Source organism: Psammomys obesus, unplaced genomic scaffold, assembly GCF_907164565.1.
Source record: "Psammomys obesus unplaced genomic scaffold, mPsaObe1.curated_primary_1811, whole genome shotgun sequence".
Lineage (NCBI taxonomy): Eukaryota > Metazoa > Chordata > Mammalia > Rodentia > Muridae > Psammomys > Psammomys obesus.
The window spans coordinates 1,980,633-2,115,756 of record NW_026592710.1 but is presented as its reverse complement, the minus strand read 5'-3'; the positions used below and the strand labels follow the sequence as shown (position 1 = coordinate 2,115,756).

At 51.9% G+C, this 135,124-nt stretch overlaps 7 protein-coding genes across 12 annotated transcripts in view; 3 read left to right on the top strand and 4 right to left on the bottom strand.

The window, feature by feature from the left end:
- Positions 1-21,043: 21,043 nt before the first annotated feature.
- CUNH1orf174 (chromosome unknown C1orf174 homolog) lies at positions 21,044-25,912 on the top strand. Of its 2 annotated transcripts, none has more exons than XM_055615314.1 (4): positions 21,044-21,130; positions 23,412-23,525; positions 24,478-24,933; positions 25,413-25,912. In XM_055615314.1, exons 1-4 carry the CDS (start codon positions 21,116-21,118, stop codon positions 25,512-25,514), a joined length of 687 nt encoding a protein of 228 aa, XP_055471289.1. In that variant the 5' UTR covers positions 21,044-21,115; the 3' UTR covers positions 25,515-25,912. The 2 variants fall into 2 exon arrangements, with proteins under 2 accessions (XP_055471289.1, XP_055471288.1); XM_055615313.1 differs by lacking the exon at positions 21,044-21,130 and adding an exon at positions 22,259-23,327 and having other exon boundaries at positions 23,419-23,525.
- A 2,480-nt stretch (positions 25,913-28,392) lies between these two features.
- Dffb (DNA fragmentation factor subunit beta) lies at positions 28,393-41,152 on the bottom strand. Its single transcript, XM_055615298.1, has 7 exons — positions 40,876-41,152; positions 40,571-40,697; positions 38,975-39,163; positions 37,103-37,182; positions 34,610-34,780; positions 33,528-33,628; positions 28,393-29,633 (listed from the first exon to the last, which is right to left on the bottom strand). The coding sequence occupies exons 1-7, from the start codon at positions 40,996-40,998 to the stop codon at positions 29,390-29,392; spliced, it is 1,035 nt and encodes a 344-aa protein (XP_055471273.1). The 5' UTR covers positions 40,999-41,152; the 3' UTR covers positions 28,393-29,389.
- A 64-nt stretch (positions 41,153-41,216) lies between these two features.
- On the top strand, positions 41,217-76,391 carry Cep104 (centrosomal protein 104). Of its 2 annotated transcripts, none has more exons than XM_055615190.1 (22): positions 41,217-41,632; positions 45,176-45,301; positions 47,189-47,362; positions 47,658-47,796; positions 48,963-49,025; positions 49,306-49,391; positions 50,746-50,914; positions 51,221-51,379; positions 52,221-52,454; positions 54,081-54,278; positions 54,876-55,043; positions 55,566-55,739; positions 58,382-58,558; positions 59,894-60,100; positions 60,882-60,989; positions 62,774-62,810; positions 63,670-63,736; positions 64,710-64,818; positions 68,764-68,902; positions 69,035-69,102; positions 72,150-72,240; positions 72,593-76,391. In XM_055615190.1, the coding sequence occupies exons 2-22, from the start codon at positions 45,189-45,191 to the stop codon at positions 72,706-72,708; spliced, it is 2,796 nt and encodes a 931-aa protein (XP_055471165.1). In that variant the 5' UTR covers positions 41,217-41,632; positions 45,176-45,188; the 3' UTR covers positions 72,709-76,391. The 2 variants fall into 2 exon arrangements, with proteins under 2 accessions (XP_055471165.1, XP_055471163.1); XM_055615188.1 differs by having other exon boundaries at positions 45,151-45,301.
- A 3,658-nt stretch (positions 76,392-80,049) lies between these two features.
- On the top strand, positions 80,050-88,969 carry Lrrc47 (leucine rich repeat containing 47). Of its 2 annotated transcripts, none has more exons than XM_055615201.1 (7): positions 80,050-80,693; positions 84,133-84,252; positions 85,563-85,679; positions 86,518-86,633; positions 87,032-87,134; positions 87,531-87,620; positions 87,760-88,969. In XM_055615201.1, exons 1-7 carry the CDS (start codon positions 80,067-80,069, stop codon positions 88,003-88,005), a joined length of 1,419 nt encoding a protein of 472 aa, XP_055471176.1. In that variant the 5' UTR covers positions 80,050-80,066; the 3' UTR covers positions 88,006-88,969. The 2 variants fall into 2 exon arrangements, with proteins under 2 accessions (XP_055471176.1, XP_055471175.1); XM_055615200.1 differs by having other exon boundaries at positions 84,133-84,585.
- A 1,192-nt stretch (positions 88,970-90,161) lies between these two features.
- Smim1 (small integral membrane protein 1 (Vel blood group)) lies at positions 90,162-93,303 on the bottom strand. 2 transcript variants are annotated; one of them, XM_055615204.1, is made up of 4 exons: positions 93,228-93,303; positions 92,826-92,949; positions 91,076-91,194; positions 90,162-90,831 (listed from the first exon to the last, which is right to left on the bottom strand). In XM_055615204.1, exons 3-4 carry the CDS (start codon positions 91,183-91,185, stop codon positions 90,705-90,707), a joined length of 237 nt encoding a protein of 78 aa, XP_055471179.1. In that variant the 5' UTR covers positions 91,186-91,194; positions 92,826-92,949; positions 93,228-93,303; the 3' UTR covers positions 90,162-90,704. The 2 variants fall into 2 exon arrangements, with proteins under 2 accessions (XP_055471179.1, XP_055471178.1); XM_055615203.1 differs by having other exon boundaries at positions 93,089-93,293.
- Positions 93,304-94,080: 777 nt separating this feature from the next.
- Positions 94,081-111,342, bottom strand: Ccdc27 (coiled-coil domain containing 27). Its single transcript, XM_055615067.1, has 12 exons — positions 111,148-111,342; positions 110,366-110,492; positions 109,435-109,545; positions 108,526-108,680; positions 104,700-104,879; positions 104,020-104,112; positions 103,305-103,755; positions 102,974-103,104; positions 100,154-100,231; positions 99,780-99,992; positions 95,398-95,502; positions 94,081-94,197 (listed from the first exon to the last, which is right to left on the bottom strand). The coding sequence occupies exons 1-12, from the start codon at positions 111,340-111,342 to the stop codon at positions 94,081-94,083; spliced, it is 1,956 nt and encodes a 651-aa protein (XP_055471042.1).
- Positions 111,343-123,123: 11,781 nt separating this feature from the next.
- The window catches only part of Tp73 (tumor protein p73), a 20,388-nt gene continuing 8,387 nt past the window's right edge, over positions 123,124-135,124 (bottom strand). The window contains exons 2-11 of one of the 2 annotated variants that reach the window (XM_055615179.1): positions 131,325-131,511; positions 130,734-130,849; positions 128,834-128,943; positions 128,492-128,634; positions 128,067-128,155; positions 127,301-127,425; positions 126,756-126,904; positions 125,892-126,030; positions 125,394-125,487; positions 123,124-124,286 (exon numbers count right to left, since the gene is read on the bottom strand). In XM_055615179.1, the coding sequence (XP_055471154.1) occupies positions 123,951-124,286; positions 125,394-125,487; positions 125,892-126,030; positions 126,756-126,904; positions 127,301-127,425; positions 128,067-128,155; positions 128,492-128,634; positions 128,834-128,943; positions 130,734-130,849; positions 131,325-131,511 (1,488 nt within the window). In that variant the 3' untranslated portion in view covers positions 123,124-123,950. The remainder of the gene's footprint in view (positions 124,287-125,393; positions 125,488-125,891; positions 126,031-126,755; positions 126,905-127,300; positions 127,426-128,066; positions 128,156-128,491; positions 128,635-128,833; positions 128,944-130,733; positions 130,850-131,324; positions 131,512-135,124) is intronic. The other variant, XM_055615180.1, reaches the window with a different exon arrangement.

The window sequence follows — 135,124 nt, the reverse complement described above, 5'->3', positions numbered from 1 at the left end:
AAAGAAAGAAAGAAAGAAAGAAAGAAAGAAAGAAAGAAAGAAAGAAAGAAAGAAAGAAAATACTCATAGGCTAATATGATGGGAGCATTTTCTCAACTGAGGTTTTTTCTTCCCAAATGACTCCAGTTTATATCAATCTGACAAAAAAGAAAGAAAGAAACTAACCAGGACAAAGGTTAGATCTGGGCCACCATATTGTTTTCTGTCTCAGAAACAACAGAAAATTAAGACATCAGAAATTGATTCCCTCAGAGTCTCTGAGACCAGAAATACAAATCCAAGAGTCTAAAGGGTTAAGGTCTTAGAGGGTGTCTTAGTGTCTTTTCTATTGCCTTGGCAAAACACTGTGGCCAAGGCAAAACACCATCACCAAAGCAACTTATAAAAGAAAACATTTATTTGGGCTCACAGTTCCAGAGTGTAGGGTCCATGACCATCATGGCAGGAACATGGCAGCAGGCAGGCATGATGCTGGAGGAGTAGCTGAGAGCTCACACCGGATCTACAAGCACAAGACAGACACATCCCCACACTGGGGATGGTGTGGGCTTTTGAAACCTCAAAGTCTGCCCCCAGTGACACAGCTCCTCCAACAAGGCCATAGCTCCTAACCCTTCCCAAACAGTTCCACCAGCTGGAGACCAAGTGTTCAAACACAGGAGCCTTTGGTGGCCATTCTGATTCAAGCCATACAGAGGTGTATGTACCCCAGGCCTCTCTCCTTTTTCCTTGTGGCTGCAGCCACGGTTAGTTCTCTTTGATTTACATTTGCATCACACTAACTTGGCCTCATCCTCACACAGTGCTCCTCTTGAATGTGTGAGTCTCCACCTTCACAAGGGGCTGCCCTTTCTCCAGGGCTGTGGCCAGCTTTTTTATAATAACACACGTCATTGGATTGAGATCCACCATAATCAGTTCTACTGTCTCTGTTTCCAAATGAGACCACGGACACAGGTACCAGGGGCCCCTATTTGAATATGCCTTTATAGGGAAAACAATCCTACCCACTACAGCTGCTAACATCTGCCCCCCCCCAAAAAAAATGGCATTCTCTCCTGATGCAAGAGTCCAGTATCACCTTCCAGATTCTCAAAAGAACAGCCGGGAATCTGTGGAGCCTCTATTTCTGCTACCCCTTGCCATGAATCCTGAGGACAGAGGAACACCATTCTGTGGCTGTGATGAAATGCCTGACAAGAGGCCAATCAATGGAGAAAGAGTAGAGGAAAGGAGATGAGATGACACAGTCCCCCAGCTATGAGGTGCCCTCCTTCACCATGCTGAGATGCAGCAGGAAGCCTCCACCAGAGCTATCCATCTTAGCTTCCTATTACTGTGATGAATACTGTGACCAAAGCAACTGTGGAGGAAACCTTTAGCTTTTATTTCCAAGCCACAGTGTATCACTGAAGGAAGTTAAGACAGGAACTCAAACAGGGAGCTGGAGGCAAGAACCAAAGTAGAGGCCATGGAGGAAGCCTCTTATCAGCCTGCTCAGGCCTGAGCAGGACCCCAGGACCACCTGCCCAGGGTGGCACCACCTGTACTGAGCTGGTCTTCCCCTGTCAATCACTAATCAAGAAAATGCCCTACACACTTGTCCCTAGGCCAATCCAACGGAGGCATTTGCTCAACTGACGTTCTCTCTTCCCAGGCGATTCTGGCTCGTGTCAAGCTGACAGAAACTACACTGAACTAAGCTGGCCAGCACATGCTACAGACGAAACAGGACTTATTGCCCATCAGATCTTGCAGAGCTCCACTCTAGCCCCGCCCTCTCACCCAGAGGCCATGGCTATCATTAATGCACTCAATCAATGCGAGTTTTTAGTGATTTTGCTTTAGTATTTGTGTGTGTGTGTGTGTGTGTGTGTGTGTGCATATACAGTCTCTCTCTTCTCTCTCTCTCTCTCTCTCTCTTTCTGTGTGTGTGTGTTATCCACATGTTTTCTAAGACAGGTTTCACACTGACCTGTCACTTGCCAAGTACACTAGACTGGCTTACCAGTGAGTCCCTGGGATCCTTCTGTCTCCACCCCATCCCCAGTTGTAGGGTTAAAGATGAACATCCTGGCTGTTTTTTCCATGGGTCCTGGGGTTCAAATCCAGGTCCCTGAATTTTCAAAACAAGCACTTCCTGGTTGTGCTCTCTCCCAGACACTCAAGATAGTTTTAAGTAAACCTTCCTGCCATGATCTGGGCTGCAGTTTTTCCAAAGAAGAGGCAGGGCTAACTGCCCTCTCCAAGCCCGTTGGAACATTATGGCAGTGTGACCTGCAACCTCCCACTGCTAGGACAGTCTGTGCCAACCAGTGAGCACCCAGCAGGTAGGGCACAGGGGGTCTCACTCTCTCAGACATGGAGAGTTCACTCAGCCAAGTGGTGTGCAGGGGTGAGGGCCCAGAGAGTAAGATCAGGACTCCTCCTTCTCTTTCTCCCGTGCATCCTATCTGCAATGCGTGGATGGTGGTGGGCCAAAATGAGTTTACAACGTTAGTAGCACCAAGCCTACCCCAGCGTTCCTCCTGGGCATGCCAGGGTCCTGTGGGACCAGCCACTGCACCAACCTGCGTCTGTCACCAGATAAAGGGACTAAGAAAAAGTGAGTATCCCCAGGTAAACCCAACCCCTACTTCCCATGCTGCCTGCTCCCAGAGAACGGCCCTGCAGCAGGGAAGAGCATCATCAGCTGCCCTGCACCACAGCTCCTGAGGAATCCTAGCAGCTAGAGACACAGGCGACTCCTCGTCCCTATTTGGAAAGAAAAAAAAAATGTCCCGGCAAAGGCAGCTGATGCCGTGGGCTGGGATTAAATGGCAGGAGGGGCCAGCCTCCTCTGCTGGCCTTCCTGCTACACAAAGGCTTCCTCTGTACAAGTAGGACCCACGTGAGCCATGAAAGCCACAAATAGCACTGTAGAGATTGAGCCCTTTGTAGCTGGTGAATGTCTGGATAGGGGTCCAGAGGCAGGAGGGAAATGGTGGGGGACCTTGCTGGGAGGATAAGGCGTGCTCTGCCCCTAGTCCTCCAGACACACTCAGAAAGGCCCTCTGCCCCCTCATCCCACCAGCAGCCCCCGACTCTAGGCTGCTCCTCTTGGCTGTGCGGCCACCACCAGCCGTCCCTCCACATGCTTAGCTGTTCGAAGCACGTGTTTTAGGAGAGAATTCCACCTGCAAGCAGCTCAGGCGGTTCTTAGGAAATGTGCCCACATGGGTCTCAGCAAGCACCTCCAAGTGTTGACTTCCATGTTGCTTATCTCCAAAAAAAGGAGGCTGGGTGTCAGCTTCCCACCCACAAAGTCTGCAGTGACACCATGCACACGTTCCCTCTACGCCCTCCCCATGACAGATGTGCACGGTCTGCCAAGGAAGAGAACCATCTGAACCCCTTTCTGAGAACAATGGGCTCTGGCACTTGTAGAAGCCCCTTCGAATGTTGCCACTCCTCCTCACATCCACACCTCCGCAGCCTGTATGACCTGCCCTGTTTAGTCCCAAAGAGCAGCTAGTCCTCAATGTGAGGAAAGGAAGACCCAGCCTATGGAGCCTCACTCTATGACAACCCCTGTTACGTACCCACTCATGCATGTATCTATGTGGGAGCACGTGTCTGTGAAACTGGTCATTGGCACCCCAAGAAGCACCCACCTCCTGTTAGCAGTGGAGATTTCATCAGGATGGAACTGTCTGCCCTCAGCTCCCCAGCAGATCTCACCAATCAGGTTCCAGCCATTTCCTGGCAACGAGGATTGGCTAATGGCAGGGCCTGGTCCCAAGAGTGCAAGAATGGCAGACCAGCTCAGAGTGGCTGGAGTCTCAGATGCAACTCTGGATTCTGAACCGTCGCTGAAGCCAGAAGAGATGGAGGCTGGGCCCTGTGGTTGCAGGAGATGATTCACTTTGATCGTTTCTCTAGCTTGAGCCAATTTGAGTTATTTCACATTTTCACCTAGAATTCAGAGCCCTCGCTCATGTCAGCCCCACAGTCAACAAGGAAACTGACGCTCAAAGGGATTCAGGAATGCAGTTGAGGCCACACTGCTGTTGAGTTGCAGAGCTGAACTTAATTTTTAAGTCAGATCTGGGTCTAGAGCAAGTACCACATTCTATCCAATCTCTGCAGCTGGCTATCATGTGATGGGCCCCCAAGAAAGAACAAAAACAGAGAATATTAAACCCTCACATGCTGCTTTTAGAATCCTTGTTGAGAGCAAGTACTGAAATTTACTGGGAATTTTTTCATATATCTTCTTTGTACGTAGACAGAAAGGGAAGATTATGAAAATGATTGATTTGTTGTCTCTAAACATCCTCACCGCCAGAGCCAAGCTCTCCTGAGCCATCCTCTGACAGGCATGGATGCCTGTGCTTTCCCGCACAGCACGGTCCCTGGGGTGTCGCCAGGAGCAGCAGGGTGGGCGTTCGGCCTGCTGCTGCACCTGACCTCCTCCAAGCTGCTGCCCCTTTGAGCGTCGGTGTCCGTCCCTCCGTAGAAGCCACAGGAGGATTGGAGCCCCTGGGGGACCACAGTTCTTTCCTGGGCTGGGCCTTGGTTGCTGTGTGGCCGGGGGTTTCAACACTGAGGTCGAGCATACGGCACCTGCTGCCCGGGCACAGGCAACACAAAGATACTGGGACAGGAAAGGGGGTCCTTCGGTTGGATGCTGCAGACCAGTGGGTGGCATGCCCATGTTGACAGAGCACCTGCATAACCAGTGAGCACCCATCTGACCCTTAAACCAGTAACAGGCAGCACGATTCACTGTTTCACGGGAGGGATGCCGGGCGGGGGACGCACCGGTGCCCAGGCCATAGAGCAGCACCCAGATCCAAATTCAGGACTGCTGCTGCCAGAGCCAGTGCTTCATTTACAGCTACAGAGACACCAAGGCAGGGGGGTAACAACGATCTTTTAAACTGACTTCTGTCGAGACCTTTGCTGAAATCCAAATAACAACCTTTCTTCCAACCCAAGCTATGGACTAGGTAAGGAATAAGACACGTGGGTCAATGGGCTATTGCAATGAGGGAGGTGAGGTCTGGTTGCACAGGTCTGGGAGAGATCCAAATGGGGTTTCAGGCCCAGAGCAGATCCAATGAAGCCCTCCCAGGTAGAGACTCCATTGCTGAGGAAACCGATGGCTCACTGCTTATCCAGGTCTGGTTCAGAGGGAGCAGGGAAAGAGCTCCAATCCTCTCACTTCTTGTGTTCTTAGATTCTGTCTACATCTGGAGAAAAAAGTACATCATGGCACAGTCCACAAGGAGACCACTTCTACCTGGAAAGAAACATCAGGAGTGGCCATACGACCCAGCCAGGACCCCCTTCCTGTCGGGAAGAGTTACCTCAGGGCTGCACAGAGCACGTGCTGCAGCGGGAGCAAGAGACCCAGGCTATGGGGAGGGACAAGCTTTTCTGCAGCTGGCACGTCCACCCTTTACGAGCAGCAGCAGCCCTGCACAGAGCTCTGTCCCTGCGCCAGTGGGTAGCAGAGGTCAGAGGAGCACAGTCCCTGCATGGGTTCAAGGGAAGGGGGTTCCATCTGGGGGCTGGAAGGTTTAGAAGACAGGGTAGGAGGGAAAGGCCAGTAGCCTGAGGGCCTGGAGCAGGTAGAGACTCGGAGCTATTCCGGTGTCCTGGGAGCTGAAAATGGGGGTCTAGTCCCAACGCAGTCCCCGTGGTGTGGACACAAAGGAGGGTTCAATGAAGCCATTGAGTCCAATGCTATCACAGCTGGACTATTGACCCCCTGGGAATCACTTCCACACTGAAGCCCCCACATCTGTGTCACTAGAAGCCCCAGACACGCAGGAGACAGGTTCTGGGATGTGCAGCTCCCAGCCTGACTGCAACGGTGTTGGCAAGCGAGGAGTGTAGCAGGAGCCATCTGTAGTGCTCTTTCTCTTAATTCTACTTTACGCGGGGTTTGGCCCTCGACCTCCCGTCCACCAACCCCCAACCTTAAGTAGAAGAGAGAAAGGTTTGTGGGGAGAGGGGCCCAGACCCCTTTACTTCTTCCTGCTATTTAGGATCACAGGGTTCTTTTAGGGCTCTGTACCAATCTCCATCAACCACACTCCTCCGGGCTGCTGCACCCCAAAGTGTTTCTCTCCGTCTGTCTGCTCCAAACCACCACACAGTCTCTGGTCTCTCCATACTGCTACACACCACACGCCAACACTGAACACCATTCAGAATGGTACCAAATGCCACTCCAGAACACCACTATATGGTCTCTTCCCTGGCCTCATATTTACACTCTTCGAGTCCTAGACCACACCCCTCTCCGTGGAAGGCAATTACCAGCTGGCAAAGATCACGCCTCGCACGTGACAGTTAACAGGTGGGAACAAAGGATAGCCCAACTGAAATCCAACACTTGAGATTAAAACAAATGCATATTTTCAAAACGTACAAGGAAACTGAAACTTCTATTACAGAGGAGTGACACCCCAGCCCCCTGGCTGTGTGGGATGTTTGACCCAGCACAGTAGAGAGGCAGGTTTTCAACCACAGTCTGAGCCCACCCCAGGCAGGTTGGACAGGGGATGGGAGGACAGGACTTACAGAACATGGTGGGCAAGATCCCGATCTACATACTACTTCCCTTCTTGGAGGCATTAATGACCCAAGGGAGACCTGCTTCCACGCAGAGCAAAGTAGGGCCTTGGGGAAGCCATGGGGAACAAGCTGGCATGCAGTGTTCAGGTGTCCTGCAGAGGGGCTGAGGGTCACAGCCAGGGTCAAAGTGTGCTGGGGAACCTGTAACCTTGGATCTTCTGATTCTGGGGGTGGGGTGGATCTTGAGGGAGCCACACATCTCTCGAGGGGAATCAAGCACAGCCCTGAAGTCCCTGAGGTAACTCGGGGGCAGCTGACCACAGTTGACCCTACCCAGGACCCTAAGGATCGGATAGCAGCAGCCAGCCTCCAAAGAGTAACTAGGAGCCAGACAGAAGAAACTACCAAATTTCAGACACAAGGGTGGCCCCTCATGGTCACCCGGACGTCCCCACCACAGGCGCAAGCCCCTGATGCCTTCCTCAGAGTACAGCCCACTTGTGTCACTAACAGAGTCAGGCGGAGGAGATAGGAACAACAGCTTTAGGACACTAGAGACAGAGCCCTGTGAGGTTCCAGAGAGGTGTAGGGATGATCTGAGGCCAGCAGAGGAGCTCAGCCTCCAGCTGCTCACAGCCAACCAGGAAGAACCAGGAAGGCCAACATGGAAACCCCACATCAACAAGGAAACCCACACTCACAAGAAGATCCCTCATGTGCACAGAAAGCAGACAACCTTCCCACCTGAGGCCCACAAGAGCTCTGAGGACTGCAGGTGACACCTGAAAGCAGACATCCTGGTGACAAGCACATCTTCAGCCCTCCATGGGTGGCAGTATTCACACAGGTCACCTGAAATCCGCAGAGAATATGGCAGTCAGGCTAACAAAACATCCTCCTGGGGCCATTCAGGGCCCACGCTGATGTATGAACCAGAGCTCTGGACAGGGCGAGGAGCTGAGGCTGCAGACGTGTGCCCTGTCTGAAGTGACTTCACAGCCAGTCACCATTATGGCGTAGGTGTGTCTCACAGCTGCACCTCCATTCATATGGGTCGGGCTCTCCCAGAAGCCTCCGGCAGCGTATGATCATTTGGCATGGGACAGGCACGCCACATCTGTGTTGATGTTGCCAGTTGGGCCCAGCAGGCTGCTCTGACCATAGGCAGCCACCGGCCTGAGCAAGGCTGGGATCAGAGACAACCTTCCATTCTTCTCTCCACTTGGTTCTGTGCACAGGGGTCATGGCTGACTCTTCTGCAACACTCAGGGGCAATGCCTCCCCTCCTCGGTCCCCACAACATGAGCGGCAGTTCAGAATTACAGGCAGCCCCTTCCCTGCCCAACGCAGACTTCAGTCTTAGGAGAAGCAGCCTGTGCCAACTTACCCTTGTCCTGTAGACTGGTGCCCACTGTGCCCACACTGCTGGCTGTAACCCAGTCAACCCACGTGTTTAATTACATGTGTGTCTGTGCCTGGTTAAGTGAAGTCCTGGTGTAAAGGAACTTAGGTGTACTCCAAAGCGTGGCTGAATGCACTACACCAGAGCTTGTGTGGTAACAACCCACACTGTAGAAGAGTGGGTCTCTGGGGACAGCTCTCCAGAGGCTCTGCAAACCCAGAAAGCTCATTCCAGGCTCCCCAAACAATCCAGGCCAAGAAGAGAGTGGAAGAGAGTCCTCCAGCAGGTTTGGGGAATGTGGATGGCTGTTCTGCCAGGAGTCATGGCCAAGAGGCTGAGGGGAAGGAAGAAGGCAGGAGACAGGAAAGAAAGAACAAATTAGGGAAGGACAGTTTATAGGAAGATAGGGAGGACTATCCCGGAAGAGTCCACATGCAGACGTGCTCCACAAGTCACTGGCCCAAGGCTCAGCCGGGGCTTGTGTAACTCTAAGCCTCAGTTTCCCTTATCTAAACCAGCACACCCTTGAGCACCTCCCCATGGTTTCATGGCGCTCAAGAAAGTGCCATGGGAGTGAGGCTCAGGAGAAGGGGATGCCAGGGTGCCTGGCTGGGGTCCTGAGTCTTTGCGGTCTCCTGGGGACTGGAGCACAGTGTGTTATAGAGGGATGGGTTGCCTAGAGAGCTCATGGAAAGGGTTGGGCTCCTTCCATGCGTAGGACAGTGCCCTGCTGCCGGTGAACAGGAAGGCTGAGAGTTAAGAGACCTGAGACTATTCCCCCCAGAAATGAAATGAACAAGAACCCCAGCAAAAGCATGGCACTAGGGCATCCAGGAGCCCACATCACAGCAACTGACATGTGCCCTGAGAACACAAATGAAGATGGATTCTGCACCAGATAGCATCAGACAAGCTCTGGGTTGGTGGGTGGGGTGACCATCCTGTGGATGGCTAGACTGGTGGAGGAGTACCTATCCTGCAGGTGGCTGCACTGACTCTTCTTTCTGTGCATGTTTGATTCTCTCTCTCTCTCTCTCTCTCTCTCTCTCTCTTCCTCCCTCCCTCTCTCTAACTCTCACCTTTTCAGGAACCCCAAAGCTCAAGACTCACATTTTTTTTTTTACAGGTGTCTCTTCTACCCCTTCTCTACCCTTCACAGAAGGGTCTGGAAGCCACTGGGAAAGGAACTGCTTCCTCTATGCTTCACCAAGTGTCCCATCCTCGAGGGCCTCCTGAGAGGCTGGATCTCAGAGGCTAAGCTCCTGCCCAAGTGGACAGGAGGTGCACAGATCTGCAGCAGCCTGCCTCTTCTCCTGTCTCATCCTGCCCCCTGGTGTCAGGGACCAGAGGCACACAAGCTCCAGTGGGTCCACAGCCACTTTGTGGCCTTTAGCACCTGTTTGTACGTGATCTTGGGTGAGGTATACCCCTTCCACGTGCCTTGTGGTGTCTGACAATGACATGATGATACACAGAAGCTTTGAACTATGCTGTACACAATCTAGGTGCTCTCCACACATATAGACATGGTTACCCCTGTCCTTGTCAAGATGGAGCCAAGCCACAGGAAGCCCACAACAGTTGCTGCTGTCCGAGACTCCCCAAGCCCTGTGCCCCAAAGTAGATGGCTGAGCCAGCAAGGTTGAGGCATCATGCAGCTTCTGAGGAAGGCTGCCTGCTTCCCTCTCTCAGGAGACCCTGGGATCCGCAAGTGTACCTGCTACTCTGCCTGTGTCTCCAGCCCCAGCCTGCATATGTCATATCATGCACACACACACAACATCCTAAGAATAAAGACCAGATGGAACAGCTGGGAATTCTGGGCCTGGACCAGGGGAGCTCCGAACAGACCCTGCAGTCTGTGTCAGGTGTCTCTCCTGCTTAGACACTTTGTACTTTGGTGCAAAGTCTAAAGCAACATTGCTAGAACATTCTTCCCATCAACCCCCAGATTCTCAAGCAGAAAACATCTTCCACTGTGGCACCCACTGTGTGGGTGCCCACAGAAACCATGGGCTGCTGGGTACAGAGCAACAATACTCTGCCCCTGGACAGAACTCTCCTGACATGCCTCAGGGAGGGGGACGTTGGCTTTCCATCTTCTGAAGGAGGGTGGAATACATTAGGAAGCGTGGTACCCCCTGGCCTGACTTAGGCTCTGTGCCACCATTAAAAGGACATTATCTGTGTGTCTCTCCATTGGAAGGTTGTTTCCCTTTAGCAAAAGAGTCACAGATTTTTAGTAAATTGAAAAAGTATCTGGAAGAACATTTCTCCCTCACTGAGAGAAAGGCAGGGTTCCTGTTTCCCTCAGACGAAAATGTTCTACAAAACCTGTCTTTGTCATAAGGAGCATGCAAGAGGCACTAGTTCCGGGAAATTTCAACAGAAATCGCAAAGAAAGAGACAGAGATGGAGGGAGACAGAGACAGAGGAAGACAGAGAAAGAGAGACAGGCAGAAACAGAGACAGAGAGAGAGAGAGAGAGAGGCACCGCAGCCTCTGAGAAGGGTATTGGAAAGCAGAGCCGTGTTCTTCCATCTCCTCTCTCACCATTTGTGTATGCCGTGCTCCAGAGGACTGTGTAGGGTGAAGAGCTCCATCGTTAATCCCAAGTGGTACCTAGGTTTGTCCTTGGCTTCCGCGGAGCCTAACCTCTAAGTTGCCCTAATCGCATCCACACTCTTTATCTGGGATGTTGAGTCACCGTGGATATGCTAATGGTATTATTTATGGTGGTAAGAGCCACGCTGAACGCAGGGCTGGCCAACCCAGAAGGGCACTTTGGGCCATGAATACCAGTCCAAATGGGAAGCTGTGACAGCCGCTTTTGACCACCAATCAGGTCTCCTCCTGCATCTGAGCCTTAGTAGGACTCCAGTCGTGAGTTTCAGTCTCATGCCCAGCTCTCTTGTCACACCTGTCCAGAAGAGTGACCCCTGGGGAATAGCACAGAGCGTCTACTCTGGGGTTCTTCCTGAAGCCCACCCTCACCCCACTCCAGCCCAATGTCTCTTCATTGGATGGTCTTACCTGTGTCCTTTCCTCGTGAGAAACCATCTCTGAGACAGTAACAGCAATCAGGTTTCTACAAGCCCCTCTGCGGACGTGGAACCCAGAGCTGAACCTTGGGGACTGAGCACTTTGACTGTTTTCAGAAGTCACCTGTACGGTAACGACTGTGTCTTTACTTATCTTTGCGGCAAACCTGGACATTTGCTCTGTGTGAATCAGAGAGAGAATCCGTTTCACCAACATCTGGGTCTGGCCCCTTCCCATCCTACCTTCTGGGATACTTAACAGTATAATCCCCAAAATGACAAATCAATGGATGGAGTATCCCTGCCCCCCCCACTTTTTTTGAGTCTAAATATAGGCCAACTGAGTTAGTCTGAGAATGTCCAAGAATTCCAGATGGTTGCCATAAAATCCCAGACAAGACACAAACCTTGTTAGCTGCAACCCACACACAGGAGCCGACACTCTGAGCCAAGGGATGCTGTGGAGACCAGATAAGGAGGTGGACCTTGCCTCCCACTTCATGCCCAGACTCTGCAATGAAGGAGCCTATGAGGCAGGAGAAGAGCTTACACTCTGACAGATAAGGGGGAATTGTTCCACGAGACAGCTGGGAGATAGCCAGAGACCCAGCAACCTCAGGCAGGCCAGACCTTGGTACAGTTGTGAGAGGCAAGGTTACATCTGCAACACTAGTTCACACCAGTTTGCCACGCGAATCAGCAGCAGGCAGCCCTGGCACTGCCGCCCATGTGAACACACAGTGTCATTATCCAGCATTTAGCTGCCCAAGACATGCTGACCTCGGTGTGCTCTGGCTTTTGGGAAGCAGCATGCTGGGTTGCTGCCATGGGGACCTCAGCAACCCTTCAAGGAATCAGTATCTGCTCTGTGCAGAGGAGCCACAATGAATAGAGGCACCACCCGCATCAACAAGGACCCTGGATTTGTTGGCGGCCCCTCCTGCTGACCTTTGGGCTCCATGGCTGGGCTTTTTCAGGGAGCCTCTGGACACCTTCATGGAGGGCAGACTCACAGAATGGAAATGGACAGATTCCTCCCTGAGCCTTCTTGTTTCTGTAAACAACAGTGCTGTCTGAAATCCATCCAGTCCCCAAGAGCAAAATGATTTGAGTGAGAAGATGGTCTCCTAGTGCTACCCACTCTCTGGGGGTGGCACTCGGCCCTTCTGAGCCCATCCTTCGTTACACCTCCTGATTCCTGATTCCCTGCCACCTGAGAAGCCACCATTCCTCTGTGGACAGATGGGATTGGGTGCCAGCCCTTAGGTCTCTGTGGTCCAGGAGAAACCATGAAGTCAGTTTGCTCAAAAGAACAAACAGGGCCCCACTGTGAGCCTCCCCGGGTGCCTTTCCTTGTGGCAAAGGCGCTGAAGATGAATGGATGCTTGAGGTTCTGTTGCTATTATGTTTGTTTTGAGATAGGATCTCACTCTTTCTTTTAAGGATTTGTGTTGGGGGTGCCATATGTGTGGGTGCCCAAGGCCAGAAGAGATCTAGAACTGGCAATAAAGCTGGTATTAGACCAAGCGATGTGGGTGCTAAGAACTGATGGCCTATTTTTTGCAAGAGCAGCAAGCTGGCTTAACTGTGACTCACCTCTAGGCTCTTCCTCTATAGCCTTGGCTGGCTGGCTGGCTGGCTGGCCAGGAGCTCCTTGTGTAGCCCAGGTTGGCTTCAAAATGGTGGCAATCCTCCTACCTCAGTGTTACTGGGGTTACTGTGGAGAGCCACCACGCAGCTCAGGCCCCGAGGTTGATAAAGGCGATGTGTCTGGCACTGACTGACCCCCCAGGAACTTGAGTCTCCTCTGTACAGCAATGTCATCACAGCCACTGAGGAAAAGAAAACATCCAGTTAATGATCATCATCTATGGGCAAGATCCTCTTCTCCAGCAGCTGTCCCTACTGTGTCACTGATGTTCAGCCAAATGATCCAAAAGGGCAAGAAGAGGCAGAAACATCTGAGTGGGAGGCAGCAGTGACTGCTCAAGGCTAATTCACCCACTCCACTTTGCAGGCTGAGCCCCGGGTTCCACTTAATGAGATCACAGGAGTTCTCCATCACTGCCTGTGCCCCCCGAAAGGCAAGGGACCCTCAGAACAGGGCTGTGCATCTGTGTTTCTTCCTGTATTTTCAAAGTTTCTCAAAAAAGTGGTATTTGTTTTTATTGAGCTGGAAATGGCCATTTCAGAGTTCTGCAAAGCCAAGACTTTTATTTAAAGGACACAGTGGCTGTGCTATGGCTGCAGAGATGACAGAGAGCCATGAGAGGCTCAGCGTTTGTGTCCAGAATCATGTAGAAGCTCATGATGTGAACATTCTCTGGGGTTTGCAGTTTCACTAACACTTGAATGAAGGATGCCCTTGGCCTGGCTGGGGCTCCCGAAGCCACAGCCCCTTGGCATCTCTCCACTGCCCAGATGTGAATATTTGGACTCTCCAAATACACAGCAGTTCCAAGCCAGACGCTCTGTTCTATGCTGTCTATGACATTCCTTATCATGCTGAAGCCCACTCCAGGGCTACCTGTCAGGTGAACCTATCAAATGCCAACAGCAGTTTGGGAGTTTGGGGGTTTGGGGAGCCCCTGGGGAGCATTCCTGGACAACTTGACCAGTTTCATGAAGAGGTTTTGGTCTCCCTTTTATATCTGATGAGTGACCAAGATGACCTAGAGCTTCCATCACCTATGGAAACACAACGAGACTTTTCAAACACACACAACTAACTGAAAGAGATAGAATCCCTGAGAAGGAGGAGGCAGGAGACTGAGGATGAGTGGAATCACTGGTGTAAGAGATGTGAACATGGAACCTCTGGTTCCCTGCAAGCAGAAGGGAGATGGGAAGATCGGCTGGGGCTGTGGGCTTTGAGAGAGGTCAGCAGGCAGACTGAGCGGCCATCAACCAAGGCAGCTGATGCCAACCCACCCTCGCCATGGATCGTGGGGATCCATGCTGCAAGAGCCAATGTGAAGGACCCACCGTTGGATCCTGATCCCAGCAGGTTGTAGACTAGCTGAAGCATAAAATGGCTTATTGTACTCAAACATTTTAATGTCACAGGCTATTGATTAGTCTATAAAATGAAGCTGCCTAAATGCCAAAATCGCTTACCACCAGTGAGCCTGGCAAGGAGCAGATGCAGGGCTTCCACCCATCAAACTCAGCCCTCATCCCTGCTGCCTCCCACAACTCCTATGACATGTCCTGCAGCCCAAAGCTCAAGGCAGTATGACCTCCCATGGAAGTTTGTCCTGGCTCCATAGCTGGGCCCAATCTTTGCCAAGGAGGTCCTTGATCTTGCACACCCTCCTTCCACCTCCTTGGCCCTCTAGAACCTCAGCAAATGTGTGGGATCAGTGCATGCTGGATCCAGTGACGGCAAGCCTGCTGTTTCTGCAAAGCCAGGCAGAAAGCGGCCTACCAGAAAGTCATTTCTCAGAAAAGTAAGAGAATGTTTTTTAAATGGACTGTAAGCTCTTAGGGGGTGTTTTCTCTCTGGGACTTTCTGTCTATAGTATGTCTTTTTCCAAAGGTTTGCACTTATTCAGTGTACATCTATGCATGTATGTGTGTGTGTGAATACATACATATCTATACATATCTAGACACGAAGAGGCCACAGGACAACTTGCAAGAGTTGGTTCTCTCCTTCCATCATGTTGGTTCTGGGACTGAACTCAAGTCATCAGGCTCAGCAGCAACTGCCTTTACCCCGGGCCATCTCAGCAGCCACTACAGCGTTCTTCTAAACCCAGAGGTAGAGGGTAGGAGGCCATCCTTAATCACAGGGGACTCCATTTTTTCAGCATAAATGACATGTACTCTGGCCTAGGTGCCCCGGTGAATGAGGCTACTGATCAATTACTAATCTGTTCAAAATTCTCCTCAGGCCTACAGTATTTGTCAAAGGCAAATACTGAGCAGTGGACATATGCTGTTTAATCAGCATATGTGTGTCATGTACAAGCATGCAAAGTTTCCTCAGAAACTGTCATCTTCCATCATTTTCTAGGCCACCGCCATCTACCCCACAGATATTATCCTGCCAGCACTTAGGAGGCTGCTGCACAGGGACAGCAGCACGACACTAGACTCCACGGAGTCTGGTGGAGGAGGCCAGGAAAGGGACTGGGAGTGTGGCTTCACGGCAGAGTTCTTGCCTGGACGAGCTGTCAGCCAGCATGCCCCAGCCGCTGTGTGGGACCCTCGACCTCAGCAGACTCCCAGTCTGTGGGAGATAAACCACGTGCAAACGCTCTACAAACACCAAAACTTGCCACTCGATGGCACCACCCCCCAACTACTCCCTCACCTTGGCAGGTCAGGGGGTATGGCTGATCAAGTAACACAATGAAGGGGACAAGAGGATCCCAGGGATTTGGCAGATGGCTGGCTCTAGTTCTATATGGACTTGCATCTCGGGATTCTCTGCATCCCAACACACCAACATAGGAACTGTATGTTGGGGGGGGTGCTCCAGAACAGCTTTTCCACCCGTTTAAGCACCTGTCAGCTCAGGAAGAGTCAACTGAGCTGTCTGTAGTACTGCCTAACCTCAGCTGTTTCTGAAGAGTCCTTCCTGCTCTCTCCTGGCAGGCCAGAAAGAGGGGCCCAAGGGTCGCCAAGGAGCTTCGTCTGACCTCATCATCCACCGTGTCATGTAGCATCTCCCTGCTGTGGTTCTCATTACCTTGGAAACTTTCAGAGTAAAAAGGCGTGAGAGATGACTCACTTGGCACCACCATAACGTGTTCCCTGTCCCAGAGCGGTAGGGAGAACTTAGTAATGTAGGGAAATGAGTGAAAGAGCTGCACTTTAGAACAGAAAGCAGAGAGAAAATTTACCCCATCACCACATCCTGTGGATGGGCACACAGCTCCAGGCTGTGGCCCACAGCACCCTCAGGACCTCCCTCCATCTTTCAGGGACACCTGTTACCAGGGGTCACTGTCTGGACCAGGTGTCAACAGGTTCTAGCTTCACAATCAAAGACTTGCAGAAGAGAATACAGAATGCAAAGTTGCAAGAGACCTTATTCACTTTGCTGGCAGCTTGGAAAAGCCTAGGAGGGTCCTAGACACCACTCACTGCTCACCAGCGGAGCTACCAACCTGATGGGCCGAGTGCGACGGAGCTGAGAGCTCGTGGACACTGGGTGGCCCACTCTGGTCAAGAGAAGCCGAGTGCAGATCTCTCCTTCCTGACACACCACCATAGCTAAGTCAGATGTGCAGCAGCACGTCACGGCAGGACAAGCACTGAGAAAGCATCTTCCACAGTTTGACAGCACTGGTTAAAAGGGCTGTGGCTGAAACTAACCCCCCATGCTTCCAGAGTTTTTTCCAAAAAAAAAGTGTTCCCAGCAACAGAAGTAGCTGTGGGTGAGCAGCTAAAGAAAGGGAAGAGACATTCAGGCAAGCAGTAGGAAGGCAGAGAGAGTTCTTCCTGGAACATGGAGGCACCAGTGTGCTTCCAGTGGCAAGAGCTGTTTCTCATTTAGAGCTGTGATATTCTTGGACACGACGGTGCCCTTTTCACAAGTTCTGACATATTTCATCATATAAATCATCTTCATGTCTCCCTTTCATAATAAATTGATGATATGCAAACTAATAAAGAAAAAAAGCAGCAGTGTAGGTCAGATACATTACAAAGAGAGCTGCAAGCTCCTCAGGTTGAGCTATTTGAGGGACCCAGGTGATTGTCCCAGGCCTTCCTTTATGAGGTCTGAAAGGAGTTTTGTTGCTAAGGGGTGCACTAAGTATAGTTCTGTTTTGATTGACAGGGTTGGATTATGTCACCCTGGGTGTATTACAAATGCCCCTTCCCATGATGCACCTGGGATATTTTTTCCTTTTCTTTATTATTCTCTCATACAATAGGTCCTGACCATACCCTTCCTTCCCTCCACTTTTCCCAGTCTCCCCCACCCTCACCTCCTCTCTCCCAGATCCTTCTTTCCCTTAAGAAAAGAGCAGGCCTCCCACTGATATCAACCGAACAGGGCATAACAAGAGAAGTATCTGGTTTTAATCATATGCAGACCCACTTACAGATTGGCATATGTTGTAAATAGTTCTTCCCTAAAAAATCACTCAGGGGACACAGTTTCCTTATTTGCCCAAGCACTCAAAGCAGTCTTGACTCCCTCACCCTGTACCCAATTATTCTAGATTATTTTGAGTGGAAACTGACAACACAAGGAGAATTACGGATGGCATTTGGACAGTCTTTTTGGTGGTGGTGTTTTGAGACATGGTCTCATTACGTAGTTCAGGCTGGCCTGGAACTCACCATATAGACCAGGCTGATTCATATTCCCAGAGACGCACTTGCTAGAATCAAAGGTGTGTGCCACCACATCCAGCCCAGAAGGAACGTGTTATTCCTTTGCTCAGAGTACGGTGTGCAGGGAGTAAATGCCATGAGAGAGTCTGTACTATTGATGGGCACAGCCATGCCAAGGACCCCAACCCCTCAGACCCACTGGAATGTCAAAGCTTTCCTCTGGTCTAAGTTCAAATGTTACCAACAATTGACCTTTTGCTAGAACCTGTATGTGCAGAAAATATCAACCGCAGTTTCCTCCTTCCAGCTCACTACAACCTGAAACTATCCCTCTTCAGAGACCTCCTACCAAGATTATCCAACCCACCTCCTGGATTCACACCTATAAATGTTCTGAGTGTCCAGAGGCTGCTGATTTGTCTCCATAACAACGCACTACCCACCCAATCCCAGCTTTTCTGAGCATACCTGCCCTTTCTTCGCTCTCTCATCACCCTACTCACGACAATTCCAAAACCATGCAGGTCATGGCAGGCCCGTATAGCAGCTTGGTGCAGGTGGAGGCTCTTAAGTGGCTAGGTGCCTTGTTAGGAGAGGGGTGTACAAGCATAGGATAACCAGGTAAGGGATCCTAGCTTGCCAGGGTGTGTGTATAGCCCAAGCCAGATGGAGTACCCAGCTGCTAAGCCATTCCCTATGCTTGTCTGCCTCCACTTGACTGAAACAAAACTGTGGAGAGTTGCTTGTTTGTCAAGATGCTTTGTTATTCATTAAAAAAAAAAAATGTGTTTTCACCCAGGCCTTCACCTTGAGACAGAGAAAAGAGGAAGTTTCGCCAAGTTCTTTAAAACTTGTTTGTGTGACCTTGGACCATATCTGCTACAGGGAAGTAGTTTTATAAAATGTTTGGCAGTTCCACAAACTTCTTGTATTGATGTGACTTGTTTTTGTTTTGATTATAAAAAGGAATTGTGGGATAAACTCATACTGCAGTCTTACTGACAGCCCTCTCGAGCTGATTTTGTGTGTAGTGTAACTTACTTTAATTATTTCAATTCTCACTCACCACTCAGGAAACTGTTTAACTCTGCCAGCGGGCTCCGGCACAATACTAAATCTTTGACTTTAGCAGAAAAATATTTCACAGCAAGCCAGTATAAAACAGTATGGTGTTTATTAAAAAGACATTTTAAATATAGATTTTTAAGGTCAAAGATTAAGAGAATGAACAAGGATCTAGAGACAGTGTCAGGGTGAGCTTCTCTGAGAGTCTTATCTCATTATCTTTTAACAGTTAGATGCAGGCCTGGCATGGTAGACTTTGAAGTTGTTGTCTTCAAGGAGTTCCTAAGGAACCTAAGTAAGATTACAGGTGGTCCCTGAGGGGCCCTGATGAGACTGTGATTGATAGGGTTAAACTCTCAGTCAAGGATATGCAGGAAGGTGGTATGTCTTTACTATAAACAAATTGAATTGACTTCATAGACTCTGTGGGGGAAATAAGAACACACACACACACACATACACACACACAGTAAAACAAGTGAAAATGAGAAAAGGATTGAAACTCTTCCTAAGGTCATGTAAATTCAGGCCTTCAGCCTGACCTATTACTATTTTAACACAAAATATCAAAAATGAAAGGAATGTTAAACCTATGTTACCAGCAATCATAAGAAATGTCTATAGTGAGAAGGGGTTCTCCCTTCTCATCTGTCAAGAGGCTTCAGCCAGGTGAGGGGTGAGGGGATCCTCCCCTTCTAGTACCCCATACTCTCCACTACCTTTATGTCTGTCTTAGAAAGACATGGCAGCCAGCAAGGGGAGAGGCCCATCCAGGGCCTACTGTGGGTGCCTGGCAGGACCTCACAGGCCCTGTCCTTAATGTTAGCAGCAGTAAGGCCATCAGAAGAGCTCCTGCCATAGATCTATCCTGACACATCTGCAATGACAGGGCCAGGGAAAGGGTAGAGGGTAGCCCAGCTGACATGCCAGTCCAGACTTACCGAACTGCTGTGTGGATGCGCTGGGGAAGAGTACAACACAGGGATCACCCCGGGAAGCAACTGAGGGAACACCATTCCCACCCTAGCTGGGAATGAGGGCACAAGACACCTATGCTCAGGATGAGCACTTTTTCTACCGAAGAGAACCTAGGTTGAGTTCCCAGCACCCAAGAGGGGCTAACACCGACCCATAACTCCAGGAGACCCAGAGCCATCTTCTGACCTCCAAGAGCTTCAGACACTCGCATGGTACAGACAAATATGCAGGCAAAACACTCTTACAATAGTGTAAATCACTACAAAATTGAAACAAACAGAGACCATGAGGCTTTTGGTGTGTTAACCTTGGAACAGCACATTTTTAGATTGACTGACACCAACCTCAAAACCCAGGAGAACGGGGAACTGGCTTCTGCCCCTGATCACGCTGAAGGGCAGAGAGAAATCACTGAGCCAAGCTTACACTTAACCACGGTGACGACCAGGCTGACTCCTTGTGTCACAGCACATGCTGGTTTTTAATGGCTGGCTGTGATTATATTAATTCCTTTTCCAATGGATTTCCTGCCAGTCATACATCTGTCAGTCCCCTTCCAAGCATCATGGAAAATAATGGTGAGGAGGCATGAGGCTGAGGTGGAGGGAACGCCAGCCAGGAAGGTGAACGGAGGGCACCAGCATGCCGAGGCTGCAGGGTACTTGGCTCCATGCCCACAGCCTAATCCTACTAATTTCAGGGCCTCCATCCGTCTCTAATACGTAGTGGGACCTTCTGTGCGGCTCTGCAGCGCACACAGGCTCTTTTCATTCTTGTCTCCTTTAGTGCACTAGAGAGAGGTGCGGCCTGGTCTAGGCTTGGAGAGAGTTGTGGGCAGCAAGGAACAAGAACGACTTCCAGAAGCCAAGGGGAACCAGGGAGCTTTTTACTCTCAGGCCTCCAGAGTCTCACCCTTACAACGATGCCAAAACAAAGATGTCAGTCTCTCACTTTGTAAGTAACGAGACCGGAGTCTCCCTGCAGCTGCCCAGCGGGACCAGAGCCTGAGGCCAAAGATTTCATTTGTATATTTGAAGCTCTTTTTTTATTATTATTAAATTTATTATTATTATTATTACACTTATTTATTTTGAGAGTGAATAAGTGAGTCAATCTCAAGAGAGAGCGTCAGTCTTGTCAGAGGATACTTTGTAAGATTCGGTTCTCTCTTTCCACCATGTGGGTCTTGGGGGGTCAAAACTCAGATTGTCATGTTTGAGTGCAAATGGCTCTAGTCGCTGAGCTTCTGCGACTGCACACTCTGAGCTTCACAGAGCGCAGAGCTGGGCCCTCGTCGCCCGGCTGAAGTCCCGCGGCGCGCTCGGGATGATTGGGAACCCGAACTGACTGTGGGCCCCTCTCAAACATGGCGGCGACGGAGGCATCGAGGGATTTGCCTTTTTCAAACATGGCGACCTCACGCATCAAAGGTAGCGCCCTCTTCAAACATGGCGGCCACGGAGGCCTCAGAGGACGTGCCTTTTTCAAAATGGCGGCCAGGCACGGCGCGCATACTCTGGAAAGCGCCCCTCCCTGCTCGGCAGGCACGTCGCCCGGCTTCCGGCGCTCGGGCCTGGGCTCGCGTTCCGGAGGGCGCCTTCGGCCTGCTTTCGGTAAGATCCAACCTCGTTAGGGGCACGTGGCCCGGGGACGCCGGCCCGTGATTGGCCGCACGGTGGTGACGTCGGACGCAGCGGCGCCCCGCGCGCGCGCGCTCGGAGCCGCGCGGTGGAGACTCGCCGAGAAGCGTTAGGCCGGGCGCACACTCATGAGGAGGAGGAAGGTGAGGGGCCCGGCAGGCAGCATGCGCGCCGCCGGCCGTGCGCTCCCTGGGGGGCCGCCGAGGGGCGGGCGCCTCTCTGGGTTCCCCAGGCCCCGCCCCTGGGGCGGAAGCCCTCACTGCCCCTGCACCCCTTTCCTCCCCACCTCTGCCTGAGCCCAGGACGGGGCCTGCAGACACAGCCTTCCCTGGGCTGAGGGCTGCAAGCGTGCCACTGGACTGGATGGGGCCCTCCGAGACCCGTGCTTTGCCCCAGGCAGTGCGGGCTGCCGCCCTGGCTTCCTGCCCCTCCACTGCCCACAAATGAGCATGGTGCAGCTGCTCAGCCAAGACCCTGTATCGTATCTGACGCGGCTGAGGACGCGGGGGTGACAGTAGGGAAGGTGACAGGGACCTACTGCAAAGGGACTCTGGCCTGGCATGGCAGCCACAGTGAACCCCAACTCCCGTTATCACGTCCTTGAGCCTGAAGTGTGTCTGCAAGTGTGTACAGCTGGCCGAAATCCAGGCCCTTTACCTGTAGCGTGGTTGATAGAAAATGTCTCCCGTGTCGGTATTGTCTTCACTGCTGTCCCTCATTTGCATCAGAAGACTTCAATAATTGTTCAGTATGTTTTGTACTTCTTTGTGTGGCTGTTTTCAGAATACCTCAACTTCAGGGAGACACAGAAGGGTCTAACTCTCATGAAGTTCTCTCCCCACTTTAGGGGTATTTTGTTAGAAATCTGTTAATAGCCCAGTCTGGCAGTCGTTACCATCTGCAGCTACTCCAGCAAGGCTTCCTCGTACTCCTCCTCTGTTATTTCTTGTGTTATTAACATGTCGCCCCTTTTGCCTTTTGAAAGAAGCGTGTTTAAAATATTTTGTATAAGGGCATGCCTGAGGGGGGGGGGGGGGCATCTGAGTGTACTTGGTCACCAGCAGTTCTAAAGCAACAGTCCTCCATTTCCAGCTGGAAATTTCTTTATTCTTACGTTCATTTCCCAGGACAGGTTTCTGGCTGTGGATTTTCTGCGCTGGCGTTTTGTTAAGTGCCTGAGCATTCTGGCCGCGGCTTCCACTGTTTGTGCGGAGCAGGGGATTTCTTACCAGTTCCTCCAGGATTAGAACTGTCACAGGAATTTGTATGTTTATCCTCTCCCTGTTATGTCACAGATGGTCTGTCAACTTGGAGTTGGGTCTGAGCTTTCTAGATGTATAGATTGTTTTCAGTAAACAGGAAGTTTTCAGCCATTCTTTCTTCAAATACCTTTTCTACTTTCTTCTTTCCTTTCTCTTGCTCGCTCACTCTCTTTCCTTCTGTCTTCCTCCCTTGCTTCCTTCTTTTCTTTCTTTCCAATGCATCTGGCATTCAAGACCTGTCAGAGTAATTTAATGAAACTATCTCAAAAAAGCTGGGAATGTGGCGCAGCTGGTAGGATGCTTGCCTGGTGTGCATGTGCTCTTGCGTTCACTTCCCTGCCCCACAAAAGCCAGATACGGCAGCGCACATCTGTAATCCTACCACTTGCGGTGTACAGGCCAGCTCAGCAGTGCAAGGTCATCATTAGCTTTGTGGGAAGTTTGAGGCCAGCCTGGGACACATCTGACCCTGTACTAAAATTTAAAAAAAAAAAAAAAAAAAAAAAGGTAAGCTGGGCCATAGCAGAGACGCTGGTGGAGACTCTGCACAGCACAGGGCAGGCCCTGGAGGCACCCCGAACAAACATACTCCATATAAGCCATGTGCTCTGGTGATTGGCACTGGCGAGGAGGAGAGGTGTGAGTGCAGGGGCTGGTGACGGTGCTCCATGCTGCGTGGTCAGGGGCTTTGACACCATATAAACACGTGAAAGCCTTCTAAGAAAGGGTATGCACACGTATGGCACATGGGTTGCTTCATATCTACTCCCTGGTTTTTAGACACATACAAGACGAGGACTGATGGTCCTGAGCCTCCATAGTGGACAGCCAACCTTGCATCCAGTTTTTTCTTTAAAGTGTGTGTGTGTGCACAGGTGCCACAGTGTGCGTGCAGGCCAGAGGACAATTCATAGAAGTTATTTTCTTCCACTATTTGGGTCCTAGAAATTGAACACAGGTCCTTAGTCCTTGCGGCAAGCCCCCTTTCCCGTTGAGCCATCTCACTGACCCTTGACCCTGTGTCTAAACCTAGACATGTGGGTTGAACCAGCTTGGGCACAGCCATCTTTGCCTACAGGTGAGGGGATGGGGGTAGGCCTGGGGCACTGACCGCTGCTGTGGCCTGCCATGAACATGCTCTCTGAGCTTCACTCTTGTCTAGCTCACAGGTGGAGTGCGATCCTCACCTCGCCTTCGGGCCCAGAGTTACACCTCAGCCAACCTGCCTTCTGCCGAGGACATCACCACATCCACGTCTGCCAAGACAGCATGTCTGGTAAGCCTCAAGATCAAGAACACCAAGGCCTGGGCTCTGTCTGTTTCTACAGTTGTCACTGCAAGATGGTTGTGTAAAATACATGCTGCTGCTGCTGTGCACAGCCTGGGAGACATTACAGAGGGCGTGGCAGGGCCTGCGCTGCCGTCAGAGAGGGTGTGCTTTGCCATACAGCTGCCTTTCTGGCCTTGGTGCACCACGCATGTGTCTCTGCATGGTGCCCCTCTGACATTGTACCATGTGCAGTGTGTGAGTCTGTTCCCCTCTTCACCCCTGGAGCGGAAAGAACTGTCAGGGAGCAAGGAAAGGACTCACACATTCTGCTGTGCATCACAGCAAGGACTCTTATCCTTTAAACCAGGGCAGCTGCGGCTTGAGGCACGCCTGGCTTTGCACAGCACTTTCCTCAGAACACAGCACGCTAGCATTGCTGAAGCCAGCCTGAGTATCTGCTGACTTCCTACAGTGTTCAGGCACTGTCAATGGATAAAAGACTCCTGGGCATTTGGTGCTTGCTGTTCGAGGGGAGACGGAAACTGGGTGTGATTTGTTTAAAGTAACACTGTTGTTTATTTTGAGAAGAGGCACACATGCCATGGTGCATAGGTAGAGGTCGGAGGGCAACTTACAGCAGGGAGGGTTCTCTCCTTCCATCGTGTGGGTTCTGAGATGCAGTTTTGGCACCTTTATGCTCTAAGCCATCTTGTTTGTCCCTACGATGGCTTTAAAGTAAGCAAACATGCACTCAGGAAAGAGAGCCCCGGGAAAGCAGTTTGCTGGACTGGTGCTGTGGAGTCCTCCTTGGCCTCCAATCTGCTTTGCTCCTTAGCAGCAGAACAGACAGTGACTTCAGCATTGACGTGTCTCAGGCAGAGGAACGGGAGCTTCTGGGGCTGAGGCTTGTGCCTCTGCTCCATGGGTCTGGTTTCCTTACATTTTTCTTTCCTGGCAGGCTTCCTCATCACACAAGGCTACAGACAAGCGCACTTCCAAAAAGTTCAAGTATGACAAAGGTCACCTTGTGAAGGCAGAATCACCAAAAGTTGACTCTAAAAGTGACATTTCTTCTTTGCCAAAAGTGGCCCCTTGTGAAAATAAGTTGGCAGAGGATGGTGCTAAGGCTGCTGTCCCTGCACCAGAGGTCGACACACCACCCCAGGGCTGCTCCGAGCCTGTGAGTGAGGAACCCTCGGCGAAGGCTGAAGATGGCCTGCCCACAGCAGAACCCAGCAATGCTGCTGCAGCCCAGGAGCCCCCTGACGGCTCTGCCAGACAGGCCGAGCCCGTGCCCAGGACAGAGGAGGGGCAGGCACCTGTGCTTCAGATGGACAGCAGCATCTTTCTAGACGATGACAGCAACCAGCCCATGCCTGTGAGCCGCTTCTTCGGGAACGTCGAGCTCATGCAGGTGAGAGTTAACCTCGTCTCTGCTGCAGTTCCTCCACGTGCTCCCAGTTTACAGTGTGCCCACACTGCCACAACACAAGGGTGAGCACAACTGACCCTGGTAATGCAGGGAGAGGGAGAAAGTGAGGTGTGTGCTCACTGGATCGGCTCCCCGTCACCCCAGCCCCACTCTCAGACTCACAAGCTGGGAGGCAGCTCCAGTCTAAAAGAATGGGAAGAAGGGTCCCTGGCCTCAGGCCCCTGGGTGTGTCTTGGACCTCACACAGCAAGGTCAACAATTCAGATGTGTGATTCTGTGAACATGCTGCCATGTCTCTGTTGCTGTCTCTTTTGGAGTATGGTATCTTTCTTACCAAGGGACCAGTGTCTAAACAGATTTCCCATATCTGTAACAGGCTTGCTCTGCAAGGCCCCAAGCAGACTATGGTCAGGCCCTAGCAATGTCACTCAAGACTGAAGTGGTATTTTCTTCCCTCTAAGGATCTGCCACCAGCCTCTTCATCCTGTCCTTCCATGAGCAGACGAGAATTCAGAAAAATGCATTTCAGAGCCAAAGACGATGAGGATGACGCAGAGCCTTAGCGCGGTCTTTGCCTGCTGAGCGGTTAACCATCGGACGATGCAGCAGATTTCTATGCCACCTTCAAGAGAACACATTCTTCGCTGAACACAAAACTGACATGAATGTCACCAGCACAAGCAGCTGGCTATGACCGCAGGCCTGTGTGCTGATGCCTTTTCCTGCTTTCATAGACATACCATGCTGGCACAGGTCAGCAGGGGGCTGGGCAGCGGGAAACAGGGAAAATTCCTGAGAGCTTTGGTTTTGGTAACAGAAGCTTACTTTCCATGCCAAACTCATCACTGGAGATGAATTCCAATTCTTCTGGAAGGACTCCTGTTTGAGTGAAGCTAGTCATTTATCTTGTAGTTTTTTGCAAAGTACATATGAGAAGGAAATAAAATATATTTTGAAAGTACTTTTAAGGACATATTGTATCCCCAAAACTATCATCTCTCATTTGAGAACCAAGGGAGGAAATGAATTTCGTCCTAGGCTCAGACCACTCTGCAGGCCCATTAGCAAGGAGGAAAGGCAAGGTCACTGATACAAGCCTTGACCAAGAGGTATCATGACGGTCCTTCCCTGCTCTGCTGGGAGGCTAGCCATGTGGGGACTGGGAACTGAACTTGGGTCCTATGCAAAAGCAAAGTGTTCAGGCCTGTAAGGAGTTTTCAGTTCTCCTGTTAAGACAGACCTGCCCACCCCACCCCACCCAGATAATTTCACGCCCCATCATTCTCACCTTCCACTGAGATGCTTTCTCATTAGCTGTGACCTTCACCTCCTTATTGATGAGCTACAGTTTAAAGCTGTTCCCTGTCCTCTTCCAGTAGCCAGCCTCTGGAAAAGACAGCTGGGTGGTGTCTGCAAGCAGACATCAGGGAGCAGCACACACTTAGTCCAGACATGCCGTGACCATCTCGTTTCCCTCCCTGGGCACACACTTCCTTTACTCACTCTTTGCCTGCTGATGGACCGGCTGGGAAGCACCAGGCCTCAGCAGGGGACAACTGTCCCATCCTAACTGGCCCCATGGCTGCTGTGGCGTCCTTCCTGGGAAGCTATCAGAACCCTTCCTTATGGGAATTGGAAGGGTATTTTTTGAGGGAGGCAGTCACAGACCTGAGTCCCCAGGCCTATCAGAAGAGGGAAGAGTTGCCAGAACACAGGCAGACAGGATGGTGGGTGGCTACGGGACAGAAGGACACAAGGAGAGGGTCCACTGCAGCAACAGCAAACAAAACCTAAGTAGGGCCTCCACGCCAGCTCAGCATGTAAGGGTGCTTGCTGCCGAGCCTGTGAGTTCAATCCCCAGACCCCACGGTGGAAAGAACTGACCTTCACAAACATGCTGTGTGCATGAGCGAGAACACACACACTGCTTTAAATATCAGAATTTAAACACATTAATGCAAGTTATTAGAATCAGTGGTGGTTAGCACTTGGGATTATGCTGGGTTAAGAGCCTGAGCCAGCTCAGCACTACATGGGCCCTGTGGAGGGCCCAGTCAGGGCAACTTGAAGCAGGCACATCCTGGTTTCCCACTGTGGCACCCTGTTGGGAACCAGTGACCCAGGATTCCGCAGCCAGTGAATGCAGCAAGAGGGCACCGACTGAAGCAGCTGCGTGGGGAGCTCAGTGCAGGGTCCCGGGAGGCGTCCGTGTGGAGTCCTGTCACTCCAAGACAATGGGAGTCAGCCGGTCAGGCCCTGGATAGTTTGGAGGCCAGCCGCCTGGCTCCTTGCAGAAGACCTGTTGTTTCCACTCCAGCCTCCCCACAGGTCAAATGGGCCAAGGGCCTGGAGCATACAGAATGCACCTCGCAGGCACCGGGCGCGGGCTCCTGCAGGAGTGTCTTGAGGACAGGCCCTTCCCTGAACTCACAGGTTTAAGGAGAAGTGTTCCTAGCCGCCTCCAGTGGCTCTGCCTTGCTTAGGAATGCCCAGCTGTCACACTAGTTGGCAGCAGCTCAGAGCAGTCTGGCATCTAAACCCTTTGCTCACTCCCCTCTGGCTTGTGCAGCTCACTCCCTACACTTGCCTGGGTCCCAGGCCTCTGCTGTCTCTCACTGACTGTCGACAGCACAATGAATCCGGGTCATTTCATATTTTTTAGTTTACTTTTTTTTTTCCTGAGGTTCACCCCTACATTATCTTGGAGTCTGGGGGTTTGGGTGACAATTCCTATCCATGATACTTCTCATCTGCACCCACTACGCCATCGCTCTAAGCAGCTGAGGGCCCAGAAGCAGGCAAAGCATGCCCTCCTAGGCCAGCCTTCTGGCTTCCCCTCAGAGCTGCAGTGCTCTGCATCCCGCCTAGCCACTAGGCATGATAGCCGGGATGTGGGTGACAGAAGGCCACACATGTCGCACTTGGGGCTGGAAGGAGGCCTCGGCTTCTAAGGCACTTGCCCCTCTTGCAGAGGACCCAGACTGGGGTCCAGCACCCACACAACGGCTTACAACCCCTGTGATGCCAGTTCCAGGGGATCTGACCCGACCGACCGCTGGCACCAGCATACACATGGTACACTAACACAGACTCAGACATACACATAACAAAAGTCAAAGTTCAGAGAGCCCAGTCGTGGCAACAGCCCTGGTAGGAAAGTGACTCTGCATGTCCCAGGCTGTTTGGGAAGGGCAGAGAAACAGAAGGCGGCACACTGTGACTGTGTGGCCCATGACTGAAAAAAAGCTGCCAGGTCCTCCACAAGCTCCACCTGGCTGGCCTGAGGCACGTCTGGCTGTTTCTGTGAAGATGGACTCACCCAGGACAACTGTTCAACTTCTGGCTGCTTGTATCTCTTCGCCCCATCTTCCTCAGTACATTCCAACTTTCTTGACATGTCTATTTCTTAAACACTTTATTGTTTTTCTGATTACATGGCACATGTATAAATCCAAACATTAAAGAACCTGTAAAATGCTAATTTCCAAAATAAGCTCAGGCTGGGTGTGGTAGCACACACCTTTAATCCCAGCACTCAGGAGTCGGAGGCAGAACTCTTGAGTTCCAGGCCAGCCTGATCTATACAGTGAGCCCCAGACCAGCCAGAGCCACACAGTGAGACCGGGCCTCAGGAAAGGAACTCAAGTACTATAAAACAGGTGCTGTAGGAGATTGGTACCTGGTAACCAATCCCATCCCTGCAGAACCCCCCAGGACTGCTGCTTTCACACTACAGCAGCTCCTCAGACTGTCTCTGGGCACAAGACGACAACTTTACAAAAGCAAACACCAGCTGTGGTGGTACACACCTGTAATCCCAGCTCTAGGGATGAGGCAGGAGGATCACAAATTCAAGGTCATTCTCCTCATAGGTAAGCCATCTGTGCATTTCACAGCTTCCCATTTCTACACATAAAAGCTTAAACCTGCTCCAATTGTGCATACATATATTTATTAGGGTTGAGTTATGAAATTCATGACGGCCATTATTTAATGCATTAAACACAGCAGTTTCACATGGCCACAGTCAGCTGTTCCCACCAGGAGACATCTGGAAGGCTTCCCACCTTCTGCCATTTTAAATAGCTCAGCAGAGAGCGTCCTGCACGTTCATTATAAAATGCAAACATTTACCCCAGAAGCACCATTTCTTTCAGAGGAATGTAGTCAGAGCTGCCATTTGCAGTGGAAATGGAGGCCATAAAAGCTGAGCACAAACCAGCACCCTCCCCCATACCACAGTGGGCACATTCAGCCCTGGGTCATGAGTGTGAAGACCCTGCTTCAGAACCCAGTGAGCACCCAGCACTGCCAGAGGCTGGGGAAGCACTGGGAAGATCTGTTGGAAAGACTGCTAAGGACCTTTCTAGAACCTTCTAGAGTGACAAAACAAAGCCCCCTCACCACTGCTGTCACTGCGAAGACAGCATAGCACAAGTCACTGGCGCTTCCGAGCAGGCCGATTCCGAGCAGGCCACTTCCTCTTGGGTCCAGTCTGGGGCCGGTAGATCCTACTGTGGTCACACTGCAGCTTGTGTGTGGTCTTCTTGTGGCAGGCAATGTGCACCAGCTTCAGGTTCTCAGCAGTGAAGAGCAGGCTGTAGAAGTACTCCCAGTTCACCTCCCTCCCGTCCTGGACCGCTCCGGCCAGCGTGGGCACCACGGTACGCTTCTTCTCGATTCTGCCAAGGCAGGGGGAGACAACCCATCTGCTCTCAGGGCCACACGCCACAGAGTGCTGTGCATCTCCCATCAGCCTCGGCTGCTCACAGCACAGTGTCAACCACAGCAGACACCCTGCTGTCCTGACTGGGTTCTTCTCAACTTGACACAAGCTGGGGTCATGGAGGAAGAGGGAGCCTCAGTTGAAAAACAAAACAAAACAAAACAAAACAAACAACAACAAAAAAAAAAACCTGCCTTTATCAGATTGGTGTGTGTGCAAGTCTGTGAAGCATTTTCTTGATTAATGACTGAGGTGGGAGGGCCCAGCCCACTGTGGGCAGTGCACCCCTGGGCTGCTGGTCCTGGGCTGTGTAAAACGCAGACTGAGCAAACCAGCAAACGGTGCTCCTCTGTGGTCTCCACATCAGTCCCTGCCTTGAGTTACTGTCCTGACCCTTTCATGATGGACTAAGCTTAAACCCTTTCCTCCCCAACTTGCTTTTGGTCAGTGATTTATCACAAGAGAAACCCTAAGAGCAGGTGTGAGGACCTTGAGCATTCCTGAGGAGCCTAAGCTTCGAACAGCCCAGCAGCAGTAAAATGGACAGGACTCAAAGATGAGTCAGCAGAGGATCCCAACACCACTTGGCAGATGGTGACACTGCCATCCCTGACGGGCTGTGGGCACAATCAGTGTGGCAGGGCCCTTTGCAAGCAGTGCTGCTTGTCTTACTTTGCAAACTCCAATAGTGGGCACTGCTTAACACACTGAAAAGAATGCAAGAAGGCCAGGCCACGGCCCCTCAAATGCCACTCAGCGGAGCCCAGCACTCACCATGTGCAACTACCTCTCAGCCCCTGGTGACTCCTGTCTGTATCCATTTTACACAGGTGCCCAAGGACCCCTAAGCCTGTATCTCCCACAGGCATGTGACCCACATATGTATGACCAGCATGGCACAGAAATGGCAAGCAAAAACAGAGTCATGTTACTTCAGAGCCACAGAGATCGGGACATCTACAGGGAGCAAATGCAAGTCTGCTCTGCAGAGACACTTTGTCATCAACAGAAGAGTGACCACCAAGAGAGACTCAGGCCCAAAACAGTGGCAAAAGCAGCAGAGTGGGAGCAACTACCACCTCATGTTTATCTGATCAAGCCCTGAAGCCTGGAGGCCCAAGCCCTTGCACAGTGGCCTGCTCTGGTCAGGGTCCACTTCCTGGCTTGTCCTTATATAGCACTGAGAACACGCTCTCCCGCTCACAGGAACATCTGTGCTCAGTGGGCTAGTCTGCTCCTATGACGTCATTTTACCTTAGCTGTCTCTCCCAGAGGAGCTATCTCCAGACACGATCTCACTGGGTGACAGTTTCATTGTGTGTCTGCGGTGGGAGGAGCCACAATTGAGTGGCTCCTTCCACAGAAGGAAGTTACCCCAGAACAGCAACACTGATCCAGAATATGCAAGCAGAGCCAGTGTAAATAAAGAGGGTGGATGGCAAGGAGGTCCCAGCAGGCCCACGGGAATCCAGGAGACTGCAGAAGAGAATCAGAACTCTCCAGGACGAAAGACGAGCCCCAGCAGAACCAAAAACAGAGGTTTGCCCTGGGTGTACATCACTTTCAGTTAAGGGAACCAAACCAGTCTCCACTGGAAAGGCGGAATACTGACTGACAGCAGCTCCCATGGGACGCAGGAAACAGTGTCCTCAGCCTCCCTCACGGGAAGTGCAAAGGGACCTAGACACCTGTCATGGCAGACTGAGTGTGAGACAGCCACTCTGCACTCCCCCTGTTGTAGAAGAGAGGGAGTTGACCTGCAGAGTCTCCTTACAGAGCACTAGGCCCACTCATTAGCCCAGCCACAGCAGGACCAGGGAGACACAGGAGGCAGTGAGGAGAAGCAGGTGGCACAAGTAGGTGCTGACCATGAAAAAAAAAAAACCAGCCTTAGAAGAGGGTGCGTCCAGAATGCACAGTGAGACCAGGCAAACAGGTACTACCGCAAACAGCAACTGAGGTTAATTCAAACCCACTTATTCATGCTACAATATATGGAATAGATACTGAATGTCCAGACACTGGGACAACGGACCAGGGCAGGACAGTCTCGGCTAGACAAGACAAAAGGCAACCAGCATGCCAACAAGAGACATTGCCTGACGGCAACGGAAACCCAGCCGAGGGAAAGGTGAGGCCACAAACAGTGAGCATGGAGAGGCTCAGCCTCTCACAGGTGCCAGAGCACAAAAAGGATGAGCAGAATGACATGAAGGGACAGAACAGCCCTGGGAACCGCAGGAGCTGCCAAAGACTAACACATCAGAATACTCAGTTCACACTGACCTCAAAACACTAAAGTCAGGGGCAGCTGGACACGTGTAGCCTTGAGGGTATGTTAAAGCACAGAGGAGACAAACTAGAGAACAGGAGAAACTACAAAAGGAGCAGAAAGTAGAAAGAAAAACAAAAGCAAAAATCGCCGCGGTTAAGCAGTTAAGCACCTGCAGAGGAATGGCAGAGTCTCAGAGTCTTGCACACTTGGGCCTGCAGCTAGTGGGCTGAACACAGCAGGTCAGACCCTGAAGAGAGGGCCTAGTCTTCTAGGGCTTACCACAGCCGCCCTGTCTCTTCATGATAAAAGATATCAGAAGTGTGCCAAAAACACAGCAACATGTTAGTGCCCAAGACAAGAGGACAATGAGCAAGCGAAGCAGCATGAAAACCAGGAATGGCAGAGAGCCACAAAGAGGCCACAGCCTTCCCAGAAAACAGGAAGCAAACAAGAGCAGCAAAATGGGCGCTCGCCTCAGACAGGAAGATGCAGAGGCACAGTTACACCGAGTGGTGGCGAGGGCACGAAGCAGCTAACATATGTGTAGAAGGCTGCAAATTCTCCAAAGGGGCCCATAGCTCTCATCTCCCCAGAGAGACTGGAGAACCATGGCAGTCTTTCTCACGTGTACCAGACCCCCTCGTGATGCTGGGCGGGGTCTATGTGTGCATTCCTCATGAGCTGTGGGTACACCCAGCCCACAGATCAGACAGTCTGCAGGGAACTGGGGACTGGTGTTTCCTCTCAGAGAGCACCCAAGTGTCACCGGCATGGAATAATAGTGAGTACTGAGAACGGCCTAAGCGCCCAGCAGGCAGACAGACGTGAAGCTAGAGTCTGCACACAGGCGAAGTCTGTGCTGTTCACCCAGGCTGTGTAGATGGACAGAGTGCTGCAGAACCAGAGAGGAGCAGGCAGCACTCATGTATCCTGGGAAAGGTATACAAGAGGCAGAGTTCAGGACAGTGGTTTCCCTGGCAACAGGGAGGGGGCACTGAGTATAGAGGGATAAGGGGTCCCCCAACTATAACTCACTTTTTATATACTTTTAATAATTTTGATTCCAAGAGTCGGGTAGCCACTTGGAGGTACTTAGGCACTCTGCCTTCATAAAACAAGGTCAAGGGAAGTTACAGTCAGGAGAGTACTGCAGCCACAGAAACACGTCACTGCCCTGCCCTGGTTCATCAGAAGAGGCTGCAGCTTGCCCAGCTGTGAAACCATCCTGCTGGCCCTGACCTCCCACACCATGGCCCTAGAGCCATCATCTCTGAGCTAAACACACAGTGTGCAGCCTCTTGGGGCCCGACACTGGGCCATGAAGACCAGGCCACCAGAACAACCCACACACAGATGGGGGCCGAAGGGCAGAGGGACAGCTCCACATCAGGCACAGCTGGTAGGACAGCAGCGTCTGTCCAGAAGCCCCTCCATGAAGCATGTGGGGGTCTGTCCCTGGGCCTGAACCACACAGCTGTGATGTCCAGACCTGAGATGTCTGAGCAGGGACAGCACCCCAACCAGACGTGGGTCAGTTCTAATTAGTGAACTTGAATCTGGGTGACAGACACTCACATATGATCCAGGTTCCAGGTGCTGAAGACAATCCGGCTCTCCCTGTTGCCATAGGGGTTGATGGAGTGCTTGGAAAGACAGCTCTCCAGGTCAAAGGGGCCCTGAGGTGACCAAGGGCAGGGTTAGAAAGGCAGGAGTGAGGAACCGTATCACTGTCCTCCCAGCCAGCAAGCTTGCTAAGGAGCAGACCCCGAGAGTTCAGCTCATGAACAGACACTGGACCCAGGCACGGTGGCAACACCGGTACCCCCAGCACTAAGAGGCAAAGGCAGGAGGGTCTGGAGTTTCAGGCTAGGGAGGTGGCTTAGTAGGAAGAAGCACTTTCCACACAAGCCTGAGAACCAAGTTTGATCCCTGGGGCCTGTGGAGAAGCCAGGCATGTTTGTCCTCTGCCCAGCCCCATGCTGTGGCAAGTGCACACTCTCACACAGAAACATCACACATCCACAAAATCAACTACTAAATCAGCCTAGTCTAGGCTCAACCACAGGATGAGGAAGACCTCATCTTCAAAAAACAAAACTGTCTGCTGCTCAGCTGAGATTGGAAATTCTCTCTTTGAGGGCTTAAGAACACTGACTATTCTAGAGGACCTGGGTTTGACTCCCGGAACCACATGTGGCTCACAACCATCTGTGCCTTCAGTTCCAGGGGACCTGACGCCCTCTTCCAGCCTCCACAGGCACACATGCACACAGACATACACACAAGCAAAACATCCATATGCATAAAATAAAAATGTTTTTAATAGTCTGTCTTTGGGATCCTACCCCTGACATTCTATTACCCCTGATCTTATACTCTGAGTTTCCAAACGCTGAAGGCATTTCTGTCCATTACTAGAGATATCACCCTTTCCTAGGTACCTCTTCAGGTCCACGTAAGAGCAGCCCTGTGGTTCCCAGCATGTTCCTGTGCTCCTATGGACCACATCCTAACACCCCAGCGGCTGCACACCCCCACCCCAACTTCCTTCTGCACTTTGGCCGTGAGCAACACCAGCATCTCCTCTTAGGCCAGCGGCTGAATGTCCCCCCTGCCTCTCACTCTTAGCAGCCCAGTACAGAGGGCACAAAGCTTACCTGGCAGGAAAACCAGCCTTCTGGAGTACAGAGGCGGCTGCTGGCCTCAGCACCTCTGTCGAAATAGCTGCCATTGTACTGCATGGACTTGAGTTTCTGGCTCATGGAACTAAGGACCCGCACGTATTCTTCTCGAGCTTCGGCATCCACCACAGAGGTGTAAGCACTCACCTGCAAGAGTGAGCCAGGGGCATCACTGAGCCTGAGCCCAGGCCCTGCCCGGGCCCGAATGCCTGCATTCCGTTACAACCTATGCCATGCAGTGCTCGTCAGGAACCTGCCCCAGCCCTGTCCTAGTCAGAGGGTCTGACCACTGCTCAACTGTCACAGCCGAGGAATCCACTCTGGGCCCATGAAACGGACTCGACCATACTACCCATCAGCTGGGAAAATGAAACAAAATCAGGCCAGGGGGAGTGGTCCACACCTGTAATCCCTGCTCTTGGGAGGCTGAAGTAGGAGAGTCAAAAAGGCTAGCTTGGTCTACATAGCAAGATCCAGTCTGAGAAAAAAGTCAAGATCACGTAAGTCAGCAAGAGCAGTGTCCCCTCCGCTGGGTGAGCAGCAGTGACCAAAGGGGCTCCAGTGCCTGCACCTGAGGGCGTATCAGGACCAGTCAAAGCATCGTGCGGGGCAGTCAGCCAGGCTGCCTCAAGTCCACAACACGAGCCACCAGATCCCGGCAGCCACGTCCCCTGAGTGGCTGAGGCTGGGTACAGAGGCACAGAGGTAGCACACAGCCTCTTCAGTGCCCTGCAGCACATTCTACGTGCCAATCGATGAGGAGCCTCACATGAAAATGAGCAGACAATGAAAACCAAGCTGACTCTACTTTGGGAGAGAGGAAGGTGAAAGGTTTAAAAACAAACAGAGCCCGGGGTGGGAGGAACCCACACCTGCTGTCCCAGCTGCCTGGCCACCCGGGCTTTGCTGGCACCTGCCGAGCTTTGGTCATAGTCCAACAAACTCAAGCCCTATGAAGCTCTAGGCCCTCCTGTCTACCCAGGGCTGGTTACTGCCACCTGGGAGAAACCTGGACAGAGCAGTTAGGCGTGACACACCACTGTTTCCACTGTCTGCCACAGTGATCCTGCAGACCTCACTCCAGCAGGGAGGAGGGCAAAAAGGGCCGGGTCACAGCAGCTTAAGAAGGAAGTTCTAGGGCACGCCCAGTAGAGACACAGCCTGAGAGCCCAGAAGGCCCAAAGCAGGCAGTCAGTGTCCACAGTGACAAGAGCACAGCCAAGGTGGTCAGGACTTCAACCCAGCTGGTCAGGCAGGTCCTCCATAACCATGGGAAATGGAGGGGTGGGGGGGATTCAACACAGCGGGGGGCTCTATGAACACACATGTATATTAGGTTTTCCCCACAGATGCTAACACTTAGCTCAAGCTAAACTACAAACAGCACCGGAAGACGCAGGTGGAGGGAGCGAATGAGTAGGAAAGCAGCCAAGACACTCAAGGTGACACACTGTAATAGACAGGCAGATAGAAGAGCCCAGGCCTAGGCCACTGTCCAACTACGATGCAGTTACCCGAGCTTCTGCTAACAAATATGCCTAAGAGGAGAGCAGGGAGAAAAGGGTCCCCAAGCACCAAGCTGCTGTCCCGAAGCCACGCATCCGGTGCTCATCTGTCCAGATGAAGGAAGATGTGGAGCCCAGTGCAGAAAGGCACAAGGGCTCACCTGGAGAACCGCTCCTCCGTGATGGGCGCCTCGTAGCCTCAGTCTGGGCAGGTCCCACTGACCACAGAGGGTTCCCTTCCACTGTGCACCTCACTGACATCATGTCTTCACTGAGAGGAAGCCAGGAAGAGGGGGCGCATCAGGGCATCAAGGACAGCCTCCTTCTGGAGTTCAGGCCAGGAGTAGCTGCACTAGAGCCACTGGCCACTCTTCCCAACGAAGGCCTTGGTCTACTCAAGAGCCAGAGCTGAGACCCAGCAGTCACTCAGGGTGTATCTACAAATCTCCCAAAGCAGAAGGTGTCTTCAGTCCTGTGCTCCGCTGTTCCAAGGTCAAAGGACTGCGCCGTGCCCAGAGGGGGAAAAACAAAGCGTTGGAAAAATACTACCACCAAATTACGAAGATGTCATCAGGACTATGGAGGAGACACAGGACACTTATGCATAATGGAGTTAAATTCGCATCAGAACAGACCAGCTGCACAAGTCTCCAGCTAGTGTTGCTCGGAAACAACAGGATCCCTGCCAAACAGAAGGGGGCAAGAGCAAAAGCTGAGGCTGCTGCCTCCGACCCTAATAAAGGACACAGCTCACACAGGTCCTAACGCCTGCTGGACAATGGGAGCAGAGGCTAAAGTGCAGAAGAGAACAGATGCATGAGACAGGAAGGTCTACTCTGGGGTGCACATGCCTTCTGCCGACTTAGTCACAGCCTTACAGATACGCAGCAGGAGAGGGCTGGCAAGCCCACCAACTGGTCAATCCTGTGCTGAACACTCACAGCATGACCTAACATGGCCTTACCTCTCTCAGGTAACCCCGGATTCGGCTCTCACAGCTATATCTTAGGTAGCCAGACTTATTCCTGAATCGAGACTCCAAACCTGCAAGAAAAATGACTCCCTGGAACCCACAGGCAGACTGTGACCGCCTGGTTTGTATCCCACACAGCTCAGGAGCCAAGAAGACCAGAGAGGGCCCAGGAGGGTCCCAGAGCCCGCATCCCTGCAGAGATACCCCACAGCGGTGAGCATGCTCTCCATCTGGGAGAGCTGTTTTGAGGCATCTCAAACACGGCAAAGACATTTCTGCTTGGCTGGCCCGCAAACCCTCAGATCTTAATTACTCAGGTTAACTCCATCAGGTGACCAAGCCAAGTGCTCACCGGCAGATAAATGGACAAAGTGTGTTCCATCTGTACAATGGGATGATACTATTAAAAGGCAGGGCGTTCTAACACTGGCCGCCCCCAGATGGCATGAAGGACAGCATGCTGCGTGAGATAAGCAGTGGGACAAGCACTGTGTGAGCCCACTCTCACGAGGTGCCTCATGGAGCATGGCAGGTGAAGGTGTCCAGTTTATTCAGCTGGAAACTGGAGAGAAGGAGGGGGTTGGGCTGCAGGGCCACAGAGCATGCGTGTGCAAGATGAAACGGGCTCCAAGAGCAACGCCAGGGATGACAACAGGGCAAGGTAAAGGTGCTTGAACATGCTGAGTGCCGCTGATTTCACACCATCAGAGTGCTATACAACAAATTCACCCAGCCACAGTCCTTAACCATTTAGAAAGCTTACATCTAGCCAGGCATGGTGGCACACACGTTTAATTCAAGCACTCGGGAGGGAGAGGCAGGTGGATCTCTGAGACTGAGACCAGCCTGGTCTACAAAGCAAGTTCCAGAAATGCTAGGGCAACACACAGAAACTCTTGTCTCAAAAATAACAAAACAAAAACCCTTAGATCTGAATTAAGTATGTAGTTTGTTCTCTGTTTTAAATGATTTAAATTTGTGCGTGTCTGCATGTGGCATAAGGAATGTGCAACAAGTGTGTGCGTGTCGTGCAGGTGCCCTCGCCCATGCGTGCAAAGGGCAGAGGTCACCACTGGTCACCTCCCACCATCACTCTCCATCCTTATTTCTTGAGACAGGCTCTCTCACTAAGCCTGGAGCTTACCGTTTGGGCTACACTGGCTGACCAGTGAACCCCAAGGGTCTGCCTGACTCTGTCCCCCAACACTGAGGTTAGACATGTGGTACCACACCTGGATTGGACATGGGTGCTTGGGATGTAGACTCAGGTCCTTTCTCATGCTTAGGCCTTCCTCATGCTCACTGCCCACTGAGCCATCAGTCCCTTATAGACTGTTTTCTCTTGTACTCCTTAGTGATCAACCAAGTACTACTTTCCCGGGATTACATTGCATCAGGTACCTTAACTGGCCTGGGGATGACAAGTCTATGGGAGAGACCCCCAAAGTTTTCTGGCCAGTTTGTCTAGCCTAACTGTCAGGCTCCAGCCAACGTGACCCTGGATCTAGGGAGGTGAATGGTATTCCTAAGTTTGATAGCCAGGGTTATCCTCCTCCTCTCCCTCAAATGGTGAGGTGGTAAATTACATGTTCTGTGAATTTTGTCATGATTTTTGGAAGAATGTTTTAAAAAATTAATTTTTAAAGGCTATTTCCAGGCTTCCAGGACACTGCTTGTACCATGATCCTGGACGGATGCCTTCCCACAGACACATTTGTTATCACTCACTCTAGAGGCCTATCCAGCCATGACTGAGAAGCACTAGGATCTGAAATAGACAGATATCCTCCTAAGTCTCTGCTCCAAAGAGGCCTTTCTCTGCCTTCTCCAGACACCCTGGCCACCATGGCTACCCGGACTTACCTTCAAACCAGGATGGGTCCTGCTCCCGGGTCTCAGCAGTGATGTTCTGACTCACATGATGCAGAAGGTCAGCCAGCAGCTTCTGCCTCAGCGGGGCCTGCTCGTCTGACAACAGCTGCTGTGCAGCCTGGATGACCCCAGCATGTGGCTCATTAAACACGCTGAGGAAGCGTGTGATGTCGCTCACATCTGCCACCAGCGGGAGGCAAACAGAAAAGCATTGGTGCTGTTCTGGCTCTACCCAACCCAGAGCCTGCCCTGGGCTGACACCTCCACTGGGCTGACATTACCAATTCCATGCTTCTGGGCACCTCCAGTCTAGAAAAGCACTACCCTGGCACACTTGCTCTTCTTCTGGCCTTCTCTCCTCCAAACCAACTCACCTCCTTTCGCCATTTCCTTTGGCCATTTTAGGTTTTCTAGCCCCTTTCCCAACTTTCCATGGGAGCCTTCCCACAAGTGCCTACAGTGACCTTTCTCCAACAGCTAAACACCAAGTGTATTCTACTAAGGAACTTAACCTAACAGAAACAAACAGAATTCAGTAAGACTTAAAGAGCACAGACCACAGCCAAGTGAGGCTGCAAGTCTGTTTTATAATCAAAACTCCACTGTGAGATCCACTGTGTTAGCAGGCTGAAGAAGTAAGTCTCTGTGATTATAGCAAGAGATGCAGAAGATGCAGGAGAAAACCTCGGGAAGGAGGACTTGCCAAGAGGTTCCTGGATAGTGTAAATGCACAGTGAAGAAAATGACAATCTGGATGCCATCAAAGTCAGAACCTGTGAAGCTGGGGGCCACATGCCTGGAATGCCAGCAGTAGGAAAAAGAATCAGTAGGCAGGAGAATCAGAAGTTTTAGTCCAGCCTTAGGACAGAATGAATTTAAGACCAGTCTCAGCTACATGTAACCTTGTCCTCCCCTTGGCCCCCAAAATCTGAACCTTCTGCTCTACTAAAAAGCATTAAAAGAGCAAGGCCAGTTAGCTCAGCTGGTTGGAGCTCAATTCCAATAAAAAGAATGAAAAGCCACACAACAGGAAATATTTGAAAACCATATTATCTGACATCGAACTCATAACCAGGATATTCTGTGGGGTGGAGTAAATACTTAAACAGCTTTAAAAATCCGATTAAGAAACACGAAAGACATGACGAATAACTTCACCAAAGAGCGTCTGCAGGTGGCAAATAAAAACATAGGAAGATGATATCCAATCCCATTAGCCACCGGGGAAATTCAGATTAAGGCCGCAAAGAGCTGTCATCATTTACTACCTAGAATAGCTTGAATAAAAACCATGATCCCTAACAGTGTTTCAATACTCATCTGTCAGAGAACAGCCCTGAGAAAGGGTTAGCCCTCCCCTCCCCTCCCCTGCCCTGCCCTGCCCAGCCCAGCCCAGCAGCACCTTCCCTCAATTCTTTCCCCTAGCTCTTGGCAGTTGCAAAATGAAAACCCACTGAAAATAGAGTCCTTCAGAAAAGCTTTTGACATTCGGCGTCCCTGACCTGATCTACTAGGCTCCTGCCTGGGCCCCTGGACCCGGCCTTAAACCGTGTAGGTCCCTCCCATCTCCAAAGTGTTCCTACTCACAGCCTTGCCAGGTCTGGCCAGCGGTGAGCAGCAGGAGCTCGGTGTCCTTGGGGAGGGTCGAAAAGGAATCGTCGGTCACCTCCGTGCCATCTTCGTACAGGCACAACCGGGAACCAGGGATCGGGAGCTGAGGACAGGAAGATCAACTTGTCCCACAACAGTCCTGGCCTCCAGACAGCCAGCTCAGGATACCACCTGACTGCAGGAGACCAGCGCCCATCCAAGCCCATTCAAGGGGAGGAAAACCGTGCGGGTGGTAGCCAGGGTTCCCGGCCCGCAGTGCCCACCCCGAATCCCCAGGCCACCTGGAAGCGGACGCAGCCCTTGCGCAGTAGCTCTTGGCAGCTCCGGGCCGCCACGCCGAACTTGCACGCGCTGTGTAGGGCTCGCAACTTGACGCTCTTGGGTTGGCTGAGCACCGCGCACATTGCGGGGCTGCTACCAGCGGTCTCTGCTGGCACGGGAAGAGGGTGACTGAGCCTCTGCAACACTCCCTCTCGGAACTGTGATGCGCAAGCGCGACCCGGAACGCTTTTCTCTACTTATGGACGTGCAGCCCGAAATGTCCGGGTGTGGGACCGGTCCCCAGCCGGATTCCTCTCGGTGTGGCTGCGCGCGCAGGCGCCGCCGGGCGGAAGCACAGGCGTACAGCGCGGGCCGGCCTGGTTGCCATGGGAGCGCAGCTGCGGCCCGGGCGCTGGGCAGAGGCAGCCCGGGCTGCTCCTCCGCTGCCCTCCCCTCAGCTACCCGGGGTGGGGGCGGCTGAACCTAGGTCCCTCCGAAGGTAACGGAGCCCGGGATCGCAGTGTCCTCCTGCTCTTCTCCGCGACGCTCTGTGACCCCGCGCGGCCTCGGTCCTCAGCAGGCGCCCGGGGCGGAGGCTCCCTGACACCTGGCCTTGGAGGGACGCGGCCGATTCCGGCTGGAGGCCTCCGGCACCACATCTCGGCCTTAGTGTCGAGACTAAGGAATTGGGTTCGAGCCTCACCTTGTCTTCTTCTGGATGCGTTGCTGAACAAGAACAGTTACCACGAGACTTAAAGGCGGTAGCTCTGGCCCCGGGTAGGCTACACGTCGATCCGAGTTGTTTGGGGGGAGGGGAGGTTGTTAGTTGGGGTTGGCTTGACATGCTTCTTAATCTTTAAAATTCTCTAAAGCGCTTTCAGTCCTTAAGATTAATTGTTCCCAAATCCTACTTAATATTGTTAACATTTACATTTTCTTGAAAAGAAAACTGGAAACACTTTTCATTTCCTTGTAACAAAATGTTTGGAAGTTGCTACATTGAGTTTGGGTTAGGGCTGGAAAGACGGCTTTAAATCGTAGGCTCACAACCAAAAATAGAAGAGTTTTGGCGTTGGTACAGTTTGTAAGTAATGCTAGGTTAAATGTCACCTGACACTGCTGGCTGGACATTACCCACCTCCGTCGAACAGCTTGTAGCCCAGCACTGCGCGGATCCGGATGTGTCTGTGGTGGGTTTATGCAAAGGAAAGGAGTAGGAAGGTCTCCTGCCGTGTATGGTCTGAAGAATGAATGCCTTTGCAGATGTCCTTACTCAGGCCCTGGCGGTTTTAGGCTACACTACCCCCACAGCACTCTTGCCAGGGTCCTCAATATCTGTTATTTGTTCTGGTTTTATTGGGGATACACTTTATCTGCCTTTAACATTCTGTTCCTAAGTCTCTGTGCTCCACAGAGGGTGCTGGTTAAGATGGACTCAGAGCCGTTTGAGCACAACTCTGTCAAGGTAGCCAGGCCTCCTCTAGATCCTCCTTCAAAGTGCTGGGATTAAAGGTATTTGCTACCACACCTGGTATAGGCCAGCCTCTTGAGGGTGATCAAAGACTTGGAGAAGTCAAAACCAAGGATGTACCTTTAAGTATTCATTAAATTTGGCTGTTCTCTAGAATTTAAGTCATAGCCAGACATAGTCACATGCCTAATCCTAGTACCTGAGATGCTGAGGCAGGAGGATCTCTGTGAGTTTGAAGCAGGTCTAGAGTACATACCAAGTTCTAGGCCAGTCAGGGCTCTAAATGAGAACCTCTCTCAAAAATAGAAACAAAAAGTCAAGACGAGAAATGAGAATGAGGAAACAAGGTGTCGGGATACAGTTAGCACTTTAATTTCTAGATGGAGGCCACCTAGGGTTTTAGAATTAAGACCTGGATAGAGGTGACCGAAGATAGATTTAAAGAATGTTTGTCTGGCAGGAACATAGGTCAAGCAGGCAGTTGTGTCTGTCTCGAATAGAGATAGAGAAGAAGGGCTGAATCCAGTAAGACTTTATACCATGCTGCCCCATGAGTGCTGAGGGGAGTGTCAGCTCTGAACTCAAGACCTGAGTGACCTAAGAATGTGGCCACAGGAGAAGCATATTAACTCACCCAGCCATGCTTATGTTCTGCTCCCATTTGCTTTCTGGGTCAGTTTCCTCCACTCTGCTGTGACAGCCACAGGAAACTTGCGGGGTGGGGAAGCATCTTTAACACTGACTTGCCGTTCTAAGTAATAATTTAGTACATACATTCCAACAACAAAACAAAGCAAACAAAAACACCCTAGCAAACACCAGACAGACGTTGAGTCTTGAATTTTTTTTTTTTTTTCAAATCTGGTGAAAGTAAGAAAAAGCTTTAGATTATACATCAAACATGTTCACATGAGCCAGGTTCCCCGTGGGATAGTGTGGATATGACACTATACCAAGCATTTCAGTGATGTAACTTATTCCAAGAAACGTCCAGTGGACTTCTTTGTCCTGTATTAGGAGTGCTTTTTTCTTCTGATGATTTACTTCACCAACAGCTGGCTTGCTTAGCAGATATTTGATTGGCTTGGTGGCTGAGAAGTAGCCACGAGGCCATAGGCATTTTAGGCTGTCAGTGTGGTCACATTTGAGGGCCTGTGTGTTCACTGGCCATGCTACTACCCAAGGTTAGCTTAGCTTGGCCACAGCCTCCTCTGCGGGTAGCCTTGGCAGCCCTGGGCTGTAGTGCTAAGAATCTATGGGGAAAGAGCTCCTTGCTGTGGCCTCTATAGACAGCCCTGGCATTTGAGGGTTACCAGTTACTTCCGGAAAAATGTGTGTCCCCATTCATGAACCTCACTGTGCAGGGGTGTGGAATTCGGGCTGTCCAAGCCTAGGAAAGTGCCAGCAGGCCCCAGCCAGCAGTAGCTGGCCCCAGCAGAGTCACTAGAGCAAATCTCACTCTGTGCTATTTTTCAACATGGAGAGCAGGATGCCAAGCAGCAAAGTAGACAGCACAGCATTACATCATCCAAATAACAGTGGTGAGCTAGGATACAGGTGAATTCCCTGAAAACAACTACATTGAAAGAGTCATTCAGCCAGTTTTTCCTTCTCAAGCTCCCCCAAGCTTGGCCATGTCCCCCTCAGCTTGGCAGCTTGACTTCCAGCAGACTTTCTGTTAGAATAAGTGTGCTACTCTTCCTTCACTAGCACACGGGTGGTGTGGGGCAGGGCCTGCCCCCATGCCTCCACTGAGGGCTAAATCTAAAATTTTTGTCTGGTTAGAGCCCATTCTTTCCCAGCTGGATTGTCTAGGTTCAGGGGGAGGGGAGGGGAGCCAGCAAAGTGCCTATTAGCCATCTCTGGGTGGTTTTCCATGCACTCTCAGGATCTGAGAGCCAGCAGATGACCCTGGCCCAGCCTGTTCTCAGATAACACTTTAAAATGTCCTGGGTCAGGCTCTGGGCCCGACTGCCCACTTCTGCCCTGGTGCATCTAAGAGAACTGCTTTCTTCAGGGCTGCAAAGTGCCGCAGGCAGCTATCACTACACTAATCAGGCTGCTCCTCCATGCTCATGGATAGTTGTCAGTCTCCTCGGTAATGCAGAAGGGTGCTTAGTACCCTACCAAGAGCTTTGGTTTTGCCAGGAGGGTGTCTATCACAAACTGGATGACATAGAAAACAGAAATTTATTTCAGAGCTAGAGGGCTGCATCAAAGTGGCAGCAGGGGCAAAAGCAGCTCTGAGGTCCGGGTCCTTCTTCCCTTTCTAGCTTCTGATGGTTCCAGTCTCTGTCAGCATATAGCCTCTTCCCTATGTGTATCTGTGGCTATGTTTACTGGAGTGTGTGTGTGTGTGTGTGTGTGTGTGTGTGTGTGTGTGTGTGTGTGTTTCTGGAGAGGAAGCCCACACTTGGTCTTCTGTACGCTGGGCAACCACTATACCTCTGTGGTGCCCACCCCCAAGATCCTTTTCTTTTCTTGAAATTACACCCGCCACATTGAGTCCTCCAAGTAGGGTGACATTAATTTATCACATCTGCAGGGACCCCTGTAAGGTCACATTCACGTGCAGCAAAGGCAGGGTCTATTCATCGGTGAGGATGTAATTCAGCCTGTAGCACAGGTCAGACTTTGGGGAACATCAAAATTCTTTAAATGGTGCATTAAGTAGAATTAGAACATCCATTTATATATATATATATATATATAAAAAGTTCTGCAGATGAACTAACCTTTTCAGAGTGGTGGGTCTAGTACTTTGTGGCGTTCCCTGCATGGCATGAGCTAGCACTGCATCTGACTTAGTTGAATCCCTTCACAGAACTCTTCCCTGCTCTTCTGAACAGCCCGCTGTGCAGAATGCCCCACAAGATTGGATTTGTAGTGGTCAGCTCTTCTGGACATGAAGATGGCTTCAGTGCCCGGGAACTGATGATCCATGCTCCGACTGTCAGTGGGTGGAGGTCACCAAAGTAAGGCTGAGCTGAGGGGCAGGGGTCACCAGAGTAAGGCTGGGCTGAGGGGCGGGCTGAGAGCTCATCTCTGAGTCTGAATACATGGCAGGCTTACCTCATATCTGAAGCATGAAATGCATTTCCAGTCAGCTTTATAGTATATTTCAGTGACAAATAAATTAAATCATTAAAATTAAAGTGTGTTTTTGCTCATGGATCCAACAAGCAGGCCCCCCTCCCCTCTGTGCCTGAGCTCTGAGGGACAGAATTAAAATAGATGGGTTAGAGCAGCATTTGCTGGGCTGTAGTGCTGAGCTTCCTGTCACACACACACAAGGCATGCTATCCCCTATACCTACCAATCCAGGTGCCACTGGAAAGGCCAGGGCAGCCCCATGACCCCAGCCACACCCACTTTCCTCCCAAGCTCCTCCTTTCAGTGGTCTCCTGCCTCCATCCAGCTGCAAAGGGTGAAGCTTCCACTCTCTCCCTTCTGCACATCCCTCTGCAGAGATCTTCAGCATTAGCTACATCTGCTCTGGAACTCCATGAAGGTTCTTAAATAGACACACAGGCTTCCTTTGTAGTGGTAACTGTGCAATCACACTGGCAAGGTGCTTTTGTCATTGCGTAGTGTTTCTTCAAGGTCAGAACTCACTCATTTTAGTAACATGCTTCCAGAGGACACTGAAGGAAAGATACCCTGGCCAGGAGACACGTATCCTCAGACAAATTGTCACCAAAATGGGCTACAGAAAGCATGCTTAGGGTGCTGCTGGGGATGGGCATAGGATGGGGACGTTCCTGCCCTATCTTCCTCAGAGCCTGGGATCCACACTTAAAATCTCCAGAGCAAGAGACTCCCTGGAGTGTGGCGTGTGCTGGCGGCTTGAGCCTGCACACCAGGCTCACTTTCCAGATTTTTTTAATATTGTGTTTATGTCCATGCATGTGTCACTGCAAATGTGTGGAGACCAGAGGTCCATTGTGGGACTCAATTCTTTCCTACCACCCTGAGGACCCCAGGGATCAAACTCAGGTTGGCAGCAGTCCCCTTCACCCACTGAGCCGGTGTTCTTCAGAGCAATCTGCCCATCAGTGTGTGTTGTAAGGATGGGAGGCTTGGGATGTAGTACAGTGGGAAAGCCTGTACCCTGAGTTGTTGATGGTGGAGAACCGGCTGAGGTGTTAGCGGTGCCCAGGCTAACTCTGCCCCGCCCAGTTTGGAGGATGGCTCCGCTCTTGAACAGCCACATAGGGGCCTCACCTAGTAATGGGTTTTCTGAGCCTGCAAGACAACACATGCATGCACACACAGACACCACGGGTTACCAGGCACGATACTTGTGAAAGGAGGGGCCTTTCCTTTGTTCCTCGTGCCACAATGCCTGCCAGCTAATGTCTGTCGGTACTGTCCTTTTAACATACTGTACTGCTGAGTCATGGCCATGCCTTGCTGTGTGGGCTCCTTGATGCTCTAGCCAAGTCTTACTTGGAGCTCATACAATGTGTAGGTCCTGAGCCCCTGCAGCATTGAGCACACCCAGAAGTCACCTCCTGCACGTTGGCAGCCTGGCGTCCTGCCAGCAGGTGCTTCCCTTAAGACCTCCGGCTCCTGTGAGAACTCTGGTCTGCCTGAACAGCCCCATAAGAATAGTCGGTTATCTTACCAGCTTGAGGTTCCCCATGAGCCATTCGTCTAAACAGCCTGAGGTTAGGTCTGCAGCTTAGGCAGAGCCAGTTGGCCTTAGTCCAGGCTTTAGAAGGGAGGAAGACATACAGTCTTCTAGTCAAGTACAGCCACCCCACATCCGGCATGCTGCATCTCACACTTCCCTGCCTGGAAGCAGCAGACAGAAAGACTGCAGGCATTGCTCAGAAACCCAAAACTGCATTTGCTTTCAGATTCTGCCAGTTTCCACAAGAGATTGTTCTCCAGATGGTGGAGAGGTGTCGAATAAGGAAACTACAGCTGCTTGCTCACCAGTACATGATCTCCAGCAAGGTCGAGTTCTACATCAGTGAAAGCTTGCCTGAGTACTTGGTGCCCTACCAAGCAGAGCGCTTCCGCAGGCTGGGGTAAGAGGGAGATGCAGTGTGCAGTGACGCTGAGCGCGACGGCTTCATGGATTGCTCCTCTTGGCCCTTTGTGGTCTGCTTAATACACCTAAGAGTTCATATGCTTAACAAGCAGCGTCCCCACATATGTGGGGTTCAGCCATGGCTGCATCTCAGGTGGAAAGCTTTTCTCAGGAGCATCAATCGGAGCCTGATCCCGGAAGGTCCCTAGGTTTTTAGTTCAAGTCCTGTGGGGTTCATGGGTGTGGGACAGACTGCTCTGTCACCAGCACTTCAGTCATGGCTTTCCTTTCAGATATGTCTCTCTCTGTGATAATGAAAAGACGGGCTGCAAAGCCCGGGAACTCAAGTCTGTTTATGTGGATGCCGTGGGACAGTTTCTTAAGCTGATTTTTCACCAAAACCACGCCAACAAGTACAACATATATAATCAGGTGAGACTTGTGTGTATGCTTGAGGCTCTGCCCCGACACCACAGCACACACCCCACCCTCTACAGCCCCTCACCCCAAGTTCTGTGAGAGGATTGCTCAGGTGTCGCGGATGTACATAGTTAGGGTGCTCTCACAGGAGTGTCTGCTGCTCTCTGAAGCCAGGCTCTCCCATGTCAACTCTGGGCACATGATCACGGGGCATACAAGAGCCTCTGTGACTGCACCAGACTCAGACAAAAAAGTACAAAAAGCTTCCTGGAGGTTTCCGTGTCACTTGTGTGTAGTAGCTTGACTGTTCCCTCTCCCTGTTCACATTTGCTGAAAGCATATGTGACTTGCAGTTGGTTGTTTTGGCAGCGTGATCCAGAGGACGCCTCTGTCCGAGGCCAGTGCCCATGAAAGCAGCTTGCCAGCAGTTGGTCCAGCAGCACAGTCCACTCCAACTGCTGAAGCCACACTGCTGCCTTTTCTTTAGAATTGGAAATTGGGGCTGGGGTGTAGCTCAGTATTGGATTGCTAACCCAGCTTACTCAAAGGCTGAGTTCAATCCCCAGGACCCCTTCCCACCCTGGAAAAGGAGATCAGGCATCTCCAAAACCATATTGTGTGCACATTTATACCACTTGCTGCCTCTCCAAGAGGAGTAGCAACAAGCTGACAGACAGGTAACAAGCAAATGAGTTGTGAGATATCTCATGAGGCCCATTGTAGCATGGCCTCATGGGAAACTGGAGGGATGGTTTCTAATCTTTTTGTCTCCTTCCACCCCATCTGCATGTGTCTACCAGTAAGAACAGGTTAGGAACCTGAGCCACAGTGATTGTGGTGAAAGGGTGAGAGGTGGAACTCAGCCCCTGCGTTAGCTGTGTTAATGTAGTGTCTCTTCTTTCCTTTTTTTCCGGAGAAAGGTGGATGTGGACTTCTGCACTCTTCCTTGAGTGCTGGATCCTGGGAGACCCAGTTAAAGCTCTAGGTCAGCGACTATTGTTTTGGAAGCCTAGGGTCAAAGCCACTGGGTTGAGCATTAGAACAGTACTTCTGTTAATCTGTTGAGTCCCTCCCAGTCATGAACATCACTGACCCCACCACAAGGAGGAGTTGACTAATGGGCTTAAGACATTTCAAACATTTCAGACTTAATTCCTGCTGCTTTAACTATTTCTTAGGTGGCTTTGGTTGCAATAAATATCATTGGAGACCCTGCAGATTTTGGTGATGAAAGCAATATTGTAAGTATGGGAGTTTCATCCCTAAAGAAATAAAAAGAATTTCTATGATAGGGGGAATCATTTATTCTCATCACAAATACATCAATTCAGAAGGCCTCATACAACTAGGGAATGACTTTCAGATGGTTTAGCAGCCATTTTCCTTAAGAATTTTAGCTGCTCATCCAGAAGGCTGGGGCCACTGAGTCTTGTTGGCACCACTCTATTAAACAGTTGTAAAATTAAGACTTGTTTTGTGCTTTGTTTGCTGAGAGTCTAAGAAGGTATTTTGTTCCCAAAGACCTCTAGGGAGAAGCTGATTGACCATTACCTGGGCCACAGTCCCCACAATCCTGAGGACCCAGCCTTAGAAGGAACTTTTGCTGGGTAAGAATCCTCCCCCATTCCTCCACAAGATACTTCATAACTCCTCAGTCATCCCAAAGGATTGCACAGTCCAGGTCTACATGAGGCTTGGGTCAGCTGAGAGCAGATGAGGCGCTGGTTGGGCTGTCTTGTGTTTGTGCAAAGGTTAACGTTACTGTATCTCGCACACCTACCCAGTGCCACTCAGAGATGCTTCAGCTCTGTGTGTTCAGGTGTTAGCCTAGATCTAACACCTAGACCCAGAACAGTGATGCCATTTTCCACCGTGCCTCAGCTCTCGAGCCTTGCTACAGGGAGCCAGGAGTACCCTCAGCTGTATCACCACTGGGCAGCTCCCTCCTGATGGCCACACCTTGGTCTCTGCCCTCCCCAAAGTCTGAGCCTACAGAGCAGCTACAGCACACAGTTGCTCCAGCAGAGCTTCCATCTTCAGTGGGGGGCAGCCGTGCTTGGCCCCCAGGATTCTGAGAGGGCAGAGGCAGCCTGTGGCAGTGCTGAAATTCATTGTGTGAGAACCTGACTTGGCCCTGGGGTACTGTGGAAGAGTGGGTGTGTACCTGCCCTACAAATTCTAACTATGGCACCATGCAACTTGTGTGTGTGTGTGTGTGTGTGTGTGTGTGTGAAGTTTTAAAAAATATTTGTGGTGATTTCTGGGACATCATGGCAAAGCGTAGACTTGCAAACGGAGTGCTGACAATTAATGTGTACTACCAACCCTTACATTACTGGAGGGAAGGGTTCAGAACTGCTGCAGCTTCCATCACAGTCACTGGGCTGGTGGGAAAAGAGCCTGATTAAAGGGTGGGGAAGTGGCAGAAAGGACCTGGGGATTTTTAAATATGGTATATGCCCAAGTCCCATTTGAACTTATTATCATTCAAGTTTTCCAGCTACATTCTTAGTGACAAATATTTATATAAACTTTGCCTATATGTAAAATACCCAAGTCACAGCTTTATTTGGCTTACTTCATGCAGCTGGGGTACTAGATGTAAGACCCTGAAACTGCTCCCCTAAGTCTGTGTGGCGTGGTCAGGCATGTGTAATTTTAATTGCTGTGCTTTGTAGCCCCAGAATAAAGTTATTTACTGCCATGGTGTAAAACTTAAGAATAACAGTGATAGTCACAGACAGGTCATGGATGCTGAGTATGTCTGGGGCTTGGCCTGACATGGTTCTCAGTGAGGCACCAGGAGCGGGAGCCCTAGAGAGCTCATGGCTGCAGCCTGACCAGCCTCTCTGAGTCTCCTCCCTCATATGGGAGACCCTGTGAACAGTGCTGGAACCTTTCTTGACTGTTCAGCATGAGCTCTTGGCTCTCCTTACATGAAAGGTCATCTTCTGTCCTCAGGAGATCTGACTATTTCTCTCCACTTGATGACTTGGCATTTGATATGTACCAAGACCCTGAGGTTGCACAGATCATCCGCAGGCTGGATGAAAGGAAACGGGAAGCTGTCAAGAAGGAGCGCTATGACCATGCAAAGAAACTGAAGCAAGCAATTGCTGACTTACAGAAGGTACAGCTTCTGAAAACGTACCCTCATCTGCCTAGGGTAGCCCTCCTCTCCACCTCCTCAGGAGAAGGTTCCTAATGGCTGAGAAACACACCTGCAGCTAGAGTCCTGGGCAGGTAGAGTTGGGGTAGTGAGCGCCTTGAAGGTGAAGATGTGAAGCTGGAGCGGAGGCTTACTGCTCCTCTGGGGGTTGGACTGTCTTGGCCTGTGTGGGGATCCTGAGTAGTAGGTGCTGAGGCAGCACGCAGCACAGACCCCTCCTGCCCACACTTGTCCTGTGAGAGCAGATGTCTACCTTGTGTGCTGCAGGTTGGTGAGCGCCTAGGGCGCTATGAGGTAGAGAAGCGCTGCGCGGTGGAGAAGGAAGACTATGACCTGGCCAAGGAAAAGAAGCAGCAGATGGCACGCTACCGTGCCCAGGTGTATGAACAGCTGGAGCTGCACGGCCTCCTGCAGGCTGAGCCAGAGGTCAGAATGGGCCACAGGGAGGGAGAGAAGGGCTGGTCAGGGACCGTGCTCTGTGAGGGTGTGGGCTAAAGCAGGTCCTCAGAGTCATGTCAGTGAGCAGGCTTCTGCTGCAGTGGGGTCCTCTAGAGGTCACATACAGGACTAGAAGCCCAGGGTCAGGAAGACCACCCGCTGCCACTCACCAGGGAGCCCTCCGCACTGGCCTCCATGTTGTATGGGGTGTGGAGCCTGCACCGCACATCATGGTGTGAAACCCGCTGCAATAGTGTGAGTTGGTGGAGACAAGTTTCTGGCAAGACACTATCCCTAATGCTGTGGTTTGTACGGCAGATGATGAGCACATGGCGGGGAGGGGGCCCCTGCTGAGTGCAGGTGAGGGAGAGCTCTGGGTGCTGTGTCCAGGCGGCAGTCTCAGACTGCTGATGATGGGCTGCCTTCCGGCCAGTGGGAGCTCCAGTGGGACTTCTAGGGCAGACCCTGCCTGCCAGCGCTGCCTGTTTGTACTATGCGGAAGCACCTGACCAGCTCTGAACGGGGGCCCGGGCTCTGAACCCAGAGTCCTGCCCAAATGCCCATGCCTACTTGTACTTCCAGCACAGATGTGTTTGTAAAACATGCACAAGCACCCATGCTAAGTAGGAATGGGGGTCTGCCCTGTAGTGTGTACTGTAATCATGGCAGAGAAGGCTGAGGAGAAGCCATCGTCCTGGGACTTAGAGTGGCCATGTGCGTTCATGAGCTTTTCACACTGTTTGGCATGCTGGAGCCCCTCTCTCAACACAGCTCCCTTTGGTCAGATGCTCTGCAATACTCCTGGCCCTTTGTCCCTTCTTTTCCCCAGATGCAGAGGCCTTTGGCTTTGCCCCTCCAGCCCCTTGCGTCTCCCAGCAGTCCCCAGCACTGGAAGGCAGTATCCTCACTCCCGAAGACAGAAGAGCTGGGGGCAGAAGATACATTTGCTGGTCCTGGCCTCCAGGAAAAGCCCTTGGCATGTGCCTTAGCATCTTCTCCTCAGCATTTAGCAGTGGACCAGTCTCCGCCCGCGCCCGCGGCAGGCGCTGCCCCAAGGAGCCCTGTAAGTCATTCCACTGTGCTGCTCAACAGCATCACTTGAGGACCTGGCTTGTCCTGGGTATTGACCTCAAAGCACAGGCACATACCTTCCGCAGAGCCAGCCCTCCCCGCTTCCAGAAGGGAGCTGGAATACTGGCTAGAACAGAGCAAGAGGGAGCAATAACCCTCTGGCCACACCCCGTGAGAGACACACATGTCGCCCTGGGTCTGCCCCATCATCTGGGGTCTCACAAAGTCTATCCTTGAGCCCCTGGTTTCTCTGGAAGAAAGTATATGCGAGCATTGATGTGTGTGTTGTATCAGGCATTGCTTTAAGGAACAAGAGAGCGTGTATAAAACGCTCCTACCTGAAGCTCTGAAAAAGCTGAGGCAGGATCCCTGCCCGTCCAGCTTGGACTAAATAGTACGTAGCAGGACATACAAGGCTATAGAGTGCGATCCTTTCTCAAAATAAATGGGAAATTCCCCTCGGCATACTTTCCAGATAGCCCCTCAGTCGTCATCCACGCTCACCATATGCCTTTTAAAAGAGCACTGTGACAGGAGACCCTGGCCAGCTGGTGACTGACTGTGCTAACAAGGAACACAGTAGGTCCTGTGGTTCCAGGATTGGTTTGACTCAGGAACTCAATAGCATCATCAGAGACCTGATCCTTGCCGTCACTTGACTCTCCAGCTCCTTGTCTCCCTAGACTGCCTACTGTCACAGGAGAAAATTTTTCCAAGGGTCCTCACTTCAGTCCAACTAGATCAACTTCAGTCACACACCAGCCTCTGAAGCATCAGCAAGAACAGAGGAGATCCCTGTGCTGACTGGCCCCACCAGGCCTGTCAGGGCACGTCACTGTCAAACAGAAGGGCCACTGTGCTCGTGTGTCAGCCTAGGGTAGCAATGCCTCTGCAGCCTAGTGGTCCATGTCGCCTCAGGATTCACACATCCTGTTTCAGACTTTGAGAAACTTACTGTCACAGGTGTGCACCCACCGTGATGTCTTAGTGAGTGTTAGGAGTTGTCACTGTGTGTGTGTATTCAGTCAGGAATGTCCCCTCTCTGCGCTCACTACTGTGTACTCACCTTTTTCACTCTTTGTCTGACTGGCCAAGGCGGTGAGGACGGAAGGTCGGTCCTCACTGCCGTGTGGGCTCCAAGAGCACCGCCTGGTGAGTTAGGTGCTGGTCCTTACTGCCGTGTGGGCTCCAAGAGCACTGCCTGGTGAGTTAGGTGCTGGGGACCACAGACTGAGGTGGCAGCCGCCTCACCAAGGAGCGCCCCAGAGGAAGACTGTTACACATTACCTCCCTGGAGGCTGGGCCGGGTCTGAGGCCTCCACACAACAAGCAAGATACTGCTCTGTGCAGTGCAGGAAAAGAATGTCAACAACTAGCCTGAAAAATGGGTGACCTTTCTCATACTTTGTGTAAGCTGAACTGAAATGGCTGTGGTTGTTTGACAGGAATGGAAGGACTTCATCTGATTTTTTCAGATATGATCCACTTGTAGACATTATTCTACTCCGATGCTACTTACCTCAAAAGAGTAATGCCTTTAGACATCTCTCCCAGTAGCCTGTCAGGCTGTGGAGGAGGTGGCCCAGCAGCGCACCCACAGCTCTTTGCTCACCGACAGGTAGAGGTCCTGCCCTATGATGAGCGGCCTCTTCCCGTTACTCGGAAGCAGCTGGGGGAAGCATCCACAGAGCCAGAAACGAGAGAGGTGGACAGCAGTGATGTCCGGAGACGGGGCGCCTCAGGGGAGCCAGAGCCCCTGACAGAGAAGGCCCTGAGAGAAGCCAGCTCTGCCATTGACATCTTAGGCGAAGCCTTGGTAAACAGTGGCATGCCTGTGTGTGCGTACTCATAAAGAAGGGAAAACAGCTGCATGTTTTTTAAGATTATTTAACCTGTGTGTCTGTGTGTGTGTGTGGGTGTGGGTGTAGTCTATCTGTTTGTCTGTCAGTGTGTGTATCTTTATGTGTGTATCTGTGTGTATGTGTCTGTATGTGTATGTGTCTGTCTGGATCTCTGTCTATGTCTGTGTGTATCTGTGTGTGTGTGTGTCTGGGTCTGAGTGTGTGTCTCTGTGTGTCTGTGTAAATCTCTGTGTATTTGTATGTATGTATGTGTATTTGTATATATCTGTGTGTGTCTGTGTGTGTTTCTCTGTGTGTCTGCGTATGAGTGTCTCTGTGTCTGCCTGCTGTGTGCACACCCCGCCATTCACATGTGGAGGTCATCTTTCAGGAGTCAGTATCCTCCTTTCATCCTGCAGCTTCTCAGACTTTCCCATCAGCAAGCCCTACCTCATTGTGCAGAGGGCTCCCTACTGGAAAAGAGCCTTAAGGTGCAAGCTGGCAGTCTGGGGTGGCTGTGGTGCTAGGCAGGCCGCCTCCTTAAGTAAAGCAGGACTGCTATTTCCTGGCAGGTGGCTGGGGCCTATTCTAAGATGTGGTCCTGCCGAGAAGACGCACTACTGGCGTTGTACAAGAAGCTGATGGAGATGCCTGTTGGAACCCAGAAGGAAGATTTGAAAAACATGCTCAGGGCATCTGTCTTTCTCATCAGAAGAGCCATAAAGGACATCGTGTCCTCAGTAAGTCCCTCAGCCTGCTGCCCCGGGTCATCGACACAACTTTAGCTTTCCGTGAGATTAGGAATAAGGGTTCTCCAGCAAGAGGCGCATCCGAGGCCCGAGGGTAAGTGACAGGTGAGAGATGCCATCCTTGCCCCAGCTTTGCACAGCCTCTGTTTTTCCTTCGTCCTCAGCAGATGCACAGAGGCTGAGTCTCCACCAACAGCATTCAGTTTCCATAGTTCTCATGAGGCCCAAGGAGCTGGCAAGTCATTCATCTTTGTAGCTCTGAATAGACTTTAGGATGAGCAGTCCACAGAAGAGGAGTTGAGGGCTGGGTGTAGGTCAGGAGGGGTGAGCTGGCGTCACATGGTCAGGAGCGTCAGGTGGGGACCGTGTAGGGCCTGGCTGACCCTGCAGTGAGAGCTGTGTTGCTGACCCAGAAGCAGCACCTAGTACAAGTGCTCACGTTGGTTGCTGATTTCCTGTTCCCTGTTGAACTCCCCCTACAGGAGCTGATCTGTCTCACCTCATTTTCTCCAGGTCTTTCAGGCTTCACTGAAATTGCTGAAAATGATAATTACACAGTATATTCCGAAGCACAAGCTGAGCAAACAAGAAACATCGCACTGTGTTGAGAGAATTGTTCCCCTTTTACTCGCCAGGACTGGAGACTCCTCTGCCCGCCTCCGTGTCATAGCTTTGAACTTCATCCAGGTCTGAACTCCCCGCCCCCTTGTCTTCTTGTAGCTGTCTGGCTCAGCCGTGCGGGGCTCTGCCCTAAAACAGAGACACCTGCCGCCATGCTCCCTGGTACAGTGAGCTCCGCCTAAGCATGAGCTTTTGCTGTTTGGAGACAGAGTCTCTCAGTCTGTAATGCTGGCTGGACTTGAACGCATAGTCCAGGCTGGCTCCTTCAGACTCAGCAAACTTCCTGCCTTAGCTACCCCGGGGCTCATATTGCAGGTCTAATACCACACCCAGCTTAGTGGAGATAAAAAATAATGAATGTATAAAGCTAGGAGATGGCTCAGCAGTTTATCTCCCAGTTAAAATCCCTAGAACCCGCATGATGCCAGGTGGGCATGGTGGCTTGCCTCAATCTCACCCTTGGAGGGTGAAGATAGGATCCATGCAGCAAGCTGCCCAGCAGGTCTAGCCAGATTGGCAGTCACTGGGTCGATAAAGAGATCCTGCCTTAAAAGAAGGTGTAAGAGCTATGGAACAAGATCTCTGAAATCACCTGGGGCCTCAACATGCATGCACACACATGCCAACATGCATAGGCACATGCATTCACACAATTCACATGAACAAAAGAAAGGGCTGGTGAGGTAAAGGCCTCACCAAGGGGTAAAGGCACCTGCCACCAAGCCTGACAACCTGAGTTCACTCCCTGAGATGGAGCCACAGGAAAAACTGCTCAAATTGTCTTTTGCTCTCCACTCTCACTGTGGTGTGCTCATGCCCACGTATGCACTGACAGGGTAAAGACAGTGTAATTACCCAGGGAGTATTAACAAGAAGAGAAAACATACCATTCTTTCACCAGGCATACTTAATGTGGGCTGGGAGTGTAAAACACTAACACATGTAAATGGCAGGAGGATTTTGACACACAGTCTATGAGGTACTATGAAAATATATTTGGCTTTATTTAAACTAGCTGCTCTAGCACATCTATTTCAGGAAGCTTGGGGGTTTTGTTTCTTTCTTTGTGTTTTTTTCCTTTGTTTGTTTTAATCACTTTACAGCCTGATATCAGCCCGGCTCCCTTCTCTCCAGCCATTCCTGCCCTCACACCTCCCCCTCCCTCCCTCCCCTTCGACCCCCACCCCCTTACTATGAGACAGGGCTCAGCTAGAACATGGTGCACCTGCCTCGGCCTCCGAGCACTGGGATTCCAGGTGTGCACCGCCCAGCTGACTTAGGGTCCCTTAAGTTAAGCTCCTTATCTGGACTTGGGAAAATCTAAGAATTCCTTAAAATTTAATGCAAAGTTTGGTGAGGGTATACATCTGTCTTAGAGCTTTTGTCATTTCTCAAAGTGTGAAGAATCTAAGACCTGGTTTTATAAAGAAACTTAATGTTCAGGGAAAACAAACATGGAAAAAATAAGTGAACGGAACAGAAGTGCTGTGTTGGGCTGTGCTCGCAGCATAAAGCGTGGGCAGGATGTCACCTGTTAAAAGATGTGACAGCCCTTGAAAGACAGAGGAAGGAGGATTTCAGTAAGTTGGTTTGGCTTTTGTTTTTCTTAAGAGCCGGGTCTGTCCGTATCACCCCGGCTACCCTCCTGAGTACAAGTGTTGCTCCCAGCCCAGCCTTCCCACGGCCAGCCCTGCAGGAGTGCGCCACTGTGCCCCGCTCCTCACGTTTAATGGTTTTAACCATTTAGGCATGCTACCCTCGGCTCCTCATTCCCCGGCCTCAGCCTCCTCTGTGCTAGAGTTCCAGGCGTGCGTCTCCCTGCGTGTCTTTCCCTGTCTCCATCTGAGATCCATCTTGTGTCAAACGTTACCAGGGAGGGCTGGGCAGACAGCTCATTGGTGACGACATTGCGCTTCCAGAGGTCTGCGGTTGGTTCCCAGCACCCATGTATGGCTTCTCACACCCTTTTATGATTCCAGCTCCACAGGACCCAGGGCCCTCTTCTAGCCTCCAAGAACACCTGCATTCATGTGGCACACACACACAGACACATAGCACAAGTGAACACACAGACACACTCACAAATAAAAAATACAAAGACATCAGGGTAACCGGCCCTGAGCCTCCATGTGCAAGCCCGCTTGTTTCAGGAGCTGCTGTCCTGACGCGTGAAGGCCATAGTCATGGTGCCTTTGTGGGCCCAGTACCTAGAGGTCCTTACTACATACTGAGCATGTGGTAAGTTCCAAGGAGGCCTAGGCTACACAGTGAGGCCCTGTCACCAACCATGGAGACAATGGACGGTACTTGTGTTCTTCTACTCTGCTTCACCAGTAATCATATTGACCAGAGAACTGTTGACACTCTGCTAAAAATCCAGCTCTAAGACCAATCTCTTTCCAATTTTTAAATTCAGAAAAAGGTTTTGGTGAGATTGAGAAATACCAAGAACATAAGCCTTTAGTCTTCACTGTTTTCTGTGAAGCTCTCCTGGTTCTACTGACCTGCTGTGCTTCAGCTCTGTAGTTCCACTGCAAGTGTTTCCCAGAATCCCCAGCTCCTGTTTGTAATCCTCTTGCAGCTAGTCATTGTCCCTTCTTGTCCCTGCTTGTTTCCTTCATTGTTCGGTGTGACAGTCATGCTGAGTTGTACTAAGTGATCTCTGGCTTCTACCTGTAAAAATTAACAAACTGTGATGCATTTTGTAGGAAATGGCCTTGTTTAAGGAGGTGAAATCTCTGCAGCTCATTCCGTCTTACTTGGTGCAGCCGCTGAAGGCCAACACTTCTGTTCATCTGGCATTGAGCCAGGTGGACCTCCTGGCCCGGCTGTTGAGAGACCTGGGCACTGGGAGCTCAGGCTTTGCTGTGGACAATGTGATGAAGGTGAGCCAGCCGCGCGAGGCAGGACTCTGGCCCAGCACCGCAGTTGAGGGCAGGCTGCCTAAGTGGTGTCTGAGCACCTGGATCTTCCTGCTGTTTCTACACTAACTAGCGAGAGCATAGAATGCACAGGCTGTTACCCCTGGTGGGGACAAGTCATGAAAGTCATTCTTTGGGGAGCTGAATGAAAGCTCACCTGGCAAGCGTAAAACCCCAGGTTCGAGCTGCGACACTGCAGACAGTGGGCCGTACACTCCTGTAACCCGAGGCCCTAGGCTATCATTGGCTACATAGTGAGCTTGAGGCCAGCCGGGGCAACCTGACATGCTGTCTCAAAAACTGAAAAACAAAAAGTCTTTGTCTAAGAATGCAGAGTGACAGCCTGTGGGCAGCAGCTCATAGCAGTCGCAGGAGAATGGACACCTTCAGCAGGGGACAAACAGCCTGGGAAACAGGGCACAGGAGAGCCACACTTCTATTTCTTACAAGCAAAAATCCCACAGAGGCTGGCAAACTGTATAGCACTTGTTTTTAAACTCTCCTTTATCTGGGGTGTTTTAGGCCTCTGCCTCCCTTCCAACCTCCCAACCTATGGAGGAGGGAGAAGGACAGTGTGGAGAGAGCGCACAAACCCTGTTACTTCTCCCTGCTAGTTAGGGTCAATGGGTTCTTTCAGGGCTCTGTGCCAATCTCCGTCAACAGCAAACACAGCCAGCAGGCTCCTCCAAGCTGCTGCTCTGAGGCGTTTCTCACCATCTGTCTGCTCCAAACTTCCACACGCCACATGCCAACAACGCATATTCTCTTTCTGGGCTCTTAAATTCTCAGAGCCTGAGACCCTGCCCCTCTCCATGCCGCATATGGAAGGCTGTTAGCAGCTGGCAAAAGCCACTGCCCACTGTAGATGATTAATAGCTGCGGACAAACTAAAGCCCAGCTAACATCCAATACTTGAGATTAAAACAAAAACCTATTTATATAATATAACTGAGTTTTTAAAGAAACCAAAACTTTGATTACAGAACTGCTGTCCTCCTTGACCCCGGTTTGCATTAGTCCCCTATAGATTTAAAGTGTTTCATAATATTACGTTTGTGAATGGATGTGAATTAAAGAATGCTTCATAGCACATGGATGGAGAAGGCAAAGCATAGCACTGGACTTGGGTGTGCTGTATGCCGGGACAGTGAAGAGGATTGTGGCATGGCTCTCTCTCTATGCTTGCCGCCTCTCTGCCTGGTCATTATTTTCAAGTCTGCAGTGGACCTTTTGTGCTAAAGAAGTTAACTTGGTTGTTCAGAAAAATTAGCAGCAGAGATGAGACGGCTTTCTTTGCAGTTTGCAGTGAGTGCCCTGGAGCACAGGGTCTATGAGGTGAGGGAGACAGCGGTCAGAATCATCCTGGACATGTACAGAGAGCACCCTGCCCTCACCCTGGATTACCTTCCTCCAGATGACAGCAGCACACGCAGAAACCTCCTCTACAAAGCCATTTTTGAGGGATTTGCTAAGATAGATGGCAGACCAACTGAGGCTGAAGTCAAGGTGAGTTGGCCATCATGGATTGACGAAGCTGTACTCTGTTTAGAAGTGAGGCTGGAGAGATGGCTCAGAGGTTAAGAGCACTGGCTGCTCTTCCAGAGGTGCTGAGTTCAAGTCCCAGCTCACAACCATCTGTAATGAGATCTAGTGTCCTCTTCTGGCTTGTAGGCACACATGCAGGCAGAATATTGCATACATAAAAAATAAATAAATAAATAAATAAATACATCTTAAAAAATAAAAAATCTTAAAAAGTGACCTGGAACATAAACCAACCATGCTGACCCATACCTATAATCTCAGCATTGGGAGGCCAAGCTGAGAGGGTTTCTGGGAATACTCAGCTCAGCCAGGCTGAGCTGGAAAGAAGAAAGGAAAAGAAAGGAAGGAGAGAAGGAAGAAGGAATAGAAAGAAAAGGGGGGGAGGGATGAAGGAAGAGTGCAGTGCCACTTGAGTCATAAACAAATGGCCAGTTTCTTTCTTAAGGAGCCCCATGTAGAGAAGCACAGTCTGTAGTGAGAAGCAGGTCCCTGACCCAGGCCCTGGCCTGTCCGTGCCTGCCTGTGAGCTGTGAGACCAGTATTTCTTTGTCTGGGAAGAGCAGGATTACCAATGCACAAACCTTCCGTAAATTACTGGAGAATTTACTTTTAATAGTTACATTCTTATCGCCAAACTTAGATGCTATAATTTGTCTTCCAATGTCTGAAGCTACACCCAGAAAGCTCTTCTAATGGGGAAAGTGTTTTATTTTTGTTTTTGTTCTTAAAAAAAAAAAAAAAGGCCCAGAAAAGAGCAGCCACAAAAGAAGCAGAAAAGCAAAAGAAAGAAGAAATGAAGGCTCTGCAGGGCCAGTTAGCAGCACTGAGAGAGACCCAGGCTGGTACCCAGGTAAGAACGTTGGCACATCTTTCACCCGAGTGTGTGGGTGTGCGGCAGTGCAGATGGTACCCTTTGGTTTGGTTTGGTTTGGTTTGGTTTGGTTTGGTTTGGTTTGGTTTGGTTGGCAGCACAATTAAAAGAGTCTGCACTGATCTTTGGGTATCCCATGTCAGTTACTAGCTGGCTCTGTTGCTGTGGGGCCTGAGGGGAAGTTCTCCAGCCTATCTTCAAAGGGGCCTGCAGCTGAAGGCTTAATTTCACTGTGTACAAGGAAATCCAATAGGCAGTGTGCTTGAGGCCTCTCTGAGGACTGTGGTGTCACACATGCAGTGGGAGCAGGTTCTGTGTAGTGTGGAAACTTGGCGGCACATCCTACTTCTGGGCTGCACTTAGTTTCTTAATATTAACTGTGTCGTTGAGTTCCTGAAGTTATAAGAAAAGAGGAGGGTCTGGCAAGATGGCACAGGGGCTCTTTACTGCCAAACCGATGGGCTGAGTTCAATCTCTGGGACCCACATGGTAGAAGGGAACTGACTCCTTAAAGTGGTCCCCTGAGATCTCTGCTTGCACCATGGCATGCACATACACACAGATTAAAATAATTTTACAAATGCAAGCAGTCAGGAGTGTTAAGGAGGTCCACAGACCCAAATGCAAAGTTTCTCTTGCAAGGCGCAGTTGGAACCTGCCTCCAAACTACTTGTGGCCATGGCCACAGCTACTACACAAGCTCCAGGGATGCTGTGAGATGGGCAGAAATCTCACATGCTTCTCTCTACACAAATGGGAAAGAACAAGAAGTTGAGAAGCAGAAATCATGTCTACAAACATATTTTCCCAAGAAGGGCTGAAAGTCCCCAGACCTTCCCACAGAAGGCCAAGATGAGAATAACAGAAGGAAAAGAGAAAGCAGGGAAGGCTGGGGAGGGCGGCTCCCTTCACCCTGGCAGGACTCCAGTGCCCCTGTAACGTTGTAGCACGGTGCCAGCCACCCAGCCGGGGCAGTTCAGAGTGAGTGTCTCCCTGCTCGTTTACAGTTACTGGCAAACTAGGAGCACACTCAAGGTCGCAGGCTTCCTGGGGTGTGACTAAGTGTCTTCTCACCATGCTTATGTTGGTAGGGCTGGCGGCCACTTTGGCTAGTGGAAATAAGTCACTTGTGGGGGCGTTTGGTAGCCTTGGTATGTGTTATATCTGTGGAATGGTGGAGCTAAGGGCCTGGGAGAAGGGGATAAAGAGAACAGGAGGAAATGCTGGAGTTATTCTTGTTTTTTAAATGAAGTCTCCCCATGTAGCTCAGACTGCCCTAGAGATTCAGTCACCCAGGCTGGCCTCAAACTTGTGGTCATCTTGCTTCTGCCTCTAAAGTACCAACAAAATAAATGTTCACCAAGTTCAGCTTGGAAAGATTGCTAAAATAGTTTTGTGGAGCTGGGTAGAACATGCCTGTAATTATAGCACTAGAAAAGCTGAAGCAGGAGGATTGCAATGTTGAAGCCAGCCTGGGCTGCATAGATGAGACTGTAGTTAATAGATGATGATGGATGGATGGATGGATGGATGGATGGATGGATGGATGGATATGATGGGTGGATATGATGGGTGGATATGATGGGTGGATAGAGATAGATAATGGATGGATAGATAGAAAGAAAGAAACATGCATCCTGTTATTCTTTGATAGAAATATCGAATATCTAGACATGTACTATGAGGGTAGTGCATCCTGGCTGGACTGCAGCTCACACAGCCACAGCCCACCTGCTCCTGACCTTTTTGTCTTTGTGTCTTAGGAGAAGGAGAGTGATGCTGTGCAGCTCAAGAACCAAGGTGAGCAAATTCCCATCAGGGCAACTCAACACTGTAAACACTCCTCTGCCGAGTATGCCAGCGCTCACCTGTAATCCCAGCACTCAGAGGCCGAAGGGTCTTTTGTGAATTGGGGCCCAGCCTGGGCTACATACCAAGTTGCAAGCCAGCCAGGGCTGCATAGTGAGACTCTGTCTCAAAACAAAACAAAATCACTTCCTTTAGCAGGACTGGTGTCACACTTATGAGTCCAGAGAATAGCAGGTGAGGCAGGAGGATGGCATGTGTTATGGTTGCTTTTCTGTTGCTGTGATAAGATGTCATAATCTAGGCAACTTATAAAAGAAAATGTTTATTTGGGCTCATGGTTCCAGAGGTGTAGGGTCTATGACATCATGGCAGGAACATGGCAGCAGGCAGGCAGGTGTTATGCTGGAGCAGTAGCTGGGAGCTCACATCTGATCTACAAGCACAAGGCAGAGAAAGACACTGGTGTGGGTTTTTGAAACCTCAAAGTCTGCCCCCAGTGACACAGCTCCTCCAACAAGGGCACAGCTCCTAACCCTCCCCAAACAGTTCCACCAGCTGAGGACCAAACCTTAACCATATGAGCCTGTGGGGACCATTCTCACTCAAAGCTCTGCAGCACGTTTGAGGCTACTCCCAGAGCAGGGCCTTAGTTCACAAACCAGGGTACAGGAGTAGCTCGTGACGGCAGTGCTGTCCTGGGATGTGTAAGGCCCCAGATCTGACCCCTAGAACTAAAGAAAAAGAAAGAAATCTTCTTCCCTTGGCTCTGTAGTCGTAGTTACCATTTTTACTGAAACTTTAAACATTTCAACCAAATGTAACTTAAATTGTGCTTTTTTGATCTCCTCAGACCCTGAAGGAAGGAACGCTGCCCCACTCGATACTCCGGAAATCCCAGATAACCACTATTTGGATAAGTGAGTGATGTCACTTCGGTCTGTGCATGGGGGGAGGCTCTAGGCATGCAGGTCTCCTCCTTGGCTTACTCTGGCTGCTCAGTCTCTCAACTCCTCTACTTGATACAAAAGCCTGGAAATTGCCCTAAGCTGGTCCACATGGCTCGGCCAGGAACCGCCTAAGTCTCAGCTTTGCCCCACCAGAGTTTCCCTGTCCATTCCTGTACATAAGCATGACCTGCGCTGTCCAGGGCAGGTCCAGCCTGGGAGGCACTAGATGCCCTCCACCTCTTCTACTACACCACCCACAGCAGGACTGTGCCAGCACAGCTCACACTAGAGGAATCTTTATCCTGCTTAGTGAGGCCCTTTCTCTGCTGGGTCAATATCTGGCAGGTGGAGCTGAGAGGAGGGTGGCCAGTCCAGCTGGACGCCCTCCGTGGCTGATGATAAGTGGGATGATAAGTGTCGACAGCCTGGACCTTCCCAGATGCCCCAGGGAATAAAACACCACCGAGCCAGGAGATCTGCCGAATCAGGAACTCGGTTTATTGAATAAAGCAGTCCTTTTTATAGGTTTGAGTCAGGAGGCAGGATTAAGGAAGTGAGGTAAGATGACGTAGAGAGCAAGGTTAGGTAGTGCAAGGACAGGTGGGCCAGCGACAAAACTCCACCTAACAGTTACCAGGCAGGGTTGATTTTAAGGCGGATATGCTGAATCACTTTTGCCCGGAAGTGGCCCTCTTAAATCGGAAGCTGAAGACAGGTCTCCAAACTCAGATGCAGCAACCCTTATCAGGCCCAACATTTCTCCTGACATTGTACAAGAACCCTGAGCCATGCTCTTCTTCCCGAGAGGTACAGCTAGCCCTCGGAGCACCAGGCATTTCAGGACAGGAGGGTCTGGAGAATCCTGAGTCTAGTGCGAGCAGGGTTGAGTGGTCACAGTAGTCAGAGCGTGGCTTTCAGTTCCGTTTTTTCTATTTCGTTGTAGTCTGTGCATCTTTTGTGGGGAAAGGAATGAGTCTTTCACAGAAGAGGGCCTGGACCTCCACTACTGGAAACACTGCCTCATGCTGACAAGATGTGACCACTGCAGGCAGGTCAGGAGCTGGGCGTGGGCCATGGCCACTCACAGGTGACTGCTGTGGGCAAGTCAGGTGCTGAGCACAAGGAACGGCTAGGGCTCCTAGGTTTTGAGAAAAAGACCAAAGCATAGGTAGCCCCTATCTTTGAAGTCGGAAGAGCAGAGAAGTCATGCTTTGGCCTGGAGTGACTATCTGTGTCAACCACTGTCTCTACCACACGCAATCCACGCCATCGGCATCCCACTTCAGTGGCACTCAAAGCATTTGTCGCTTGGCTCTTCCTGTAAGTGGAGCCCTGCAGTTTGGGCCCATGCTGCCCTGTGTTGGCTTGCCTACTGCCATGTCCAGACCATGACTAATTCATGCCCGTGGCCATTTCTGTTTGGGGCTGCTGGGAGTCGCTTTGTTGTTGGCAGTTGCACATTGCATTACTCCTGGGAAACAAAGAAATATCCATTGTCCCAACTAGTACACTGATTATGGCCCTCTTAGTCCAGCTTAGCAGCGAATTAGTTACTATGGCTGACTCCTGAGCAGTGGTACACTCCCTGGTTCCCCACAGTCAGACTTCCACTCAATGCCTACTTCAGCATAGCACATGTGTGGCTGTGGTAGGACCAGGAATGGTGGGTGGAGCCTCAGGGGATACTCACAGCTCCTTGATGGTCATGCAGACCTCCTGGTCATGAGGGTCATTTCTTATTTCATTGTCATAACCTTGGAGCCGAGGTACTCTGTAGGTCACCAAAGTCTCTGCTCCTTGAGACCAATAGTTACATTAAACCCAGAGGAAATACCTATGTCACATCTTCCTCCAGTGCTCACCTTCTTTCTGCCCTCTTCTGCTTTGTTCGCTGAGCCTTTTGGGGTAATGCAGACTGTTTCCTTCAGTGTATAACTGAGCATTTAGCTACATGCTTTTAGTTGGAAACTGAAACCAAAGATTTGCACCAACATAAACGTGAGAAAAAAAAAAATTATTCATGATAAGCAACGAAACTTGTGTTCACACTCCATAGACAGGGGCCAGGGCACAAAGGCACTGGGGTTCATACAGGGCTAAATGAAGCCAGTGGCTGATTCATGGAAGTCATCTGCAATGCTGTTCCCCAAAGCTGTCTCCTGTACATAGTTGAACCTCTCTCTTTTGTCCCTTGTCTGGCTCAGCAGACTCTGGGACAGGGTCATAGATAAAGGTACATGGGTCATGGTACTTTTCCACTTAGCCAAGATTCAAAGAAAGCAGAGCTATGTGAGAAGGCGCTTCTGAGGTTAACAGCCATATTAAGTTTACCCTCCTGTGTTTATGCCACAGCAGCACGCGTGTATCCTCAGCGTTTGGACCTTAGGACTCTGAAGGAAGCGATGCTTGTTACAAAGGGGAGGTTCCTGTGGCCACAGCTCTGAGTAGCAGTAATCTAGAGACATGAACACAGATACTCAGAAGATAGTCTGACAGACATATTTAAGAAAACAGGAGCAGTACCTCCCCACTAGAGCCCTGGTCTCATCTCTACAGGTCTTGTCCCAGCTTACGTGAGCTCTCTGACACAGAGTGGGCCTCCATGTCTTTTTCCTACAGCATGTGGTGTCATTAGCAGTAGGGACGTACCACATACTTCTGGCATGCAACCCACAATGTGTATGGTGTGGGTGCCTGAAGGGGCCTCCTGGTCACCCGATGATAGGAGGTAGTCCCCTCCTGGCACTGAGGCTTCCTTCAGCAGTAGCCTTATGGTTCCTGGAATAGGGTGCCTTCTGCTTTTAATCCCTTTAACTGCTTATGTGCCTGTCCTTGCAATACTTTCCAAGTCTGTTAGAAGGATGCAAGACCTTTTTCAGAGACCTTCAGGTCTCTGAAGGTCTCCTAGAAAGAAGCTTAGGCTGGTTACCACTTCTTGAGCTTTCCTTCCTCCGTAGCAGCAGGCACCTCCTTGTCATCTGTCCTGCAGAAGCTCATGGGCGTTGTCAGGCCTCCATCTCATAGAGGCTCATGGGCATTGTCTGGATGACTTCCTCTTGTGAGCCTCAGTCCATCTCTTTGCTTTTCCTTTGTTTGGTCTAGGAACATGGGAAGAATCTTAACAATGTTTCCATCTCACAGTGGCTCGAGGCATTGGCTTGCCCTCTAATCACAGCATTTTCTTGCCTTCTAGTTCCAGTGATTAGCCAACTTCCATCCCTGACCCCTGAATGATACTTGAAGGCATGTACTGTATTCTCTGAGTACCGTTTTCAGGACCTCCTATGGAAAAGCATGCCATCCTATACTACATGAGGCCAGGCCTATTGCGAATGGCCCTGTAGACGCTCCACCTTTAATGGCTCTGGTTCTTAGTACCTGTAATCGGCAGTGTGTGCAGCTGCCTCTCCAGGACTGTTTTGGTTCTGTTATGTCCGCAGTCAGGTTCTGATTGGCTGCGTGCATTTTCCTGGGGAGGGGGGTATTCGGAAGCATTAGAACACCAGCAAAACAAAGAGACTCTTCTCTCCAACATGGTGAGCCAGGGAGTTTCCTGAGGCTGCTCAGCAGCTCTGGAGACAGGTCACGAAAGCTGTATCAGCAAGCGTGGTCCTCAGCTAATCTTCCGTTCTCTAGTAACCTCAGAATGACATGCAGCTGAGGCGCGGGAGCAGCAGTGGTGGGTGGAGCCAGGTGAGGGCTGCGGCCCATTCGTCACTGCATATCAAGCTGTCAGTATGTTTTCATAATGTCATTTCAGTGACTGAGTTCAAGATCAGCACAGTGATCTCTGTTCTCCAGTGGCCATGACAGTTACCACAGGGCAGCACTGGGCTGCATGTCTAGCCTGGTCCTGTGGGACAGGCTTTTGCTACTAAGCCAGTACCCAGAGATACAGCCAAGTCCTGGCTACCTTACAGCTCACAGCAATAAGAGAGGGCACCTCTGTTCTCACCATGCTTACATGTGCATGCTGCCCGTGACTGAGATGGGCACCCTTTGTCCACTGGTCATTGGCCGTCTTTGCTAGGTACCTTTCTGTTGGCACCTTCTACATCTGGATGTAGCCATCTGTCCATTGTTGAGAGCCGCTGGTCTACCAGCTTGCTTTGATACTTAGATCTCGGCGGAAAGACTGCACTCACCATGGCCTTCACTGGAATCAGTGATAAATTTCCAAGTCTATCTCCTTTTGTTTGAGCCAGCAGGTGAGAAACCTTGTCAAAGTTACACCTTTTGTTTGACTTCCTTGTGAATTTACGCATCATGCTGAGGTGCTTTTGCTCTGGCTTAAAAGCAGTCTGGAATAAAGCAAGGTCTCTAGCTTCCACTAGAGCCTCTCGGAAAGGTCCGGTGTGTTGTGTGTTAGTTTATTAATTTCAATCCTCACCTCGACCCCCATTCGACTCTGCTAGCAGGCTCCAGCAGTCCGTTACATGTAGCGGGCCTGTCTTTTCTCATTCTCTGCCTCATCTCTGTCTTTTCACTGTCTCCTCTTGTCTTTTGAATGGAAGTCTTTAATTTCGGGCTGTTCCCTACGAGTCAGGGTCCGTGCCCTGGTTTACTTCTCCCCTGCTCTGGGCCTCCCTCTTCAAAGAAGGACAAGATGGGGGTGCTCTGCTTCCTCTGCCCTTTGGTCACTCATCCTCTATCTGGCAGCACAGATTCTGAAAGCCCCAGGTGGGCAGCTGGCCTCCAGTAGTTTGTGGGGCCATGGCTATGAGGAAGCTATTCCTGCCAAGTATTAGAGAGGTGGGAGAATCCTGTTTGCCATTCTAAGAAATACTGGGGAGCCAGAATTTGAACCCAGAGCTATAACAGACACTCCAGTCAGCTGCAGTCCCACTCCCTACCTTGGCCAGCACAGGGTCTCTACAAGTGTGTGACTGTAGGCACTGTGGGCTAGAGACCGAAAGGACCCGGAACAGCTAGCTGCCCTGGTCTCTGGCCTCTGCCTTGCCCCACAGAAGTGACACTGTGCTGTCTCCTGGGTACAGGTGGTTGAGATATGCAGCCTGACGGAGCACTTGCTGACAGAATGTGACAAGAGGGATGGCTTTGGGAAGTGCCACCGCTGCAGCGAGGCTGTTCCCAAGGAGGAGCTTCCCAGGCACATTAAAACGAAGGAGTGTAACCGTGAGTCCTTCCTGGATGTGCTCCAGCTGCTATCAGGGTCGGGCATGGGCATTGTGGGATTGAATGCACCCTTCTTCCCCCTGTAGAGCATTCATCCAAGTAACGAAATCCTTTTTATTGAAATCATTTCAGCTGCCAAATCGGAGAAGGTGGCAAACCGCTGTCCTCTGTGTCACGAGAACTTTGCCCCTGGAGAAGAGGTGAGGGGGCCTGAGCTGAGATGGGAGCGAAAGGAGGTGTCGGACCCACTCTGATGATGGTGGCTGTGTGGCGTAGCCCTCCTGACCTCCTAACAGTTCAGAGGTCAGCGCTGCTCTCAACTCACTGCCAAGTCAGCAACTGTGCCGTTATTCCTGGCCATAGCTTTCACATGTGTAGCCAGGCTCTGCAGCATCACAGTCAGGTCTATAGCCTGTTAGCCATTTGGATTAACCAAATGTGCACCATGGTGGTTAATGGTTTCTTCCTACTCAGTGCCGTGCTCTCCTCCCATCCTGTGGAAGTAGCATGGTGACACAGGCAGATTTTTGCCTCTGGTGTTTGGGTCTGCGTGCAGGGCCTAAGAATCCATGGATCTACCCTTTCTTTCTGGCTCTCTGCATGGCTCTGTGGTGGTGCATGTAGGGAACCTTGGAGTCAGCTCAGGACACCCCAAGACCATGTTCTCAGCACAACATGGGATTTAGGTGCCCCAGCAGGACAAAGGGCAGGGATAAGGGCCAAAGAGGGGAGTTAGAGGGAGAAGGGGAAGAGAACAAGGGAGAGGAGAAGGGGCATTTGTCCCAGAACTGGGTAGACAAGAAATAGATATGGTGTGTACATGTATGGCGGTTGGTAAAGGTAAAACGGGAAACTCTGTTAGGATCAGGTGTCTAATTTTGATTGGGCATGTTAGTTAGGTGAGCCAAAGGGGGCTTTTGATTGCTGGACGTCAATACTTTTATAGCTGGACCTTGGTAGTCAGCCTCAGGAGGAAGAATTGGCCAAATAAGGGAATAGGCTTCGGTGGCTAGTTTTAAAAATGTAACCTAACGGTTTTTGTTTATTTGTTTGTTTTATTGATTGGTCAGTTGGTTGGTTGGTTGGGTCTTTTGTTGTTGGTTTTGGGAGGGGGGAATTGATGGGGAGGTGAGGGGTTTTATTTGTTTTTGTTTTTGTTTTTTGAGACAGGGTTTCTCTGTATAGTCCTGGCTGTTCTGGAACTCCCTTTGTAGACTACGTTGGCCTCCAACTCAGAGCTCTGCCTGCCTCTGCCCCCCAAGTGCTGGGATTAAAGACGTGCACCACTGCTCCCCAGCTAATCTAACAGTTTTTAGCAAAGCAGTGGAAAAAGGGAAGAAAGGCAAGGCCTGCCAGAGCCATGTTTGCTATGCTTGGGCCAGCTAGAATCAGTGCCCACCGTGTCAGGCAACTCCAGAGGCCTGTTCTTAGCTCTACTTATGTCCTAGGAGATGCTATGGAATTTTTCTGGGAAGACACAACACATGTCCGTTCATCCCAGATGGGGATCCCACAACAGTACCGACACCATCAAAGTGAACTTGTTGAACCATGACTTGTATTAGGATAAGAGGAATCTAGGCAGGGTTTACTTACAGAAGCAGAAATGACTCATCTGCATCCCTAGTGCCTACCCCAGCATGGGTGACTGCTCACTGAAGCTGGGAACCTGGAACTCTGTTCAGGCATAAGACTGTCCTTTCCAAGTGACTCGTTGGTCTAAACCTCTTCCAAGCAGCTCATCTTGTTTCTGCTTCTTTCTGTCAGCTGGACTGGTCTCAGGGTCTTCTTTGTAGCTTAGCTGTATACACTTGGAGGGCCTAGTAAATCTGATCAGTGTCAAGGACTTCCTGAAGCTATTTTGAGTTATGTACCTTCCTGCTTACGGATCCTCCACAAAGGATAGAAGGAAACTGTTAGACAAAGCTAGCAGTGTTAAGAACGGCAGCAGGCTCACTAGCTTATCTGCTTTCCGTGTCTTGCTAAACTCACGGACGAGAGTAGGTGTAGAGCCACGGCCACTCCCGCCCTTACGGATGGTCACCCCACAGTCCCTTTGCCTGGGAGCTGACTCATAGCCTCAGATAACGTCCTCCTCTCTGGAACTTTCTGTCCTGACCAGGAATCAGCTGTCCTGCTGAGGGGTATGGCCCTCTCAGAGGCGCAGGCAAGGCCACTGCTGCCGAGCCACAGTGGACAAAGCTGGGACATGTACATGTCACATACCTGTCAGTGCGCACCCAGCCAGTTCCCCTTCAGACCTTGTCTTCCTGGCAGCCCAGCATGTTTCTTCCCCCAACTCTGTAGCTTCGCCAACCTCAAAGGCCCTAAGGGCATGAAATTATTGTGTCTACCCCAGCACAGCCTGGATGGCACTGGGGCCAGTGGGGCCAGTTTCTTCGGCCATTATCTGGTCCCCAGGGGTGACCAGAGACAGGTTCTGTTCTGGAGCCCAGGGCAGAGCTGTCGATGTGGATACCCACTGAAGACGTGCTTGGGTGTGTTGGGAGCTTGGGTTCTGTAGCTAGATTCCCCAAATCTGTAAGTAAAGCATGTCCTAAGAACTGCATCCGCACTGAGGCTGCTATCCCTGTCCTCTCTTCATTTTTTCATCTCAATAGCTGCCTTTACCAGACACTCCCAGCTGCCCACCGTTTTTTCTTGTTTGCCTGTGCTCTGCTGGTCTCCACGGTGAACAGTACTAAACCAACCAGCAGCTGCCTCCATTCTCCCCTCCATGCCCACCATGGCCAGGAGCTAATACCTTCTCTCTGTCTGCAGCTGTATGCTGTTACTTGCTTTCCCTCTTCTGTATATCTATGCTATATAACACACACCCATTTACCACCTCATGGTTTCCCAGACTCAGGGCCTAGGCAGGCTGGGCCTCCACTGGCTTCTCATTCATGGTCTCCTGGGGCTACCATGGAATGGTTAGTCAACCTACAAATTCACCTGCAGCTCACGGGGGGGGGGGGGGGGCACTGCATAGTGCGTCCTAGCAGCTGGCAGAAACATCCTCCTGGTAGCAAGACCCCGGTTCCAGTCATCAGGATGGACTGTGACATGCAGGCTCACCAGACTGTAAGACTCAGGCCCTAAGGCCAAAGAAGGGCAGGGAACCATGCTTCCAACCCTCTCACTGGCTTAGCCCTCACTCTCATCAAGAGTGAGTGGTCTATTATGGCGACACCACAGGTCCCTTGGAGCCACCAGGCTAACATGCTGTGCCTCCTCTTTGTTGCAGGCATGGAAGGTTCATCTGATGGGCCCTAGTGGGTGCACAATGAACCAGCGCAGAACACACATTCTTTGCAAGGCTGTAGCCCCGCAGCAAGGTGAGACACAAGCTACACGTGGGGCACCCACGTTCTGCCCCAGCTTGGCTGGAAGGTAACCGAGTCTCCTATCCACCTGCAGCTGGCCCAGCTACCCCATTCTCCAAGTGCAGCAGCCTATGGCTGCTCCCCACAAATCCTCCTGGAGGCTCACCAGGGGCTGATGAGGGCCACCACAGCTGCTGAGCTTGTGTCCTTTGTCATCCCTCTCCAGGGATGACACTGGGTGTATCTGTCCTAGTGTGGGTTCTCCCAGCATTCATGCTGTCACTGTGGGGACTGCAGGCCACGTGCAGGCCAAAGCTGTGAGGGTCAGAGCTGCTCCTCTTATGTGGTTCTGTCTCCACTGCAGGGAAAGGCCCAGCAGCATCAAAGTCAGGCACCTCGGCACCCAAGGTTGGAAGCAAGATCCCCACCCCAAAGGGGGGCCTGAGTAAGAGCTCCAGCAGAACATACACGCGACGTTGACAGAGTTTCCACTTCTGTCTCTGCCCAGGGGCTTTGCAAGTTTCTCTCTTCTAAGCCATGTGTGTTGGCATGGTGGTGCAGGGCTCCACCTGCTGTCCCTTGGTCTCTTGTGTCCCAATGTCTACTCTCACAGGAATAGAGTGTATGGATATGACCAAAGAACCCGCCACAGCTAGGTCCCATAGTGCTCAGGCACAGAAGAACTTCTTGCTCAGGAAGCCAGCAAGCACAGCACCCACTTCCCTTACTCCTGAGAAGATATACCCCAAACTTTGAGCTCACTGGTGTCTGTTGCACACAGTAGGCTTTGGTGGCCCTAGAGGACAGCAGCAAGCCACGCTGAGCCTGCTGTGCCATCTCTCACTGGCCTATGTGCTAGATTGTCACACCGTGTACAGCAACAAGCAATAAAGGAAAGCAAAAGACAGCCATTCTGAGAACTGGCCCCTCCCACACTCACTGTGCCTGATGCTCCTGGTCACACATGTCCCTGTGACTCCCCCACCCCCGACAGCCTAGACACCTTCCCTCAGTGGGTCGGGGGCTCTGCTGCAGAGCCCAGGTTGATGTTGCTCTCCTGCTTACCCTATGCTCCCCTGACCATAGCCCACCTGCAAGCCTCAGTTTTCTTTATGGCAATATGAGCACCTTGCACATTTGCCTAACCCACAAAGATACCTCCCACACACCTTGCTGGCCCAGAGCCTCCAAATCAGTTCTGTCTCTCCCTGCGATGTAACCAAACCCACTTTTCCAAATCATTCTCAGTATGTCACTCACAAGTGCTTCACTGAACAGTGGCGCAGACCTCAGGAAACACCCATCAGCAGCCTCTACCCGCCTTCCTTCCAGAAGCTCCAGTTAGACACACATCTGTGGGAAGGATGGAGTCCATCGGAAACCCTCCTGGAAACGCCCGTGTCCTCGTCCCTCCTGTCTCTGCCGCCACCATGGGCTGAAGGCTGTGCCCACTGAGGGCCTGCACTGTGCCTGCTTCCTGAGGTCTTCCTAACTCCCCTTTGGGATGTATAAGATTGAGAAAGTGACTATTATAAAATTAGGGCATATTTCTGTAAAATTCCCAACCATGTGAAACAAAATGCCTAAAAACTTGTAGGCACCTGAGCAGCAAGCACCCTGGGTAGTTAACCCCATGAGTCACCCCTGCATCCGGCAAACAGCTCTTGCTTTGCTTGACTCAGAGTACCAAGTGGAGCAGGATCTGTTGAGAGGAGGATCCTGTCAGAGGCTGATAGTGGTGAGAGAGCATGCAATGCCTAAGAGCAGAGCACAGGCACCAGGGATGGCCAGGCGGTCCTTCGGTCAGAGGTGCCCGCCACTGATTTCTGGCCCACCTTAAAGTACAGACGATAACGGAAAGCTAACCTTAGGATGTAAGAAACCGATACCCGTAATGTCTTCTATCTGTTGTAACCTTAAGATACTTGTGAAAATCCTTCATTTTTAACCTGGCTTGGTGGCTCAAACCTGTACTCCTAGCACTTGGGAGGCCAAAGTCAGAAGCTCACCACAAGTTCAAGGGAAGCTTGAGCTACAGAGTGGGACACTGACACAGAATTAAAACAGAAAAAAGAATCCTTCGTTTTTAGCTGCCATGTTCTGCCTGTTCTAGAATCATGAGTCTCTGCAGAGGTGGCTGGCAGCCACACAGCTCCACACCCCTGTTCTTGATTCAGGAAAGGAGCTAGGAATCCCAGCCGTGTAATATCTAAATGTGGAGCACTCCTCAAACCTTCACGTACGATACATTGTGGATATTTAATATTTATATTTTTTTCATAAAAGATATTCTATTAAATCTAATTTAAAAGAATTGTGTCATATCTGATACTAGAATACAAATGTAAATACCTTTAATGGAAATTTGCAACTTTTTAATGTTTTAACATAGTTTTCTATTTGTCTTTATTTCAGGTACCAGAAGTATAAAATAATATATTTTTATTGTCATTGTTTTAGGGTTTATGTGCTAATTTGCCTTGAGTACATTAATACAGTAAAAAGATCATTCAGTGTTCTTGTCACCTCTATTTTGAGATTTTTATATACATATCTCATTTGTTTTTCCTTATATGTGTGTTTTGCCTACATGTATGTTTGTACGCCACATGTGTGCCTGGTGCCCGTGGAGGTCAGAAGAGGATCCTCTAGAACTGGAATTACAGGTGGTTATGAGGACCATGTGAGTCCTGGGAATTAAACTCAGGTCCACTGCAAGAGCAACAAGAGCACCTAACCACCAAGCTATCTCTCCTAAAATCCTGTTTGTTTTGAGTCAGGGTCTCACTGTGTATCCTTGGCTGGCTTGAAGCTCACAATATAGACCAGGCCGACCTTGAACTCAGAGATCCACCCACCCCTGCCTCCCAAGTACTAGGAGTAAAGGCAAGCACCACCATGTCCAGCTCAGAGTGGTAATTAAGGAGCAAGCAGCTGGTGGGCTGGAGGCATCTGTCACTCAACGACTAGTGTGCATGAAGCCCAAGGGTCGGTCTCCCAGCACTTGTTGTTTGGAAGCAGGCGATCCCAAGTTCCAGGTCATCCTTTGGCTACATGTGAATTAGAGGCCAGCCTGGGCTACATGCAGCCCAACCTGGAAGGAGGGGAAGGAGGGGAGGGGAGGCTGTTGTAAATCACGCTGACGTTCGTCGTGAGAGCAGCTCGGCCCTTAGTGTTTGCTGCGGAGAGATGCTTGGGAAAGCTGGGTCTTCACAGCAGTGTTTAAAATGAGTTTACCTGCAGGACAGAGAATGTGCTCTGACTTCAGAGTCCTGTGGTATCTGCAGTCGCTGGCAAGGGCTGCAGGTCACAGTCTGTCAGAATAAGTTTACTGCCACAAAGCTGAATGCTAAGCTGCGGGCAGGACAGAGAACTCACCCTGTAGAGCGAATCCGCAACACCTGAGACTTCTCAAGGTGAGGCACAGCATTACATTCAACGTATTTCCTTTTTGCCGAGGAGCGGTGAGTCAAAGCTTACCTATATAACACACTAATTTTGCAGTCCCAGAAGACAAATAGACAGGCTTAAGGCATCGTTTTAAAGAGGTGCTTTAAAAAAACAAATGTCTCATCATAGCCAAGGGTAAACTCAAACTCACAGTGTAACTGAGGATGACCTTGAACTTCTGACCCTCCTGCCTCCCTTCTCCGTGCTGATATTCCAAGCCTGTGCTACCATGCCCACAGCAAGAATTCCCAGATGTACACCTTGAGACCTTAGTGGTAGACAACACCCCTCCTGCTCTGAGTGAAATTCCTGGGCTCTTTCCATGACTCCAAAAGAGCTACCTCTATGTAAGACCCTGGTTAAAGGGTTAAGGGCTTCTGCAAGGATGGGGTTCTCCCGGGCCACTGAGAAAGTCTGTCTGGGAGTGGGAAAAAGAGACTGTGATGGTTTGGATGAAAATGGCCCCCAAAGACTCTTAGGGGTAGCGTTATTGGAGATGTAGCTTTGAAGTAGGTGTGTCAACAGGGGTTGGGCTTCAGAGTTTCAGAAGCTCAAGCCTGGTGCAGTGTCTCTCTCTTCCTGCCACCTGCTGATCTGGATGTAGAACTCTCTTAGCTACTCTCCGGCACCATGTCTTGTTTGCTACCGTGATGATAATGGACTAAACTTCTGAACTGTAAGCCAGACCCAATTAAATGTTTTCCTTTGTAAGAGCTGTTGTGGTCCTGGTGTCTCTTCACAGCAATAGAAACCCTAAGACAGAGACCATCCTGGGAAGCTCAAGTGGTCACTCAGTGGATGGTACGGCCTCCTTACCGCAGGTGGGAGGCCTGGGCCAGGACAGAAACAGAGCCTGAAGACTGCTCAAGGGACCCACACAAATGTCCCCAAAACAAGGGATCCATGGAACAAATGTTTTGTATGGTACATGAAGACATCCTGTCCTCTGTGCAGCACCTTGTTGGTCACACAGTCCAGCCTCAGTGAGCACGGAGAACCTCGCTGACAGTCTCCATTGTGAATTAGCCTGAGCTGAGATGCACTTGGATTTGTAAGGCACATTCTGGGTATGTCTGTGGGGTGTGTTTCCAGAGAGAACTAACCAAAGATCGGCCTTGAGTCAGCATTCTTTAAGCCACGACAGGATGCCTCTACTGTCACCTCTCTTCCCTCCTCTTCACTCTGCTCTCCTTTTCCTGGCTGCCATGAGGTATGCAGCCTCTTCCATCTGCTATTCAACATAACATTCCCTCCTTTTTGCTTAATTTTTAAAAATGAGGAGCTAGGGTGGAGTGATGAGGTGGGAATGAGGATGTTGAACTTCTCATCTAAGGCATGTTAAAGTGTATAAATGTAGTTTCATTGGAAGCAGCTCTTGGTCACCATGCAAGCGGATAAGAGAGAGGACAAGAAAAAAGTAAGAACACCAAAATGTCCGGATTACAAGGTGAGGATGAGGGCAAGCTCCTGCCCGGAAAGTTCTGGGTAGACGGTGGGGTTTACCAGCCATGTCCAGCAGCAGATAGGGACTGAGGAATGCTGGGAGAACCTGGAATGGTTTGTCCCAGGTCTGAAGCACAGCATTCCAGCCTTTTGTTGGTAATAAATGGACAAAAGGCTGAAATATTGGCCAAGTCCAGGAAGAGTAGGCTGTTTTGATGCTGTCCAGGGTCTGTGAGAACATCCATGGCTGGGAGGGAAAGTGCAGGTCTGGCCTGATGAAGTCTGCAAAGTTAGATTGGACAGCTGGTTTGGCGCTGTCCTGGATGTAAGAACCGCTCGTGTCTGGCAGGATACTGGCAATTATAAGGGCAGAGATACATTTGAGTAGATTAAGGAGAAAATTCCTTTTAGGTGTACATTTCAAACTTTTGGGAGAGTGAGAAGATTTGAGCAAAGAAGAGAAAAACCTCGAATGTGAGAACCTTCATTTACTCAATCTCTGACCGTAATTGAAAAGGTCTTGTTTTGGGTCCCTCATCTAAGGACTACTGAGGCCAAGTTTGGTTTCAGAGGCATGTGAGCTTGGAAGCCCTTAAAGCGGGCACTAGGTGTAGGGATCAGACACTATGTAGGAAACACCCCAGAGGAGAGCCGGGAGGTGCAGTGGAAGACGAGATTCCCATGGGTGAAGAGAGAAAAGTTAGTTCTGTCAGACTTTGGCGCATCCCCACAAAATACAAGAGAACCAGAAACATGATGGCACAATCTGGCAGAGCAGGTTGTCACAGCTGTGCCAGGGGCCACGTGGCAGATGAAAGACACGGCCTCACCTAGTACTAGGATTTTCAATGCACAAGAAAAGCCAGAAACTGTGTCTATAGAAAAAGATTATTCACCCAAGGGAAGGTGTCTGTATGAGGATAAGTGAGAGGACCTAACCACATCCTTGAAGGCTGTGAGTGGGGGTGTCTGTTCGACAGTGAACTGGAGAAATGCCAGAGGATCAACAATTAGTCTCTTGGACAAAGGAGAATGTTTACACCAACAAGAAGGGAAGACTCACCAATCAGCTGGTGTTAGGTGTAGGACGCAGGTGGTGACAAAGGATGTTGTCAGGACCCTAAAGGCCCCTGAGGGCAGGCCAGTTGAATGGCCTGTACAGCATAACATAGAATCTTGGGTGACTGTGCAGGCAGCCATCAGTCTCTATCAATTCTACAGTTTTGGAAACAGCTTGTTCTGTACTCCCTGTTTACACATTTCCTGTTTACTGGGCTAATATTTATTTTGCTCAAGTCTCTGGTGGTGTTGAGTAGATTGTTATAGTTTCAGATATATGCTTAAGTTGTTTAAGATTTAAGAAAATGTTTTAAGGTCTAAAAAGATGCTTTTAAGTTGGTAAAAGCAAGTTATGATGCAAAATGATTTAAGTATATAACTTTGGACTCACCCAGATAGGACAGATAATGGATTACTTTCTCCAAAGTTGCCAAATACAAATGGACTAGGCATTGTGAATATAATTCTTACCTGATAGTTTTCATAACTGCTCTTATTGTATATATTTTATTAATGTTAAAGAAGCAGCCTTTTATTGGACTAAAAGAGGACGATATTGGGATGATCTCTTGTGAGTGTGTGAGGGTTGTCTTTGTATTGTTCAAATTCTGCTTGCTGTAACAGAGATTAGAGAACAGGCCAGACTTTGATACTGTTATTTTTATGAAGCATCACCTGTCTCAGTGTTTTGTAAATACCTTCTCCATCACCTTCTGATTGGTTTAATGAAGAGCCGAATGGTGTATAGCAAAACAGGAGAGGCTAGGCAGGACATCTGGCAGAGACAGGAAGGCTGGGAAAGAAGCAGGCACTAAATTCACCAGCCAGGCATGGAGGGAGAAACAGGTGCTGGCTCTGAGGAGCCGTAATGAGCTGCATGGTAGAATGCAGATTAGCATAAATGGGTTAATTTAAGTTAAACTAGCTAGCAGGGAACAAGCCTAAGCTAAGGTCAAGCTTTCATATTAATAAGTCTCTGTGTCATTCATTACTTGGGCGGCTGGCAGGTCAAGACCGTCCGGTGAGAAGTGAAGGTCAAAGAGAGGCAATACTTGGAGCACATCGTGGGGTGATACATGCCAGTCCCGATCTAGAGTCTTGTCCTTGTTCATTATTTCTGACCACTAGGCCCCGCCCTGGAGCATTTAGTTCCCATGGAAACGTGATAGCTCTGTCTTGTAAGGAAAGCAGCAGCTACAACCTCAACTTTTTGGATCACCTTGCAGAGCCAGAACATATTTAGGGTGGCTAGATCATACCTTGTCCCAAGACTGCTCCTTGGCTCCCAAGCTCCCAGTACCGGACTGACATGTGTTTCCGGATTACCTCCTGTTGCCCATCCCAAATCTTCCTCTAGTTAAATCTAAGGCTCCTAGCAGTACCCTGAAGCCCTTTATCTCGTTTCCCTCATCCCAGTATGCTATATTTACTCAATCTTTATTTTTCATTGTCTGTCTCTTTTATTATTTTTGAAATATGTTCTTGTCGCCCAGGCTGGCCTCAAACTTGCTGTAAGCCTAGAATGTCATTGAACAAATGATCCTCTTGCCTTGACAGGCTGAGCACACCACCATGCCCCATTTATGATGTGCTGGGAATCGAACTAGGGCTTCACGCATTCCAGAAAAGCGCTCTGCTAATGAAGCTACATCCCCAGAATAATCGTGTCCTTCATTGGTATCTGGATGGTCGGAAAGCTGGCCACCATAGCCTATTAGGATTCCCAGTAGGCACACTAGACAGCCCCAGTGAGGCTTAAGAGAGAGTGGCTCCACTCATCCGTCCCACAAACTCCCGCGCGGTGACGCCCTGGCGAGCGAAGGTGCTCTCTATGATCATTTCCGTCGGCCGCCGGAAGTAAGGCCCCGCATTCCGGAAGCGGTGCGATGGCGGCGGCAGCGGCGGCAATGACAATGTCCGAGGCCTGGCCGGAGCTGGAGCTGGCGGAGCGCGAGCGTCGACGCGAGCTGCTGCTGACCGGACCCGGGCTGGAGGAGCGGGTGAAGGCGGCGGGCGGGCGGCTACCGCCGCGGCTCTTCACGCTGCCGCTGCTGCACTACCTCGAGGTGAGCGGCTGCGGCAGCCTGCGTGCACCCGGGCCGGGCCTAGCGCAGGGCCTGCCGCAGCTGCACAGCCTGGTGCTGCGGCGCAACGCGCTGGGTCCCGGCCTGAGCCCGGAGCTGGGGCCGCTGCCGGCGCTGCGCGTGCTCGACCTGTCGGGCAACGCGCTGGAGGCGCTGCCGCCGGGCGAGGGCCTGGGCCCCGCCGAGCCTCCCGGTCTGCCGCAGCTGCAGAGCCTCAACCTCAGCGGCAACCGCCTGCGCGAGCTGCCCTCCGACCTGGCCCGCTGCGCCCCTCGCCTGCAGAGCCTCAACCTCACCGGCAACTGCCTGGACGCCTTCCCCGCCGAGCTCTTCCGGCCAGGAGCTCTGCCCCTGCTCAGTGAGCTGGCAGCTGCTGACAACTGTCTGCGGGAGCTGAGCCCAGACATCGCGCACCTGGCTTCGCTCAAGGTCAGTGGGGCTCGAGGGGCGGGGGACGCGTCCTGCTGTCCCTCTTTGGAGGTGTTGGAGGATGTCTTTGCCTGTGCAGCCGGTCCATCTCAGCTCACTTCTCGGACCTTTGTACTCAAGGGTCTCCGGACGTGTGAGTTTGAAAGTTACCAGTCTTGGGTTTCTTACGTGGGAAGGAGTCCAAGAGCAGGGAGCCAGGTCTAGTTTTGTGTGTATAATTGTAAGCTGATCGGGTTTCCAAATGGCGGAGCATCCACGCAAAGCACACACACACACACACACACACACACACACAAAAAAAAAAAAAAACAGAAGAGAACAGGACTTGGCGTTGGGCGGCGGGTTGAGGGCTATGTAATATTCACTCTTAACAACAGCCTTCATCCGAGGTTGGTCGGGGTCGAGGCTTTTGTTTCATAGAAAGCCGAAGTGCTTACCCAAAGCCAACAACACACCTAGAGTTTTCCTCGGGACTGCCTTGTGAAAGGGACTGGTTTCTTGTGCTTTGTGGTCCCAGACTCCCATCATGCTCGACGCCCACCAGGTGCTCATTGTCTGTTAAGTGAGTGACGGGAAAGCGAAGATGCAAAGCCACAGGGGACCTGACTGCAGCCTAGGGTCTCCACGGTCGCTTAGTCACATCCTGGCCACCTGACTGTGTCCATTGTTCCCTCTCCCTACCCTCGGCGTTCTTGGCAGGGCAGGTCTGTGTCTTCTGCTTCTCATCCTAGAGTTTATGCAGACCTTTCCTGATGAAGGTAGATAAGCATAGCAGCTGGATTGCAAGCTAATTTGCTCTTGAGAGATCAGAGTTCACTTTGCAAATATGCCTCTATGATTATTATGTAGATTTAAAGACTTGGCTGTGTGCTCTGTGTGTGAGTCGTGTGTGTGTGTGTGTGTGTGTGTGTGTCTGTCTGTCTGTGTGTCTGTGTGGTGTGTGTATGTGTGTGTGTGTATGTTTAGAGAGAAGTGGGATGTGGGCGGGCCACTCTGCAGATGAAGCCTGTTTTTTGGCATCTCCTGGAGGGTGCTTTAGGTGGTAGGCCTCCCCATGGCTTAGGTAGGACACAGGAAGTACACTGCCCTGCCTTTCTTTGCAGCAGATGTTTCAGTTTTCCAGGAGGCTGGCGGCTCTTATAATATGGTGCCTGTCTTGTTTCACCCACTGACCTTTTTGACTTCGAGAATTGATTCAGCTGCCTTTCCTGCCAGTTACTTCAGTGGCTGTTTAGCTGACACTGGGCTGAGCTGGCTGGCTGTTGCCTATGTATCTTCTCTTGGGACCTCTCGCTCCTCACCTGGCAACTCGAAGCATCATTGTCAGCTTGCCACTAAACCACGTTCCACGGTTAGGAAAGCAAAGCCCAACATAGACAAGCATGTGATTAGGCCCTAGGCAATGGTACCAAGACCTCCACTTCTTTCTGCACTTCCAGAAGAGAGACTCAAACACAGGAACCTTGGTCCTTACCCAAGAGCTGCTACCACACCTGACTCCACGGGCCTTCGGTGCGCTCCAGCTAAGACTGCAGCAGTGGGCAGGACAGCACCGTAGTCATTAAAGACCCCCCATGGAGGTTCCCCTGGCCGAGGATTGCTCCCTCCCTTTAGCTCACACAGGGACCAGAGCCTCTCTCTGCAAGAGAACCTGGGCTAAATAAACCCTCCCTAAGCTCTGAATCTCACTTATAGCCACAGGTAGCCAGATTGACTTAGGGGCCTGGTGATCCACCCAGCAGGCATTGACTGTGGTGTCTGACACTGAGGTGGTCCTTGCGTGTCTCCCACACACGCCATCTCACATTGCTCTGACCACTATGTTGTGCTGCCTTTCCCAGCAGAGGCAGTCCCACCTGTCACTGAACTGGGTGGGGTTTGTGTTGTGCTGGAAGTTCAGCCTATCCTGCAAGGTACCTAGATGCCCCAAGCACAGCCATTCACAGCTTCCTATAGGCACTGGAAGGCCAGCACTAGCCCACATGCCCTGCTTGAGCCTCTGCTGCTGTTGCCCTCCCATCCTTGCTTACCCAGCACACCTCGAACCCAGCTCCCGGCCCATGACAAGGATGCCACTCGAGGCACCAAGGGCTGGCTGAACATGAGCAAGCATCAGATGAAGGGTGCTTCACCCTATGGCTATGTGTGGCAGGACCCACTGACCTCTTTCATCTTTTTGTCTCTGTCCTCACAGGGCTCCAGGCAGATACTGAGCTGGCATTCAGACTATTGCTCCCTTGCAGAGACACACACATGTGCAAGACAACCTTGTGTTTTTACCCAGAAGGCCTTGCTGTTGCCTGGCCTCTTTCTCCTCAAGGGCCTGCGTCCCTCTTTTACATGCTTTTCTCCTTTAGCTTTTATAGTTTTCTACTATATCTTGGTGGTATGTCTGGAGCCCTCCTCTGTGCTGTGTCTTTTCACCCAAGCAGCCTGACAGCTTGAGCCAAACAGATTTCTTCTCACTTGCTTCATAAGTTGACTGAGTAGCTCCACCGTCTAGAGCAGATGGCATTTCGGTAGCCGTCCACTTCCTGTGCTGTCATCCTTCTGTTTGCACACCCCATGTTCCTAGACTATGCTGAGTGCAGAGGTGGGGGTGTTCACACCCATGGTGGCTGTAGACCTCCCCCAGGCTCTTTCAGAAAGATGCTTGATGATGAGCAAAGAACAAGGCAGACCAGAGTCCCCACCAACCCTTAGAAAGAAGTGTTTATGTGTGGTTCTCAAACTGCTTCCCAGCCAGGCATGCAGCACAGGGTACCTGTTGGCAAAGAAACACCGAGCAGATGCCTCTTGGTTTCCTATTTAAAACCCTGTCCTCTGGACCTCAGAGCAGCTATGACTGCTGCTTGTGGTGGCCCTCCAAGATCGGGCTCAGTGACTATTGGTGTCCCTTGTAGAAGGAGAGGGGGTCATTGGAACTGATCTCAGCCCCTCCTAGCCACTTGTATGCAATTCTACCCCAATTACGTGAGGCCTTGTGATCTGGGGAGGTGTGTGCAGACACTCCTCTAGCCAGCGATGAGGAAGCACCATCCATGCTGTGTTGATTCTTTGTAGAAGTATGGCTGCTTTGAGGTCACTCACATTCCTGTAAATAAGCCTTGTCCACATTCTCTAAGCAAGCTCATTGGACTCATTGGCTCCCTGAGTTAGACACTTGCTGTATAAGGCAGGGCAGCATCTGTCTCTGTGACACCCAGCTTGCTGCTGACCTCCTCCCCGCTGATCCAGACTGCGTGCATGCCTGACATGTTGAAGTGGCTAGCCTCTGTGGCCTGAGGAAGGGGAGAGGGGCCCAGGCAATAAGCAATTATGGCCGTGCAGGTAGTTCATGGGGCAGCCTGGCTGCGGCTCCTGGGCTGGGCCACAGGAGAGCTTGTTGTCTACCTGCGCAGACCTGGGCAGCCTGATTCTTCTCTTCTTCTCCCTCTAGACACTGGACCTCTCTAACAACCAACTGACTGAGATCCCCACCGAGCTGGCAGACTGCCCTAAACTCAAAGAGATCAACTTTCGAGGAAACAGGCTTCGGGACAAGCGGCTGGAGAAGATGGTGGGTGGCTGCCAGACCAAGTCCATCCTAGAGTATCTGCGTGCTGGTGGCCGCGGCGGTCGGAGCAAGGGCCGGCAAGAGGGCTCCGAGAAGGAGGACAGAAAGAAGAGGCGGGAGCGGAAGCAGCGTCGGGAAAGCGGGGAGGTTGAAGAGGAGATAGCTGACTCAGCCAGACTGATGCTCAAGGTCTTGCATGTCTCTGAGAACCCCACACCCCTGACAGTCAGGGTGAGCCCGGAGGTCAGGGATGTGCGCCCATACATCGTGGGGGCCGTTGTGAGAGGCATGGACCTGCAGCCAGGAAATGCACTCCGGCGCTTTCTCAACTCCCAGGTGGGCACTCAGCAGGCAGGCTTGGGGCTGCATGCTGGAGGTGGATACAAGGCAGACAGACGTGGCTGCATGCTAGGGTAGGCATGCATGCAGCAGGCTTACTTGGTGGGTGCTGCATGCTGGGGTGGGCATGCATATAGCAGACAGATTTGGGGAATAAATGCTGGGTATGCTGCTGGGGCTAGCAGTCAAGTCGGAGACAGGAGACGCAAGGTGGTCTCTGTGCCTCAGTGTCCCTGCTTCAGTGGTAGCATAGCAGGCCCTGGTTTAGGGTGTAGAAGGTTCACTGCCAGCCAAGTTAATGGCTCACACCTTTAATCTCAGCACTCTGGGAGGAAGAGGCAGGTGGGTTTCTGTGAGGTAGAGGCCAGCCTGGTCTACAGAGCTAGTTCCAGGACAGCCAGGCTACACAGAATAACCCTGTCTCAAAAAACCGAAGAAGAAAGCCAGAAAAAGAAGCAGGGAAATGATGATGAGTTAAGTGACCTCTTGTCAGCAGCACGCTCTTATGGGAGCTCTGGGCTCTGGCTGACAGGACACTGCTAAAGTTGTCTCTCTGGCATCGGCTTCTGCTGAGGAATGAAAAGCACATCTTTGTGTTTATGCCTCGCAGAGACAAGTACGGCATGTGCAAGTAAGGCCAGAGTTGCTATCTGAGACCTCCCTCAGCAGCACCGGCGGGAAGCCAGTGGTGCCCTGCCCCCAGCCTGGCCTGGCCTAGTTGCAGACCTTCAGGCTATCTTATGAATGAGGTGATGGGTTAAGATAAAAGATCCTCAAAAGAAGTCCCATGTTCTAGAATTACAGAGAAGAGAGGCTGATAGTGACTAGAAAAACACATGGTTGGGAGACAGATTGGGTACACTTTGTGATAGTAAACTTGCAGTCTGGGAGGGAACTACCGGCCATTGCCTCCTTGTGGGTGCCTCCCTGGGCAGCAGGGACCCTGAAGCACACTGCTGTGCTCTTGTCTGTAGACGAAGCTTCATGAGGACCTCGGTGAGAAGAGGACAGCAGCAACCATTGCGACTCATGATCTCCAGGCAGTGCGCGGGCCCCTGCTGTATACAGCCCGGCCACCGGAGGGCCTCAAGGTGCCGGCTAGTCCACCCCTCTGGCCACACGGCCTTTCCCTCAGGAGACTCGGGCTGAGGGTTGGGCCTGGGGAGCTTAACCTGCTACTTTGCAGGCAAGTGCATGAGGTCTGAGACTCCTGCCCTCACTCTGGGCCCAGTACATAGCTGTACAAATGCCCATGGTAGGGAAGGGGTTTGGAAGGTGCTTCTTTCACTGTTACTTTTACTGAGACAGGGTCTTACTCTGTAATCCTGTCTGGCTTTTTGTGTGAAACTATTTGTGTGGAGCTGACTGGCCTTGAACTCAGAGAGTTCTACCTTCTTCTGCCTTCAAGTGCCGGGATTAAAGGCATGTGCCACTATGGCTCCCCAGCTTATTACCAGTGTTTCTGGTTTATGTCCCAGAACTCACAGAACACCAGTGTGAGCTGAGTCACTGTGCTGCTTGCTCTAGGCTGTTGCCTCTGGGCTATGTTTGGCAGAGAGACTGGGGGTAGGGGGTTGAGGGAGTCCTCAGGTGCCAGTTTCAACCAGCTCGTGCAACTAAATCCTGTCTCTTCACTAGCCTCAGCAATCACAGGTTCTAAGAAACAGTTGTTTGTGAGCTGCGTTTAAAGTGAAGCTCAACTAGGAACTCTGTGTGTTGTGCACCCCATCTCCGGGGGCGGGGGGAGGGAGAGGTGTCTGGAGATAGCCAGTCAGTGTATTACCGTGATGGGCCTTGGTCTCTTGCCTCCACATCTGGAAAGTTGGCAAGCCACTCCCCGGCTAGAGGCTAAGATGGAGATTCCCAGCATCCCTTATATTCCAAGGTGCCCTCAGCAGCAAGAGGAAACTGTGGGCTCTGCTCCTGCAGATTGTGCCTTTGGGGCGGAGAGAAGCCAAGGCCAAGGAGCTGGTGAGGCAACTGCAACTGGAGGCTGAGGAGCAGAGAAAACAGAAGAAGAGGCAGAGCGTCTCAGGGCTGCACAGGTCAGTCAGCTGGCGTGTACAGGAGGTCTGCACACCACCCAGCACCAACCAGCAGTACCTTAGCCAGCCTCGGTAGCTGCCAGAAGCTCAAAAACATAACTGGATGGGGAGGGAATCTCCCCAGACTTCTTCCTGCCGCTCCTGAAAGGACCAGGCTGCATTGGGGGCTCCTGCTCTAGGCAGCTGTCGGCTTTTCCACGTTGGGGTGAGGATTGTTGAGCTCTGCCTCCAGGATCTCTGGGCGGCTGAGGATGCAGGGTGAGGCCGCTCTGGGGTCACATCACTGCACACTTAGGCTTGCACACTTGACGTTGCACCTAGTTCGTCTGCAGTTTGCCCCTGCTCAGCTTCCCTGGCGGCTCACACCGTGCCTGTCACCTGGATTCCCTCCCACACAGGTACCTTCACCTACTGGACGGGAAAGAAAACTACCCATGTCTTGTGGATGCGGAGGGAGATGTGATTTCCTTCCCACCTATAACGAACAGTGAGAAGACAAAGGTAGGCAGTGTCTGAGTTACAGCCGTGCCCTCTAGGTAGTGCTAACCACCCAGCTATCCACTTTTGAGTGACAGACATGCAGAGCAGAGGGCTGGGGACCTTTCTGCTACAGGTTTCTGGTTTTGAAGCAGACTGGCCTTTGTTACGTAAGCTGAGAACCAGCATGAATTATTCTGACCCTCCTGTCTCCTTGTCCCTGATGCTAGGATTACAGGCAGGCACCACCATGCCTGGTTATGCCTTGCTGGAGATTAATCCAAGGCTTCATACATACGAGGCAAGCACGCCGTTCCTCCAGCCCTGTGTAACTCTGCTTCTAGATTTCTCTTCTGAATACATTGAGCGGCCGGTGTCCAAACACCAATAACTATTCTTTTCTGAAATCCGACTCTTAAGATTAAGAAAACAACATGCAACTTGTTCTTGGAAGTAACCAGTGCCACCAGCCTCCAGCTCTGTAAGGACATCATGGACAACCTCATCCTGGTAAGTTAGCCCAGCCCTAGATCCTGGCATGAGGGGCAGCTTTGTGTTCCCACCCTGCTGTTTGTTCGTTCTGTGGGTTACTGCAGCCAACTCCCTGGGTCCCTTCTCTCCCAGTTAAAAAGGTTATCTTCATTTGCAGAGAATGGCAGAACTGAGCAGAAGCACCTCAGAAAATAAAGAGGAAGACGTGCTCTCGGGAACGGAGGCTGATGCCAGCTGTGGGCTTTCTGATCCCAACTTGAATCTGAGAGCTGGGAAGGATGGACAGTGCCCCCTGGTGGTGGAGCAGGTCCGGGTGGTGGACCTGGAGGGGAGTTTGAAGGTGGTGTACCCATCCAAGGCCGACCTGCTAGCCGTCCCTCCCCATGTGACTGTGGTTCGCTGACAGCCCTGCGGGTGTGCTGTAGGCAAGTGTGGCTGTTCTTCGTTCCTTTCCCAGGGTACTTTAAGGAGTCTGCTTTGTCCGGGTGACTGTTGTAACCTGAGTTGTGTATCATTACAGCACTAATGTGATTCTCTGTCTATTGTTCTCATGGATCGTTGAGATAACTGCTGGAAATGCTCGGAATCATGCGTCAGAAAACGTAGGAAAGACCCTGCACTTGGTTGGCCGTGCAGTGTAAATTCACGTTGAGTTCAGGCATTCTGTTGAACAGGGTTTATTTTTCTACAACATGTTAGCTCTTTTTAACATCATCTGTGCAGGAACATCATGTTGTGATCTGAGTCTTTTTCGAGCTTCCTTCCTAGCATGGAGCTGTGGCCATGCTCCCAGCACACACCTGCCATCCCTGGAGCCAGAGCGCTTGGTCCTAAGAACCAGCCAGCTGCAAAGGGGCCTCCCTGGCCCCATGCCTTAGCATCTGGCGGAGCAGACAACCAGCCCTCCAGCCTTTCCACTTGACACCATCTTCTCGTGGGTGGTCTTTGACCAAAGGACAATTTCTATCTTCTTTAAAAGAACAATGGTTTGGGTTTGGGCCTGCTGTTTGGGAGTTTGGTTCTGTTTTGAGGCTGTGCAAGAGCCTTTAGTTGTCAGACCAGTGAGGTTCCAGGCCTCTCCTGGGAGTGTCCTGGACAAAGCTGGTAGGTGTTTTCCAGAGCTCCATGAGACACAGTTGCTCACAGGTCCCTTTGAGTGGCCATGGCAAGAGTTTTCCCACTGTGTGGCTTCACCAAAGTGTGTAAGGGTGGCGCTGCCCTGTGCCCATCCTGTCCCCCGCCCCTAGTTCCTGCTGTTCCTCTAGCACAGCCCATGACAACCTTCGGATTTTGGAACTGATTTTACAGATATAAGCAGAGCGCCCCTTTGTTTTAATAAAACTAATAAAAACCCATTGGTAGCAGCATCTCTGCACCCCAGCAGCCTTGCCACTTTTTTCAGGGGTGTGTTACAGTTGCCACACATGGGGAAACAGCCTAAATCCCCACCTGGCTCTGACTCACACATGACCTTGGGGTCACTGAGGCAGCTCCCTGCAGACCACTAGCCAGAGCTCCAGGCTGAAGACACTGGACAGCCGCCAGGAGGGGCTGGGAGGACTGGCCCAGTTTGGAGGGCAGGGCACTGCTAGGCGCCCACCCCCACTGTCAGCTCAGCAGTGCAGGGCTGCCAGGAGAGACCTGGGTACTCCTCTCCTCAGCTGGTTCCCTTACATGGAATGCACCTGCTTCTCCCTGTCCCATTTCCCACTGCACCCTGTATTCCTGGCTCAGCCATGTCTGCACTGTCCAGCCACACACCTGCTCCTGCCCCAGGGACTGTCAGGCCTGGATGGCCTATGCTTGACAAGGGCCATACTAGGCCTGTCCTGTGATGGCTCAGATGGGTCCCACTCCACCATCTTACCTCATTTATCATTTAGGGCCTGGGAGTGGAAGCAGAGATGTCAGAATTGAGGCCTTGACTTCTAGTACAGAGATCTAGGCCAGTTGGGACAACTCCACTGCGAACTCCCACACGAGGGCCACTGAAGCTCAGGACAGTCCGAACCAAGAGCTCTTAGGATGAGGTGGCCAGCAATACCTGTCCTCCCTGGCCAGATTGGCTAGCCACTCAGCTTGTCAGTGGTAAAACCAAAACGGGGGGGGGGGGGGGGGGCCTTCCTGACAGGGAGCAACGGGTTCAGTCTTGTGGCACTCCTCACCTACTGAATGGCCTCCCCTCTCTGGCCACAGACCAGCTGCCCCTGTGCCTTCCACCTTCTCATCCCAGATTACAGACCTCAAAATTTTCTAGCCATGGCCAACAAGCCTAGGACCATTTCACAGCACACAGGAGCCAGGTGTGGTCCAGGTTCTACATGGGCCACTGGGGAGGGACCACAGCACCCTCAAGTGTTCAAGGCCTTGTCCTCACAGGTCTATGTGTGTTCTTGGGAGAGGACCCGGGCGGGGGCACATTCCAAGGCTGGGAGCCAAACAGGAGTTGCTGTGGAGAAGGGTCAGGCCTGGAGCAAGTCAGGCCTGGCGGGGCACCTCTGTAGGGGCAGTCAGTCACCCACTGTTCTTCAGCAATGGTTTATCTCCAAGGCTCCTTAAGGAGCAGGGACTTGTGAGGAAGCAGCCGGCAGGACACCCAGCTTCCAGCTTCTCTGCAGGGTACAGAGAGGTCTTGTCAGAGGCCCTGTCTCTCTCCCCTAGAAAACGTAGGTGTGAAACACAGTCCTTATTCAGGGCCCTCGCTGCACAACCAGGAATCTGGAAGGCCTAGAGAACCAGGAGCCTTGCCCACAGGGAGGAGCCCCACCCCTGAGGGCTGTCAGGTGCCCCTCTACACAAACCAGTCTTTATCCCAGCCTCATCTAGGGACTGACCTGTGCCCTAGGCTGGTGAAGATAGCACCTAGCATTGCCCAAAGGCTTCTGAGCACAGAGCCCCATAGCTGGAGCTGAGCCTAGTCTCCAGCACGTGTGCCTCCGCTGGCAGCCCAGCCGGTCCACCCTGTGTGCTGGAGCCGTACTGACAGTGCACACTGGCACACTGGCATCTCCACGTGGCCTGGGGTATGTACATGGAGGAGTGTCCGTACAAAAGGTCTGTGTACATGGGAGGGAATCCCCAGGGCTGGGAGTGAGGCAGCGTTTATTTGCACTTGTGCACATAGTAGCCAGTGACGTAGCCCGAGATGAAGATGATCCAGAAGAGGGCCACTCCAACCAGCACCTTCATGGCCATCCCCAGCTTGCCAGAGCACAGCTTCTGGGAGAGCCTAGAGTGAAAAATCACCAGTGAGCACAAGCCAGGGCAGCTGAGTGGGCTTGTGCAGGAGAGGGTGGCTAGAGCAGGAAAATGCTTGACCGGAAAGAGGCCTGAGTGCTGTTGGAGTTGGGAGTTACCTGCCTACCCCAGAGGTAATGCCCAGAGCTGTGGGCACCTGGCTGGGCTGCCACAGGGGCTGGGCCTGGACAGAGCGAAGCAGTACAATGGGGACCACAGGCTGGTTGAAGTTTTACCTCCTGTAACAGGAGGCCTCCTCTGCGCTGGACATGGCGGTCATGCTGACTTCCTCCCGGCTGCTGTCATCCCACCTGCTGTAGTGGACACCACTCTCCTGGGACTGCATGCTGTAGGCCTGGGGTGTGGACAAAAGGCAGGTATCTGAGCAGACCCATAGAAGGTGGGCTAGAGCTGCCCTTTTTAGAGTCTGCCACAGAGGGGGCTGGGACTTACCAGGATTCTTAGAAACTAGCTCAGGGTCAGAACAGAAGAACCAGATAAGGAAGGAATTCCAGCCCCAGGAGACAGGGTGGTGGCCCAGCCCTGACCCTCAGGAATGTAAGCGGCTGCACTTCCAACTGGGGCCTCCTCTACTCTCCTCCTTGGTGGGACATTTATCAGGGGAGGCAGCAGTGCAGCCCCCAGGACCAGGAAAGTCTGGCTGCCAGCGACCTGATAACTTCTTGCTCCCTAGCCCTGCAGATAAGGCCTGAAGCTGCCCTCCAGAGAGGCTGGCAAGGGGAGGGATGAGCAGTGGCTGGTGGCTGGTACGGCCAGCCCAGCCGGCCAGGAAGGAGGCCAGGGCAGCAGCTGTCCGCAGCCCCCTCCTCCTGCTGCCCCTGATTGGAGTAAGGCCTCTGTGGGCCCGGGGGCTCCACAGGCTGTAGGTTGGTTGGAAGTAGGGACACGTGTGCCTAGAGCAGAAGGGTTCTATTACCAAAAACTATTCCTGGCCCCCCTCAGGGCCAGCCACCCCTGAACAGAACTGACAGTGGGTTGGCAGGAGACACAGTGACCACATTGCCATGCATGGATGCTCCTGCCTACCCACAAGCCTACACTGGACGCTTGGCTTAGCATCTCATTTACCCTCTGACCCCTCCTGTTAGCTCCTGTTTACTTAAGGGGCACAGGACACACTACAAGGACAAGCTGTGAGATAAGGATAAGGCTAGGCAGCAGGTACTCCGTGTCCCCTCATGGCACCCAGCTCCAGGACCCTGTCTCCCAGCAGCTGAGGCAGTGGAATAAGCCTGAACACTGTGGCCTAAAGGCACTGCGGGCTGCCGGGCTGCAGGAAATGCCTGCAGAAGCTCAGGATGCCAGGCTGGGGGAGGAAGAAGAGCACCATCTTAACAGCCGTCCTTGTCTTCAGGTGGAGGCCCTGGCTAGCAGCCTGCAGTGACCTGTGGGGCTGAATGTGCCATACAGAGTCCGCCAGCTGCCTGTACAAGGCTGTCGCGTCCTCTAGGTGGACAGCGGACTGTTGGACTCAGTCCAACCTAATGTGGCGGCCACATTAGACTAAGATAAACACCCCAGTCCCTCCTTTGTCATGTCACCAGCTGTGGGCAAGGTGCGGGTGCGGTGGAACAGAGGGAGAGGGAGCTTGTGCGTTTCTATGCTTACATGCAGCTGCTGTGCAGCACTTACCCTGACAGGGCTGTCTCTAAACCTACAGCGCCACCTGCCCTCTTGTAGACTTCGGGGCAGGGGGGAGTCTCCCCAGTCTGTGCACGCCTGAGGTAGTGGGATCCTGTTATTTGCCAACCATCTCCGGCTGGCCAGGCCATCAGATGAGCTCCTGGGCCAGGCCCTCCTGGACTTCATTCACTCTGATCTGTCCGACCATCAGACAGTAGGAAGGGCGAACAAGGCCCCTTCAAACCCAGAGCCTCCCCTGATGAGCTGCGCCCTCAGGAGTCCAACCTGCAGCTGCTCGTTAGACCTGTTTGCCCACAGAGCACCTGCGAGACCCCAACTTACAAAGGCGAGTCGTGGTGGGGCTGAAGCCTCAGGTGCTGGGGAAGGCTGTCAGGGTCTGGCCAGTAGATCCCACCTTCCCTCAGCAGGGCAAACCAGGACGTGAGGTAGAGTGGGTGCCTCGAGCCTTAAATAAAGAAAACAGAGGTGGGAAGAGGCGCAGCCCGCCAGAGGGAAGGGAGGAACTGGCCCCAAGGGTGTTCCTCGCCCCGACAAGAGCTGGGCCGGCAGTTCCGGGCCTGACAGCCCTCGGTGGTTAGGCCTACCTAGCCCTTCCCACTCCGGAATTCTCCGGCCAGGGAAGCTCTGGCCCCGGCGGACCCCGGAGTGGTGGGGACGTGCTGCCAGGCCCACCTCGGTGGGCCGCGCGGGAAGCTGAAGTCCGTATCTGCCGAGCGCTCTCACCTGTGCCCCTCGGCTAAGGGCCGCGGCGCTCGGCAGGGACGCGCGTCTCCAGCCCCTAGGGGGACGGGGGCGGGCCGCGAGGCTGGGGGCGGGGTCTGAAGGGCAGGACCGCGATGAGGGAGGCCTAGCCGGGAAGGCCAAGTCCAGATGGGGAGGGGCGGACCCCTACGGCTGCCCCCCCCCCCCGTCCACTGCAGAACCGTGCGAGTCACCGGAGAGGCCTGCAGAGGGCGCCAGGTCCTTGCCCAGCCTCGCAGAGCCGGGCAGGAGTTCGGAGAAAGGCTGGGTGGGGTGCTCAGATGAAGGACAGAGATGGCCCTCTTGAATTGGTGGCGCCTGTTGCTCGGACAGCTGCAATTGGGCAGCTGCAGTGAAAAGCGTGTGCGCAAGATGTGGGCGAAGGGCAGCAGATGAGCATTACACTGAGCAGGCACGTGGCACAGACAGCAGGAGCCCAAGGGCGGGGAAGAATTATCCTCGGCACCTCTACCAGCTACCCTACTGTATCCCACCCTTTCTCCATCTTCCAAATTGTCCCCAGTAGCAAGAGCATGCCCCAGGCAGAAGTGTTGGGTCTAAAGGGGCCTGGGGGCACCCAGTCTCTGGCCCTCCGAAAGGAGAACCCTGGGAGAGGACCCTGGGGATGTGGATCTCCCCACAGACAGGCCCAGGAGAGGGAGCTGTGGGATAGGACACAGCCCAGGTAGGTCAGGTTGCAGAGGATGAGGTCCTATAAGTGCCAGAGAAAGAGGTGTGACGATGGTGGCCAACTCTAAGGTTTAATTCTATCACAGAACAGGCCGCTCAGGGTGGCTTCGCCAGCAGAGCCCTGGCCTCAGCAGAGCAGGCCGCATCATTTGGGGGCCTTCTTGGTCTTGGACAGGAAGACATCAGACTGCTGCAGCGGGGGCACCTTCACGCCCTTTTGCTTCAGCTGGCTGTAGAAGTCACTTCTCTCCGTGATGATTTTCTGGACAAGAAACATAGTCTGTGGGTGGTCTCCCAGGCCCCCCCCCCCCGGACTTGCCAGAACAACGGCAAAAGTCTCCATCTGGAGCATGCAGTCCCTGCCAGGGCTGTGGTGGGGCCTCAGAGATTGTATGGCAGGAGGCAGGGTGGAAGGAGACTCTGCTGTTCCAGGAGTCAGCTCACACCTGTCCTTCACTAACCCCACTGCTTCGGTCAACATGAAGGGAACCTTAGATGCCTAGAGACCAGGAGGGGGTCTGTTTCATGCCTAGCGCAGAGGGGCAGTCTGGACCCTCACCAGCGATGTTCTCACTCCTACCGGAGGACAGGACCTCAGGCATCTTCTCCATCCTCTGTCCCTCTTCCCTCCCCATCAGACACAAGGCCATAGGCCTGTTCCCAGGGTCCAGCTCTCCAGAGGTGGCAGTGACCCAGGCTCCCTCCCCACAAGCCACAGGGCATATTGGGCTCACACGGCAAGGCTACGGAAGGTCTAGAACTTGGGAACAGAGTGGTTGCTAATGAGATGTGATCCTGTGCGGCTCATGGCCAACCAGAGCAGCCTGTCACCTCAGTGATCCCCAGGACTCTGGTGCCCTACACCTCAGGGTAGGCATGTCCATCCCCCTTATACAGGAAAGGCCCTACAGTTCAGAGAAACAGAGAGCCCCGGGATTAGCACCAAGGGCCGGTGGGCGGTGACTACAGTAGTCCACTGGCACCAGAGCCTAGGTAATTTTGCCTCAGGCCTCTCTAAAGCTTCTGCTTTGGGGGCCTCTGGGTCCGTAGGAGTTGGCAAGGCTGAGGCAGGCATCTGTGCCAGGACTCTGGCCCAGGAGCTTCTATGGAGGGGCTCCACCAAGGAAATTGAGCTTGGCACAGAACTTGCAGAATGCAGGTGGTTTGTCTCTCTCCCCATGCAGGGAGGAGATTACTCCTCATGCAGGGAGGAGATTAGGGGTCGCTGAGCACCCCTCCTGGATCCATGAGGCTGACAGCAGCTCAGTCTCTCCAACTTCATGCCAGAGCTATCCCTAAGGGGTAGCCTGGTCCCCTCTGGTTAAGCTGAGAAGGGCAGTCCTGGGGTTACAACGCATGGGTGGCATAGCCAGGCTAAGAACCGGGTTTCTGAACTGAGCCCATGTCTCTCCTGTCTCAGCCTCCACAGTGGGCAGTGGGGACACAGCTTGACTCCCCTCACCTGTAGGGAATCCAGGATGTAGTTGTCAGACAGCTCAATGGACGAGTTCTTGGTCCCACTAACACTGTAGACAGCCTGGATGATCTTATTCCTCATCCTCTCAAGCTGCGAACAAAGGGAAAGTCATTGCCTGCTGCTACGGAGAGCACTGCCTGGCCCTGCCACAGTAAGCCCTGCAGGCCAGGAAGGTGCTTTTTGCTTCTGCTTGCCAAGGCTGGAAACAAGACTTGCCAAAGGGCTAGAATGTTCTGGATCACACCCCAGTTTCTGGGTGGCCCCACACTGAAACCCAAAAGCTTGAGCATACCAACATACTTATTTTTATGTTTTTCAACTAGAAAAGTGCACCACCATTCCCCAGTTGGAACAAGAGACTCTCACATGCTAACGAGGGAAGCGCTCTGCCACTGAGATGTATTCCCAGCTCAGGGCTGGGACAAAGCTCCGTGACTGAGAATACTTGCTGCTCTTACAGAGGGCCTGAGCTCATTTCCTAAGCACCTGATGGGACTCACAGCTGCCTCTAACTCCAGCTTCCGGGGATCTGATGACCTCTTTGGGCTTCTGCGGGCACATACTCACAGACTCACACACATATAAAAGAAATAATTTAAAAAACTAAGAGTGACACATAGACAAAATCATTTTTAAAATTTTTGTTTCTGGATGCAACTGAAGACCTCAGCCTCTTTGTTTTACTCTAATTTTATTTTATATGCATACATCTGTGCACCAATTCCATGCAATGCCCACAGATGCCAGAAGTGGGCATTAGATCCCACTGGACTAAGGGTTGTGAGTTGCCCTGCGGTTGCTGGCAATTGAACCCATGTACTCTGGAAGAACAGCCAGTGCTCTTAATGGCTGAGTACCTCTCCTGGCCCATCTCAGCCTCTTAACTATTTACCCCAGCCCTTGTTGGAGACTGTCAGTCATTGACACAAATCACTTTCTTATCTACAGTATGTATTAAACACACATGTGTGCGTGTGGGGGCACACACCCACCCAGTAGACCCTGACAATCAGAAAACAACCATGGGGCCAGTGAGATGGCTCATCAGGTAAAAGCACTTGCTCTTATGCCTGATGACCTGAGTTCCATCCCTGGGACCTGTATAGTGAGAGAACCAACTCCGCAGAATTAACCTTTGACCCACACATGCTCCATGAGACACAGACAGAGAGAAGGAGAGACAGAGGGGGAACAGATGTAACATAATTTTTAACATAGACCAGGAGTGGTTTTCACTCTGGTCTGCTTAGCACAGGACTCACCTGTGACATTGAAAAACTATAAATAAAATCTAATCAAAATGGTACCTGTACCATTTGTCAGACTTGTACCTGACCCCTAAAGCCGGCTTCCTCCTCCCCAGTCAGCACCTCCTCCTGGCCCTCCAGGATGTTCTCCCAGAAGCAGGTGGCTGGTTTCCAAGTGCCCTGGGCGCCTGCCTGTGGGCATATGACCCTTCTTCCTTCCCTCCTGAGGCAGCTTTGCTGTGAACCAGCTCCTAGGGGGTCATCGTAGTGGTCACCCTATCGGTCATCCTGCAGGTGTTCTAGATGTTGGTGCTGTCAGTGTCTTTAAGCTTGGGTCTCTGTCATCCAGCCAATGTCCAGGGGTCAAGTGAAGGGATCTTCCTTCTTTCTGATGTTACAGTTGACACAGGGTTTGTTTTTTGTTTTTTAAGATTTATCTATTTTTATTTCATGTATATGAGAGTATTGCCTGTAAAAAATTTTAATTCAGAATGTAGCTGCTCTGGCAAGAGATCCCATCCAAAGACCTTCTAGGTCTGTGTGATCTGGCTGAAATACAGACACGCCTTTAATCCCAGGAGACAGAGGCAAGCACAGAGTTCAAGGCCAGCCTAGCATAGAGCAAGCTTCAGGTAAAGAAAAGCTTAGGTCCAGGTGTGGTGGTATACACCTTTAATCCCAGAACTCAGGAGACAGAGGCTTGCAGACCTCTGAATCGTAGAGTTCTGTGCAGTCAGGTGGGTTGAATCAGGGCGGTGAGAGGCAGTGCAGTGGAGCTGAGTTCATGGAATTCAGAGGCAGTTTTATCAGGAGAGTTTTCCAGAGACAGGTTGAATAGAGAACAAGCTATACAAACAGGTGAAGACAGGATGAGCCAGAGAATGAGGAGCCAGAAGATTACAACAGGTTGCTAGAGTTAGTTTGAGGCCAAGCAGAACAATTCAGAGAAACCAGATTGAATCAGTCAGCTAAGAGGAGTTTGGACCAGAACAGCTGCCCTAGTTTAGCAGGCAGAAGCAGTAAGCCTCCCACATAACGAATCAGGCTAATAAAAGTTACTTTAACGGTTGCCAGCCTGTCTGTGTCCTGCATGCTAGTGGCCTCTGAGTCCAAAAGAGGGAGTAAGAGCCCCTGGAAATGGGGTTCACAGTGGCTTGTGCACCAGTGTGGGTGCTAGGAACTGACTTTAGGTCATCTGAAAGAGAAGCCTTAACTGCTGAGCCATCTCTGCAGGCCCCTGAGACAGGTCTTATCAGTCCAGGCTCATCTGGGGCTCCCTGTGTAGCTGAGGCTAGCCTGGAACTCTTGACCTGCTTGCCTCTACTTTCTTTCCAGTGTTTATTGGTTGCCCACTCGGTATCAAGTACCACACCACATACCCAGTGAGCCCAGAGGGCGGCAGGATCAGACTCTATTCCGGAGCTGCTGCCTCCGGTCAAGAGGTGTCCAGCCTCAGTTTCCCTCCCCTGCAGATACCGGTCTCTGAATTAGAGACTCTACCATAGCCACACACAACAGCAAATGATACAAGACACACCTTCTCTAGGCCAGCGCTGTCCCTAGGACACAGTGGGATCAGGAACGGTTTCCTAACAGACACCAGATGGCCAGGAGGGGTGACTCAAGCAGAAAAGAGGACAGAGCCAAAGTAAGCTGCCTGCCCTGGCACATGGGTGGTTAGGAATTAAAGATCTTTCTAGAGCCTGTGCCTGCATACAACCTTTCTCTTTAGCTTCATTCTGGACTCCAAAAAAAGAGCAGCGATGAACTGACTCTCTCCTGCAGCCTGGGTTCCTGGCAAATACATCTGTGCACTGGACTCAGGGCACCGCAGCAACGCAAGGGGAGGATCCAGGCCCAGTTCACCTGCAAGCAGGACTGGATGTCCATCCTCTCTGCTCCGGCTCCCCCCTGTGGTAGGAATAGTCAGAATGCTCCTCCTCAAGAAAGAAGATAGAGGGCTGTGCAGTGTTCCTCTGGGTGTGTCTTGGCCGTCGGCCGTCGCATACAGGAACTCCCAACAGCTGTGCTCACCACACAGGGTCAAGGCAGTTAAAAACTCCAGCACAGACTGTCACGGGCACGATGGGTCAGTGGCTGAGAGCCTGTAGCACTCCTGCAGAAGATCTGAGTCTGATTCGGTCTAGTTACCTTTACTATTGATACGGTAAGTCACTATGACCAAGGCAACTTACAAAAGAAAGTGTTTAAGTGGAGCTTAGGGTTTAGAGAGTTGAAATCCATGATGGTGGCGCACAGGCCTGTAACATACACACGTCTTGACCCATAAGTGGGAAGAAGAGAGGAAGACACTAGGAATGATAAGAGTCTTCTGGAACCTCAAAGACTGTCCTCCGACAAGGCCACACTCTCTAACCCTTCCCAGACAGTTGGATCAATTGGGGACACCTGCACCTACGAGGGCCATTCTCACTGACACCACCACAGACGACAAGACTTCAGCTCCCACACAGGGTGTTTACAGCTGCCTGGAACTCCGGCTTCCCAGGAATTTGAGGCTTCTGGCCTCTGCGGGCACCTGCTCTTGCCTGCACCACCACACCCACACACGTACAGATGATTGTTTTTCAAATTCCAGCATGAAAAGGAGTGGGCTCCTGAGCTCCCACCCCTAGCTGAGGAGCTATGGAGATGAAGCAGTCGCTTTTCTTCGAGGGGTAGGCACTGTCAGGTTGTTCATGTTCGCATACCAGCAGTCCTAATTGGACTCAGTTATTATTTTTTTAAGGCAATTTAGAAAAGATAAGAGGACTTGAAGCAGGAAGGGAGAAACATTGGAGAAACAGGAGGGAGGTGGCAGGATGAAGGCAGGACAGACATGGATACAATCACCCTCCCTCCCACCTTTTGTTTTTCTAGCTGGGCCCAAGGCCTGCTCCATGAACAATGCTAGCCCTTGCCCGCTGTGTTCCAGAATGTTCCATGAGCCCTCACCACTCCCCTGAAATTTCCCAAACATTGAGTGCAATCTGAGGCAGAATGAGCCAGAACCCTTGTCTACTGGGCACGTGGTCTGTGTGGGTTGGGTGGTGGGTAAGAATGTGGGCAGCCACAAACATGCTACCTGACCTCTGGGTGGCAGGCAAGGGTGGGCATTACCCTGATCTGAGCACCCTCCAGAACCACACGGGTCTGTTGTTCCGCTTGCTGGATCATCTCATTCCGGCTCTGGAGGTCATCATGCAGTTCCTTCCACCGCCTCAGTTGGTCCTTGTCCTGGTTAACCTGAGCCTGCAGCTCCCTGGTTTTGTTGTGAAGCTCTGCAATGGCCTGCTCGTCCTTGGTGACCTCTGCCTCCAAGTCAGACACTTGCTGCGGGGAACCAGGAAGGGTAGAGCATTAGCTGCTCCTGTGTGATCTGTACCACCTCTTCCCAACCTCATGTTCCTGCAGCCCACCTTCTATCCGTCATGGTTTCCCAACCCACAAGGATGGTAGCCCTGCCCGGCCTTCAGACACGCCCGGGCTGTCACCTGTCGGAGGAAGAGGTTTTCCTTCTCGATGAGCCCCATCATCTCCTGATGCTTCTTCTCCTCACGGAGGCTGGAGAACTGCAGGGCAGACAGTGGGGTCAGCCTGGCTCCCGGGTCCAGGACAGGCAGAGCACAGATGCCCAACCTGCCTCCTTGGCCTTCCCAGGAATGAAAGCTGTGGGTTTCTGGCAGAGAGATGTGGGAGAAGACAAGGGGTCCCAGGACATAGAAGCAGAGCACTGGGTGGTGTCTGACGTTGCGGATCCAAGTGAGAGGACTGGTTTTAAATAAGCCAGTCTGACTCCATGAGAGGCTTCAAAACTGGCTTCAGACTGAACAGGCCTGAAGTTTCTATATCTCAAAAGACAAAACTACAGTCCGTGGAAACAAGATACAATAACTCAATAATCTCCCTAATAACTGCCTTGAAAGGTGCCCAAGCACTTGACCAATCAAACTAAAAGTTTGTTAGAAATGCTTTGCTTAGCTAGTAAAAATGGTACTATTACCTGGGCACTTTTTGTTAGCACTCTTTGTTACTTGGACACTCCATGAAGGACCCCCCCCCCCCCCGCAACCATCCCCTAGATCCGCACCAACCAATCAATAAAAAATTACCTAATCACACTAGGGAAACCCCCTAACTGTCTTTAAAGTGAGCTTGGTGCTCACTTCAGAGTTGCCATTCTATGGAATGGTGGCCCCAGCATGCTGGCAATTTCTGCAGAATAAACGCTCCTTGCTTTTGCAGACAACCTGAGTCTGAGGTCTTCCTTCAGCAACTCCCAGACCTAACCCAAGACAGATGTACCAAGAGCCTTGGTAAAGACCACTCAGTTTCAGGCCTGAGGATGAATTGTAGATACTTTCAACCTCCTGCCTCCAGGCCCAGAACCCAAAGCAAGAAGCCTTTATTGGTTAGCTAAGACACTCTTCCAGTTCCCTAGCTTTCAAGGAAATTTGATTACCCTAAAGATGAGACTCTATGGAAACTGGCCAGGGGGGACCCTGGGGATGACAGTGTCCTCTGCTGAAAAGTGAGATTCCAGGCAGCCCCCAGGGAAACAAGTTGAAGAGGAATAAGAGACCCTGTCAGTCTCATCTGGGTGTGCCTGGGCAGGCACATCTGGGTGGAGGTTGTCTTGGGTGTTCATTGACGGAAGGCCACACCGTGCCGCACCATGCCCTGGCTGGGGTCCTGGACTGTGCAGAAGTAAATGGAGCTGTCTGAGCATCCAAGCATTCATTCTCTCTGCTCTCGACTGTAGATTTTAGCTGCTTCTGGCTCCTGCCTTCACTTCACTGCCATGAGGGATTGTGACCTGGAACCATGGGCAAACATGAAGCTTCTATACTCTGAGTTGCTTTCTGTCAGGGTGTTCTGTCACAGCGACAGAAACAAAAGTAGAACAAAGAAGTGCACAGCCATGCAAACAAAAATTCTAGAACATAGGACACACTTCCTGAAGGCCACTGAGGGCCGGGACAGTGTGAGATAACACCCCTCAGGTTTCTAGGGAACAACTCAGCATGGGAGGGGAAGAGCTCAGCTCTATTTTAATGGCAGGCCATTAAAAACTTGCTCCAGCAAGTGTATAGCCAACACAAAGCAGACTTTCTTTTTTTCTTTTTAAAATTACTTTTCTCTTTTCCTTCTTTTACAGGGGAGGGCCCAGTGTGGAGAGCAGACATGGAAGGGCTGGGAAGGGATGTGACTGGGATACATGATGTGAAATTCCCTGAGAAGCAATAAAAATATTATGTGGAAAAGAAGCAAGTAACAACTCTGTACGGTTTCAGGACACCCTGAACAGGGTCTCATCACTTTCCAACAGACAACCTTAAGACACAGAATTTTTTACTTTGGACTTCCCGCCGGCAGGTCTGGAAGCTACAATCCTGTCACCTTCACAGAAGGTGGGATAATGACTTCTAAACTGTCAATCTGATGGTTATGAATGTGTAGGATCAAGGCGTTTTCCGGTAGTTGGTATTCATTCCCAAAGGCCTTACAGACATTCATCCTTTCTGGAAAACTCCTAGAAATGTGTTGCGCAAAAACTTAAGGGCGTCATCAAGAAAGAGAAGAACGTGGGCGCAGAAGCTTAGGATGGTGACGTGAATCTCCGCAGCAGTGTTTAGTGAAAGTCACGTGTGTCTCAGGCAACTGCTGGAATGATGTCAGCACAATGTTGCTCTCGCTCAGATTGGGATAAGATGATAGTGGAGAGGGCAAAGAGTGAGGAGAGTGCCCAACCGCGGAAGGCAGAGATGAGGAAACGGGGAAAGAGGAGGCCATTCACTGTTGTCACCAAGAAGACTATGTGGACTGTTACCTGCTGCCTCAGCAGAGCTTCCTGAAGAATTTGCTAAAAAACTGCGAAGCCGTGGCTGTCGGAGGCACTTGCATAGGAGCTTGGGGTTGGGAGGAATCTTTCTACTTCATAACATGTTTTATCCTGGGTATTTGTTAACAGAAGCATGAGTGAACACAGTAGCTAAGCATCCTCTAAAGGTGGATAAACATAGTCCTGGGGCTCAGGGACCAGCAAATGTTTAGGAAGTGACTGGGGTTACCATGGCACAGGACATAGGGACACACACTCTAGAGCAAAGAACAGAGGGCATTGTGCTTATGGCTTGTAGCTGTCCACATACTCAGGTAGCAATCTTGGCTCTCCTGCCACCAGCTGGTGCCCTGAACTTGGCATCTTTGTTTCTAGAGAAGGCCATGCTCCCTGGGCTGCTGGGACTATGGGCACTGCTGGCTGTGCTCCCTGAGCCAGGCTCTTGGGGCTGCTGAGTGCATGGTCACACCACCTTGTCAGTCATGGCTTGTATCTGCTGTTTCCGTTCACGGAGTTCCTTTTCCAGTAGTTCATTTTCTGTGGTGACCTTTCGCAGCTGAGATTCCTGGAATTCGATTTGCCGTTGTAAAGATGTGATGGCTCCTAAGAGCAAGGGAGCAGACAGGCAGGGCAAGGAAGTGAGGACTGGCTGTTAGGCCCTGGGTCTGAGTGGCTTATCTGAATGCCAGGTCACACTTCCTGGTGGCGAGGGACCCACCTCTCCTGCCTCTCCCACCCACTGGGCAGAGGCAGCAGAGTTGAGCACCCACACCCAGCAGCATCCACCCCTTGGCCCTTCCTACCTGTGGCCAGGGAATATCTAGTCCTGGTGATTTCCAGCTCTTTCTGATAGTCCGTCAGCATGTGCTCATACTCCTCCAGGTGGGCCATCAACTCCTCCTCGAAGGACTCCGTCAGGGAGAAGGCCTTGGGGCGATGCTCTTCTTCCACCACTTCCTCCTCCTCCTCCTCCTTCAGCTCCCACATCTCCTGTTCCTCCTCTAGCACCATCTCTCCCTCCTCAGCTCCTTTTGCTTCCTCTTCCTCCTCCACCTCCTCTTCCCCCTCTTCCTCCTCCTCCTCAAAGCCTTCCCTCAGCACAGTCCTGATCTTGCCCGTGCTGGGCCTCGGTTTGGGAGATACAGCCTTCTTGAGTGGCCCCATGGATGACCCCTCGGAGCTCTTTTCCTCTTCTTTTCCTAGTCCCATATGCAGCTCCTTGCTGCTGTCTGCCATGCTATATTCCTCCTGCATCTGGGGACAGAGAGAGAAGAATACGGATGCCCACGGGTACAGGGAAAGGTGCCAACTCTGGTAAGCAGCCAGCAACTTTGCCTCCTCCTCTAAGGACACAGCTGACCTGTGCACTTGGGGAGGACAGGGACCAAGCTGACCCACTGCCCTCATCTGTACTTCGGGAAGGACACCACAGACCGGGACTGTAGGCTGGAGCCCGCTAGCACCCGTCCTGCTAGGAGGACCTGTGGGGTGACGGCTGGGCCTCCGCTGGCTGCACACCTGTGTCCAGGGCTTCTGTCCCTCTTCTTCCTGGTACGTGGTCTTCAGCATGCTCATCCTGCCCAGCTTCATTGATATGTCAAAGGACTGTTCCTGTCAGATGAAGCTGTGAACCTTAGACTCTGCACCTGCTCCCACAGGAGCCCCTGAGGACGGCCCTCCTCCCTCCTCTCAAAGGGAACGTCAGCTCTCCAGGTACAGGTGCGTGACCATCCAGCAGAGCAAGGCAATGGTCTGCCGATTAGCAGCCTTGGTGGACAACAGGGCTCCGGGTTTCAACAGATCAGCTTCCAGCAAACACTTGGCACAGTGATCATGCTCATTTGTAGCTCACCTGGCTTCCCTGTCCTCCCATGCCTGCATAAGAGCCCTTGGGGAATGGGGTAGCAGAAGTCATGTCTATTCTTCCTCAGGCATCTGTTTGGGCAGTTTCTCCCAAGGTGCCCAGACACTGCCCGTGACTCCTCCCTGCTCCCACTTAATGCCTGCCCCAACATAAGCTCAGGGGTGTCATTAGGCATGAAAGACATCAAGTCTTGGACCAATCAAGAGACCATTCCTGGCCATATGGACCTGCTTTGCCCAGCCCTCTGCCAAGACCTAAGAGGACAGAGGAAGCAGAGCCCACAGCTTTGGGGGACACCTGCGCGCTCCCATGGGCCACCTGACGGGAGGCTCACCGTCTTGATGGAAGCTGAAGACGTTTCTGTGGCTTTGCTTCTGAGGAGGCTCTTCAGCTGCCTCTTGAGGGTCTCCCTCTCCTTCTGCAGCATCAGGATCTCCTGGTCTTTCTTCTGCATCTGGATCTCCAGTTCTGAGAGACGTTGGAGTTCCTCTCCCAGCAGGAACAGGGAGTGATTCTGAAGGGAAGGTATCAAGGTGTCGGCTCAGGACCCTCATACCAAGTTCCTAGCCCAAAGGAGATGTGCTTGTTCCAGAGGGACACAGGAAAGGGATAAGGGACAAAGACAGGAGATAGAGGAAGAGGGGGGAGGAGACAAAGGAGAGGGAGAAAAGGGGCAAGGAAGAGGGATAAGCAAGGGGACAAAGGACTGCCTCTGGATAGACAGGAGACAGATGTGGACTATAGGCAAATGGCGGTTTATAAAGGTAAATCGGGAAACTCCATGTTAGGATGAGGTGTTTAATTTTAGTTGAGCATGTTAATTAGGTGAGCCAAAGGGGGCTTTTGATTGCTGGACTTTGATAGCTGGACCTTGGTAGTCAGCCTCAGGAAGAAGAAGTGGCCAAATAAGGGAATAGACTTTGGTGGCTAGCTTTAGGAATGTAACCTAATGTTTTGTTGTTGTTGTTGTTTAACAAGGCAGAGGGAATCGGGAGAAGGACAGGGGCTGCCAGAGCCATGCTCAAGTGCACTAGAGTCCCTTCAGACCCTGTGTAGAAACCAGAGGCTGGGCTGCTAGGCCCATCCCAGCCACCCAGACAACAGCAGCTCCCACCATTCAAACCCTGAGACAAGTCATGCAGCTCTTTGTTACAGCCATGCCCTGGGGTGCCCATGGCCTTTATACATCTTTCCTGAGAGCAGATTCTAAACCCTTGTGCAAAGGCATTCAGGTGAGGGCCAAAGCCTGGTCAGCCTTCTGGCTGAAATTCTAGGTACCTGTATTCTTAATGGTCCTCACACTAAGGCAAGGGCACCCAAGAGTATCTCCCTAGGGCTTTTCAGGGAGCCTTCCAGCCTTCCATTCTCAAAACCTCCATTCCAACAGTTCTTCAACAAGGAAGACAAATTATGATGTCTTATAGCAAACAGTTATCTACCAGCACATAAGAACTCAGAGAAAGATCAAAGAGGAGTCTTCAGGCTGGAGGAAAGTGACCCCAGACAAAGCTTTTTAGAAAGGAAGGTGACTATTAATCTCTCATATGACTTGAAATAACAGCCCAGGCTTCTGTGCAGCCTGAGGGTTAAAGAAGAAACCACTTCTTTAACCTAAGAGGGCACCTAACTCCTTCCCGCTCTTGCAGGCATGCACCTGGGTTACAGGCACCTGAACCCATGTCCACGAGCCAAATGCCACACACAGGCACCCACTAAGAAGAAAGAAGCTAGCATGCACCACTGTAACACTGGGAAATGCGAAGGGGGCATGGGCATTATTTGTGTGACTCTTACAGTTTTTTCAAATGTTCAAAATAAAGTGGGAAAACAATACCAGAAAACAAATGTTATGACTCTGCCTGTGGTGATTTTAGACATGTGCACATCTCTTAAAGTGGTCTGAGGACGGCAGGGGCGGGGAGCCGGCTCATTTCCTGCGGGGGCTGCTGAGGAGGCGGCACGGCGTGAGTTTGCTGGTGCAAGCTTGTTGGCGTGAGTGACTCTCCTGCCACTGCACAAGAGGACTCAGCTACCACCTCCCAGAAGACACAAGGGCAACCCAGCAATGCCACCCGAGATCCTGGAGGGCGCCGGGCCTGCTGACCTCCCTCAGAGGCTTCCGGCCTGCTGAGCGGCCTGTGAGGCTGCACAAGTGAGTAGTGACAGGGTGGGGAACACTGTTTCCAGCACAGCAGACACGGAAGTGCCAGGTCAAAGGACAGGTGCGCCTTTGAACCCCTTGGTGTATCATAATGGAGTGTCAGCAGCGCACGCGCCAGCGCTCAGGACTCATCCTTGCTGGGACTTGCAGCAACTCATTTGCCCTCGTCTCGTTGTGTTCCTCCGTGTGCTTTCGAGAATTGTACAGAAAAGAATGGGTAGTTGCTGGGGAGCTGCCCGGCAGAGCTTGAGGGTGATCTCTGCAACCACACGGTGCTGGGAAAGTGCCTCAGTGGTTGAGAGCAGCAGCTGCTTTTCCAGGGCTGGAGTTTTACCTTCAGCACCCACGTGGTGGCTCACAACCATCCAGAACTACAGTTCCAGGGGATCTGACACCTTCTCTAGACCCCATAGATCCTATACACAGAATACAGACATCCGTTCAGGCGAAATACCCATGCACATGAAATAATTGATTAAAAATATAGTACTAGTCAAATCAAGATGAAAAATTCACTCTATTAAAGCCAATAATTTAAAGTTAACATCATCATCATCATCATCATCATCATCATCATCATAACAAAAGCCAGGCTGAGCATTTATCCAGGCTGCACACCTGTATTCCCAGCACTCAGGGAGGCAGAGGCAGCCAGATCTCTCTGAGTTCGAGGCCAGCCTGGTCCAGGACAGCCAAGGCTACACAGAGAAACCCTTTCTCAACAAACCAAAACAAACAGAAAAGCTGGAGCTGAGAGGTGGGGCATACTTGTATCCCAGCACTGGGATGATGGACACAGCAGAGCCTCGGGGCTAGCACAGACCTTGTCTCATAAAAGAGAACAGACAGCACCCTCAGAGCGATGTTGACGTTGCCCTGTTGCCCTTTGTCCTGTGCACACACACCTGCACATGCACACCTGAGCACGAGGATTTGTGGTACAGAGATAGTCAGTACACACTTGGGCAAGTCAGCACAGCCTAGAGCTGACGCTAAGAGAAGGGCTCGCACAGGGAAGGCAGCTGACCAAAGAGAGCCACGACTGGACTGAGGGAGGTCAGGAATGAGGAGGCTGCCGCTGCAGGCACCACACAAGAAAGAAACACCTACCTCGTAAAGAGTGTGATCTGTGAGTTATCAAAACGTGTCTGTGGTGTAAACATGCAAGCCCAACTCACTGGAGAAGCTGAGGTAGGGGATTGCGAGTTCAAAGTCTGCCTGGGTTGTAGTGAGTTCAAAGCCAGCCTGAACAAACCAGTGAGACTCTGTCTGAAACTAAAAAGGAATAGAAAGGTGAGGGATTGTAAGCACATGCAAAACTCAGGGTGTGAGCCTTGGAAAGGAAAGTGGTACAACAGGCAGATCTAGACTCTGCCAAAGCCTAGCTTAGGTGCTTCTGGAAATGTAAAACAAGGCCAGAATAACCTGGGTGCCAAGTTCAGCAGATCTCTGAGACAAGGTAAACTGTGGGCTTGACTCTCACAAGCTTTATTGTTATTTTCTTTTCTGAAAGAAGGGGTCTCGCCAGCATGTGCCAGCTTGTACACAAATCTCTGGGCATTTGCTGTCTCTGTCACTCAGACTGTTAGAACTCATGCTCACAGGGGCTTCTGGGTTGCAGAGATACAGAATGGCTGGTGGCCACATGTGTTAGCAAGTTCTGTGCCAGATTAAAGTGCCATACGCTGAGATGAGGAAGAAGGCAGAACGTGGGTGTGTGCATTTATGTATGCCTGTGTGTGTGTGTGTGTGTGTTTATGTATGCCTGTGTGTATGCGTGTGTGTGCATTTATGTATGCCTGTGTGTGTGTGTGTGCATTTATGTATGCCTGTGTGTGTGTGTGTGTGTGTGTGTGTGTGTGTGTGTGTGCATTTATGTATGCCCGTGTATGTGTGAATCATTGGATTCCTAGCAGTCCAAGTAGGGTGTCTGGAGGCCATTTTATGCCACAGCTAGCCAGACAATAGAACAACAGTCCCCTGGGGTCTGGGACCCTACCTTCTCATGGATGACTGAGATGTACCAGGGAATTCTGTTTCTCTGGGACCTCTTGACTATGGCTGGGCTGCTGGAGGGACTCGTGCCTGGGGGCTCACTCTTCTTCTTTGAGTAGTTGAGCTCACAAGCACTCTTGCTGGATGAAAAGAAGCGCCCTAGGGAGCAAGCAGAGACCAGAGGGCAGTCTGGATGTGGAACCTTCCCTGTGATAGCCCCCTCCAGACCCTCTCTCAGAGGCCAGTATCTGTAGGCTGCCTGTTTTCCACTGCCCAGTTAAAGCCTTAAAGTCTCATTTATCTCCTCCACCAGAAGCCTGTGGAGAGAGGCTATGGGGCTGCCCCAGGACTACCACATCTACCCACATCCCCTTAGCATGTGATCAGCCGGGGGGCAAGCATCAGGTTCTACACCCAGATCCCAGGGCAGAGGAACCAGAGCCCCAGAGCCAGGGCAGGAACCATCTACAACCGCCCTTGTTCAGCCTATGACCCAGCCCTCTTGCAACCCGAGATTCTTGCTTTAGACTTTGGGGTCCTTCACCTTTTTAAGACTATAGGGAGTTGTGCACTGTAGGTCATAATCTGAAACTATCATGTTTATCTCACCTTCTGGCAAATGAAAGCCTACTTCTCCATTCAAGGAGGCGGGGCCCAGGGGCCCTGGAAGTGGCACAGAGAAGGAGGGCACAGCTTTCCGCTGCAGCTCATCAAAGACAATGGACAGTGCAGGTGTCTCCCCCAGTGGGAGTAGAGACCTGCAGGCCTGGCCCTGGGCAGCCTGTGTCCAGAGTCTTTGAGAGGCAGGAAACCCTGGGAAGAGTTTCACCAGGGCACAGCAGGCGGCCCGGGGAGCAGCTTTATTACCCAGGGCCCCAGCAAGATGAAGGCAGAAGCCTCCAGGATCCCTTACCATCCACACTGGTGGCAGAGGACATCCTGTCTAGGGGATGGTAATCAGTCGTCCTCCAAGTTCCAGGGCTGGTACATGGGTCCTTGGGCAGATCAGCCATGGTGGAAGAACCTGGAATGTGCAAGATGCCAGGAGCTGACAAGAAGTTCTCCCTGTCCCGGAATCTCTAGGGCCAAGGCTGTCATGCTATCTTTAAACATGAGGCCAGGAGCAAGTGAGTCCTCGCATGCAGTCATGGTATTCACTCCGGGGCTCCAGCCCAACACATCCTCTGTCTGTTTGCCCATCTGATCATAGACCAATGGTGGGGCCCAAGGACAAGATATGGGTACAGATACAAGATATGGATGCATGCTGGACTTTGAGGTTCCTCGGCCCACCCCAACAGTCCCACCATTCCCTTGGCTACTGCTGAACTTCACACTCAAGTCCCCAAGCCAGCATTGGGGACATGGAGCCAACGCAGGTCAAAGAGCTAAGAGGTTGGGGTGTCGCCTTGACCCTGAGTGATGTCCACCTGGGTGGCGGCTGAGCTGGCCAGTGGCCTTGTCTGCACTCCTGTGCTTTAGCAGAATGAGGAGGTGCAAGATGTAAGGCTTCTAGTGCTCCTTGGGGTGTTTGCTCCCACTGAGGCATCTGTGGTCTTAAAGGCCTCTTCACAGAAGTTTCTAAAAACTCCAACCCTCTCCTCTCCCACCCCCACACTCTAACAGCAAAACAAGAAGGAAGGGTCAAGAGTGGGGAGAATTCTGTCCTCTCGCATCTCTCCTCGAGGGCTGGCCACCCCCCAGCCTCAACACAGGTCTCACACTCTGTGCTGCCATGGGAGGTTTCCGAACCATGAGCAGGGGCTCCTCACAGGCTGAAGGGACCCAGGAGGCAGCAAGTTTCTCCAGTCACCCTTGGTGGTGTGGGGCGGGGGAGATCTTACCCACATGAGACACAGATGTGGTCCTGGTGCTGAACTGGGGGCATCCAGGCCGCATGAAGAAGGCCTTTTTCAGTTCTTCCATTTCTGTCACAAAGCTGGCAGGGTTAGGCCGTTTCCTGAGCTCGCTCTGGCAGGAGAAAAGGTGACACCAGATGCTTGGGGTGTGCCTTTGGTACGGCTGCACAGGCCCTGTCTACGAGGTCACTCCTGGCATGGTTCATCCACTCCTGGCCGGCTGGGAAGCATACCAGGGAGCCCCACGTTAGAGACAACCCTTGGCTGGGTTTTCAGCACCCAACTAGGAAGTCACGGAGCCTGTCACCACCATTCCCAGGCTCCCCTGGTGCATGGTGGATCAGGTGACCCTACCATCTGGATTTCCCTTCATGGGATCCTTCTCTCCGTTTCACCTTCCTCTCTGACTTCCAGGACAGACTGGGTCTCTTTGCTCAGGGTTTCTTTCTTCTTTGGGCTTGGCTGTCTAGACCAAGCAGGAGCCAAGGTCAGCAGAGGGGGAAGTCAGCTACTCCACCGTAGCTACCTCTCCAGGAAAGCCTGGGAGTTCTGGAAAGGAGGTCATGGTCCTTCAGGAAGTAGGGCCAGGCCAGCCAGGGCTTTGCCTTCCTGCTGTCCTTAGGCCCCCCTGGCTCTGTGTATGGCTCATGCCACCAAGCTCAACTGGTTGACAGATCCCATGGGCCTTAGGCAAGAGAGAGAGCTACCAGCTCCATGGCGGCCATGCTCGCCCAGTAGGTAAGGTGCTCCCCCAGCCCTGTCCTTACCACTTTTTCATTGTAGCTGCTGAGGGCCTGAGCCACATTGCTGAGCATCTGAGAGTGGCTGTGACCGCTTCCTTGCAGCAGCTTCTTGTCAGGGTCCTGGATGATCCGGCTAGCAATCTTCTGAAGCAGGGCCAGGCCCTTGCTGATCTGAGGAGTTCGTGCTTGGTGTTCCTCAAGTGAGTTCTCTTTCTTCATTGAGAAGGCGGAGCCAAAGACAGACGCTCACCCTGAATGACCGCACAGGCCTATTGCTCCCGTGCGAAGCTCCAGTTATGGAGGGAAAGTCAGCCTTAGCTTGTCCCTTCAGAGGGGTCCAAGCCAGAAAAGACAGGCTTCCAATGCTCCCGTCCTTCAGGCTCCTGGGAGCAGTGTGTGGCATCACAGATGTCTCCATAGAAACAGGGCAAGGTCATAGTCTTCTCAGTTTCCTGCAATTAGGTAAAGGGGCTGGGAACCTGACCCAAACAGTAGTCCCACCAAATCCCAGGGTGTCACAAGATAAGAGAGGTGGTCTGACCCCAAAGGCCCAGATTCTTCTCTCTCATTTTTTGGGGGTGCAGGAGTAGTGATTTTCTTTACTTTATTGGCATGTACTCACTGTACATAGTGACAGATTCTTCATTCCGGGGCATCACATACTTCAACCACATCATGAGGAACGATGGCCCCACTTCATCAGAGCACTGGAAACTGAAATCATTGCTTATTTCACCACCTTGCAGAGGTGAGCATTAGCCTAGACTGACATGACCCTTCTTCCCTTTTCAAGTAATGAGGGGTGTTCAATCATGTTATCACTCTTTTGTTTTTCAAGGTCTTATTGTTTATCAGACCAAGTTGGATAGCACCTGAGGAATGATACCTGGGGCTGTTCACACACACACACACACACACACACACACACACCCCAAAAACATCCAACTCATTCATTGATACACTGCCTGTCTGTTTCACATTTTTGGCCTTGAGGTCTATCTCATTGGGCGTGTTTGCCATTTCACAATCTGCCTGCCCATCTGCTCACCCTCAGCTTGACCCTCTCCATTAAAAGTGCATATCACAGGGCTGAAACCATGCCCCAGGGGTGAAGAGTGCCACGGATCTAGCAGAGCACCCAGGTTCAGCACCCGCATAATTCACAACCATTTGTATCTGTCACCCCAGGGGATCGGGTGACTTCTTCTGGTCTCCGTGAGAGCTGCACACAGGCAGGACACAGTCATACCTCTAGGCAAAACAGGCATGCACTAGAAATAAAAACAATTTTTTTTCGTTTGTTTGTTTTTGAGACAAGGTTTCTCTCTGTAGCCCTGGCTGTCCTGGAACTCACCCTGTAGACTAGGCTGCCCTGGAACTCACAGAGATCCACCTGCCTCTGCCTGCCAAGTGCTGGGATTAAAGGCAAGTGCCAGCATTGCCCAGCAAAAATAAATCTTTTTTAAAAATTAAAAATAAAACAATATGCCTTTCTTATGAGCAGCTGAAGGCTGGGTCTGACCTTTTCATCGGGCTAATGGATCCTTATTTTGGCAGACTCCATCAGCTGATATTTGATGTACTGACTGAGGCTGATTTGGGCTATTTTATTACTTGTTTTCTTTTTCCAGCTTTTGCAGGGTTCCACCTCACTTGGCGCTGAGCCTCCATACACGCCTCTGCGCTGGGCACTCACAGCTGCACGGTGGGTAGCTCCACCTTTCCATGTCTTACAACAGTTGGATGCACCAGCTGCAACCAAGTGAGTCCTTAATTTCCCTCTCATCTTTTTTTCTCTGAGATGGGGTATCTATGTATCCCAAGCTGACTTCAAACAAGAGCTTCTCCTGCCTCAGCTTCCCCGAGCACCAGAGGCACAGGGCTGTGGCCCTCTCATTATTCTTTATGGTGTTGTTGTAAGTGCTAGGTCTATTTATATTTCCTACATCAAAAGACAAAGTTACCCATTTTGCTTTCAGAGACCATGTGAACTTCTCAAAAAACAAGTTGTAAAAATTACGTATTGTGGCTATGTATTTTTTTGGCCTGAAAAGTTTCACCTAGCATTTCTTTATTTTTTATTTAAATATTTTAAATTTATAGATGTTATTTTGGTTTTTGTTTGTTTTGTTTTGAGACATAGCAGTAGTCTTTCCACATAGCAGTAGCTGTCCTGGAACTATCTAGATCATCAGATTGTCCTTGGGCTCACAGAGATCCACCTGCCTCTGCCTCCTGAGTTCTGGGATTAAAGGCGCGTGTGAATTTGTACTGATTTATCACTGTATTTATGTGTGCACACCTGTATGCCACATGTGCGTGGCAATCAGAGAACAGTCTAGGGGAGTAGATCCTCTCCTTCCACTGTGGGTTTTGAACTTAGACCATCAGGCCTGCCGAGCTGGTGTTAACCCTGAAGCCATCATGCCAGCCCACCTAGCATTTCTTGTAGGTCCTGGGCAAAAGCAACATGATCTCTGGCTTCCAGCAATTTTTCTCTGAGGCACCCAGGCACACTTTCCTTAACATTTGTTCTGTTTGGCTCCCCCCCCCCCCAGCTTTTAGGAACTTTATTTTCCTTCCACTCCCCCACCCCCCACCCCCCTGTTTGCTCAGGTGTCTACAGAGGAGCTCAGGACCACTCAGCGGTGGCTCTACCCCACTCGGTGGCCTGCACTGTGGGAGCTGCTGACCAGTCCTCAACGGCTGGTGGGGGGGGGAGGGCAGAAAGGGTGGAGGGGGCAGGGAGGGGTCCCTGAAGATGTCAGGCAGGGAAACAAACCACTCAAAGAGAGAAGAATGAAAACCTGGTGCAGACTGACTTTGTCAACCTGGATCGGACTCCGGGCAGTTCACTGTCAGCATATGTAAAACACAGAACAATTTGGAGAAAAGTTTCCAGGTAAACTTCATTCGGATAAGTACAATTCCAGGTGCACAATAAAGCTTTATGTGTGACTCCATAGGAACTCCTTTGTTACTATGAGGGTGAGTTCTATTGCTAAAACGCCTAGAATCTAGTATGGTCCCTGAGAACACAGAGGTCAGGAGACTACAAAATACAGACGACATCTCCCCTAAGGATGGGTTTAACTGGGAGATTAAAATAAAGGTCTAGAGGGAAGACTCTGGAACAATCATTTTGGGGAATTTGAGTGAAGTCTCTCTCCACAGATAACAAAGAGGTCACCAGGTCATTAACCAAATCCACTCTCAGCCTTCTGGGTGGAATGCAGGTATTTGATTTTTATCTCCTCCATTAAAGAGATACCCTGGCATGATTAGCAACCCCGGTTCTCTATGACCTCTGTGACCTCTGAGACCCCAGCAAGCAGGGAACTGCTGGGTTGGTACCTGTACACCCTCAGGTTTTATCCTGGTACCTCTGGCTGAGCAGCAGTAAACTCAGGAACTTCCTGAGATTCCTCCTTGGTCTCATCCTTCTCCGTAGCAGCCTGCTGCTCCTCAGCCCCCCCCCCCCCCGGGGTCTCTGTAGAAGTAGAGATCAGGCATGACCTCCCGCCATTGCTCCTGGGCCGGCATCTACCACATCAGACCCAGTGAGCGCCCTTGTTGCTGTGCAGGATGGCGACGTCCACACACAGCGTGAAGGAGAATCTGTGTGGCACAGAACAATGGTGATCAGGGTGCCTCGAGAGGCCTTGTGAGGGGTTGGTGCTCAGCCCTGGGATCTGTCACCGCTAGAAGCCGTGGCTCTCTGAAAGCTGCTTGGATCTGGTGAGTGAAGGTCCCAGGTGGGAAGCAGTCAGCTCTTGGATTTCGCTCTGGTAGCAGCAGGGTTCCCAATGGCAAGGATAGCCTGAGCTGCAAGGAACATCTCCCGGGTCCTCCTCAGATTTATGATTTAAATACCATCACTTTTCCTCTTGTAAATATAGTGCTCTATCTGAAAGTCAGGGTTAGTGCCTCCTAAGTGGGTTCCTGTGGCAAGGAGTTTGAGACACCCTGCTCTGTTGTCTGCAGGACATCAAGGGCTCTGGACACTGGGTGGGTTTTCCTTTGAGTTAAGATGGGAATCAAGAACAGCGCTGCCGATGGACCCATCCCTGAGCGACACGGAAAGCTCTGTTTGGCTTTTAAACTTCTCGGATCTGTAATTGCATGCCTTCCATCAGATGGGGACGTTTTTAGTCATCATTTCTTCAAACGGCATTTCCAACCATTAGAAGGAATCTTTGGGTTTCTGGAGGGCTCCTTGAGTTCAACAGGCTTGTTCAGGTCAGGGTAAGATCTTTCTTGCCTTTAATTTTGCCTCTATTTAAAGCAATGCCTAAGCTGAGGGTGATGGCACAGGCCTGTTATCCAAAGCCTGGGTCCCTGCTGGTGACTTCACATCGTCCCTCTGTCTCAGAGACTGGGTACAGCGGTGCAGCATAACCCATAGTGGCAACACTCAGGAGGCTGAGGCAGGAGAGTCTTGAGTTCTAGGCCTGGCTGCATAGCAAGACCAGGCTTACATAAAAAAGTACCTGTCTCTAGAGTTTTTATAAAGCAAGGACAAGGCCCTGCTCTATCAACTGTCTCCGGAAATGGGCTTCTTGCCAACTGAAGGGAACTCGTGATTTTGTCCCTTCTGTCCTAGTTGGCTCTAATGGTCCATTTGAAGTAGCCTGAAGCAACCTGAAAGGAAGTCCTTGATTGAGATTGGCCTGTGAGGGTTGCTGTCTTGATGTAGCCTACTATGGGCAACACAGCCATAGGCAGGAACTCCCTAGTATATAAGAGAGCTATAAGCATGAGCCTGTGAACCAGCAGCCAACATCCCTCCATGGTTTCTGCTTCAGGCTCTGCTTGACTTCCGTCTGTCACTTCCCCCAGTGACAGACATAACCTGCAAACTAAAGCCCTTTTCTTCCCAGGCTGCTTTTGGCTGTGGTTTTACCGCAGCATAAGGGATAAAATTAGAATGCCTTTCAAGACACTTTCAAAGACCTACAAATGCTTTTAAAATGCTGCAAGCCAAATATGAAGTTACAAAATAAATACTTTTGTATTTGCTTTTTAAACAGATTTTGATAGAAAATGTAGTTTATTGCTATTTACAGTGGTCAAGATATGGAACCAGCATAGGCTTCCAGCAACAAAGGAATGGAGGGTGAAATGTGATATAGAATCGTGTTCTTTTTCAGTCATAAACAATAATTATGTTCCTCAGGAAAATGGTCAAAGGTGAAAATAATTGTCTCAGAAAGACAAACACCATGTTTCCTCATTTACATAAACACATCAAATCATGTGCATCTTTACAACATTGAAACAGATGTGAAACTGTCTGGGGAGACAAAGGGAGCTGACAGCAGGGTGAGGGGGAGAAAGAGAAGAGCAGGGGGTATTAAGGGAGCGTGTTCCACGTAACGTGTACTTGGGAGAAGTTATTTCCAAAAAAAAAAAAAAAAAAAAGGAAAAGGAAATGGGGAATTTTATCCCCAGAGACGTACGGAGGTCGCACCTTGCCCACTTCTCCCTGGTGGTTCTTCTGTAACCCTGCAGGACAGGGCCTAAGGCTTTCTGGGGATGCTATTAGCAATCTTGGGAACAAACCCTGCCCATCTGAAAGTCACAGACTGGGGACTGGGGAGATGACTCAGCCACTAAGAGCAAGTCCTGCTCTTGCAGAGGCCCCACCCCCTCTTCTGCCTCCATGAGCACCTGCACGCACAATGCCCGTGAGCACATACAAGAACACACACACACACACACACACACACACACACACACACTTAAGAATTAAATAAATGTCTTTTGGTTTCTTGGGACAGGGTCTCACTATCTAGTTCTGGTTGTCCTGGAATTTACTTGTAGACCAGGCTGGCCTCCAGCTCACCCACCTCAGCCTCCCAAGTACTGGGATTAAAGGCGTGTGCCACCACACCTGGCTTTAAAATTCATCTTTTTAAAGTCACAGATGGGGCTAAAGAGACGGTGCAGAGAGGCGAAGAGAGGGCCACTTGGTTTGGTTCCCTGCACTCACAAGGTGGGTCTGGAGGCCCCCACATCTTGCCATGCCTCACACCACCTATACGACTCAGTGGCCTCTTCTGACCTCTGTAGGAACCAGATGCAGATATATGTTGAACAGGCATAGAAAGCAAAGCTCACATACCATTTTCTTCCGGTGCTTTAAATTCAGCCTAACTACAAACTTGTGCTCACTACCACCCCTAGACTTCCAGTTCAGTTACAGAAATGCCAAGGGGCAGTCAATACAGAGGCTCAATCAATTGCTATTAAATAGGCTTTATCTTGGGACAGACACCCAGATTTAATAAGCGAATCAGAACTCTAGTCTTGTTATTTCAAGGGACCATTAATAGGCCACGAGTGGAACTGGCTTAAATGCAGACAGATGGCATCGGAAATCTCATTTAATGAGGTGGGAATCCCTGGTGGCTGGCACTCCTTGTTGTCTTGGGTTTCTTCCACTGCCTGCCAAGTTCTCCCCAGGCACTTGTGAACTGAGAATAGCCCCTGCAGGGGTGTGAGCCTCACACACTCACCAGCTCACCAGGGACCCAAGGGAGCTCAAGCACCCTGTGCCTTGTACAGGGGCTGTGAATCCTCCCTACAGGAAAGCAGCCTGGGTGTTTCAGGAAGCTCACTAATAAAACTCACTTGGAACGTGTGTCTTCGTTGTGGTTTTTGCTGCAAAGCCAATTATTTCAAAGGTGTAAATTGGTAAGAAAATCTGTCTACAGACCAAGGAGATCCCTTGAGAGGAGACCCAGCAGCAGCAGAGAGATTCTGGGTACTGAGTAGGGACTCCAAGGCAGAGATGCACCTGGGGACAGCATTGAACAGGCCAGAACTTGCTTCTGTTGAGGCCCCAGACAAGAGCCCCGCCCCCCACACACACAGCGAAGAGCCACCCCCAACATTTTCGGCCTGGGCTAATACTGTCTATCCCCCTGATATGGTCCTCCCCGCTCCCCAAATTTACCCTTCTGGATCTGGGTCACCTGGTTTGTCTTGTGAGCTGGGAGAAGCTGGGGATGGCTGGAGGCCCACACAGACCTTACCAAGCCTCACACCTCTGCTGTCCAGCAGGCCTACCAGCCTTGGCTACCTGACACCAGGACCCTCGGTGACCAGGCAAAGTTCTCCTGGCACCTGGGCTGGGACTGGCCCCAAGGGCTCCATCATCACCTTCACATTCGCTCAGTGGAAGAGAAGCTTCAAAACCAGCCCAGAGCCCCAAATTCCTTCCCCGCTCTATTAGGCACAGCTTTCAAAGTCTTCAATAATGAGGAAGAGACCTGGAGTGTCAGAAAGGCGGAGCTAGGGAAGAAAAGCGATTCATGGCAAGCTTAGCACACAGCTGCATCCCTGCCCTTCTCAGGAAATCCTACCACCCCATCTAGTGGCCACCTGGTCCAGTCTCAAAGAACAACTGTCAGTGTCCCAAACCACTAGGCCACAAACCCCTCCTACATCCATATCCAGACTTCAAAGTCAAGACAGACTGGAAGTGAAGATGCCACTCCTCTCTCCTGTGGGAAAGCCAGTGCAGCTGAAAGTTCTTCCCAGGGGAGACACGAACATGTGTCCCTCCTCCAAAAGTCCCAGCCACAAACTGAGGTGTGAGTCCAGCAGAGTTCACTGGGAGAACCAGAGTTCATTAGGGCTTCTTACAGGGAGGGTGATGGGGGGGGGCTGTGGTCAGGGGCACAGGTGACCTTCAAGCAGTCACAATGGAAGATCTGCACCCAGCAGGGATGATGGCTTCACCATGGCTGTGCTGATGGAGCCTCAGTATGCCGAGGCCACAGTAGTTTTGGTCAGAATTGCACACAGATGATTGGGAGGGGTTCATGAGTCTCCCTACACACTCCTTCCAGGAAAAAAATGGTCAACAGTCAACAAACCTGGCTGTGACGGTCTTGGGTAAGCAAGGTTCAGCTGGCCTCCTGAAGATGGTGGAGGTTTGCCTCAGAGGATAGCCCTGTACAACAGCCAGCCTTCACCCCAGGTCATCAGCTCATGTCAACACTGAAAATGCAGACAACCCTGACTTTGTTCCTAGAGTATGAGCAGTCCAGTGAGGAAGGAGGTCCCCTGTCTGTGAGGATGGAGGGAAGCCCAAGGCCACACAGATCCTGATGTTTATTATCTCTTTTTACGAACCTCCACTAATCCTAGATGTGGCAGAGACTGACATTACAATTTTTATTGACATGGAGTGACTTCTCTACCCTCACCATTTCTGGTTTGATCTTCATCCTCACTGATACTGATTTACACCCATTGTAACCGGTAGGACAGACCTTCATCTCTTCACTGTCTTTTCCTATCTGGTCTACCCTTCCTTCACCATTCTCCTCCTAGGCGAGATGCCAGATCTAAATGTCAAGTCCAGTTAAGGCTTTTTGAGAGTCCAGAGGCTCTCCTGACACTCTGTCCTGTAATGGCTTGGAGCCACCTGGTACTCAAGGACCCTCGCTGTATGTCTCTACTTCACCAGGACAAACTCCCTCTGACATCTGAGATGCTGCCCGAATTCCTGGATGCTCACTGAAAGATGCAACTACACTTAATGACAAACTTCCCTAAAGTCCCCAATATCCTTTAAAACTTGAGGCACAGAAAAGCTGGTAGTCTCTCTCGGTGGCTTCCTGGTTGGTGGGCTTCTGTACCCTTGTAACCTTCTGGGAAACATCCTGCCTCAGCAGGAAAGAAGTCAGATGGATGCTAAGGAATAGTCCAGGACCTGAGGACCATGAACGAGGCTATGTTTTTCATTTGTTCTGTAGGTCCCAATCCTTACATCCTCTTGGGACAGACGCCTGCCAGCACCTCTTAGGCAAGGTGCTAGATCAAAAGAGAGGCTTTCTTTCAGATTCCTGCGTGGCCACGTTCCCAGTTCCTATTTTCCTTGTAATGGCGGGGCCCCCTTTCCCAGGTTGTTCAGCAGCTCCCAGATACTGTCTTACCTCAGGGTTTTTAGGCTAGCCCCTGCCTTATGTACAGACCCTAGCAAGAGACCTGTCATACCCCTAAATATCACCTTGGAAATAGTCTCTTTCCATATGTACATCATTTAGATGCCATCCTAACTCTTCAGAAACAGATATAACATTATAACAGGTAAAAGGTTTCTCTTTCAAAGGCTCAAATCTCTTCACAAAAGGTGTAGGTCTTGGTGTAGGTCCACCTAGGCTGTGAAATGAATCACACAGTAAAGGTCTAAACTTAACTATGGAGACCGCAGCCAGAAGGGGCCCTCATGGGCGCAGCAGGACTTCGCTGGATCTGGATTCTTTATCCAGTTCAGCAGAATAGCTAAACCCTTCTAGGATCAGGGAACCAGAGAAAGAGCTGATAGATTGGCTCTGAGATGTCATGGGCCACAGATCTCCTAGAATTTACCCAAGCATTGGCTATCCTGATCATATTAAACCCTTTTCGTTAGGTGTATGAGTGACAGAGCACATAGCACTGGGACCCTCACAGTGTGTAGTAATTTATCACACTAAGTCTCGATAATGGTATAGTATCTGGCTCTCTATTCTCAGGGTCACAAAGGCTTTAGATCAGAGTTTCACACTCAGTGTGTGTGTGTGTGTGTGTGTGTGTGTGTGTGTGTGCTGCTATAGTGCATCTCCTTCAGCCCTCCACAGGGCTGAGGAGGGAACAAGCTGGTCATTGTATAGAGTGTGAGTAAACAAGGGTCAAATACAGCAGTGTGGGCCACAGCCAGGGCACTGCTCCTCACTTGGTCTCACCTGTGCAGGGCAGCTAGCATGGAGACCCTAGAACTGCCGTGTTTCTGCACTGGCAGCTGCACTGGCGAGGTGAGGAGGAATGTGGGTCCCTCTCCATCTTACCTCACCCTTTCTTATCTTGCTCTGAACCTCATCTTAGAAGTCTTAGACTCTTAGAAGTCTCGGGCCTCCCTCAAAGCTTCTTAAAACCTTATTTTTGCTAAGACACATCAGCAGGCTGAAAAAGAAGAAATCTGAGAGCCACAGGAGGCCTGAGTGGCAGCGAAGGGTGGGTGGGGCAGCAGGAGACCCTCCCTGTGAGTCCCGCCGAGACGGTAGATATGCCAACTGCACATCACTTAGGGTGCCCCCTTCCTGCCCACAGGACTCTCGCACAATTGCAGGATGGTGCAGATGTTTCAGGGGGTGCTGCTGGGCCAGTGTGCGCTCACACACTTCCTGCCTGCCTGTGCTCGGCTTGAACATTCTCATGATGCACCTCTCAAGCCCAGGAGATAGGTTAGTTACAAGAGCCAGTCATGGGAACATGTGATTTTTATTAAATTATAAAGACAAAAATCCCACCAAAACACAGCTAAAAAAATAACACATTTTTCTAAGATGACATTACCCAAAACAGTTAATAGTATCGTTGGACTACACCATCAATACTGCCTGGAGAAACATTTCATCACGTTGAGACATGGACAGTTTGCTTTCTTTTTTTGTCTTCTGCCTGAAATGCTGTTCAGAGTAGCCTCTGACCTCTGACAGCCTTTTGATCCTCAAAGGGTTCTTGCACAGGGGTTGGGTGCTGGTGCCACAAACTCAGTGTGCCCACAAAGCAGGCCCAGGCAGAGCTGCCAGGAGTGGTGCACAGCGCCAGCGTGGTAAGCAGAGCTGCTGCTAGTTGGATGCTGCTAGCTTCCTGGGACCACAGGGGCTGAGGCTGGAGCAGCTTGCTTGTCCAGCCTTGAGGTACCTGCCCTTTTCAACAGGTGTCTTCTAGGGCACCCCCAAACTCACTTTCAGACTACCGCTTCAGTGCTCCTAGGAAAGCTGGTGACTGAAGGCTTTGCTTCCTCTTGTTTCCTGTGTTTTGCAGAACAAAGTTTGGCTCAGACTCAAAGCCTGGTTCCTGGAAAGCTACACGTGCTCACAGCTGTGGCAAGGCTTGATCTTGTGACATTTACTTTCTGGCAAATGGTCCTTAAAAGCTCCCCCTGAGCATATCAGCTTTGGCACTTGAGTTGGGGTCTGGGGAGACACTCAGTTCTGGGTCCTTACCGGAGAGGGGCTCTTCCTTCCTCAGATGTCTGGTGACAGCCACCTTTAAGCCACTCCTGTTAAGCCTTCCCAGGAGCATGCGGTGGGGTCCTTCAGACGGGCCCCCATGGACAATGCCCGAGACATACTCTTGTGAACTCTTGTGAACATACTCCCAGAACTCAAGCACATCTCAGTGGGGTTACAGGCCTAGAAGCAAGGATGTGCTGCAGGACTCCTGAGGTAGCATGATGAGGCAGCATGTGCCTCAGGGGTAAGCACCCACCTCTGCCAGGGGCTGAAGCCTGAGGCAGGGAATCAGTCTGTGTTGCCTCAGTTTCCTCATCTGTGCAACAACAAGAAGTGTGTACTCACCCTCAGGCTTTGTGAGGTGTGTTAACGTGCCAGGATGGCCACACCCTGTCCCCAGGAAGCTCTAAGCCTGATGCTGCAGCTGCTACGGCCCATCTGGCGCAAGCCTAATATTCTGGGACCCCCAGAGGCTAGGTTGTTAACCAGTTGGAAGGGCCTTCATGGTCTCCCTGGCCTCTGGCAATATGATGCTTGCACCCAAGTGCGCCCAAACCCTGCCCCTCAGTCTCATGAAGCTTGGTATGGGTGGTTTACAGAGCCTGCTACAGCTAGAAGCATCTGCCCTTGCGCTTGCAGGAGGCAGCCCAGGGAGTGGTGACTATATAGTCCTTTTCTGGGCCTCCCTGCCTCTGTTGAGCCACTCTAAGGAAAGCCAGGCCTGCAAGGAATGGCTCCACAGATCCCTGGCAGCCTGCTGGGCTTCCCGGCACCTGGGCTCCCTTGTGGTCCTCCACTCCTGGCAGGGCCTGCCCGGGGCTCGTCTTGCACAAGTTGAGAGAGTTTCTGGCAGGTAGGGAGGGCCCTCCCTCCCTCAACCCCACTCACTCCTTGGGGTGCATGGTGAAGGCCGGGGCCCCCAGCAGCTGCCCCAGGTCTACCCCAGGGAGGAGACTCTGAGCACTCCGCCTGGGGAGAACAGACGTTCCTGTCCCAGCTGGGCTACGGCCTGCCTTCCCATGCCTGCACTCTCTAAGGCTTGTCTGCATCCAGCCCTCCCTGGCTTGACACTTTTCTCAGACTTGTTGACAAGTGTGGATGGAAAAGCCAGTGATACACTAAGTTCTCAGAGAGGAATGCTGGGAAAGTTAGAGGAGGAAAAAAGCAAGCCGACCCACCAAGTAGAAAGAGTAACGTTTTATCAAATATTGACAATTTAATTCTCAACAGTCTGAGTCTCACTCGGTCCCTCTGAATGCCCAGAGGGGTCCCTGGAGGCAGCTGTGGCCAGCATGTTTGGGGTGCTGGGTGGAGGCTGATGGCAGACGTTCCCTCTGCTCTGCCGGTCTCCCCCAACCCCAGCACCTGAGACTCTGACCTGTTCTCATCAGGAACAGCAGAATGGCACAGGGACAGAGCCTTCTCCACATCCTACAGAGGACATCTGGCTCTGACTGACTTCACCTTCAAGACAGTGGAATCAGCCTGCAGATGGTGCAGAAGACACGGTGGCCCAGCTGCCCGCAGCTCTCGGGAACCGGAGGTGGCTAAGTGAGAGAGGGATCTCGCTCTGTCCTGGAGGTGGCAGAGTCCTCAAGAAAGAAGGGGAGTAGAGGATGGGGACTGACACACCCACCCACAAAAGGGCAGCCCCTGTCTCAGCCTTTGGCCCACAGCCAGGCCCCATGGACACGTAGGTAGGGCAGTTTGTTCATGAGCCACATCCCATCGGCAGGAGGCCCTGGCTGCGTCTGTGGGCACAGCCTCCCCAGGACAGTTTCTCACGGAGGAAGGGAGGAGAAGGCACGCTCCTCAGTGGCTCTCTGTCTCTGTGAACTCCTCTTTGATGGGTTGCTTACGAGACTTGCAGTCAGGCAGGTCAAAGCCAAAGTCTGCCCACTCGTCAGGGCCTGTCACTCCACCCGGGCCTCCGCGGTTGGGGATGGTGATGGTGTGACGCACGCGGAAGTGCACGGCTTCCATGACCCGCTGTCGCTGCAGCTCGCCAGAGCCACCGATGGAGATGGTGGCTGAGTTGCTGCTGGAGCGCAGCAGCTGCTGACCGCAGTCATGGCTCTGCTTCAGGTCCTGCAGGCCCCTCCAGATGGTCATTCGGTACTGGTCAGGGATCTTCAGGGCCCCGAGGTCCTGCAAGAGCGATGGCCACCTCAGGGTTCCAAAAGGGAAGCTACAGGGTTGTGTGTCCCCCAGGGCAGGGATGTCCTACCTGCAAGGAAGCCTCTGCTTTAGGGGCCACTGACTTATTAGGCCATGGCAAGGCAGATGACAGAACAGCCCAGGGAGCGGCAGCAGCAGGGTCACCTGCCTGCACATAGTGTCTAGCCACATATTGTGTGAGACAGCTGAATGACGTGTGTGGGGATGGTGGGGATGGAAGGGGATGGTGATGAAAGCCCCCTCTGAGGCTGTGTGGAGCCTGGGGCCTGGAGCACAGTGAGAACAGAGATGGAGGCCGGAGAGACCACCCGTCTCCGGACCTCGGGCTGCCCCTTGGCACCTGTTAGTTGACAGCTGCTCCAGGCTCATCTCTTTGCTTCAAGCACTAGTGAAACAAGGGTTACTGTGTGGCTCAAAGTGAGGGAGAGGTAGTCACTGCCTACCGAGATGCAGGATGGTGGGAACTGGCCCCACCCCCTCTGGTAAGTCTTTGTATCCAGCCTGGGTGCCTGGGCAGGGGACAGGTCTCTAACTGTCTGGATATGGACTGGTCTCTAACTCGGCCTGGGTGAGAGTATAGAAAATAGTGGCCAGGACAGGAGATGTGAGCTGAAGCACCCTGGGCCCTGAGGCTGTCTCTCGGACCAGTCAGGGCTGACTGTGCTGCTAGGTTGGAATGGGATGCCGGGGCTTTGGTCTTGATGTCCGGAGGATTTCTATCCCGAATGTTCAGTGCCCTATGTGTAGGCTGGCCTTGGAGCCCCATTTATTCCTTCTAGGCCTGTTCCCCTGCTCCTGCACTTCTTAGCAACTGGGTCCTTGAAACAGCCCAGCCTACGAAATCAAAGGAAGCCTGGCTGGGGCACCAGGAGGCTTTAACAAGAGAGAAAGCCCTCCAGGTCACCCCCAGGGACCGGGACACGTGTCCAGCCAGCCTTCTTCACGTTGCCCGAGCCTGCTGACTTCAGAACAGGGCTTGTGGGAAAGGCTCTGGGTGTTTCCCCAGCTATCCACGCTAGACGGTGCACTCTGCCTTGGGCCAGGCCCTCCACCCCATGGGGAAGACTGGACATTTACCTCTATGGTGAGGTTCTGCAGGTGGTAGACGCTCTGCAGCCCCTGGGAGGTGAAACACTCAATACAGTTCGGACACCCCAGTCCTGTTAAAAAGCTGCAGAGAGAATTTGAGAAAGTAGCATTAACTCACCATGCTGGATGGTGAGCTCAGGCCTCACAGGAGTGGCTCTGCTGGGGGTGGGGGGGAGGCTGCCTGTCACAGTGGGTTACGTTGCTGGTCTCTAGGAGCAGGTGTAGCCAGCCAGCAGTGTCTCAACAGAGGAGTCCTGGCTCAAGTGACCTTCTTTCTAAGGCTCTCTCCCAGCACCTGCTGATGAGCCAGGGCTCACCATACGCCATGACCATCTCAGCCTGTCCTCTCTTGGGCCAGCCAAGCAGCTAAAACACAGGATAAGACAGAGCCACATGCAAGGCTGCTCTCTCCAGTAGGAACTAAACAGAGGGGGAGGGGAGGAAGGGCAGGCAGCACAAACTCAGGTCCAGCCGCAGCCCACACACCTGACAAGGCTGGGATCTGCAGGATAAGGGGGTGGCGGGGTGCAGTGAGATCCTGAAACCATGGTCTGGGAGCTGTGGCCTCCGTTCATCTCGCCATTGGCCGGCATGCCGTGGCTGTGGCTGTTGAGCATTCCGGAGCCTGGGCAGAAGAGGGGGTCCAGGAATGTGAGCTCAACCCTGCACAGTGGAAGGTGTCCCAGGCTGCGGTCCAGCCTGGCAGTGTGACACAGCGTTGTCAGGGCGGTCTGAGGCTGAGCAAGGGCTGAGCCCCTAGGCCCAGCTCTTTTCTCTGAGAGGTACAAGTGGGAAGTGGCTGTGTACAGGGCACCTAGCTTAAGTGAGCCAGGGATTGGCAGCTGGCACCTAAGTGTTGCCAGGTCCCAGGTCTTTATCGGGGACACCGCTGGAGGTGTTGCTCAGTGTCAGGAGTGTGCCTTTCTGTGGCCACGTGACCTTTCAGAGGACCCCACACTCCACTCTGCCTATCTCCCTACAGCTGCCCCAACGAGGTCTCTGGTCCTGTAACCCTTGAAATGAGGGGACCTCGTAGTGCCGTTTTGCTGATGGGGAAACTGAGGCTGAATGAAGCTAGAGATCCCCAAGCCCCTGTGGCTATCAGGAGAGAGGACAGGCATGTGTTCTCAACTATACCACCTCTGCAAACCCCCAGGCACAGTACTCCTGGGGTTGGAGTGAACATAGCCCACATCCCCAAAGCCATTGCCCTCCACCTGGCTGGACCTGCAGGGAGAGGCAGCCACCAAGAGCCCCCATCACTCCTGTTTGTGATCTTTGTAAATCCAACCAGGCCCTTGCTTGGGTCTCTGCAGCCCACACGAGGCCTCCACGGCCCCAAAGACTCACCCATGGGCCCCAGGTTGGGCCCAGCTGCCGAGCTGTGTGGGGGAGGCTGGCCCACCAGCTGGTTGACGGAAGGCAGCTTGTTGACGCCACTGTGTACCTTGTTCATCGGGGAGAGGACAGGCCCGTAGGATGGAGGCTGCAGGTGACTCCTGCTTGGGGAGCAACAGTGTGCATTCACAAGAGGCAAAAGCAACTCCTCCCTTGCCTGGCACCTCTGTGGATGCAGGTAGATGAAGACCCTGCCTCTCAGAGAGCTACCAGGAAGGCTAACACCTCACCAGCCTTAGCAGCCATCCCGCCCCCGCCCCAATGCCCCATCAAGATTTCTAAGGCTGGTGGGAGGCAGAAGTGTGCTGAAGATGGGGACCTAGGATCCCAGGGCAGGCTAAGTCCCCGAAGGCTTTCTGGAAGGGGTGCCAGCTAAGCACTGAGCTGCCATGGTCCTGCTCTCCAGCCCAGTGCCCCATACCTCCTATGCTCCTGGCCTTCTCCCCGCCAGGTAGGAATATCCCCCCTTCTTCACCCAGATGTTGGGGTTCACTCACGGCCTCTGCAGGAGCTGCTGCTGCTGCTGCCTATAGGAGTCGACCAGAGGCTGTGGCACAAGCTCCATCAGTTCCAGACTCTCCTTGACTTTCATCAAGATCTCAAAGTTCTCCCGGCCTCGCACCTGGGCACAGAGAGGCAGACCTTCTGCCCAGGGGGCCGGGAGACCCCCTTCCCTGGCCCCAAACCTCTGGTGGTAGGTGGGCAGCCAAAGCCTGCTCTTCTTTCGGGGCTCCCCAGTACCCCAATGCTTGGGATACTCTGGCTTTCCTTTTCCAGGGGGCAGGTCTAGGAAGGGGGTCCCTAGGGGTTCAGGAAGCATGCCCATTCATCTTCCTAAGTGTCTCTCCTCCTCCCAGTCAGCTTATATAGGTCTTAAGGCAGGACTCTCTCTCAAGGAAATAGAAAGCATTCGGTACGCCATGGTATCAGCACTCTCCAGTGCTCAACAAGTCATGTAGGCTAGACCCTAGAGGGTCACGGATTCCTACCGAATCTCCACTGTGTGATCATCCTTGGGTCTCTCTGATGCAAAGCTAACCTGGCCAGCCTGTTCACACTGTTCAGGCCCCGCAGGATCTGACTCTAAACAGAGCCTCCCTTGAACCCTGACTTCTTCAAGGCCACAGTCTCCATCCTCAGCTGTCAGGAGTCTACCTTTGCCCAATTCCTGTGGCGTCTGGAATCCCCCAACCTGGGCTCTTGGGTGATGGGGACATAGGCCTTGTCCTCCCAGCCCGCTGTGATAGCCACGCGCCCACTCACATGCATGTAGAATGTGTCCTCATCCCCATGTCGCCTCTTTTTCACATTGGTACCCAGGGCAGGGATGGCAGGGGGGCTCTGCTTGAATGCTGGAGGGCAGGTCAGGGAAGACACGTGAGCCGGCGAGCAAAGGCTGAGGTGCCAGGCGAACACTTGCCCTAGGTGTAGCATCGGTGCAAACCTAGGCCAGCAGGATCTGGGCACAGGGTCCTGCACGGCCCCAGCCTCAGAGCATAGAGACAAGCGAGATGGGTAACAGTAGCCTCGTTCAGCCAGGGAGGCTTCCAGGCCTAGGCCATTCAGACCCAGATCCATCCCCTGGATGGTGCCCTTCTGGGGTGGCACGCCTGCTCACACCGAGTGTGTCCAACTGCATCTGCGGATGACCCCCCCTCTACCGTGTCCTGGCCCCGAGCCCCACTCACCACGTTTACTGGCAGCCCCATTCTTTGTGGCACTCTCATTCAGGGCCTGTTGCTCCCGGTAGTGATCCTCATCAGCTTTGCGGTCACGGCCAGGGCAGGCACAGATGCGACCCTCGAAAGACCGGCGGCCCAGTACCTGTCCACTGTTGGGTGGGCACAGCATAACTGTGAGCTCCAGGGACCTCTCCTGAGCCTGTCTACCTCCTGCAGACCCCACAGGACTGGGCTTGAAGCTGAGTGCTCTTCGAGGAGAGCCAGCCCTCCCGGTGTCCGTGACATGCCCCCCACAGTGCTGGCCCAAGTCCCTGCCCCACCTCCACCATCCTGTCACCGCAGACTCACTCCCGGGTCTCCAGGGTGATGATAACGAGGATGGGCCTCCGATTCATGCCCCCCACGCAGCTGCTGTTACACATGAAGTTGTACAGGATGGTGGTGAATTCTGTTCCCACCTGTCCACAGGAGAGGCAGGAAAGGCCTTAGTGTAAGCACGTAGGCCCCACCTTCTGGAGAAAGGACTTCTAGCTGCCACATCTGGCCCTGGTTCTGGGTGGGCATGGCATGCTGCACTGTGGTTCTCTTATCATCTACCCATTTGTCCACCCAGCCACCCACCAACTATAACTCCTGCCTTTGCACCCATCCACCCACCTCTCCACTTATTACCTGCCATCTATCAAGCCCTCTTCCCATCCATCCATCTGTCCATCCATCCGTCTGTCCGTCCATTCACCCATCCATTTACATGCCCGCCTGCTCATCCACATTCCCACCTGTCCATCTACCTACCCACCTGCCCACACACTCACCCACATGTCTACCCATTCACCTGCCTGTCCACCTCACCCATTCATCCACTCACCCATACATTATTCACTTGCCTACACACACATCCATCTAGCCACCCCCTTCCATGCCTGCCCACCACCCTCCTGCCCACCACCCACCTGCTTGCCTGACCACCCCACATCCACCCACCCACCCATCCATACACTCACTCGGGGTTGCCTGCCCCCCAAGTGATCCATCTGTGCTTTCATAGCACTCTGCTGGCTCTGGTTTCAGACAGCTGTCCTGGGTTCTGCCCTTCCTAGAACTTGCACCTGGCAGCCACTAGAGGGCAAAAGAATCCTACGCTGCCTGAAAGCCTGAGCCGGTGAGGCCTCCTCTGAGGAAAGGGGAGGGTGCTGGTGTGTGCGTGCCCACCCCTGGGCCCTGTCCTACTGACATGAAGAGCTGCCTCACAGGCCTGCAGGACCGGGTAGAGGACGGCCCTCATGTCAGCACAGGGATGAGACCTTCAGTCTGCTGTCTTCTTCAGAATCTGCCCTGATACCACCCAAAGTCACTCCTGTGTTCAGCTTCCCCCACCTTGCCTTTGGCCCCAACAGGGCCTCATATCGGATCTAGAATGGTGAGCACACACCCTCTGTTGCCAGAACTGGACACCTCTCTCCTCCACTGTTTCATCACTTGACTACTTTGCAACCACCAGCCTGGTTCCCTCACCTCTGGTCTGTGCCCTCTGCCTCCAGCCTGAGCCTTCACAGCGCCCCCCCATACCTCATATCTAGCTGCTGCCACCACCTCTGATGTACCCCACCTCCATCTTGCACTCCACTTCTGAGGCTCTGCACACACGCCTTCTGAAGACTCACCGTTCACTCCAGTCTTCCCGACCTTCCTGAGCCCATGTCCCACAGCCACAGCCCCCTATAGTCATCGTCCGTGACCCCCCAGACTGCTCCAGGACCCCTTTCATGATTCCTAGCTCCGAGCATGGGATTCCCTACCCTCTACCCACCACCCCATGCTTCCTGGCTTGGTTTTGTCCCTTCTAGTGGAGTCTGAGATGTTCAGGAACTCTTTCTCACTCCCATGTCTGGAAGGCTGTACTGACATTGAGAGAAACGGGTAAGAAGATTAGACTTCCCTGAGAGGGTAGGGCTGAAAGCTTAGAGGTCGTGTGACCATACCTCGATATATTGCTGAGGACACGGACACACACACACACACACACAAACACACACACACACTGAGAGAGAGAGACACAGGTAGACAGACAGACAGACAGAAACTGAAGTTGAATGGAGCCCAAGCTTGAGGGTCAGTACACACAGTATGTGATCACAAATGAACTGCCAGGAAAAGGCCCTAAGAGGCTGGCTGAGCTCAGAGCAGTGTCCCAGGGAAGCCCACTCTGTAAGGTTGGCTTTGTATCCCAGTCTGGCCCCCAGCCTACCTGTGGGGGTTCGTAGGGCACAACCACACTCTGCCTGCCGGTGACAGGGTCATCCACATACTGGGAGAGGCTGTTGCCTTCTACACGGATCAGATGGCTAGCCGGGGCAGACTGTCCTGCCAGGAGGGGACACAGCTTTAGAGAGTGGCCTCTTCCAGTCTGCCACCCCTGCAGCAGCTGCATGGCAGAGCTGAGACCATGAGGCTTGTCCCTGTGAGAATCCCAGGCAAGGCCCAGAGCTGTGCCACCCTCATCCAGGTGGCCTTGAGCCTGAGGGATGCTGTTCCCGGCTCTTCTGATGGTGAGGGTGTCACAGCCTCCACCATGAACACTGCATGAACATTCACAAGATTTCTCAAAAGCCACACCCCTGCTAGAGCATCAGCCTCTTGGACTGCAGTCAGCTGAGGAGATGGACCCGGAGGGAAGGGGTGAGGGTTCCCACTCAAAGTTCCTAGCGAGGGAGTTTGGGGAATACCACCAGCCTACACTCACAGGCTGCGTCTTTCAGCTGCGCTGCTGGCTGGGTTTCCCTTCAGGTGGCCACGGTGCTGCAGAGGTTGGGGCCCCACCGTGGAAAGGGGTGCTCACCTTCATTGAAGTCCCTGCCAAGCTCGTGGTTGGGGCAGCGCTTAACGATGTCAGTCACGTGCTCTGCCTTCTTGTAGACTGGCATGGCCCGGATGGCCGTGCCTGGGGGTGGCGGTGTGGACACCTTGATCTGGATGGGGCATGTCTTAGCAATCTGGCAGTACAGCTTCTTCAGAAGTGGGGAGTACTGGAGGGAGAGGTGTGCTGGGTTAGGATCACAGCTCAGTTCTGTATGCTTGCCTGGGCCGGGTCCCTTCCACAGGACCCCTTTCCCAAGCATTCTGACGGGGCCAGTTCCCAGAAGCTTCGGGCATCCTCTCTTCAGAGCGTAGAGGTGGGCATGTCCGCTGCCCACTCGGCAACTGCCTGCTACTTATACCTGTGTCTCAAAGGCTGCAAGTGCTGGACCACTGGATAAGGAGGGCAAAGGGCAAGAGGGTGTTGTGGGGAGGGCAATAGAATCAGTCCCAGTCCTGTTTTCCCAGCCCTGCTCTTAGGCTCGGCTGCAGAGGTAGGCATGCAGCATCGAGCTGGCTTGACAAGTTCAGAATTGCATCCCCCTGCCTTGCACAGATGAGGTGCTCTGTAAGTGGATGACTCGCCCCTTCCACCTTTGCCTGCCAATGGACAACTCTCTGGACCAGCAAGGCCTAATAGGTTGACCAGTCACCCACACTCTTCCACCAAGTGAAGCCACCAAGTCCAGGCAGCCAAGCTCTGCAGTTATGTGAGGCCCAGTTTCCCCATCCTGGAACTTGATTGAACCTGAGGTCATGCCAGGGCAATGCCAGAAACAATGGGATGCTGCCATTCCTCCAGCATCCATGCCCTGTGGCCCTGGTCACCATCTAAGGATTATACTGACCCTGCTGAGGCCACTTCAGTCATGTCCATCTATTTACAGGCCAGCGGACCCTCCACTCTGGCTCCCAAGACCCTTGGAGACTCCTCACAGTGTCCTCCCCAAGGGCAGTGGAGGTTCCCGGGCCCTTGGGTTTAGAGGGAATTGTTATGGTGCTCTTCTCTCTCAAAAGTCCCAACCCACTCAGAACCATGACCCTGTAAAATGTTCTCCATGCTCCATTGTGATAATTGAGGAAACTGAGGCCAGAGATGGTGAGCTGTTAACAAAAGCAGAAAGATGAGGTGGTGCATGAGCAAGTCTTTCCTTCAAAAGGGACAGTGGAGAACCCTGACTGCCCCAACCCTATAGGCTTATGGCTCCCTGCAAGGGGCTTGCAGAAAGAGCATATACCACAGGCAAATGCAAGGAAGGAAAGGCAGGGGAAGGTGAGTGAGGTAGGTCCCTTTCACCTGTTTAAAGAGCAAGAGACTCACTACAGGGACCTCACAGAAGACCTGGGGGGCTGTTTTGGAAATCGGAGAGAGCCCTAGCTGAAGGAACTGGCCTGTATTCTCAAGGAGCAGTTCAAGGCCTCATCTTAAGGTCAGCTTGACTTTCTGGGGCATCTCCATCCTTACATTCTTGAGGGAGAGCCACAGGCCTAGCCCAAGGATACATGGGAAACCCGAGACTTGGACAGGCACACCTGACCTCTACAGATCCATATCTGAGCTCTAGTTTTCTGCACAAAGCCTCCCCTCAGGCTGGCCCATCACAGTCTGGTCTCCCTCTGTGCAAGTTGGGGACAGAGAAGCAAGCTATGGGGCCAGGGTAGCAGGAGTGTCTGTGCTAGTAACCTGGGCAGGTAAAGGATACAGGACTGGCAGGTAGGAGGCAGGTTACTGAGCTTCTCTGGGGCTCAGGGAACTTTGCACAGGAGCTGTGCATTGCTGAGCACTTACGTTGTGCTTCAGGTATACAGTATACACAACCCCCTGGAATGCAGGCGTCTGAGGGAAGGCAAATAGGCAGCTCTACTCACCCAGCCACCCTCCCCCCATCCTTCAACAGCAACATGCAGTGGCTGGGGGTACAGCTGGTACTTGGTAAAGGTATCCTAACTCTGACTCACTGTGACCTCCCTGGAAAAGACACTTGGGAAGATATAAGGTTCAGAGTGTGAGGATTCCCAACATTAAGCACATTCATACACAGGGCCAGGCAAGCACTTGATACTAGCAAGTGACCAACCTTTTGCTTGTTCACAAATGAAAGCTTCCCAACAAGCCTCAGGCTCAGACAATTGCATGTGGCCTCCAGAGGGGAGGGGAAACCTAGCTAGTCCTGAGCTCAGAGGGCCTCAGCCAAGGCAGCTTCCTGGTGAATCTGTGAGTTGCAGGCATTGCCACGCATTGCCAAGTGCCCACTTTTGTGGGGCCTAGCTACTTAAAGAAAATGGGCTGAGGGTGGGCAGCAGACATTCCATAAAACAGGCCTTGCCTGCGGGCTTTGGGGTGGCACTGGGCTCAAAGGCACCAGAGGCAGCAAAAAGATTAATCTTCGAAGTCTGGCCACTTGGCTCTCTGTTCTGACTCAGGAATGTAGGCTGGATCGCCCCAAACACTGGTGGTACTGCCCTCCATGGCCTAGAGTGGGACCCTCGGGGGTCTGGAGGGAGCTAGAGATACATCGCAGGGTAGCAGGCCTGGTAAGGAAGGGATGAGCCATAGATGCACCTCCCTGGGGGAGGAGCTCAAAATGCCAGGAGCTGTCCCTGGTACCGAAGCAGCAGCTGCGGAAGGGCAGTCTCCTCTCAGAGAGACTCAAAGTGAAGTCAAGCCTTCTGGGACAGCTTGGAGGGAGAGCCCCAGCCCATGAAGATACGGGAGGCCCCTCGCCCTAGGGCAAGGTGAAGGGCTTGCCTTACGTCTGCACCATTGCATGGAGTCCCTAATCCAGTGATCCTGGGGCTTTGGGGAGCACACAGCTGCCAGCCCCACACCAGCCACAGGTTAAATCTGTGGTGGTCAGGAGTGGGAGTTTCAGGGAGAGATGCCAAAGCTTCCCCACACCTCAGAGGATCAGGTGGTAAAACTAGCTGCCACGGGGTGGGGGCGGGGCACAACAACACAGGACTCCAGGATACCCAAGTCCTGAGACCAGGAGGTTGCCAGCAGGGTGCTCCCCCTGCCTCGGCAAAGTTTGTGGGATCAGTCCTCAGAGCCAGGCTCTGGAGAAGGGACAGGGGGTGGATAGCTCCTTTCCAGGATGTCAGGAGGGTATGCTTCCTCCCTGATGCCCTCCTCCTGCCTCTCCTTCCCTAGAACCGCTAGATGGATGTGTTTCAACAGATTCCGAGCTGATAAAATCTTATTTATCTTCGGCTGTTGACACGGCGCCGTCCGGACTTGCCTGCGCGGATGCGTGTGTTCCGCGGGGCTTGCAGGAAATACTTTGCCCAACAACGGAGCAGACGTCCCCCCTGCCTCGGCTCCTCTCCTGACCCCTCCTCCCTCCCTCCTCCACTCTCCTCCCCCATCCCAGTCCAAATGGGCCGGCCTGGCTGGAAGCCCCTAGCCTGGCAGGGCTTGTGCAGGGTGGTGGGTGAGAGGGCGGGCAGGGGCGGGTGCGGCACAGGGCTGTTAATTTCCTCGCACCCGCTCCCGGCAGCTGGGTGCCCGGCACAGGCAGGTTTGGGCAGGAGGACAGTGGGAAGGTGATAATAACTTGTCTGTCATTTTCCTGGGACATGTAGTATCTTGCAAACCGCAAATACCGTTAACCAGTTTGGGTGAATCTGTTAAGACAGATTCGGAGTGAAAGGCTGTGCTGGGGGCTCTTTTAAAATAGTTTTTTCATAGCCCACTTTTATATAGTTGTGTGTGTGTGTGCGCACACACACTTGAGCTTCTGTTCTCTGGGGCTGTGGACCCCTTTGAGTGTCAGCCCCAGGCTC

What these genes read in the sequence shown, in the direction of transcription:
- Ccdc27 (XM_055615067.1), bottom strand. Translation starts at nt 111,342, where the DNA reads ATGAAGAAAGAGAACTCACTTGAGGAACACCAAGCACGAACTCCTCAG. An exon ending in TACAAGCCATGACTGACAAG is followed by an intron (nt 100,232 to 102,973) that starts GTGGTGTGACCA and finishes TCTGCCCTGCAG; the next exon opens with TTCTCCAGCCTCCGTGAGGA. An exon ending in AAAACCTCTTCCTCCGACAG is followed by an intron (nt 99,993 to 100,153) that starts GTGACAGCCCGG and finishes GGTTCCCCGCAG; the next exon opens with CAAGTGTCTGACTTGGAGGC.
- CUNH1orf174 (XM_055615313.1), top strand. Translation starts at nt 23,285, where the DNA reads ATGTGGGTTGAACCAGCTTGGGCACAGCCATCTTTGCCTACAG. An exon ending in CTGCCAAGACAGCATGTCTG is followed by an intron (nt 23,526 to 24,477) that starts GTAAGCCTCAAG and finishes CTTTCCTGGCAG; the next exon opens with GCTTCCTCATCACACAAGGC. An exon ending in GGAACGTCGAGCTCATGCAG is followed by an intron (nt 24,934 to 25,412) that starts GTGAGAGTTAAC and finishes CTTCCCTCTAAG; the next exon opens with GATCTGCCACCAGCCTCTTC.
- Smim1 (XM_055615204.1), bottom strand. Translation starts at nt 91,185, where the DNA reads ATGCAGTCCCAGGAGAGTGGTGTCCACTACAGCAGGTGGGATGACAGC. An exon ending in GAGGCCTCCTGTTACAGGAG is followed by an intron (nt 90,832 to 91,075) that starts GTAAAACTTCAA and finishes TTTTCACTCTAG; the next exon opens with GCTCTCCCAGAAGCTGTGCT.
- Cep104 (XM_055615190.1), top strand. Translation starts at nt 45,189, where the DNA reads ATGCCCCACAAGATTGGATTTGTAGTGGTCAGCTCTTCTGGACATGAA. An exon ending in AGTGGGTGGAGGTCACCAAA is followed by an intron (nt 45,302 to 47,188) that starts GTAAGGCTGAGC and finishes ATTTGCTTTCAG; the next exon opens with ATTCTGCCAGTTTCCACAAG. An exon ending in ACTTTGCCCCTGGAGAAGAG is followed by an intron (nt 69,103 to 72,149) that starts GTGAGGGGGCCT and finishes TCTTTGTTGCAG; the next exon opens with GCATGGAAGGTTCATCTGAT.
- Lrrc47 (XM_055615200.1), top strand. Translation starts at nt 80,067, where the DNA reads ATGGCGGCGGCAGCGGCGGCAATGACAATGTCCGAGGCCTGGCCGGAG. An exon ending in CGAACAGTGAGAAGACAAAG is followed by an intron (nt 87,135 to 87,530) that starts GTAGGCAGTGTC and finishes CCGACTCTTAAG; the next exon opens with ATTAAGAAAACAACATGCAA. An exon ending in TCATGGACAACCTCATCCTG is followed by an intron (nt 87,621 to 87,759) that starts GTAAGTTAGCCC and finishes CTTCATTTGCAG; the next exon opens with AGAATGGCAGAACTGAGCAG.
- Dffb (XM_055615298.1), bottom strand. Translation starts at nt 40,998, where the DNA reads ATGTGCGCGGTGCTCAGCCAACCCAAGAGCGTCAAGTTGCGAGCCCTA. An exon ending in GGACCCATCCTGGTTTGAAG is followed by an intron (nt 37,183 to 38,974) that starts GTAAGTCCGGGT and finishes TTTTTCTTGCAG; the next exon opens with GTTTGGAGTCTCGATTCAGG. An exon ending in TCCGGGGTTACCTGAGAGAG is followed by an intron (nt 34,781 to 37,102) that starts GTAAGGCCATGT and finishes TCACTCTTGCAG; the next exon opens with GTGAGTGCTTACACCTCTGT.